Genomic DNA, 120,151 nt, shown 5'->3' with positions numbered 1-120,151 from the left:
TTTGAGTTGTATATGTTCTTTAATATTTTGGATATTAACCCCCTATCAAAGGTGTCACTTGAAAATATTATTTTCCATTCGACTGGTTGTCTTTTACTTTGTTGATGATTCTTTTGCTGAGCAGAAGCTTTTTAGTTTGATATAGTCCCATTCATTTATTTTTGCTTTTACTTCTCTTGCCTTTGAGGTCAAATTCATAAAATCCATGAGTTTAGTACCTATGTTTTCTTCTACAGCAATTATTGTTTCAGCTCTTACATATCCATCAAGACAAAAAGAGAATCCAAATAAATAAAATCAGAAGCGAAAAATAGATAACTGACAACTGACTCCACAGAAATACAAAGGATTATAAGAAAATACCATAAGCAATGTACGCCAACAAATTGGACAATCTAGAAAAAAGGGATAAATTTCTAGAAACATAAAATCTTGCAAGACTGAGTTAAGTAGAAACTGAAAATCTGAACCAACTGATTACTACTAACAAATCAAATCAGTAATCAAAAACTCCCAAGAAAGGAAAGTCCTGGACCAGATGCCTTCACAGGTGAACTTTACCAACATTCAGAGAGCAATTAACATCTATTCGCTCAAACTATTTTAAAAAAATTAAAGAAAATGGAAGGCTCCCACACCCATGTTATGAGATCGTTACCCAGATTCCAAAACCAGACAAAGACATTGCAAAAAAAAGAGAAAATTACAGGCCAATAGTCCGTGATGAACATAGATGCAAAAATCGTCAACAAAATATTAGCAAACTGAATGAGCAATACATTAAAACTATCACACATCATGATCAAACTGTAATTATTCCTGAATGTAAGATAAAATCCATTTGATATCAATAGATGCAGAAAAAGCATTTGACAAATCCAGCATCTTTTTATGATAAAAAAATTCACAAATAGAAAAAAAGAAAACATATCTCAACAAAATAAAGATCGTATATGACAACACACAGCTAACATCATACTTAATGGGGAAAAACTAAAATTGTTTTCCTTAGGATGAGGAAAAGAAAAGGATGCCCACGTTTACTACTTTTATTTAACATAGTATTTTAATGTGGTACATATAGACAATGAAATATTACTCAGCCATAAGAAAAGATGTAATACTGTAATTTTGCATCACCTTGGATGGATCTTGAGAGTATCATACTAATTGAACTACGTTAGGAAAGATGTTGAGACTATACGATTTCACTTATATGTGAGATATAAAACTGAACGCAAAAAAAGAAAAAAAACGAACATGACAAACAGATAGAGACTCATGGACATGGACAACAGGTAATGATTTCTAGAGGGAAGGGGAGAGAGGGAAGTAGCTAAAGGTAGAAGTGGTTACCCCAATACATTTAATTTAAAACAGTTCTAGCCACAGCAATCAGAAAATAGAAGGAAACAAAAAGACATCTATATTGAAAAGGAAGAGGTAAAAACCATCATTATTTGCAGATGATATAATACTATGTATATATAACCTAAAGGTTCCACAAAGACTGTTAGAAATGATAAATGCCTTTAGTAAAGTAACAGGAAACAAAATCAATATTCAGAATTCAATTGCATTTTTACATACCAATAATGAGCTATCAGAAAGAAAAGTTAAAAAAATAATCCCATGTAAATTTGTACCAAAAATTAGTTTTAATTTAATTTAGGAGGTAAAAGAAGTGTATATATAAATATTAAGCCATTTAAAAATTAAGTTAAAAAGACACAAATTAATAGAAGCTCTATACTATGATCACGGAGAGGAAGAATTAACATCATTAAAATGTCCATACTACCCAAAGCAACCCATACATTCGATGAAATTCTTATTAATATAACAACGGCATTTTTTCAGAATCATATGACAAATAATTTTAAAATTTATGTGAAACCATAAATGACCTTGAGTAGCCATGTCAATCTTGAGAAAGTACAATGTTGGAGGTATCATGCTATCTGGTATCAAACCATACTACAAGGCTATATTAACCTAAACAGGATGGTACTGCCATAAAAACAGATATATTGATCAATGGAACAGAATAGGAAGCCCAGAAATAAACCTACTCTTATATGGTCATGTTATCTATTACAAAGGTGTCAAGGAGAATCAAGGGGGTAAAGACAGTCTATTCGATAAATGGTGTTGAGAAAACAGGACAAATATCTGCAAATAACGAAACTAAATCACCTTCTTACACTATATATGGAAATAACTCAAAATGGATAAAGAACTAAAAGCAAGACCTCAATCCATAAAATTCCTAGAAGAAAACATAGGCAGCATTGCTGACATTGCTGTTGCTAATAATTTTTCTGTTACATCTCCTCAGGCAAGGGAAACAAAGGGGAAAATTAAAAAATGAGACTATATGAACTAAAAAGTTTTTATCAAAGAAAGTGAAAAGACAATATACTGAATGGGAAAAGATACTAGCCAGTGATCCATCTGATAAGGTGTGAATATCCAAAATTTATAAAGAACCCATACCACTCAATACCAAAACAAACAGACAAAACAAAAAACAAAAACAAAAAACCCTACAAACAATGCAATAAAAAAATGGGCAGAGAACCTAAATAGGCATTTCTCCAATGAGGATATATGGATGGTCAATAGATATATTAAAAGATGCCCAACATCACTAATCAAGAGAGAAATGCAAATTAAAACCACAACGAGATATCACCTCACACCTATCATCAATAAACAAGTGTTGGTGAAAATGTGGAGAAAAAGGAACCATTGTGCATGTTGGTGGGATTGAAAATTGGTGCAGCCAATGTAAAAAAGTTTGGAGGTTCCTCAAAAAATTAAAAATAGGACTACCTGTGACCCAAAAATTCCACTTCTGGATTTTACTTAATGAAAATGAGAATAAACCAAAAAGATATACACACCCTATGTTTACTAAAGTGGTATTTAAAATAGATAAGATACATAAAAAACTTAAGTGTCTATCAATAGACAATGGGATAAAGAATATGTGGTACATAGATTCAATAGAATATTTTAAGAAATGAAATCTCACCATTTATGACAACATGAATGAATCTGGAATGTATTATGCTAAATGAAATAAGTTAGAAAAAGACAAATATCATTATTTCAGTAGTATGTTAAATTTAAAGAACAAAATAAACTAACAAACAAAATGGAAACAGACTCAGATATAGTGATGGAAGTGATAATTGCCAGATGGAGAGGGGATGGGTAGAAAAAGTGAAGGGCTGAAGAAGTACAAATTGGTAGCTATCAAATAGTCACATGGATGTGAAGTACAGCATAAGGAATATAGTTGATAGTATTCTAACAACTAAGTATAGTGGCAGGTGGGTCTACACCAATCAGAGAACTTACTTCATAAATTATATAAATTACATAAATGTCTAATTACTGTGCTGTATATCTGAAATTAACATGAAATAATATCATATATTAACACTAATTTTAAAATAAAAAATTTAAAAACTGCTCCTGCCTTACCCAAACATTCTGGCTCTGGGAATCATAATTTAAGGAGAAATTATCATTAGGAATATGCTTTGTGTTATGCACATTAATGATTATTTAAGCTTTTCTTGAAATTGGCCCTATTCTGCCCAGGGGGAAAACTCATTGTATTTACATGGTCTATAGTAATTTTTTTTATTCTACATGGCGTCGTAGGTTCCTGCTCCTGCAAAATGTATACTGTCTTTAACTACTAGCTACAGTAGTTGTGTGCATGAGGGGCACAAAGAAAACGTTAGACTTTTTCCCCTCAGGCTTACCAATTTTTTCCTTCTTAGGCTTTTCTTGCTGTATACCACCCTCCTCCCTAATATTTGTACAACCGTGTAAACATCTACACAAACTCTTGCTGACTTTACAACCCATCTGATCCTATAGGACTTATATGGCCTTGTTACAAAAACCTGACTTTAAAAAAAAGTATGTATAGGGCAAACGTAAGCAAATTTTACTCATAAAAATAGTTCCAAAAATTATTTTAAAAAAAGAGTATACTGATTCCAACGGTATTTTAAAAAATCCATAAATATTTGTATTTAAGGTAAAATTAACATTAGAATATTCTTAAAGTTAGAGATGTTTATAAACATTACAATAGATTATAGAAAAAAAGTATACCCTTTGTATTAGTTACAAAACCTTGACATAATTTTAACTCTAAATCCTGATTTAAAAAACATCCTAACAAACTAGTACTAGAATAAAACACTCTAATATCCTATTCCTCTACCTTATTGTTGCCCCTCCACCCAGTATCCCATCCTTAAAAAGAGTTGGCTCTAATATTAGGTTATTGACTACTATTCTAATTGCTACGCATATTGACTTCAACTCACTGCTGCCATCTAGACACTGGACTTAGATTTGTTCACCAAAAATAGTGATGTTTGGAATGCAGACATTGTGATAACAACAAAAACTCTAAGTCTGTTCTCCCTTTGCTCATCCACTAGGAGCCTTAAACTTCCTGCAAAGAACCAGCAGAACTCTGTGGGTTGGCACAGTCAATAGTAGGCACCTATCTACATAACCAGCTTTTATCTGAGCAGGCTGTGTTGATCACTTTCAAACCAAAAGATCACAGTCTCATCAGTTCTGCCTCATATCACTGGCTGTTTGACTAACTTGATGAGTTAGCCTGATTTTGAGGTGGAGATATTTTAAGATAAGAAAAAAAGTCCATACCTTACTGTCTGCCACGTTAAAGTGAGTCTCAGAGCAGTCAGTGGGTGTCTATAACTGACCTAGTGTCATTAGATGGTGAGAAACCAAGATTCCAAAATGACCAGACATTGAAAATTCTCTAACTTTGCACAGAAGGAAATTGGGGCTCTGTGATTTGAGTGCTATGTCACACAGCCCCCAACTTCTAGCTCAAGTGCTGATTCTGAAGCTTTGGAGCATCCCCAGATTTGGTGAGCTTCTGTTCTTATAAACTCTAATTCCAAATCTATTCATCACAACCCAAATCAAAACCTAAATTTCATCAATGTTAGTGTTTACGTGTTAGCATCTGTTTTACCCGTTACACCATGAGTTTTACAATGGAAAGAACTGCTTTTGCTCAGTTTCACCTTTTCTCTCTCCATCTAGCAGCATGTTGCTTCTGGTCAAAATGAGTTACACGCACAATAAGCTGAGGGCTAGAACCCAACTCTTGGACTCTGAATTTCGTGCCTGGACCATACATGATGCTTTAAGCGCACACGCGCGCATGCGCGCGTGCACACGCGCACACACACACAATCATTTCCCTCCATAAAGGCATTACTTTACTTTGCCCACTGGCTCCTTACTAGCTTCAAAGCACTTTCCAGCATCTTACATCATTGGGATTTATAGGAGAAGGCTGGACATGGTGATATCCACTTGAGCAACAATGTCTGGAAAAGTGTACATAACCCACCAGGTCACACAGATAAATAATGCTTTCTGACTGCTGAGTAAAGTCCCTGTTTACCAAGACTGAGCCTCACAAACACTACTGATGGACAACCTATAGAGTTGACATTGAGTGGATTTCCGCAATCTGGAAAAGTTGGATGACTTCCCTGTCCATATGCTTACCTTATAATTTGTGTTCAGTCACTATAATTTCTTAGAAAGTGTAAAATATTTAAAATTCCTTCTGACCATTGGTACTGGAGGGTGCTGTTAAGGAAGTAAGAATAGATTATGTGAGTACAAAGGGCATAACTGAGTGGGTCTCGCTAACTTGTCCTGCCTCAGCCTGCCGGATTGTGAGCAAGGCTGAGATCACCCTAATCCCAAGTGCTGTGGGTCCAGGTGAGTGGCTGGTCAGCCTGAGTGATGCTACAATACGACTCAGCCCCACCAGCTTCCCATTAAGGTCTAAGGCACCCAGGTGAGGAATCTTCTCCCCAGGATATAATTAGAGGTTTTCAAAACAAGCTCTGATTTTTCTTTTGGTTGTTTTGGTCAGCACCATCGTAATTTCCCCAGAGGGCAAACTTGGAATTGTGACTTTTAATCATTAATCTCATATAACGATTAGGCAAGTTATTGATTGTTATCTCATTTTCTCCTTCCTCCCTGTCCCCAGGACCCACTCTCTAGACCTATTTTCTCAGTCTAGAATTACCTTCTTTATTTCAGATTCTTAGCTAAATTATCCTTCTTCAGGGTCAGATTTAAGTCATGCCTCCACAGTGAAATTTTCTTTATTTCCTCAGCGAATATCAACATATTTATTTAGTTAACTGTGACATTTATTTCCCTTTTGGCTTATCATACCTACATTATCCTTTTATTCATCTTTACCACTCTCACAGTTAATGATGAGATTTTAAACTATGGAAGCACAAGGTTTTGCTCCTTATTCTCCCTTTGTTCCTTAGCCTGGGAGACTATCTTATTCTTGGCGCACACTGATTTACACTATTAATTAAATCGAATTTCATTAAAATCAACAAATGCCATAGTATGTGCTGGGAATTCACAATGATAAAAAAGTAAAGGCACTAAAGTCTGGTAAAATAAGAAAAACTGGTTAATTAAAAACAGATTATGATCTGTGAGATAGCACAGCAAGAAAAGTATGTAGACATTGCTGCAACCACACATAAAAGTGTTAATTTGTCTAGATGCAAAATTGGTGGATGCTCAAAGAATGAATTTATGGAACTAACATCCAGTGGGTTTGGTTTTAAATGAACCAGCACTGGTTTTTAGTACAATGAAAGAATCCATCGTTGTTCAATAATATTAACTAAATCCTGTGCTTTATTCAGATTCCACTCATTTTCCCCTAATGTCCTTTATCTCTTCGGGATCCCTTTCAGGAGACCACATCCTATTCATCGATATGTCTTCTTAGGCTCCTCTAGCCTCTGAGAGTTTCTCAGACTGTTTTCATCAGCCCTGGCAGAGTAGCACTAATCAGTATTTGGTAGACTATCCCTAGATTTGTGCTGGTCTGATGTTTTTGCTCAGAGTTAGACTAACGTTACAGGTTTGAGGAAGGAAGATTGCAGACGTAAAGTGCCCTTATCATCATGTCACGTGAGCAGTACAGGATTTCTATATGACTTGTTGCTGATGATGTTAGTGTTGGTGACTTGGCTGAGATGGTGTCATGTTTCTCTGTTGTAAACTTATCCCTCCTGCCCCATTTCCATACCCTGCTTTTCAAGGGCAAGTCACTTAGTGCAGCTCACACTCAAGGCAGGAGGGAATTCCAGCTCCACCTTCCTGAGGGGCAGGGTATCTACATAAAGTATTTAGAATACTCCCACACAGGCGCTTGTCTACCCCTGCCTCCCTCTCACTATTCACTCTTTCTCCTTTCTTCTTTCCTTCTCCCTCCATCCCTTTCTTTTTTCTTCATTTTTTCCTTCCTTTCTTTCTCCTTTTTTTTTTCCTTCTTTCTCTTTCATTTATATCAGAATAGACTCATGGATTTTCTACACTTCCTTCTAGTGTCTAACTTGTCTTGTCACCCTCTTGAAAGGGTCTTTTTTTAGATTAAATATATTGGGGCGACATAGGTTAATAAAATTGTTTCCAGTGTACAATATTAAATATATCATCTGCATAGTGCATTGTGCATTCACCACCCAAAGTTTAGTTTCCTTCTGTCACCATATACTTGACCCCCTTTACCCTCTTCAGCCTCCCCAACACACTTCCCCTTGTTAATCACCATACTGTTGTCTGTGTCTGTAAGTTTTTATTTGTGTGTTTGTCTTGTTTGTTTGCTGCTTTCAGTTTTATATCCCACATGAGTTAAGTCGAACAGTTCTGAACCTTTTTTGTCGACTTATTTAGCTTACCATGATAATCTCAAGATACAACCATGTTGTTGCAAGTGGCAGTATTTCATCTTTTATGGCTGAATAATATTCTATTGTGTATATGTACATCTTCTTTATCCAATCATTTATTACGGGACACTTCAGTTGTTTCCAATCTTGTCCACTTTGAAAAATGCTCCAATAAACATCAGGGTGCATATATTTTTGTAGATAAATGTTTTCAAGTTTTTTGGGTAGATACACAGAAATGGGATTACTAGGTCAAAGGCAGCTCTATTCTTTTTTTCTTTATTAAATTTATTGGAGGTGACATTAATAAAATTACATATGTTTGAAATGTGCAATTTTAGAATACATCATAAGCATATTGCACTGTGTGTTCACTGACCAAAGTCAAATCTCCTTCCATCATTGTATATTTGACACCTTTCCCTCTATCTCCCTACCCCCTTCTCCCTCCCTTCTCTCTGGTAACCACTAAACTGTTGTCTGTGTCTATGAGTCTGTGTTTGTCTTCTTCATCTGTTGCTTTCAGTTTTATATCCCACATGAGTGAAATCATGGTTCTCAACTATTCTGACTTATTTTGCTTAGCATGATAATCTCAAGGTAGCTCTATTCTTAAATTTTCAAGGAACCTCCACACTGTTTTCCATAGTACCAACTTACATTCCCACCAGCGGTGTATGAGGGTTCCTTTTTCTTCACAACCTCTTCAACACATTATTTCTTGTCTTGTTGATGATTGCCATTTCAACATGTATGAGGTAGTATTCACTGTGGTTTTCGTTTGTATGTCCTTTGTAACTAGTGAAGTTGAGCATCTTTTCACATACATGGTGGCTATTTGCATGTCCTCTTGGGAGAAATATTTTCTCAGGTCCTCTGCCCAATTTAATTGGATTGTTTTTTGTTGTTCAGTTGTGTAAGTTCTTTATGTATTTTGAATATTAGCCCCTTATCAAAGGTATCACTTGCAAATAGTTTTTCCCATTTGTTTGGTTGCCTTTTTAGTTTGTTGGTGATTACTTTTGCTGTGAAGAAGCTTCTTAAATTGATATAGCTCCACTTATTTATTTTTGCTTTTACGTCTCTTGCCTTTAAGGTCAAATTAATAAAATCCCCCCTGTGACCAAAGTCCATGAGTTTAGTACCTATGTTTTCTTCAGTGTATTTGTTTAAGGTCTTATATTTTGGTCTTTGATCAATTTTGAGTTAATTTTGGTGTATGGTGACAAATAGCAGTTTCATTCTTTTGCATGTGACTTTTCAACTTTCCTAGCACCATTTATTAAAGAGGTTTTCTTTTCTTCATTGCATGTTATTAGCTCCTTTTATGAAAATTACTTGCCCACATAGATGTGGGTTTATTTCTGGGCTCTCAATTCTGGTCCATTGGTCTGTGTGTCTGTTTTTTTCTGCCAATAACATGCTGTTTTGATTACTGACAATTTGTAATAAAATCTGAAATCAGACAGAGTGACACCTCCAGCCTTATCTTTTTTCCTCAAGATCACTTTGGTTATTCGGGGTCTTTTGTGGTTCCATACAAATTTTATTAAGTTTTGTTTATTTCTTTGAGAAATGCCATTGAGGTTTTGATGGAGATTGCATTTAACCTGTATATGAATTTGGGTAATATGGCCATTTCAACTGTTAATTCTTCCAATCGTGAATACAGAATATCTTTTCATTTAGTGTCCTCTTTAATTTTTTCAAAAAATACACTAGTTTTTAGCGTGTAGCTTCCTCACATCCTTTGTTAAGTTTATTCCTTGCTAATTTATTCTATTTTTTGTAACTGCAAATAGAATTATTTATTTCTTTTTCTGACCTTTAATTATTAGTATATAGGAATGCAAGGAATGTTTATACATTGATTTGTACAAATTCCGCAACTTTATTTTTTTGCTTCTGTTAGCTTTTGGCGGAGTCTTTTGAGTTTTCTACATAAAGAATTATGTCACCAGGAAATAAATTAATTTTTAAAAAAAGAATTATGTCATTTGCAAAAAATAACAATTTTAATTTTTCATTCCCAATTTGGATGCCTTTTCTTCCAGGTAATTACATTTGGTGGCATATAGCCTTTTGTAGTATTCTTGTATAGTCTTTTTCATTTCTGAGGTGGCCCTTGTAATTTCTTTCATTGCTGATTTTGTAATTGTGTTTTCTCTTTTTTTTTCTTAGTGAGCCTAGCCAGAGGCTTTCTAATTTTCTTTTTAAAGAAGCTCTTTACTGTATTTTTTTGTTGTTTTTGGTTCTCGATACCGCATAACTCTCTTAATTTTGTTATTTCCATTTCTCTACTAACTTTTGGTTTCATTTGTTTTTCTTCTATTCTTTAAAGTGAAATGTAAAACTGTTTGAGATTTTTTCTGGTTTCTTAAGTTAGACCTGTAATGCTACAAACTTCTCTCTTATTACTGCTTGCTGTATCCCAAAAGTTTTGATATGTCGTTTTATCATTCTCATTTGTCTTCAAAATCTTTTGATCATTTCTTCTATTTCTTTTTTGACCAGTTGTTAGTTTCATGTTGTTTAATCTCTGCATACTTGTGGTTTCTCTTGCTTTCTTTCTGCAGCTAATTTCCAGTTTCAAACATTATGATTGGAGAATATGCTTAGTATGAATTCAGTCTTTTTAAAATTGCTGAAGCTAGTTTTGTGTCCCAACACATGGTCTATCCTTTAGAATGTTCCATGTGCACTAAAGAATGTGTAACATGGTGTTTTGGGATAAAGGGCTCTGTAAATGTTGATTATATTCGACTGGTCTAGTGTGTTATTTAAGGTTGATATTTCCTTGTTAATTTTCTGTCTGGATGATCTATCCATAATTGTCAATGAGGTATTTAGTCTCCTAGTATAATTGTTTTTGTCAGTTCTTTTTTTCTATTGGTAGTGCTTTACATATTTTGCTGCTCCCAGGTTGAGTGCATGTATATTGATAAGCATTCTGTCTTCTTATTGTCTTATCATTATAAAATGCCCATATTTTTCTTCTGTTATTTTTTATCTTGAAATTTGTTTTGTCAGGTATAAATACAACTACACTTACTTTCCTCAGAATTTCAGTATGCTTGGAGTATCATTTTCGGTCCCTAAAAGGTTTTTTGTTGTTGTTGTTTGTTGTTGTAGTAAGAATACAGATTTACCCTGTCTCACTTATTTCAGTTATCATAATACACTCTAGTTCCTTTATGTTGTTGCAAATATAAGACTGAACTTTTGTAATGGCTGAGTAATATTCCATTGTACATATATACCACAACTTTATCTAATTATCTATTGATGGGCATTTAGGAGTGCACATACCTTTTCAGATTCGTTTAGGTTTTCTTAAAATAAATACCCAGAAGAGCAATTTCTGGGTCAACAGTAGGTCTTTTTTTTTTCCAGGAACCTCTATATCGTTTCCACAGTGGCTGTACCAATTTGCAATCCCACGAACAGTGCACAAAAGTTCTCTCTTTTTCACATCCTTACAAACAGTTGCTGTTTTTCTATTTATTGATAGCCATTCTGAAAAGGTGTAAGGTGATAACTCATTGTGGGTTTAATTTACATTTCTCTGATTAGTAATGTTGAGCATCGTTTTATGTCTCTTGGCCATCTGTATGCCCTCATTGGAAAACTGCCTATTTATGTCCTCTGCCCATCTTTAATTGAATTTAGTGAGATTTTTTTGGTGATTACTCGTATGAGTTATTTATAAATTTTAAATATTAACCCCTTATCAGATTTATCATTGACAAATATATTCACCCATTCAGTAGACTGCCTTTTCATTTTATTGGTTTCCTTCACTGTGCAAGAACTTTTCAGTTTCGTGTGATCCCATTTGTTCTATTTTTTTTTCTTTTGCCTGAGGTGACATATCAGAAAAAATATTAGTTAGGAGCAATGTCAGAGAGTTTACTATGTTTTCTTCTAGAAATTTTATGGGTTTTGGTCTTACATTTAAGTATTTAATCCATTTTTGAGCTTATTTATATATATGGTATAAGAAGGTGATCTAGTTTTATTTCTCTATATCTGTTCAGTTTTCTCAACACCATTTATTGAAGAGACTGTTTTTACCTTATTGTATATTTCATCTCCTTTGTCATAGATTAAGTGACAATTTAGGCATGAGTTTACTACTGGACTCTCTATTCTGTTCTATCGATCCATTTGTTTTTATGTAGTACCATGTTGTTTTGATTATTATAGCCTTGTAGTATAATTTGATACCACATATTTGTTACCTCCAACTTTGCACTTCTTTCTTAAGAAGCTGTGGCTATTTGGGGTCTCTTGTGGCTCCATATAAATTTTAGGATTATTTCTTTGAGTTCTTTGAAAAATGCCATTGCTATTTTAATAGGAATTACACTGAATGTATAGATTGCTTTGATAGTATAGACATTTTAACAATGTTAATTTTTTCTTTCCGTGAGCTTGGTATGTGTTTTCATTTTTTGTATCTTCTTCAGTTTCTTTCCTCAGTGGCTTATAATTTTCTGAGTTCGGGTTAAATTTATTCCAAAGTATTTAATTTTTTGATAAAATGTAAATGGAATTGTTTAATTTTTCTTAATGATAGTTTGCTATTGGTGTATAACAATGCAACCAATTTCTGAATACTAATTTCATATCCTACTACTTTACTGAATACATTTATCAGTTCTTATAGTTTTTTCATGAAATCTTTAAGGTTCTTTATATAATCATGTCAATTGCAAATAATGACAGATTTACTTCTTCCTTTCCTATCCGAATGCCTTTTATTTCTTTTTCTCTTGCGATTGCTGTGGCTAGGACTTCTATTACTTTGTTCAATAAAAATAATGAAAGTAGAATTGCCTTCTTCCTGGTATTAAAGTTTTAGATATTCACTATGAATATAGTGTTAGCTGTGGGTTTGTCATATATGGCCTTTATTACATTGAGGTGTTTCCCCTACCCCCGCATTGCTGAGAGGTTTTATTATAAATGAATGCTATTTTGTTGAACACTTTTCTGAATCTATTCATATGATCATTTGCTGTTTTATCTTTCATTTTCTTCATGCGGTGTATCATGTTATTTGATTTGGAAATACTGAAACAATCTTGCATCCAAGAAATCAACCTCACTCGATCATGGTGTAACTGATCTTTTAATGTATTGCTGAATTCAGTTTACTAACATTGTGTTGAGGATTTTGCATCTATTCATCATGGTTGTCGGTATGTAACTTTTTTTTTTTTTACACAGTCTTTGGTTTTTGTCAGGGTAATTGTGGCCTCATAAAATAATATTGGGAAATTCCTCCTTTCCAGGACCACTTCTGCTGTGTCCCATAGATCCTGAGTCAATGTGTTTTCATTTGTCTCATTCTTCTTTGAACTCTTTGCTAACCCATTCATTGTTCAGTTGCATGTTATTTATCCTCCATGTGTTTGAGCTTGATTGCCAATTCAATACCACTGTGGTCAGAGAAAAAGCTTGATGTGACTTCAAACCTCTTAAATTTATTGAGATTTGTTTTGTGGTCTAATATGTGATCTTGGGAAATGTTTCATGCGCACTTGAAAAGAATGTACATTCTGCTGCTTTTGTGTGAAGGGCTTTAAAAATGTCAATTAAATCAATCTGATCTAGTGTGTCACTTAAGGTAGCTTTTTCCTTGCTAATTTTCTATCTGGAAGATCTGCGTATTGGTGTCAATGAGATGTTTAAGCCCCCTACTGTGACTCTACTACTTTTGATCTCTTTTATGTCAGTTCATATTTGCTATGTATATTTAGGTGCTCCAAGCTGGGTCCACAAGTGTTTAGAATTTATTATCTTCTTGTTGTATTGATCCATTTCTGATTATGTAATATCCTTTTTCTGTTATTATAGCTTTTGCTTTAAAATCTACTTTGTCTAAGTATTGACACCCCAGACATTTTTTGTTTTGCTTTGTCGCTTGAAATACCTTTTCTCATCCCTTTCAGTCTGTTACGTCTTTTGATTTGAAGTGGGTGTCTTGTAGACAGTCTATGTAAGGATCTTGTTTCCTTATCCATTCAGACACCCTATGTCTTTTGATTGGAGCATTTAATTCATTGACATTTAAAGCGACTATTGATAATGTTTTTGCCATGTTGTTATTCATATTTATAAGCTCCTCCCCCTCCACCTTCTTCTTCTTAAAGAAGTCCCTCTAACATTTCCTATAAAACAAGTTTGGTGGTGTTGAACTCCTTTAGCTTTTTGTTGTCTGGAAAGCTCTCTGTCCTTTGATTTTAAATGATAGCCTTGCTGAGTAGATTGTCTGGCTGTCAGTCCTTGCTTTTCATCACTTTGAATATTTTGTCGTTCCCTCTGGCCTGTGAAGTTTCTGTTGAGAAATCAACTGACAGTATTATAGTAGTTTCTTTGTAGTTAACTGCTTTTCTGTTGCTTTTAGGTTCTTTCATTGTCTTTAATATTTGGCATCATAATTATGAAGTGTCTTGTTGTGGGCCTCTTAGGGTTCAACTTGTTTGGGGACTCTAGTGCTCCCTGTGATTGTACGTCTACTTCCTTCACCAGATTAGGGACATTTTCTGCCACTTTTAAATATAGGTTTTCAATCTTTTGCTTCTCTCTTCTTTTTCTAGCACTCTTCTTTTTCTAGAACTTTTTGAAGTACACTTGATGTTGTCCCAGAAGTCCCTTAAACTATCCTTACTTTATTTTCTTTTTGCTATTCTGATTGTTTTTTGCTACCTTATCTTCTAAATTGATGCAAATAGTGAAGGGATTAAGAAGTACAAACGGACGCTTAGAAAGTAGTCATTAAAGTACAACAGAGGGACTACAGACAATAATATTGTAATGGCTTAGTATTGTGCCAGGTGGGTACTAGACTTATCAGTGGGATCATTTCATAAGTTATATGTCTCACCACGATGCTGTACACCCAAAATTAGCATAAAATATTAAATGTCAAATCTACTTGAAAAATATTTTAAAACAAAAAACACTATCGTAATTGTTGACTGTGTACCCAGAAACCACACAACCACCCCACACCGGCTCAGATCTGCTGCAGTCCAGGGGCAGTCCTACCCCTCCCTCTGCCCTCCCCAGGGATCTGATGGGAGACATGCTTATCCATGCCTCCGGTGGCAGGCCTGTTGACCTTAGTCCCAAAGACGACAGAGTGTCAGTCATATACTGGCTCCAGCCCTGCTGACTGCAATCTCACCAACAGTCCCATCAGTCTGTGGTCCTGGCAAAAGACCAAAGCCACTCCATAGACTTTATATCCAAGAGAATGGAAAGCAGGATTCGGAAGAGATAATTGCACACTTGTGTTCACTGCAGCATTATTCACAATAGACAAGAGACAAAAGCAATCCAAGCGCCCATTAACGGAGATAAAGAATATGTTATATAATGATATATTATTCAGCCTTAAAACAGAAAATCCCATCACATGCTATAATAGATGGAACTTGAGAACACTATTCCAAGTGAAAAAAGCTAGTCACAAAGAGACAATTCCACTCGTACCAGGTACCTCAAGAGATTGAACTCATAGAAACAGAAAGTACAATAGTGCGTGCCAGGGGTGGGAGAGGGATAGATATATGGGCAGTTGTTCACTTGGTGTATATTTTGTTTTGCAAGATGAGAAATTGCTAACATCTTTTGCACAAGGATGTGGCTATTTAACACTAATGAACTATTCGTTTAAAATGATAAATTTTGTTTTGCCACATTTTTAAAAGACATAATTACCTACCCAGCAATCAGTGAAGTCTTATAGACAACGTCATTTTCATGGCTTGAAGAGCTTCGGAGTTCTCCAAGCCTGCCTGTCTGGTGTACTAAATATTTTATTGTGTTCAGTTCCCTAGCAACTAGAAAGGTATTTGAAATGGTACCCAGAATACCAGGACAACTTTCATATCCTTTTCACTTACAAGATGCACATGGTTCTGTCATACTAGAGGAGACAAGGTAGCCAATCTATTCAAGTGTTTCCCCACTTGTAGGGGTGGTGACCACCCATAGTTTCATTTTGTACCTTAAAGTCTTCCTTTCAGAATATGCCAACAAGAAATGTCATCTAACCTGGAAGCCAGATGTGATGTTTGATGCAGTCCATGCAGGCTTCTACTGAATTTGAGTTTTGGCTTCAGGTAGTCACCTGGGAAACATTGCACATTCTCCTGATACTATTATGACCTGAGACCACTCGTCTGTCCCAGGAGTAATATTTCTTTTAGCTGTTAAGGAAGGAGTTGCCATTGCCCATTCTGTAGCTTCTGGAAGCTTTACAACCTAATTTCACAATCATTTCAATTAATTTATTTGGACAATCAGTAGTAAGGCAAAAAAAATATTTGGCAAGTATCTGCTAATATTTCTGGATCATGATGCAGGAGGCAAAAACTGAAAAATTATAATTTGCTCAACAAACTTTAGGACAAACATCTTAGAGTTCCCAGGCTTGATTTCTAAAGATAGAAATAGTGAACCAAAGGTATGAATATTTTAATGTTCATTTTGAAAGCATTTCAAACATACAAAAATTCCCCAGTAATAGAATTCCTTTTACCCACCCTCCCCAGATGCTGACACCTTTGCATAACCATAGCACAGTTATCAAACCCGGGGAATTAATGTCTATAAAATAGTATACACTAATCCACAGACTATTCGTTTCATCAATTCTCCCTCTCATGTCCCTTTCGTAAACCATTTCTGTGGCACCCAGGCCATGATTGCACACCGCCCTTTGTCATACCTCCTGTTCTTGTCCAATCATCTACAGGTCCTTATTCTCATTGTTTTATATAGCCTTGAAACCACCAGTGTTAGTCAACCATTTCGTGGAAAGCCCCTCAATTGGGGCCTGCCCTAAGTCTTCTCATAACTTGGAATTTAGTCTGTACATTCTGGCAGGAATACCAGAGTGCACCATACCTAGCGGGTAGAGGAGACACACAGCATGCTTCTGTCTTGTTACGGGAGGTTTTACCTTGGATTGCTTGGTTGAAGTGGTGTCTGCCTCATTTCTTCACCAAGGAGTTACTGTTTATTCCCTTTGTAAGTGTTGGGTATCCAGTGAGATGCTTTGTCCTACGAACTTTAGCATCCACTAATAGTTCTTCCTGCAAAATTGTTACAATCACGCACCACATAATGTCATTTTAGTCAACAGATTGTATATATGATGGTTCCATGATTATGATGAAGCTGAAAAATTCCTATTGCCTACTGATATCGTAGCTATCCTGATGTTGTAGCACAATGCATTCCTTATGTTTGTGGTGATGCTGGTGTAAACACACACCTACTGCGTTGCCTGTCATACTATCGAAACAGCATGTACAATTATGTACGGTACATAATACACAATGATGAGAATGACTATGTTACTGGTTTATGTATTTACTATACTATACTTTTTATCAGTATTTTAGAGCATACTCCTATAAAGCGCTGTAAAACAGTAGCTGTGCACACTGCCGGCACCCTCATCTCATACTTACTATGCCTCTTCATCGCATCGTTGTCTCTTGTGTGATTAAATCTCATGTTGTACAGTAACATGCTGTACAGGCTGGCAGCATACAGACTAGGTGCAATAGGCTGCACTATCCAGGTCTGCGTCAGTGCACTTTATGATGTTTGCACAACAAAATCACCTAGTGGTGTATTTCTCAGAATGTACCCGTATAATGTGTGGTGTTCACCAGAGAGTATTTTATTTCCACCCTACATTTATTAATCGATACTTTACTGAAGAAAAGCTATGTTCTTTCTCCCCTTTTTATTTATTTATATCGCTATGAACTAAACATGTGCTTTATTCTATGGGTATAAACATTTTTTAGGATTTTGGATGGACTTTAAATTGCCTTTAGAATGGTTACACTCTTTGAGGTACTGCATTGTTCTGTCATCTTTCTATACCCCACCAACACTATTATGTATAACTAAATGCATCTGATGAGAAAACGATGTATAGTAATTGTTTTCCTTTGCATTTTATTGCCACTAGAGTGGAATCTCTATTTATCTTTACTACTCATTTGTTTTTCACCTTGGAATATGTTTTCTCAATTTCTTTGCATTTTAATTCTGATAATGTCAATTTAACTGTTTTATACAATCAAATATACTGATGTTTTTAAATTTGCATTTATATAAAGTTCTTTTCCATATAAAGAGAAGATATTCAACATGTTTCTTTGATTTTTGATAGGTCCAAACTTTTACATGTGTTTCTTTTATTCTTCTGGAATGTATTCCACTATGTTTTCCAATCTAAATTATTTCCTCTATTTCAATACTTTCCCCAAACTTCAGGAATTTATAAAGATAGAATTTAAATCAGCGGGGAAATATATATAACTTTTAATAAGTAATGCAAACCATCCACTTTGGGTAAAAGGATTCCTACTTCACACTATAAAAATTGATTCCACATGAGAATATGTATTGTGAAAATATTTTTATCAAGAAAATACAAACTACAAATCTAGCCTTCTGGATATATTCGAGGCAGATTATGCCTGGAATGTCTGACAGCACGGATTAAAGTGTAATAAATGTGATTAAGATATCCATCATATTGACATAATTTTTATATACTACTGCCTTTATCTTAGATTATAATCGACAGAACACAATGGTAGAACCTTTTTACTGTTCATGTAAAGTTTCTCTAAAGGATTTGATTACATTTGATTGTCCTCACTAGGACTCAGCTATAATCCGAAGCAAGATTTTTATTTGAAAAGGGGCTCATAAGGTGAAATAAATAACAGTACAAAATACAGTTTTACAAACATTGGTGGTTACTAATATAAATACCCGTCTGTATTTCATGTAGGTATAATAGAGGATAATAAACAGGTAACTGATATGGAGGTGGAGAGAAAATACACCACTCTTGTCATGGGTTCGGGTCTCTTTTTCCCAACAAAAATGAGACATAAGTCCTCCAATGGCTAAACATCTCATTCTCCGCCAGACACCAGGCTCCCGCTGCTCCCGCATCACCGGATGTGGTACTCTCGGAAGCACTTGGCATGCACGCCCTTCTGACACTTCTCGCAGTGGGTGTTGGTCTGGGAGTGGCAGAGGGCACAGCGGGTCCTCTTGTCCTGGTGCACAATCCAGTGCCCGATCATGTCGAAGCGGCTCTCGGTTTCCAGCCACCGGCCACGCCTTCCCTGAGACGACGTGTCGGCGTTGCTCTCCAGGTACACGCAGGCCACGTACCTGCGGAAGGCCAAGAGGTCCACCTGCGCGTCGCCGCAGCAGATCCGGTGCAGCTGCCACGCATTGTTGAGGGCAGCGTCCAGGACATAACCCATGAAGCTGGAGTACCACTTGGTGCCCCGGACCCGCACCCTGTACCTGGCCATGTTCTGATCCATGCGGCCCATGCCCCCCGCCTTCTCCTGGTACAGCTGCAAGAGGCACCGCAGGCGGACCTGGCCCCGCGCCCCAGCCGCACCTGCAGGACGACTGCTCAACCTCACCGGCTCTATGCCTGCGGCATTGGAGCAGATGGTGACCACATTGCTGTCACGCCAGCGGCACACAATTACCTCCTCGCACTCATCCACTTTGTAATCGAACGAACCCCTCCTCATTTTCTTCAGTTCTTTGGGATCTTTAAGGGGGCAGCGCTCTGTCCTATAGTCGCGCACAGTTCCTGTGGCCTTAACCCCCTTTCTCCTCAAAATGGACATCAGTTGGACACTTGTGAACACCTCGTCGATAAAGATGTGGTAGGGAAGCCGGCCGCGCTCCTGCAGCACATCTGTGAACCTCAACACCATGCTGGTGCCCAGGTCCAGGCCGCCACCCAGCCTGGTGAACAGCGTGCCCTGAGAGGGCTCGAACCACACCAGGTAGCCGCTGCTGGTCGTGCCACACCAGACCTGGCAGCCCAGCTGCCCTGACCGCCCCGAGGCCCGCCGAGACCTGCTCTGCCCGAAGTACTCACACGACGACTCACCAAAACTGTAGAACTCATCCAAGGGTGCATGCTGCTGGAAACTGCGGTTCATCCGCACGAGGGGAGGCCTTACCTTGGTGAACCTATCGCTGTGGTCCAGCTCGCTATTATCCACAAAATGCAGGTACGAGAAGATCAGTTCAAACCTGTCCCTCCTGATGGCATCTGCCACAAGATGGTGATGCGAATCGGGAGAAGTTTCCCAAAACATCCTTCTCCTGGGATAGGAAATGTACCCGCTCAGAATCAGAATGCCCAAAACACACTTCAGTTCCTGGGCCGTGAGACCCAGATGGACATTTTTCTGCCAAGCATAACGATTGGTTTCATTAACAATAAAATTAATCGTTCCTTCATCAAAAAACAACTCGAAGAGGCCTACAGGACTCAGCTCCTGGCTCCTGAGATGCTCCATATGCGGGTCTGATGCTGGCCAACTGCTGAAGTCCGGCCGGATGTCCCTCTTGGTCCAGACCCGCTTGGGCGTGGCTGCCTTTCACCTCTTCAAGGGCACCAGCAGCTGCGGGTCCTCCTCGTCCCAGCTGCCATCATCCTCGGGCAAAACAGAGGCATGTAGCACATGGCTGGGCAGTTGGGCACCTGGCTGGCCATCCTCATCCCCTGAGTCTTCATCAGTGAAGTCCCCCACGGCACTGTCGGGTGGGGCAATGCAGGAAGGAGAGCAGAGCTGAGGTGGCAGCAGGCCCCACGGGCTGCAGAGGCCCTTGGCGGCACTGAGTGTGTGTGACTGTCACAGGAAACCCGTAGGGGGGTGAGGGGACACAGGATGTTGGGGGTCAGACACGGCTCTCTGGCCGCGAAAATGGGCTGCATGGGGGCAGCGGGCTCACTGCTGTTTGAGCCCCTCTCCACGTGGAGAGCCCAGAAGGAGGCACGGGCTTCAGCACAGAGCCTGTTCGTAGACCTGCCCTCCATGTCTGGAGTGAGGTGCATTATACACTTATTGCAAGCTCATGTCTGTGCTGAGGCCAAGTCCCCATTCTGAGCACTCCAAGCTCTACGCAGGCCAGGAAGGGAGCTCCGCCTTCCAGGGGGAGGAAGGCTGAAGCCCTTACCACAGAGTGCACACTGAGATGGAGGTCAGGGCAGCAGCTGCCTTCCCTCGTCCTCCGGCTTAACCCAGCCAGGGCCCCTATGAGCCTCACCTTACCACCTGCTGCTTGCCCCCAGGCCCCAAACACCCTTGGCACATAACTGTTCTGCCCCATGGGTGGGAGAGCTTGTGGGGAGATGTGCCTTCTGTCTTCAACATAAACCATGTTTTTTCCATCAAGGGCAGACACAGCAGCTTCACAGCCACACCAGTGCCACATACTCCCTTGTCTACCTGTCTTTCCTCTAACCTTCTCCAACCCCTCCTCTTTCTTCCTCCTTTTCGCTTCCTAGACACCAAGGACTTAGTGAGACCAGCAGGATGAAGGGCTAAAATCATCATGGGCTTGGCCTTTCAAAAACAAAGGAGTGAAGCCTCCCATCAAACAGCACTCCTACCCTGAGGCTGAAGCCATGATGAACTACAAACACGTTTGTCTTGACGTGCATAATCGAAGAATCTGTAAGACAACAGAAGTCGATTTTTTAGAAATTGTACCTTAACTAGCAAGGCAATTAGACCTTCTCTACCACTTAAGGAAAAACATCTCGAGCTTAATGTTCACCACCAACCAGTGGAAATGGACCGAGTATATACAGGAAATGGTGTCTAGCCAATTCTCTAGTCAGAGGGAAACAGAATGAGCTCTGTTGCCTCACAACAGGATACACCTAGGGCAGGGTTTTCTACATTGGCATTGCTGGCATTTGGGGCCGGATGAGTCCTATTGTGGGAGGCATCCCATGTATTATGGGATGTTTAATAGTAGAAGCATCCCAGGGCTCTACCCACCAAATACCAGGAGAACATGCATCCCTCTAGTTGTGAAAACAAAAAATCCTCCAGGCTTCGCCAAGTGTCCCCGGGGGACAAACTGTGCCCTGGCTGACAACTGCTCCAGTCGGCACCACTACTGGAACCTACTTGAGGAGGAAAACATTGTCACCAATGCTGCCTGACATGGCAGCCATCAGCCACACATGGTTATTAAGCATGTGACAGACATGTGGCTAACGTGACTGAGAAACTGGATTTTTAACTTTATGTAATCTTAAGTTTAATTTAAATAGTCACACTTGGCTGCCTGGTGGCTACTATATTAGACAGTGAAGCCCTAGACGTATTAAGAACTAATTGTGAAAAGGCAAAACTGTTAAATGTTTAAAGTATACTAATGACCACAGAACAAGGAAGTCTTTCTTGTAGAAAACATAAAAACTTGAAGTTGGGTAAAATGCACTACATGGAACTTCCAGCAAATCCGTGGTAGGTGGTCTCTAAGATGCCCCCAAAGCCCCTCACCCCTGGTGTTCACACCTTGTGTGATCTTCTCCCCTGAGGAGGCTGGGCCTTGTGACTTCTCATAAACTCAATGTGGTAAAGGTGGTGAGCTGTTTCTTCTGGGGTCAGGCCACAAACAGATGGGCCCCACCTTGTGCTCACTCACTCTCCCATGCCCTGATTGACTGACTCCATGGGCACCCAGCTACAATTTTCTGAGCTTCCCATGGGAGTGGCCCTTGAGGCCAGGAACCAATGGAAGTCCATGGCCAGGTACCAGAGGGCACTGGGCCCTCAGTCCAACAACCACAATGACCGAACCCTGAGGGACACCCCCTCCCAATCACACCTTCAGAGGAGACCACAGCCCTTGCTGACAATTTGCAATCTCAAGAGATGATGAGCCACTGGAACTCAGCTAAGTCACGCCGGGATTACTAACTGGCAGAAACAAAGAGATAATGTTGTTTAAAGGTTCTAAATTGTGGGGTAATTTGTGATATAGCAAAAGGTAACTAATATTAACGTTTATACAACAAAGCACTGAAAACAACGAAGTTATAGCTGTCATGAGATATTCAAAATACTTATAACCAGGAAAAAGCTAGTGTTCAGAATTCCTACAAAGAATTCCTACAAAACAATGAGAAAAAGATAAACAACTCAAAAGGAACGTTAGTTCATCAGCAAGCATTTTCCCTCAGGAGCTCTCATCCTCCTGGTGCTGCTGAGCTTCCATTCTGAGGACAACATAAAATGTAGAGACTAGAGAAGACTGAAGCAGACCTACACAACGGGATAATAGGACAGGACTGCGTGAAGACCCTGCACAGAGCTGCACCAGGAAACAAGGACAAACGATAAATAGTCCCACTGTACAGAAGTGGCCAGCAAGCAAACACCACTGCATAAGAGTGGGGAGGGCAGGGATCGCCTAAGAGTTTTTAACCACGAATGTTTATGAGGCCGATTCACATTTCTTAGTGGTCCCAATAACCTCAAGTGAAAATTTAAATGGAAAGTGACCTTCACTGGTAGTGCCTCCCAGGGAATAGTGGAGACAAACAAAAATCTCTTGGGAGTAATATATCCCAAATAAGACTTTAAAAGACCTCCACTGAGAACAATTCCAAAGAGCATAAACTGACAATCAGAGAAAAAGGAAGGTTGCAAAATAAACAAGGGAACAAAAGCACCATGAATGAAGCCGGCAGAAACAACACACAGCAGAATCAGACCCACAGAAACTAGATACTATACATATCAGAAAAATATGAAATAAGTATGTTTAATAAGTTCCGAGAAACAGCATTAACAAGAAATTTAAAAAGAAATAAAAAGGTCAACAAGAGTTAAAAAAGAACCACACAAAATTTTGAAAAACAAAAAGTCCAGCAGCAAATTAAAAAAATAAAAATAAAAAAAACCCACAAAGGAAAGTAAACCTAAAGGACACCAGAAAGAAAGAAAAAAAAAAAAACCTAAAAAAATCAACGACAAAAAAAAAAACACTACCACAATACCAAATAAACAATACCAAACAAATAAGAAAGGAACCAAATAAAATTTAAAAGAATATATAGAAACAAAACTATGTAATAAAAAATCAAAAATTCAAAGAAACAAGAGGGACATCAGCAAAACAGGGAACTGGGAAACTCCATGCTTTCACCCATGCAGAAGTGTTGATGAAAACCACGAGAGGCTGTCTAAAACAACTCTGTAGGACCTCTGAAAGCAGATGAACATTTACAGCAACCAAACAAACCTTCAACTGATAAAAAAACCATCTTGGTCCTGTCTGGGCAGCGAAACTAATTCATAGCCCCTTCGGCTGTGGAAAACAGCCTTTAGGAAACCTACCCAATGCGTACAGTAAACCCCACAGCCCACCCTACCGCTGCACTTCCAGCGGCATTCAGCACAGAGCACAACTGTCTGCAGAGCAAAATCAGTGGCCCCATCTGGCCAAGTAATTCAGCGCACAGTCCTACCTGACTTGGGTCCCCAAACGACAAGCCAAGCTAGCCGTGGGGCCCATTCTGGTGCCTCACTCAAGCAGGAAAGCTAATTCACAGCCCTGCTTACTGCTGAGTACAGTACCCAGTGCCAAGCATCTAAGAAGCTGGACAGGAAAAACCAGGCAACCACGAAGCCCACCCTTCGGCCTCGCTTGAACAAGGAACCAAGCCAGCTGTCCTATCCAGCTATTCTCGGCCAGCACGACTGCTTATCACCTGACTTCAGAGTTCAGGCAGTGCACTCACCCAAAATCATACCCTGAGAGCAAGCCTCACCTGCCCAAGCACACTATCAACGAGCATATCTGAGACTCCAAGATGACCCAAACAAAAAGAACTGTCCCTGCCAAAGCAAACCAGTGAAGTCTGGAAGAAAAGACGGCTTATACAAATGCACAAATACCAATCTAAGAAAGTGAGTACTGTAAAGGATCAGGTAAACATGATGAAAGAAATTGAATTAAGCTACAATAACTGACCAGAAAGAAATAAAGATCTATGAAATGCCAATGAATTCAAAATAATCCTCTTTAAAAAGTTTAACAAACTACAAAAATACACAAATGGAAAAGAAAATTTTTTTTAAATGTGTAAACAAAACAAGACATTCAACACAGAAATACAAACCATCAAAAGAAAATTCCTAGAGCTGAAGAATATAACTGCACTGAAGAATTCAACAGGGACCTTCAACATCAGACTATCATGCAGAAGTCAATAAGCTTGAAGACAGGTAATCTGAAATTAGCCAGTTAGAAGAGAAACAGAGAAACAAAGAATGAAAAAGAGTAAGAAAGCCCACAAGATTTATAAGACACCATTAAGCATATATGTGTATGTATGCCTGTATGTATGTATGTAGGTATACACAAACATACATACACACACACACACACACACACACACACACATTATGGAAGTCACAGAAGAGGAGATAGCAAGGCTGAAAAGTTTATTTAAACTTAAAGAAATAATGGAAGTGACATCAGAAACATGGCAGAGTGAGAAATATCTCCAGATCTCTTCTCTTGAAACAACAACAAGCTGAAAATCTAAAACTCAACAAAAAACACCCAACCTGCACACCAGCACATCTGAGCATGGGATCTGCGCATAAGAGCTACCACAGGTCAGTACACCAGGAGTCTGGTGGTAGGCTGGGAGAAACAAAGAAGCTACCTCTCCCAGCTGGAGCTCCCAGCAGAAAGAAGGGGAGTGGAGAAGGTGTGGAGGGTTCCCTGAACGGCCCTGTCTGAGAAAGTTGTAAGCTCCACAGAGCAGCAGTACCCAGGGACCAGGGTAGAAGGCAGAGAAGTGGAGATGGCAGAGGAGTAACAATTGATTCTTACCAGCCGCAGCTGCAAAATGAGAGGCTGAGCCACAGCACCCACTCCCTCAACCCCATATACTCCAAGACTGAACATGGCGGAGTCCCAAAGGAATCTGAACAAATGATACCGAAACTCTTGCTGATACTGACAGAGACTGAGAATGAAGTGATTATGACTGAATATTTGTAAGAAGAAAAAAAAAAGGCGTTATTAGGACTTTACATAAAGCAGCGATCCAAGAGGCTTAGACGCCACCTACTGGAAACCAAAAGACAAAAGCCTTCTTAGCAACAGGCTAAAGAGAGACCTTTATATAAAAAATATTCTTTCTGGGGCGGGGGGGGGGACAAAAAAAGCAGAATACACTTCCATTAATCCCCACACAGAGAAATACTCCATTAAATACAATGAACGCCTAAGGTAACAAGGCGGCTCAGAAAGAAAGAGAAAAATCCCCAGAAAATAAGCTGAAAGACATAGAAATACGCAATTTAAATGACAGAGAATTCAGGATGGTACTTCTGAAAAAACTCAATGAGTTGAAAAGACAACTAGATCAGCAGAATCAGTTGTTTTTTAGCAAGAATACTGAAATCCTTAAAAAGAATAAAACATAACTTCTGGAGATGAAGAACACACTGAAAGAGACGAGGAATGAAATAACAAGCTTGGGAAACAGAGTCGACCAAATGGAGGAAAGGATCAGTGATACTGAAGAAGAAATCTAGAAGCAAATCAGAAGGAAGAGAGAAACCGAAGAATGAAAAGTAATGAAAGAGAAATACAAGAACTAGCTGATCATCAGGAAAGGAAACATAAGAATAATGGGCATTCTCGAAGGAGAGGAAAAGGAGCAGGGATTAGAAAGCATTTCAGACAAATAAGTTGACAAGAACTTATCAAACCTAAGGAATGAACTGGAGCTTGGAATTCAAGAAGTCAACAGAACACTCAATTATCTCATCCCAAAAAGGTCTTTTCCAAGACAGCTGTATTAAAATTATCAAAATAAATGACAAAGAAAGAATTCTCATGGCAGCCAGGGAAAAGGAGGCAGTAATCTATAAAGGAAAAACCATCAGATTATCTTTGGACTTCTCAATACAAACCTTATAAGCCAGAAAGGAGTGGAATCAAATATTCAAACTATTAAGTGAAAGAAACTACCAACCAAGAATAATGTATCCCGCTAAGCTTCTTTAGATATGAAGGAGAAATAAAGACCTGTCCAGACATACAAAAAATGAGGGAATTCTCCACTGAGAGGCCCACATTACAGGAAGTAGTGAAAGGGGTCAACTCACCTAAAACAAAATGACAGAAAAATACATAACTAGGAATAAGGCGACTGGCAGACAGATAGAAGTAGAGGAGTGCAACCCTTACTAAGAACAGGGCATTATAAATTTAAACAATAAAAAGAGATTTGCTATAGCAAGATAGTAATGAACATTCAGCATACATAGGGACAAACTGAGACAACAATGACAGAAAAGGGGAGGATTCAAAGATCTACATTCGGAAAGGGGGATGGAGATAAAGCATGCACAGGAAAAAAATGGATGACTGTATGTATGTATGTATGTGTGTGCGTATATATATGTTTGTGTACATACATACATATATATATAAAACACTATCCTTTACACATTTGTAAAGTTAACCACACGCCAAAGATTCAGAACTGAAGTATATAACATAGAACGAGAAGGACCAGAGGGAAAATCCACAAAACTCAACCAAAAACAAAGAAAACAAAATCACAAAAAATGAAAAACAAAAACGAAAACACAAGGACAAGGAAGCAATGGAAACACTGAGCTACCAGAAAGCAAAACATAAAATGGCTACAGGAAAACCTCATATTTCAATAATCACCCTAAATGAAAATGGAATGAACTCACCAATGAAAAGGTGCAGAGCTGCAGATAGAATCGAAAACAAAACCCAACCATATGCTGCCTCCAGGAGACACACTTCATTTCCAAAGACAAATATAGACTCAAAGTGAAAGGGTGGTAAATGATATTTCAAGCAAATGGCATTCAGAGAAAAATGGGAGCAGCAGTACTAATATCGAACGAAACAGACTTCAAAATAAAAAGGTAAAGAAAGAGACTGAGGGACACTTCATAATAATAAAAGGAGTCATACACCATGAAGACATAACACTTATTAATATCTATGCTCCCAATCAGGGAGCCCCAAAATACATAAAGCAATTTCTAACAATTAAAGGAATAAAACACCCAAGCACCATCATAGTAGGGGACCTAAATACCCCACTGTCAGATATGGACAGATCATCCAAACAGATCATCAATAAGGAAATAATATCTTTAAATGGCGCGTTAAGATAAACTGGATATAAATGACCAATACAGAGCCTTCCATCCCAAACAGCTGCTTCTATATTCTTCTCTAGTGCACATGCATCATTCTCAAGGACTGACCACATACTGGGACAACAAATATAAGACTCAACAAATGTAAGAGGGTTGAAATCATACCAACTATATTCTCAGATCATAATGCTTTGAAGCTAGATATCAACTGTAAAAAGAAAGCGGAAAGAATCACAAATACATGAAAATTAAACAACATGCTACTGAAGAATAACTGGGTCAGAGAAGAAATAAAAAGAGATCAAGAGATACATAGAAACAAATGATAATGATAGGATAATATATCAAAACTTTTGGGACACGGCAAAAGCAGTCATAAGAGGAAAGTTCATATCATTACAGGCCTAACTCAAAAAACAAGATAGATCTCAAATAAACAACCTAACTCTTCATCTTAAAAACTAGGAAAGGAAGAAAAGTGAAACCTAAAGTCAGCAGATGGAAAGAAACAATCATAATTAGAGCAGAATTAAATGAAATTGAAAACAAAATTTAAAGAAAAAAGAAATGCAACAAAGAGCTGGTTATTTGAGAAGGTTAATAAAATTGAAAACCTATGGCTAGACTCACGAAAGAAAAAAGAGAAAGGATACAAAGAAACAAAATGAAAGAGGGGGAATTACAATTGACACTCCATAAATACAAAGGATCATACAAGAAACTATGAAAAAGTATATAACACCAAATTTAACCATCTGGAAGAAAAGGTCGACCAGGACTTAGAAAAATATAACCTTCCTAGACTCCATCAAGAACTGAATCAGCAGTATGGAAACTGAAACAATCACCAAAAAGTAGAAGTCCAGGACCAGATGGCTTTACCAGGAAATTCTACAAAACAGTCAAAGAAGATTCAATACCCTTTATCCTCAAACTCTTCCCAAAAGTCAAAGAGTACGCAAAACTTCCTAACTCGTTTTATGAGGCCAATACAACCCGAGTACCAAAACCTGGTAAAAATAACACAAAAAATAAAATTACAGACTAGTATCTCTCGTGAACACAGATGCAAAAATCCTAAATAAGATACTAGCAAACTGAATACAACAACATATTAAAAAGATTATACACCAAGACCAAGCGGGCTTCATCCCAGGGGCACAGGGACGGTCCAACCTATGCAAATAATAATTGTAATACATCACATAAACAAGTTAAAAATAAAAATCATATGATCATATCAATAGATGCGGACAAAGCCTTCAAAAGGATATAGCATCCATTTATGATCAAAACGCTTAACAAATCAGTATAGAAAGAAAGTATCTTAACATAATAAAGGCCATATATGACAAACCCTCAGCCAACATTGTACTTAAAGGTGAAAAACTAAAAACCTTCCCTCTAAGATCAATAACAAGGCAAGGCTGTCCACTATCGCCACTGTTATTCAATATAACGTTGGAGGTCCTAGTGAGTGCAATCAGGCAAGAGAAAGATATAAAAGACATCTAAATAGAAAATGAAGAAGTCAAACTGTCACTATTTGAGGATGACATGATCTTCTATACAGAAAACCCTAAAGAGTCCACAAGAAAACTACTAGAATCAATAAGCAAATACAGCAAAGTTTCTTGATACAAAATCAATGTTCAAAAATCCATAGCATTCCTATACTCTTAACAATGAAGTGTCAGAAAAAGTGGGAAAAATAATTCCTTTCGCAATTGCAACAAAAAGAATAAAATACCTAGGAATAAATTTAACGAAACATGTGAAAGACTTATATAATGAAAACTACAAGACCCTGTTAAAAGAAATGGAAGAAGATACAAAGAAATGGAAAGATATTCCATGTTCTTGGATTGGAATAATCAATATACTTATATGACCATTTTACTTAAAACATTATACAGATTTAATGCAATCCCCATCAAAATCCCATCAGCATTTTTTAAAGAAACAGAACAAAAAATCATCAGATCTATATGGAAGCACAAAAAGACCCCAAATTACCAAAGCCATCCTGAGAAAAAAAGAATGAGGCTGGAGGTATCACTCTGTCCGACTTCAAATTACACTACAAAGTGATGATAATCAAAATGGCATGGTATTGGCAGAAAAACAGACACAAGGACCAGTGGAACAGATTTGAGAGTCTAGAAGTAAACCCATGTTTACATAGAGAAATAATTTTCGACAAAAAGCCAAAAACATACAGTGGAGAAAGCAAAGCCTCTTCAACAAATGGTGCTGGGAAAACTGGAAAGCCACCTGCAAGAGAATGAAACTAGACTGTTGTCCTTCACCGCACACTAAAATTAACTCAAAATGGATTAAGGACCTGAGTATAAGACCTGAAACAATAAAATGCATAGAAGAAAACATAGGAACTAAACTCAAGTATCTTGGTCTTAAAGAGGATTTTATGAATTTGCCCTCAAAAGCAAGAGGAGTAAAAGCAAAAATAAATGAATGGGACTATATCAAACTAAAAAGCTTCTGCACAGCAAAAGAAATCATCGATAAGGTAACGAGACAATCATTCGAATGGGAAAATATATGTACAAGCAACGCCTCCAATAAGGGCCTAATATCCAAAATATACGAAGAACTCATACAACTCAATAACAACAACAAAAAAAACAACAAACAATCCAATCAAAAAATGGGCAGAGGACCTGACCAGACACTTCTCCCAGGAACACATACAAATGGCCAACAAACATATGAAAAGATGCTCAACATCACTAGCTATTAGGGAAATGCAAATCAAAACCACAATGAGATACCACTTCACACCTGTTAGAATGGCTATCATCAACAAGACAAGTAGTAACAAGTACTGGAGAGGATATGGAGAAAAAGGAACCCTTATAACACTGCTGGTGGGAATGTAAACTGGTGCAGCCGCTATGGAAAACAGTATGGAAATTTCCTCAAAAAACTAAGAATAGAATTATTACATGACCCAGTATTCTCTCTTCTGGGTATTTACCCCAAAACTTTGAAAACACTTATCCATTAAGATATATGCACCCCAATGTTCTCAGCAGCATTACTCAGGGTGTCCAAGAAACAACTGAAGTGTCCTTCAATAGATGACTGGATAAAAAAGATGTGATACATACGATGGAATATTACTCAGCCATAAGAACAGATGAAATACTGTCATTTGTGACAACATGGATGGGTCTTGAGATTTTCATGCTAAGCGAAATAAGTCAGACAGAAAAAGTTGAAAACCATGTGCTATCATTCATGTGGGATATAAAACTGAAAGCCAACAAACAAACATGACAAACAAACAGAGACTCATGGACACACAACAGCTTAGTGGTTATCAGAGGGGAGGGGTCAGGGAGATAAGGGTGAAAGGGGTCAAATATTTGGTGGCAGAAGGAAATCTAACTCTGGTGGTAAACACGCAATGCACTATATATATATGACTTACTGTTGAATGATACACTTGAAACTCATTTGACTTTGTTAATCAGTGTCACCCCAATGATTTTTAATTTAAAAAAAAAAAACCTAAGCAAAATACTAACAAATTGAATAAAACAATGAACATTCAAGAGATTATACATTATGATCACGAGGGGTTCATTCCAGGGGCACAAGGTTGGTTTAACATTCACAGATAGATTGTGATATACCACACAAGCAAAATAAAGGATACAAATCACATTAATAGATGCAGAAAAAGTATTTCACCAGATACAGCATCCATTTATGATTAAAACACGTAATAAAATAGTATGAAAGTAAAGTATCTCAATATAATAAAGGCCATGTATGACAAACCCACCCACAGCTAACATCTTGATGAAAACCTGAAAGCCTTCCCTCCAAGATCAGGAACAAGTTAAGGATGACTGCTCTCACCACTCTTATTCAATATAGTGCTGGAAGTCCTAGCTAGAGCAATCAAGCAAGAGAAAGAAATAAAAGGCATCCAAATTGAAAAGGAGGAAGTAAAACTGTCACTGTTTGTGGATGATGTGATTTCATATATAAAAACCCTAAAGACTCCACAAAAAAATATATATTAGAAATAATGAGTAAAGTTTCAGGATACAAATCACTATGCAAAAATCTGGTGCATTTCTATACACTAACAACAAACCTTCAGGGGAAAATGAAAAAATACTTATGATTGCAACAAAAGGAATAAAATACCTAGGAATAAACTTAACAAAGGAGATGAAAGACCTGTACACTGAACCTACTGGACACTGTTGAAAGAAACTGAAGACACAAAGAAATGGAAAGATATTCCATGTTCATTGAAGTAGTAGATGAAATGAAGACTGTTAAAATGTTCATATTACCTAAAGAAATTGACAGATGCAATGCAATCCCTATCAAAATGCCAATGGCATTTTTCACAAAAAGAACAAAAAAACCTAAAATTTCTGTAGATCCATAAAAGAACCCAGTCATAGCATTCCTGCGTAAAAAAGCACGAGGCCAGAGGTATCACCCTCCTCAACTCCAAACTATACTACAAGGCTACAGTAATCTAAACGGTATGCTATTGACAGAAACTAACAGACACAGAAACCAATAGAACAGAATTGGGAGCTCAGAAATAAACATATATATATATATATATATATATATATATATATATATATATATATATGAATAACACTAATTTAAAACAAAGGAGGCAAGAACATAGAATAGAGAAAGGAAACTCTCGATAAATGGATTTGGGGAAACTAGACAGCCATATACAAAAGAATGAAACTAGACTACTATCTTACACCATACATAAAAATTAAGTCAAAGTGCATTAAAGACTTGAATGTAAGACCTGAAACCACAAAATGCAAAGAAGAAAACACAGGAGCATGGACATCAGTCTTAGTGAAGTTTTTGTACACTTGATTCCACCAGCAAAACAATCAAAAACAAAAATATATGGGAGTACATTAAACAAAAAAGCTTCTGCAAAGGATACCATCAATAAACAAAAAGCAACCAATCAAATGGGAGAAGATATTTATAAACAGTATTTCTAACCAAGGATTAATATCCAAAATAAAGAACTCATGCAACTCAACAATAGAAAAAAAAATCCAATTAAAAAATGGGCAGAGGATAGGAACAGAGACTTTTCCAAGACACACAGATGGCCAAAAGGCACATGAAAAGATGTTCAACATCACTAATTATTAGGGAAATGCACATTAAAACCACAATGAGATCACCTCACACCTGTAAGATCATCATCATCAATAAATCAACAAACAGCAAGTGGGCAAGGATGTGGAGAAAAGGGAAACTTCTTGCCCTGCTGGTGGGATTGCGAATTAGTGCAGCCACTATGGAAACAGTCTGGAGGGTCCTCAAAAAATTAAAAATAGAACTACTTTATGATCCAGCAATTCCACTTCTGAGTATTTATCTAAAGAAATTCAAAACACTAATTCAAAAAGATCTACAAACCCCTATGTTCTCTGCAATAGCCAAGATATGGAGGCAACTACCATCCATAGGCAACTGGATAAAGAACATGTGGTACATATATACAACAAGAATGTTATTCAGCCATCAAAAAAAAGAAATAAAATCTTACCATCTGCAACAACATAGATAGACCTAGAAGGTACTGTGCTGAATGAAGTCAGTCAAGCGAAAAAGGAAAAAAACTTTATGATTTAACTCGAGGGTGGAATTTTTTTTTAAAGTAACGAATGAACAAACAAAACAGAAATTCATATAATACAGACAACAGACTGGTGATTTCCAGAGAGGAAGGGAGTGGGGGGAGGGCAAAATGGGTCAATTCTGTTATGGTAATGAGGTTATGCTGAGGAGTACTTAGGCATAAAATTGAGTGCAGCTTTTCTTAAAATATAGAGGGGCATAGATATTCCACGTGTTATTAAAAGATTATGTTGCAGGAAGCGACACCTAATGGAGGAATTTGGATGCTCAGACAACTTTGTTAGAGGAAGGAGAATTTATTGGCCAGCGGAGTCCATGGGGTTAACAACTCTATGCACAAACTTGCTTTGGTTAGATTTATTAGTTTATATACCTCTGCACTGTCCATGTAAGGGATGCGTAATTCCCTTGTCTGAGGTTTCCCGTCTGCCTTATGACTCAGGATGGGGAGGAGGACCTTCGGGTGGAGGGCTACAAGGGGGGAGGAATTTTCAGACCACTGGTCTTACAAGTCTTTTGTCTTATGACCTTGGCGTTATCAGCACTGTTATAGGATTCTTGAACAGAGAGACGGGACATTGAGGTTATAAGTAGGAAGTAACACTTATTAATGCCAGCACCTGCTCAGCAGATTCCCATCCAAAGGCTGAGCCCCAATTGTAACATAAGAAGCAGTTTTATACAATCTTGTTATTTCTACGCAGCTACAGAGATAAGGAAGGACATTAGTTGGTTAGCAAGCCATGAATCAACAGATGCGAGCTGGACAGTCCTTGAGATGGGGGAGATAGCTATGGAGGAAAACACGTTAGCTGGAGACTCCTGGAGTGGGGAGAGGGCAGTTAGGAATGAACTTTAACTAGTTGAGTTGATCATTTCTGTAACCTCTTCCCTTTGCATTTTTTAAGATGCCTACTTTCCTCTATTAGACATGTTCTTGTTTTAGACAAGTGTACGGTGATGGATGTAAACTAGACTTCTGGTGGTGAGCACCCTATGGTATATATAGATAAGAAATTATAATGTGGTACACATGAAACTTAAGTAATGTTATCAACCAATGTTACTTAAATTAAAAAAACAAGCAAACAAACAAACAAAAAACAAACAAACAAAAAAACAACTCCATTTAGCACAGCATTGAAACGAATACAATATTTAGGAATAATCCCGATGAAGAAAATGAAGGAGCAGTACACTGAAAACTACAAAACATTAATGAAAACAATTTTATAAAAACAAAAATTAGAAACACATGTTGTGTTCATGGACTGTAAAACGTAATATTCCTAATATGTTCATATGACCTGAAGTGATCTACAGATTCAATGCAGTGTCTGTCAAAAGCCAATGGCATTTTTCAGAGAAATGGAAAAATCCATCCTAAAATTCACATGGAATATCAAGGGACTCCGAATAGCCAAAACAATTTTCTAAAAGAACAAAGTTGGAGGACTCACACTACCTCATTTCAACACATATTACAAAGCTACAGAAACCAAAACAGTGTAGTGCTAGTGTAAGGATGCACACACAGACCAGCGCGTCAGAACAGCCAGGAATAAACATTCATGCACACAACCAGGTCATCCTCAAAGGCATGCTGAGACTGCCAATACAGCAAGGACAGTCTCTTCAACAAATGGTGTTGGAAAAATTTGATATCCATATGCAGAAGAATAAAGTTGGGCCCTTACTCCTTAGTTTACACCATATACAAAAGTTCATTTAAAATATATCAAAGACCTACATGCAAGCATTAAAATTATAAAACTCTTCAAAGAAAACACAGGGCAAAAGACTCATAACATTGGATGTGACAATGATTTCTTGACTACGATACCAAAAGCAAAGAAAACAAAAGCAAATATAGACAAACGGGACTACAACAAACTTAAAAGTGCATCAAGGACACATTCAACAGAAGAAGAGACAATTCACAGAATGGGAGAAAATATGTGCAATTCACACATCTGATAAAGAGTTAATACCTAGAAAATGAAGAACTCCTACAACTGAACTGCAAAAAAGAAAAAAGTAACCCAATTAAAAAATGGACAAATAATCTGAATAGACATTTCTCCAAAGAAGACATACAGATGACCGATAAGCATATGTAATGATGCCGAACATTGTTAGAGAGATGCAAATCCCTACCACAATGAGACAGTGCCTCACACCCATTACAGTGATCACCATGAAAAACACAGAAGATAAGAAACAGACAGCATGTGGAGGAACTAGGACGCTTTGCACTGTTTATGGGAATGTAAAATGGTGCAACTACTATGTACAACGGTATTTGATGGTTTCTCAAAAAATTAAAAACAGAAGTACCATATGTTCAGCAATCCCACCCTGGTCATATAACCACAAGAGAAAAAAAAAAGCAGCAACATCCACAATGGCCGAGCAGCAGGGAGCAACTCAAGTGTCCACCGCAGGTGAGTGGGTGAAGAGAACACAGTGCATAGCTACAATGGACTAGTATGCTGCCTCGAAAGGGAAGGAAATCTTTTCATGTGCCACAACACAGGTGACCTTGAGGACATCATGCTAAATGAAACAAAACAACCACAAAAAGACAAATACCGTATGATTCCACTTCTATGAAACATGTATGGTACTTAAATTCACAGAAACGGAAAGCAAAATGGTGGTCACCAGGGTTGGGTCGAGGGGGAGACAGGGAGTCGCTGTTTAACAGGTGTAGAGGTTCAGTTTTCCAAGATGGAAAATTTCTGGAGACTGGTTGTATGACAACGTGAGTATACCTAACACTCCTTACAAGTGGTTAAAGATGGTAAATTGTGCTGCGGTTTTCTTTCCCATTAATGATAACGTAAAATAAAAAACAGAAGCATTATCAGAGAACAAGAAAGTCACTTCAAGAGAAAAAGAGTTTTGACTTACCAGAAATACGTAAAAAGTTTAAACTTTATGCATCTAACTTCAAAATAGAGTTTAAAAAAAATAGCAGAATTACAGAAATTGACAAATCTCTCATCATAGTAAGAAATTCCAACACATGAGTTTCAGTGATTAATGTTCGGCTGAAAAAGTTACAAAACATGCTTGCTCTACCCTGAACAGAGTGGGGGTCCATTAGCAAGATGGTGGATAGGAGGGCACCAACCTGCAAATCTCCACACAGTGACCTGGCAGCCAGCCATGGGCAAAAGCACCTTTGTGGGAGCTTTGGGAGGGAGCTTTGGGATCCGGGGTGGGGGTGGGGGGCGTTGGGGAGGGTCCTGTATATTGTAGGCTCTACCCGCCAGAGATAGTAGCACCCCACCTCCCAGTATGACAACCAAGCATCTGCCTCCCTTCCCACCACACCCTGCTCAAGGACCAGCAGCCCCAGAGGCATCGGCATACCTGTGCACCAGGACACTCGGAGCAGGACGCTCAACAGCACTACCTCTTCAGTGGCAAAAACTGGACAGCCCAAGTGGCCACCAGCAAAAGGGACACGGGGAACACAACAGAAAAGGTGGAGAACATCAGCTGCACACACCACTGAAGGGTCCTCAACAGAACACGGAGCAATGCACCAGGAAACCTGCCACATAAGTACACTTTACAGGGACCAAGAGGTAAACAAAACTAAAGGGAAACTATACAGAATCTGGAGACGCACACTTACACATGGTGAAACTGTAAAGAAACACAAGGACGAGGAGGAACTTCAGGACAGTGGTTACCTCTGAAGAGAAACGGTGCAATCAGGGTAGACACAAAGGGGAACTCCAAGGTTTTGATAAGGATTTATTCCTTAAACTGAGTGTGATATTCAAAATTGTTTCATTATTCTTTAAACTGTTCCTGTGCATTTTATATATACTGAATGTGTCGCACACTCACAGATACACATATACATGCAAAGGCACAGGAGACAGCTGAGTCCCTCAATGCCTCTGGTGTAGACCACTGTCTGCGGTGATGGGCGAGTAGGAGGCAGAAGGCACTCATCTGAGATGTCCAGAACACAGCTATCCTGCCCAGCTACCACAAGAAAATTAAAACACCGTCATCTCCCCAGTGTCCTGAAGACTCTGTTATGAAATCCCGATGAAATTCTTCACCAGAATTTCCTAACGCCCAGCCAGCATGCGTCCCAGCTGGTCTGCATGGTGTCCTGACCACCAACCTCTTCCTCTGGCTCCATGATACTGTGTGTCACTCCAACTACAGCTTGTGATAAGAGCTCATCACCCGGCCAGACCACAGGCTCCAGCATCTGGAAAATGGAAGTCAGGTGTGTGAGCACAGTCTCTGAGGGGTGCCCCCCGTCTTCTGACCCTGCTGGCGCTTGGGCTGACTGTGCAGGTGCCAGGGGTCTGAACAGGAGAAACACCTTGCCCCTTCAGCTCTACAGAGCTCAGTGACAAGCTGGGTGACCATAGGTGGTCACCTGCTTTTCCCCTAGAATGGGATTTTTGCCATGTCCCACAGAGTGGTTGTGATGAGTCACCGGATGTGAAACACACACAACAGGCCTGCTCTACACATGTCACTTATCATTTCAGATCCACAACCCCCCACCCACCCACCCACAATTCTCAGAATTAAAAATTGCCGTGAAAACTGAACATTTTTTCAAAACTTGACAACAAACTCTTTGGCAGAAAAATCTGACATGGTGTGAGGTTTTTTATAATCTTTATTTCCTTTACTTATTATAAATACTGCATTTTGCTGCAGAAATACCTTTGATTAAGGGATGCTTCATACGACTTTGACGAAATTCAAACATCCTGACTTTTTCCCTGTGTCTGGACAGGTTTGGGTCAGGAAATGTGACCTGTGTGACCATTTCACAGTCACTCTGACCCTCGGCAGCTCATCAGATGCATCATCGTTCCCTCTGTTGTGCTCTAGTCTACCCTTCGTCCACTCGCCAACATTCAATGACGGCTTGCAGCCAGCCATGCTGACACCAGCCCACTCTCACGGCCTGCAGAGAGCCACCCCTGGTCACAATCCACAGGCCCCGAATAAGGTTGACACCACTCACAGCCTAGTCCCGACCCTTCCCCTCAACCAGCACCTGTCTCAGTTCAGACCACCCCTTGACCTGCACTGTCCTTCTCCAGCTCAAGGCTTCCCCATCACAGCATTCACCTGGATCACTGCTCCTGGCCCCACCACATGTCCTGATGGTGGGACGGGTGCAGAATGGGTGCACTTCATACCTTCAGAAGCCAGCAGGACTCCTGGCGTGCACCAGGCACTCAACAGTACTCACTGACCTGAATAACTCATGCTGCTGAGCAAAAGTGCCACCTCAGGGCACCTTCCCCATCATCCTGCAGCAAGCCCTGCATGTCCACCCTCCCTGTGTGGCTTTCAGTCAGCTGCTTAGAATGGAACTAGAAACATATGATGTATGCTGGCTCTAACCAACACCTTCCTAAAGATTCTCTTAAACCTTGGTATAAGATGTGTCAAGGAAGAGTCACTCAAGACAGTGGACTCAGCCAGGACAGAGGGGGTAGCTAGGCAGGAAGGTGACAGAAGCCACTTTTCCCTTTCAGAGGTCCCCAGGCTTTGCCCCTGAGGCCCTCCATTCCTTTGTGTGTGGCTACTCCATCCTTCTTGTCCTGCCTGATGGAACCAACAGAGGAACGGGACAAGAATAAGCAGTGCTTTAACGGGCCATGCCAGCTCCCAATGGCAATGATGTCCAGCGAGAGGCTACGAGGCAGCCACAGTAAGTACCCCATCACTTCTTAATTCACTTGGCCAACATTGGAAGTGTCTACTAGGTACCAAGGATGTTTGTATAAAATTGCCGCTATACCAGGGCTACCAAGGAGGGCAGTGGAGCTGAACCCAGTAAGGGAGGTCACAGAGCACATCCCTAAGTAAAGGATGACCAGACAGAGAACTACAAGAAGAGCAGGAACTCTGAGTAGGCAGAGGAGAGTTCCCTGCAGAGGGAACAACAAAGGGGGAAAGCAAAGCCAGTCGGGCTGGAGCAGGTCACCTGGGAAACAGTGGACACAGGAGAAGACTGCACCTGCTGCACACGGCCTTGCCTTTATCATAGAGTAAAGGTAAATCAAAAAAGATGGCAGGCAGAGCACCACAATCAGGTTTGCATTTCAAAAGCTTATTCTGACTGTGATGTCAACAGCTGAGTGAAGACCTCAACCAAGGGAGGTACAGGGAGACAGACAGGAAGGCAAGGTGATGGGAGAGATGAAGAAAAGCAGGGGAAGGGCTGATGGGGAGCCCACTTGAGGTCCTGGCTGCATGACTGGGTCTGGGTGCCACTCAGAGAGGCTGAGAGACCAAAAGGGGACCAGGTGTGGGTGAGCTCCATTTGAGTTTTACCCAAATTGAGAGGGAAATGCTTCTGAGATGACCTGGAAAGTCAGCAGGTAGGCCACAGGCTCCATAGGTCTGGGATAGAGAAATGGCCTGGGCTAGAGTCATATGAGTGTGTTTTCTGAGAATCTGTGGAATGCCCAAAGCCACGGGATCCTTGAGGCCACAAGAGATTACCCAGGGAGGAGGCCCACAAGGAAAGAGATGGCCCAGACGGGCGTTCAGAAAGATGAGGGCCAAAGGTGGGCCTACGCAAGCACACCTGGAGAGGCTGGGCAGCATGGTGGGTCACCACACAAAGGGAGGGGCAACCACCTATACAACACTGCCAGAGGCCCAGCTGCATGTTCTTCACTGGCCCTGGCACCCAGGAAAAAAAGGCTCTTTCTTAGAGGCCTGGTGCCCAGTGACTCTGAAAAATCTTGGGGAATGGGGCCGCCACTGTTTAAAATGTAAACTGATCCAATGAGATACGACAACTAAATACTGATTTGGATCCTATACCACAAAAAGGGTGGAGGGAAGAAGAGCAGACGACTCTGAGACTTGACGTGACTGTCCTAGCTGTGCCGACTCTCCTGTTAAATAAGGTGGAACCTACGTGAACGGAATGTGGGAATTCTTTGTACTGGTTTTGTAACTTTCATAAAATTATTTCGAAATGAATTTTCTTAACACAGCTTATAAATGTAAATGACCCCTGGGCCAGGTGCAAAATGGTCTGAAATGGCCTTTGTGAGACATGGGCCCCTCTCTTATCCTCCCCATCTCACAGCCAACAAAGAGACCAAAAACACCCCCCGCAAACCCGGGGACCTCGGACGCAGGCAAAACCGGCACAAACGCAGAAACATCCGGCGCGCAGCGCGCCCGGGCCAGAGACGCCCGTTCCCTGAGGAGGCGCCCGGCCCCGCCCGGCCCCGCCCGGCCCCGCCCGGCCCCGCCTCCTCACCCACAGCCGGAGCGCCCCCGTGCTGACCCTCGGAGCTCGGCGCCGGGAGACCCATTGTTCCTGTCCGAGTCCTATCCGCCCGCCGCTTGCACGTGGCAATGAGGGCCAACGCCGGGGCCTGCCGCCCCCTCACCCAAGCCGGGGCCCAGTCGGCAGCGCGAGCACGGCTACGCCTACCTGCGCTGGCCCGACGCGAGCCTCTGCGGCTGAGCCGCACACCACCGCCAGCATTGAGGCTGGCACACCACGTCTGCAGCAGCGTGGGGCGTCGCGGCCGCGCAACGTCTGGCACGTGAGCGTTAGCTGCGCCTGTGCCGCGCCCCCGACTCGAGCGATCATCGAGAGGCCCAGGCCTCCGCGACGCCTAGAGGGACCCCAAAAGTGCCGCCGATGCCTGGCCTGGACCACGAATCTAACCCCTTCGCTACAGTTGCCTCCGCCACCCTGCTCCCTTGTTTGCTAGTTACACACCGTCCTCGCTCCTGCTCTTGAGGGCACGAAGGCTTATTTCTTTCCAGGATGGTGGTTCTCCCACGTGGTCCCAGGCCCATGGTAGCTTCATGTTGGGACCCTGATAGAAGAGCAGATGCGGGAGCCTGCGCAGATCTACCAATTCACTTGCTGAGGGTGGGCAGTGATGCAAACCCTGGTCCCAGAACCACTGCCCTGTGACAGGTTTTTCAGCCTCCTCACACTGGATGTGTGGCCTGCATAAATCTTTTTGTGGGCGCCTGTCCTGTGCTTTGTAAGGAAAGTCACCAGATTGGACACAGGGCGCCCAATTGAATTTGCATTTCATATGAATAACTCTGTTAATCTGATTCAAATTTAACTGGGAGTCCTGTACTTCATTTGGCCACCGTTCTTACTCCGTGTATTTTATTTGTCAAAGCTGGCACCCCTGATTGTGTTGCAGAAAAGTTGCAAAAATCAGACCAGCGAGAAACCAAGCAGCACTCAGAGTTGGAGAACTCAGGTTTATTAGGCCAGCAGTCCCAGAAGAGCTAGCCCTCTTAAGATCTGAGCTGGGAGCTCAATTGCAACATCGCTTATGTAGAATTATTTGGCATGAGCTGATTGGTTAATTTGTCCTCAGATGGTTATAAAGCACTGGAGTTGCTATGGGTGGCAGGCAGTTACAAAGAGCTACAAAGTGTGGGAGTTGCTAGGGGGTACAGGCAGTTACATTTGTTGCTTAGAACAAGCAAAATGGAAGATGAGTCTTTAGTTAATTTTGAATAAGGCCTATGCAGCAAGCATATCTGCAGAAGCAGAACAAAGAACTATGATTAGCCTTTTGAGTGAAAATTCCTCTTCAATTGTAGGGTATTGTGCATCTCTGTCCTCTACCACTAGGTGCCAGTAGCTCACCACAGCCCTGCCCCTCCAGTTACAACTGAAAATGTCTCCAATGTCCCCTCCTTTACTCTAGTCTACCCCCATCCTCTCCAAACATGTGTGTGTCTATAAACACACACACACACACGCACACGGAGTCTTTATGGTACTTACATTCCAGTGATAAAAACGGACGACAAACAAACTAGTAAAATACATAGTTTGTCCAAATGGGCAGTGCTATGGAGAAAAATGAAGCAGGGAAGGAGGATAGTGAATCCAGGTTTAAACAGTGTGGTAAGGGAGATCCTCACTGAGAAGACTATATTTTAGGAAAAGCCAAAAGATCTCAAGAGCAAACCATGCAGAATCCAAGGAGAAGATACTTGAGTCAGGGAGAAAGCCATGTTTAAAGGCTCTGAGGTAAGAGCAAGCTTAGCAGGTTTGAGGAGCAACATGGCTGGAGCTGAGTGGACAAGGACAGTCAAGGAGGTGATGTCACAGAAGTTCACTCGCGGCTCTAGCAGAGGGGGAATGCAGTTGATGTGATCTTGACAAGTACCTCTGTGGCGAAGCAGAAACAAGGAGCTGGGCAGGAGGTACAATCCTAGTTCAGACCAGACATGAGGAACACGCCCTCGGACCAGGTTTCTCATGGTAGAGGGAGAGAGGCAGGAGGGTTCTGACTATAATTTGAAGGTAGAGATGACAGAATTTGCTCATAAGTTGGATGGAGGACATGGGAGAAAGAAGTCTGGAAAGACTCGAGGGTTTGGCTTCATGAGTAGAAGAACGGCACTTCCACCAGCTGTGAAAGGAGAGGTAGTTTGGTGAGAGGGCAGGATTTTGGGGTTGCATGTGTTAGCTATGTCCTGGAATCTTCATTCTTTTGGGACCTTTCTTAGCAAGTTAGTGAAGGCAGCTGACTGACTTGTCTTATCTAGGTAGAGACATACAGATATGGCACATACCCAGCCTTAGTCCTAATTAATAAGTGGATTCTAACCTAAGCCATTTTCTCCCACATAAGTGCTCAGTAGGAAACCTGTAATCTTGCTTGGATGAAAGCATTGTTCCCCTCAGGAATTAAGGTTCCTTGCTCCCATGTGGGTGATGGGAATGTTCACAACCTCTAGCTAATACGTTATGCGTAACCTGGGGAGGGGTTACACTGAACCCTCCCCCCATCTCCGCACTTCTGTCCTCAGATAGTAGAAAGGGCGTGTGGAGGGACTGCATCTGGGTGGATGATGCCCACACGTATAATGCTGGTCCTATAAGAGTATAGTGGAGCTGAAAAGTGCCGATCACCTAGTGACATCAGAGCTATCATGACATCACAACTCACTACTCCCATGTGTTGTGGTGATGCTGGTGTAAGCATACCTACTGTGCTGCCAGTCATATGAAAGTATAGCACGTACAATTATGTACAGCATGTACTACGTGAAAATTATAATAAACAGCTGTTAATGGTTTATGTGTTCACTATACTTTTTATCATTAAGTGTATTCTTATAAAAAAACAAGTTTGTTCTAGAACATTATGTCATGTACAGCCTCATTTTCTCCTGCATTTCATTTAATCTTGTGTTGTTTTGTACAGTAACATGCTGTCCAAGGTTGTATCCCGGGAGCAGTAGGCTGTACCATAAAGCCTCAGTGTGTAGTAGTGGGCCAGGTCTGTGTCCGTGCACCCTGTAATGCTTGTGCAATGACAAAACCACCCAATGACACATTTCTCTGAACATACCCTGTCGTTAAGCAGCACATCACTATTTATGTGCAGGAGACTGTGGCTCTTCATTTGGAAATGCGCTCAGGTGGTGGATGGAAGAATCTGAGAAAAAATCAGCATACCAACCAGGTGCCCACTGTAGGCTATTAAGGACTATAGATATATGGGGAAGTGGGGTCGAGGTTAAAGGGAGAAATGAGTACAGACCAAAAATAGAGGGAAAATAAGATAGTCATGGAAAGATGGATGGAAGTTAGAGAAGAGAAAGAAGAGAAGGATGATGGAGAGGTGGGTATCGGGGTCTTTCAGGTGAGCCTATCTGATTTCTCCTCTACTGGCTTATCTCCTTAGAGTATATTGAAGGATGTATATAAAGAAACAGTTGCTTTGCTGATGGTATTTGAGGTCTTAACTATCCTCAAATGGTGAAGACCCTCAGAAGATATATCCACCCAGAACCTCAGAATATGTCCTTACTTGGAATAAGATTCTTTTGCAGATGTAATAAAAGTAAGGGAGTTGAGACGAGACCATCCTGACTGCAGCTGTGGATGAAAGACCAATCCCAATCTCACACGAATGTGAGGCTGGCCCGGAATCCAAGAGCAGATGTCCATAACACTCCTAGGCTTCTGGTTCATCATGCCCATCTCTGCCTCTGCCTACATAGCTTTTCCCTAAGTCTTCTTTATCTTCTCCTTTTCTGTCTCTTATAGAAACATCCTTTACCCTGCCTTTGAGTTTTAAGCTGTTGCTCCTTAGATTCTGGCCAAAAAAAAAGGCTAATTTATTTGTTCTTAAGTTGAGGCCTTAGCATATTGGAGTCTTAGTTGTCATGTATTCAGAAATATTAAAGTCACCTTTTGTAGCTTATTTTTATTTCAGCTAAAGCTTTTTACAGCTTTGCTTAAATTTTTTACTTTATTTCTTGTTTCTCTTAAGCATACTTTATGCCAAATTGTATTGAGTTAATCATGTGACACAGTGACTGACAAGAAACTCACCACCCCTCACATGTCCTGCTTTGTATAGGACAAACCTTCATTTATTGCTTAATTTGTATGACTGCTGTGTCCTATGGAGACAGATTGAGCCAGGAGTAATGAGCCACCTGAATAATGAGCCCCCTAAATAGTGAGCTTGTTGCCTGTCCCCTCAGATATTTAATATCCAGAAAGCATACTCACTGTAATGTGGATACCGGCATATGTAATTTTATCAAAAATTAATAAAAAGATCAGCATAGGACATGGTTCCATAGTGTAATGGTTAGCAAGTCTGCTTTACATGCTGAAGGTCTTTGGTTCACACCCCAGTGGAGCCATGGTCCATGGTCTATAGCCATGTCACCCTGAATAAGCCTGATGTTCAATCTCAGGAGCTAAGCAGGATTGGGCCTAGTTAGTACTTGGATGGGAGACCACTTAGGAAGACCAGGTGCTGTAGTAAAAATAATTTTAAAAAAAAAAAAAAAAGATCAGCACCAAGGCTACACCTTTATAAGGTTTTTAAGAACCTGTCTAGACATTTTCAGTGTCTTGCTTTGAATTAAGTAAATTAATAATAAAAAAAGTCAAAACTTTAGAAAAAAATTTAAATTTTAGGTGAAAAGGAGGGGGAAAATCCAGCTGATCAAACCAGAATCATTTCTAAAAATGCAAATTTTGAAATTCTCTTTAATTGAGAAATAGGCTAAATAAGTTTTTTTTTTAATTTTTGAGAAAAAAACTATTAAAATTAAGTTTATTATCTTGTGAGTAAATGTCATGTATGTCTTATGATAACTTGTTTATAAATACTATCTTGCTTTAGGGAGCTGATAAATTGTTTTAAAAGATGTAGTTATAGGTACTTGAGTGGGGAAAGTGACTTTGGGAATTAAATTTATAGCTTTATTTATTTATGTCATTATTTAGTTTATTTCGTGTGTATATGTAAGGTGAAATTTTACAAATAAAAATTCTCTTGTCCATCAAGCATTGACTAAATAGCACTTTATGTTTGACAATGTTGGTAAATAATATTCAATTAAGTTTCAGCTGCCACAGCTGTGAGCAGAACTACAGCCCCCACCCAGCAATGGAGCCGGCCACAGGCATGACACAATAATACGTGGGAACAAGGGCTTATGAGTCAGCTACTCATCAAAGTGTCTTATTTAGGGGAATGTGTGGAGATTTTAGGCAAAATGGCTCTGAAGAAAGACTTAGATGCTAAGTATAGTGTCAGGCTAGCACCTCCCACTGGGGATGGGCCCCAGGCCAGAGGAGGAGCATTAACCAAGAGGTTGCTGGCTTCTTGAAACTTGCTTGTTAAGCAATGCTACTGGAGATGACACACATGCTGATGAGAGTTGAATCAATTGGATGCACTGCATACGATTAAGGATTTAATGTCCTGTATAAAGTCAAGAACTGCTATAGGTAAAGAATATCCATGGGGACAATAAATATATGCACAGTTACATATAATATGGATGATGTAATATCAAGAACGCAATGTTTACATGCTTATCAAGAATACATGCTACATTAATGTAGCCCATGACATTCATGTATGACGACATATGGCATATACTATGCAAAATTAAACATACAGAGTATTGGTATGGATATAAAGGGGGAAAGTCACTGCAACGCGGCACACAAAAGAATAATTCTTTTTCATGTCTTTGGTATGGACAGAACACATGAGAAGAGTTGCAATAGAAGAGTTTCTTTGATGTTTTTTGTACATATCCTTATATTTAAAAGGTATTAATTATCTAAAATTCAAATTTAATTGGGAGCCTTACAACCCACAGTACATCAAGCCATTACCTCTAGGTAAAGACATGAAGGAGATGAGGTCCCAGCTACTGTGCCAACTGTAGACGAGGAGGGGCACAGCAGCTGCAGGGAGACCACACAAGCTGCAAGGTTAGTTATCATGGAGATATCCAGAGAGGAGATGAGGGTGGGTAAGACGGGGCTGGGAGCAGCGGAGGTGCTACAAGTGGTTGGTTGTATTTTGAAGGTAGAGCTGATGGACTTTGCTGAGGTGAATGCAAGAGTGGAGTCCAGGATGATGCCTCAGGTTTGTCATGAACCACTGGAAGTATGGAGGTGCCATTAGTCAAGACCAGGAGGACAGCTGTGGAAGAACAGGTTCGAGCTGGGGTGGGCAGAGACTACGAGTTCAGTTTGAATGCTTCTGTGTGAGGTGCTTACTGGATACGCCAGTAGACCCAGTTTGAGGTCCGCGCAGAGGTCCTAGCTAGAGAAATGAATTGGCCGGAGAATATAAATGGTACTTAAAGCTGTGAACCTGGGTGAGAGCTTTAGCTGTGAGGGAGAGTGAATGGGCTACAGGGCAGGAACTGAGCTCCTTCCAGGCCCACCATTCCACCAGGGAGGCAGAGCTAGGCAAGCTTAGGTACTTAAATGGCCTTGATGCGCACCATGCAGGCCAGGTCTCCTCTGCCAAGCTGAGGAGGACTTGGCCTGGGAGCCCAGGCTGTTCGGACAAATTCCAGGGAAGATGTAGAGTTATCACTCAACCCAAGTACAGTGACATAATAACTAAGTCATTCAAATCACCTATCCTTCATAGAACAGGGGTCCTGAGCTTGGGCCTCCCAATGTGAGCCAGGGTGCCTCAGCTCCCGAATCCCTGAGGTGGACCATTTCCCTGCAATTTAACTCCCTCTCCCCTGACAAATATCAGAACAGCACTTTTCCAATTACATGAGGATTCTGATGAATGAGGTTCTGAAAAAGCAAGGCTTGACTTTGCCTCTTCCAGCCCACCAGGGCTGGCCGGCCTTTCCCACCCTCATTCCTGCACTCTTGCCTCTCCATCTGCCGCTTCCTCAGGTCAGGTCCTCAATCACAACTTCCTCAAAGGCAGTCTTGCCTAACTTCACTCACCTAAGCTGCAGAGCCCTCACTGTTCACATCTGCCCCATCACCCCAATGTGTCCAGCAGGGCTAGCAGTGGTCCTCCACATGTGCATGAACCATTCCCCAGCCAAGAGTAGGCCTAGCACCAAGTGGGCAGGGCCAGTCCCCACGAAGTCAGAGCAGAGCCAGAAGGCCACAGTCACACTCCTCTGGCTTCTCTCTGTCTGTCATGTTTTCAAACATCAGCCTGCTGCTGGACATCCCCAAGACCCCCCTCAGTTTCCATAGATGGACTCACAGAACTGAGAAAAGTCATTATACTCACAGTTATAGTTTGTACAGTGAAAGGATGCAGATTAAAATCAGCAAGGGTGAAGCATGTAAAGTCCAGGAAAGGCTATGGGCAGGCTTCCCTTGTTCTTCCCCAGTGGGTTGTTTGGACAGGAAGTACTTATTTTCCCCAGCAATGAAGTCTGACAATATATACAGAGCACTGTCCACCACGGAAGCTCACCAGAGCTTTGGTCAAGGTTTTCACTGGGAGTCAGTCACTTAGATATGATTGACTACCTGGCCTCCAGCCCTTCCAAAGGTCAAGCTGATAAAAGCTGATAAGGCCTGAGGTCCCCACCATAAGTCCCATTTTTGTCATAGATTATTTGAGGTGGCCAATGTCCCAGGTAAACAAAGACAAACATCAGGCAGCATATTCCAGGGGCTTATAAATTGCCACCAGGAGCCAGGCAAGGCTTTCTGGGTATTCCACATGGCTGAGTTAACTCTTCACTGAAAAGACCTCATGAAGGGCTTAGGAGCTCTCGTGTTGTTGCTCATTGCCCAGAAAAGTGCAAATTAGCTATAAAGATTTGGGTTATAGAGGTTGGACTTTTCTCCAAATCACTTTTCAAAATCTTAGACCATTCTCTTGTGATTCTCCGTCAAAGTACATATTTCTTACTAAGCAAAAGAGATGACAAAATGAATCGAGAATCTTCAAATTTTACATGTGGAAACTCAAAAAGTGTAAGCCATATTCCACACTCATAATTACAGATTTTCTCAGAAATGGCTGCAGCACAGCCTGTCCACAGTGTCCTCACCCTTGGGTCCCATGCTATCTGATCCCAGGGTTGACACATAAAGAAGAGGATAGTGCGGCATCTCTCAGGCTAGTGGGTTGGAGGCAAACTTTTCCTACCCTTTAGAGAATGATTAATGTAGTTAGCAAAGTCCAGCATTTATAAAAATGAAACTTCAGAGCACCACAACTGTTAGAGATAGTTTCTATACAATTTTTTTTTCAGTTATATGACTATGGAAGTATGTGTATAACTATGTGTGACTGTGTGTGGGCATGAGTGTATATGGGTTGTGTGTGTGTGAGTGTGGGGTGTGTTTGTGGTGTCTGGTCTATATATGTGAATGTGTTTGTGGTATATGTGGTGTGTGGTATGCAGCATACATATGTGGTGCATGTGTATGGTGTGAAGTGAAAGGTCAAACTCAAGGACCAGGAGGCTTGGAGTTAAAAGCTGGCCCTGTCCCTTATTGCTTTGTGACCTTGGGCAAATATCTTGATCTCATTGGATCTCAATTTCTTTATTTAAGAATTAGGAATATAATAATAGTGCTTACTTCTTAAGACTGGTGTAAGCACTGGATGCAAAAATATTAAATGTAAAATATTTAGTACCATGCATGACTAAGTAAGTAACATTAATTTTGTTACTTTCATCCTTGTTTTTGTTGTTGTTATTATAGATCATGGTCTAACAACACTTAGGACAGATTGAGAAAGCCCAGCCAGCACTACCCATCAAGCCAGCCATGTTCTTTAGCCCCTGAAGAAGGGCTGGGTCTTTCCTGAAGCCTATTCCAACAGAGGGAAGACCCCTGAGGGTACAAGTCTCCCTGCTGACAGTGGGTGGATAGACTTACTTCCCAAAGCAATGGCTGGCCACTGGCCCAGGCTCAAACATTCTGCTTGTTATGGTATGTTTTTTCCCCATTGTCTTCAAAACCTGCCTTTTTCTAATCAAGGTTAACATTATCACTAACAGGACAGATTGACACTGCATCACCAGTTCAACAGATGTGGTCCCTGACACCTCTCTTTTCATCGGACTCAAGTGTGGAAAGGTCGGGACGGGGAGAGTAGCCAACCAGTAAGCTTGTCTTCGTCGAGCCCCCACTCCCTGGGAGCCCCATACATCACCACCCAGGACGGCGAGGTTGCCTTCTCTAGCCCAGGCCTGATGCTCTGAAGGGGTGTCTCAGCACCGAAACTGGGTTTGGAGACACAAATGGCGCAGGTCTGATAAGGCTACATTCCTATTCTATCACTGCTGCAGCAAACTGGACCCAGTTAAGGAAAAAAAAAAAAAAACACTTTTGTCTTACTGCTCTGCATGCCAGCAGCCTGACACGGGTCTTACCCACCTAAAGTCAAGGTGTTGGCAGATCCGTGTTCCTTGGGGGGCCATGGCAGGCGATGTGTCCCTGCTTTTTCCAGCCTCTGTCTGAAGGCTTCTTCCCTGGCTAGTGGCCCCTCCTCCATTTCTAAAGACCGACGTTGAGCTGAGCGCCTTCCTGTCACATCACTTAAGCGGCTCTCTGCCTCTGTATCCCATGTGAGCACCCTGTGGCTACATTTGGTCCACCCAGATGTCCCAGGATCATCACCGTCCTGCAAGGGCTGAGTAGCTACCTTATTCCACACGCAGACCCAGGTCTCGCTCACTGTGTTACCTGACGTGGTCACCGATCTAGACATGAGGATGTGCACAACTTCTGGGCCACTATATGCCCATCACAGATACCTGAGAGTAAGCACAGGTGGCCTGGGCCCCTCTGAATTTCCACCCATGGATAGGAGCTGACTATCCCACTGAACACATTTTCAACAGGCTGTAGGAAACATATAAAGTCGTGTTGAACTTTTTCAGAAATGATGATTATTATACTACTTCCAAAAGCAAAAAAAGGAAAAAGATAATCTCCAGTTTGGGGGAGTTTGCATCGACTGCGGGCAAAGCTTCAGTAAATTCAATGAGTCATCAGTAAATAATGCATGACTGAGGCACATGATTAAATGTTAAATTGTGAGGTAGAGGCTGTAGCCTACAAATATGAATTCAGGAGAGAGGGTAGATAAGTCAGCCCATGACATTGGAGAAGATGGCTTAATAAATTTTAATAGAGTAATTTTTCCAATTATAAATATACCTGTTCATTATAATATATAAATATATATAAACGTATGTATATATTATGTGTACAAAAAGCTGTGAAGGGTACGGTGCGCGTCATCCACCCCCCAGCAGGTGGCGCCCCCGCCAGGACTCCCGGGAAACCCCGCCAACATCTGATAGAACCAGTTTTCCTGTATGTTAACACACACCACATGCTTATTTTAAACAAAAAATGTATTCGTATTACCACATTCTAATGGCTGTTTTAAAATTTTTGTTTTTTCACTTTCTATATATCATTGACTTATCTCCATGTCAATAAATCAAGTTCTGTCGTTATTAGTGACGATTGAGAAGTGTCCCATTATTTTAATTTACAATGATTTATCTAACAGATCTAAATGGATAAATCACATTTAGATTTTTTGCCATGCTTCTCTTATAAATATGATGCTTTCGTGAATCACCTTTACACATCTTTGCAAAACTCGAATTATTAATTCCCCAAGATAAATTCCTAGAAGCGTTATTGTTGGATTTTACACAGATGTTACACATATATCGCTATATTGCCCTCTGGAAAAGTTATGTCAATTTTTTTAAATCTTTGCAAATCCCATACTTTAAAAATGGTTGTCATTTTAATTTGTATTTTTTGTGTTTCTTGCCTATCTTATTTATTTTATAAATTTGAAGTTCATTTTTTAAATTAATTTGTAAGCACACGTATGGTAAGAAAGTTATTCCTTTGTTGTGAATTGCACATTTCTTCCTGTTTCCATTTTTGTCTTTTATTTTGTTTGTGCTGGGTTTTGTACACAGATTTTCTATTTTTATGTAGTCAAATATATATAGAGAGAGAGAAGGAGAGGGAGAGGGTGGTTTCTTTAATATGTGCATGTGTATATATATATATATTTCTTTAATGAATGGTTAATATTATGTTTGGAAAAACCTTCTCCCTTTCAGGATTAAAAAACAATTTACCTATATATGTATTTAGCACTTTTACAGGTTCCTTCTTTTTTCTCTTTTTTTGCATTTAAAATCACAGTCTAGAGGATTTGGGAAATTTGGTTTTTACTCTACTCAAGTCTTCTCATAGAAAGAGCTGGAGTGACAAGATAGTAAAATCTTATCAACGATATTTATAACAAAATTAATTGACAAAAAATACCAGTGGGTCAGGAGAAATTACCAAGTTACATCACAGGTGTGGCCCTGGGGGTCTGTGCAGAGGAAGCGAAGGGCTATCTGACAATGTGAAAACAGAAGAACCACGTAGTTGCCAATAGTCACAGGAATTTTCGTGGGCCGATCTGAGAATAGCAGACAAAACTGGAAGGGGTTTTGCCCAACCCAATGGCAACTGTGCTCTGGAAGAGCAGCACAGAGCAGAAAATGTCAGAGAGCTACCACCTTCTGGAAAGCTTCACAGAAACAGCAGGAGAGGGAGCAGAAGTTAGAACAGCTATCCTGAACCATGTCTCCTTCTAACCCACGGGAAAACACAGCGTTATAAGAGAAAAGAGAATAGGGGTGAAAAAAAATCCCTGCAAACAATGGACATGTGTCAGAAAGGTGTACCATAAGGCCAATCACTGTGATTTTGAAAAGACCTAAAATACATTAAGAAAATAACATAAAAACAAAAATAAACAGAAATCAAAAATAGAAAAAGACAGAAGCAAGCCTTCTATTCAGGAAAGAATTAGAATAACAGAAAAATTTACACACAATTGAAGACTAAATGAGAAAAAAATACAAGAATAAATAACTACACTTTAACATACCTTAATAGAAAGAAGAGATAAAAAGAAAGACAATTTTTTTAATCAAAAAATGAAGAAAAAGATGAAAAGTATTCAAAAGAAAGTAAAAAACATTTAACACATATAAGGAAAATCCACAATGTGGATAACAGGAGCACATGATGAAGAAAAATAAAGCAAAGTAAGATAAATTCTAAAAACTTTAATTTTAAAAATTTTCAAAAAAGAAAACAAAAAGATTTGAACCTGCATTTGAAAGAGTATGTTATATACTGAAGTACGGATTCAGCCTAGAAAAAGTAACACCAAGGCACACACTAAATTGTTGTACTTGAAAGAAAAAGGAAGAAAGCATTTGGGCAAGTAGGAAAAAAAGCAAGAGGCTTGTAGGGAAAGACATTAGATTGCCAAGACTTTGCACAGCAACACTTCTACCAAAAGACGCTGAGTAACAACATTAAGATACCAGAGGAAAAATAGTGTGGGTCAATGATTTAATGACCAGCAAAACAGACATGTTGTGACAAAGGGAATAGACAAATTGATATCATGCAAGAGCTGAAGATGGACAGTACAGAACAAGCCCAGGCAGAGCCAGGCTCAGAGCCAAGAAGGACAAGGGACAGTGCCCCAGCCACCTCTACCAGCACCACATCACCATGTGGGGAACTACCCTGGCCCTAGACATGCAGGTGGGGTGACAGGGCGGCAGGGACAGACCTCTAAGAGGAGGAGAGCAGCCCGGAGATATGCAGGGTAAAGTAGAATCTGGATCTGAGCCACAAGTGTCCCCATTCCTGGACCCTCCGCGGTGCCCCCACTCCCTTGGAGGCTCCGAAAGGCTGTGGTCATGCTTGAATTTCCCTCCACATGCAGCTCTTGGGAGCAGAAAGACCAGGTGAAGAGGTGGAGAGCCATGCCTGGGGCCACCTAGGGTCACCCAGCAACCCTGGCAGGATTGCACAGGAGGCGGGGAGAGGGAGGCCGTGAAAGGCAGAAACCTGGGAATGTGCCCCACTTCCCAACCCCAGGACACCGATCCTATGGGCATTGATCAGCATGCTCTCGCGCATGCACCCGCACATCCAGAGAGGTACCTCTCCAGAACCTGGTGAGGGGAGGACCAGCCTGTATGGCTCACTTGGGTTACAGCCCTGACTGATGTCCACCTCCTTGCCCACACACCGCAGGGCCCGTCAGTGGAGACCTGGAAAGCAGGGGCAGCAAGGCCGGGAAGTCCAAGGATATGTGGGCAGGAGGAGCACAGCAGGCACAACCCGTCCAGGACTCTCCCAGGTGCTCAGACCGGGCTCAAGGCTGGTCTGTGGACGGGCTGCGCCCCCAGGCAGGCTCTTAGTCATACAGTCTCTTATCTTCTAACATAGTACAGCCTTTTAGCATGAACCTGGCAGATTCTGTAAGTGACCTGTCTGTCCCCTAACCAGTCTGCCACTCTGAAGGACATGTGTTTGCTTCCCCCTGGCCCAAAACCAGGTCCTCTTCCACCCTAACAGGACCATTCTGGTATTCTTCCCTGGGGCTGCCTTCTTGGTGAGCAACGAGCCAGGGTGCCAGTGAGAGGGGATGGTCCGGTGCGGGGGGTGGGAGCATGTCCCCCACCTGTGTGACCAAAGGAGGGAATTCCCTCCTTGCCTCTTGTTTTCTCATCTTCTTATAAGGGTTAGATGGTCCTGCGGTGGCGCAAGGATAGCCTGTCTCCCTTTTTCCAGGAGCTGATGCAAACAGGAGGGCATGGGGGAGGGGGAGCAGGTAGCACTGTGTGACCCATGGGCCAGTTAGCCCCATGGGGGTCTGGAATTGTACAAAGTCAGAGTATGAACTGTGTTCCACCCCTCCTCCTGGGTGCCTGTTCTCACTCTCTTCCCTCTGTCCCGCAATCCCTACCTCCTCACGGGCCCTCATGCAGTTTTGAGGTTCTGCACTATGCTTACTGGGCAGAGACAGAGGCAGGCCTGGTGTAGCTAGTGCCCCTGTCCAGTCCCCAACCCAGTGAGGGCTGGGAGGGGCAGCAAGACCCACATAGCCCACCTCCCATGGCCATTTGACTCTGACACCTGTGCCAAGAGGAGGGCACCCCTCCGTGGCTCTGGGCTTCAAGAAGCAGATAGTGAGGTGCTGTGCCAAGAGCAGCTGACATAGCAATATATTTACTCCCTCTCCCCAAGCTCCACTTTCCACCCATTGAACCCTGCCCTACTCACTAGCCCAAACTGCATTCAGCTCCATGCTTCCCAAGCACATACCCCACGAAAACCAAAACTTTGCCACCAGCAAAGCATGAGACAAAGGAGGGTAACGGTCCCTAGAATGAGAGAGCTGCAAGGGAGTACAGCAGCCTGAGCCCCAGAAGGGAGCTGTGCATGAGAACGAAAGTGTCCTGGGAAGCCAGAAGGGCAGGAATCATGGGACTCACGCCTGAGTCAAACTCTAAGTGGGGAAATCTACCCGAAATTCCTGTACTGCAGGAGCAGCTAAGAAGGGGCTCTGTGGGAGGAGCCAAGTCTAAGACGACAGAAGGGGGCAGTAGGAATAGAGAAGCAAGTGTCATCCTGCCCCGGGCATTCGTGGGTGCAGCACTGTTTGGTACTGGGGCACTATAAGCGCTCCACTAGGCATCCCAGTGGAGGAAGCAAATGCCCAATGTGATGCAGTTCACAGTTTGCAGAGCAGATGGAGGCAGAACCATGTGAAAATAGAGCTTTAGCAGAGATAAGGACAAAATATGTGGGGTGAAATCACGAGTGCCACAACCTGACTTACCTTGGCAGAAGTCAAGGGAAGAAAGAGGGTATGATTAGGCCGGGGACCACGGTGGGGAGGTGGAGATGGCACCTGGGCCAGGTGAGTGAGGGAGCCTCCAGGCAAAAGGAGTGGGGCTGGTGTGAGAGTCCCTGGTGAGGAAGAACTAAAAGGGCTGGAAACCTTGGATGTGGACACTCAAGGGAAGGAGGACTGGCCAAGAAAACTGGCGAGGCCCAGGTAGGGCAACAAGAAGGAGCAAGTGTGGCAGCAGGTGGAGCAGAAGGCGGCACTGCATCTGCCTGCTCACCCCCCTAGATCAGGGTGCAAGCTAGGAGGCTTAGTGGCAGGAGAGAATACATGTCCTGACTCTGCTCACATCTCAGACAGACCTCAAGGCTCAGTGGGACTAGCCTGTTGGGGCGAGCTCTCCTCTGGGTTCCCAAGAACCATGTCTGTGAGGACCCACAAGGTGCCTGCCAGACCAGAGCTCTGGGCCGGGCCTCCCCAACTAGGCCCACAATGACCCTGCTTTCCAGTAAATAATGGAGACATATCATCTGATACGTGTATTTTGGAGGGGACAAAGGGACAAAATGTTTTGAACTTGAAGATTTAGAATGTGTGGTTCTCATCTCTACTCCTCACTCAATTATGCATCCATCTATTACATAATCACTGAGTGTCCATGGTGGAGCCGCACCTGTGCCAGGCATGAGCCAAACCAAGGTGCACAGGTACACCCCAGTCCCAATGGCAGGCAGGCACCCCACCCTACAGACAGGATATAGGGGCTCTTCAAGGCAGTGGCTCGGGAGGGTAATGGGTGGATGGGTGGCACAAGGCTGGGGGTGGGTGTCACTTTGCTTTGCAAATAGTGAGTTCCTGTGTGACACTAGGGCCGCCTCGGGTTCCCAAATTCTGCTTTCTCCTGTGTGTCTCAAAGTGCTGCACTGGTTGTTGTGAAGGCTCTTGCAGCTCAGAGGCACTTTGTTGTACCCTCATCTCCAGCTGGGGCACCCTCTGCCCCAAGAGTGGACTCTCTAGGGCTGGGCAGCAGATGTCCTTCACTCCATGCACTTGTATTTCCTGGAAGGCCCAGCTCTGCATTTTCTGGTTTTCTTAAAGGCTGAGGAAGGGGCTAGAATGCTCACAATTTCAAATAGTTTTCCAGCAATACAGCTCTGAGGTTAAATTCGAACATCACAAGGGGTTTATGACTTGTGACGTCAGGATGCGGCAGGTCGCACTTTCATGCTTTACAGAAAGGGAGAGAGAATAAGCCCCATTCCCATCAGAAAGAAGAGGTGGGTGAATTCAGAGGGTAGAGGAAGGCTGACTTTGAAGTGTGTGTGCCTGCTGTAAAGGGCTTAGAGAGCCAGACAAACAGATTTCACAGGGAGGCAGGAGAAGCATGGGAGGCTCTCGGGAGAGTAGCCAAAGACAGGGCAAAGGAGGATTCAAGAACCAGGAGAAACTGTCTAGGCTGGGCACTGCCCCCAAACCTGAAACGTGCATGACATGCAGAGGCTTCGAGAGGCTCCCACAGAAGGCCCTGCACCTATTCCTGCATCCTTTCTTACCTCTGCCCACCCATGCATTTTTTTGTCCACCTATCTTTCCATCCCTCCACTAATGTACCTGCTATGAGCCAGGCTCTGTGCAGAGAGATTGACTTCTGGTCCAAAATAGAGAAGATGGGAGATTGAGCAACTGTCTCATGTCTTCCTCTGTAAGAACAGAAGGGGCCATGGCAAACCATTCCTGGTGCTGAGTGGGCCAGAGGGCAGGCGAGACTGGAGACATAAAGTGATTCCTCCCTCTGTTTTCTTTTTCTGAATGCCACAATACCACCTCAGTCATAAACTAAGGGTGGCTCAAATTAAACATAAATCTTGAGATTGGAATAACGAGTATATTCATGTATTGCCTGTATGGATGTATATAAAAAGTAAGTGCACCATTTTTAAACATGTGGGGGAGGGGGGGTACTGACCCAAGAGCATGGGGCCACAGGCAGTCCTCTCTCTCATCTGCTGGGAAAATGCAAAAGAAAATGCAGTGACAGACTCCACACTACCCAAGCAATCCATAGATTTAATGTAATTCCTATCAAAATACCAAGCATTTGTCACAAAACCAGAATAAATAATCCTAAAATTTATATAGAACTGTAAAAGACCCCAAATAGCCACGGCAATCGCAAGAAAGGAGAACAAAGTTGGAGGCATCACACTACCTGATATCGAACTATACTATAAGGCTATAATAAGCAAAACAGCATGGTACTGCCATAAAAACAGGAACATAGATCAAGGGAATAGAAATAAATCCATGCCTATATGGCCGTTTAATCTACGACAAAGGAGACAAGAAGATACAATGGGGTGAAGACAGTCTCTTCAAGTCTCTTCAATAAATGGTATTGGGAAAACTGGACAGATATATGCAAAAAAAAGAAAAAGAAAAAGAAAAGAAAAGAAACTGGAATACCTTCTTGCACCATATACAAAAATAAACCCCAAATGGATCAAAGACTTAAATGTAAGTCTCAAACCATAAAACTCCTAGAAGAGGGTTGGCTCCATAGTATAGTGGTTAGCATGTCTGCTTTGCATGCAGAAGGGTTTGCGCCCCAGGTGGCGCCATGGACCAGGCCCCGGGTGTGCCCAGCCCCGGGTGTGCCAGGCCCCAGGTGCATGCAGTGAGCATGTGGGAGGGGACACCCTGTCTTCAGAGATCCAGTTCTTAAGGGGAAACCACAACATCCATGCATCAGGGGTGGACTTGGGGTTGGCGGCAAAAGGAATGAAAGAGGGAAGGGGAGGAACTCCTAGAAGAAAACATAGGCAGTAAACTCTCTGACATTGCTCTTAGTAATATTTTTTTCTGATAGATCTCCTTGGGCAAGGAAAACAAACAAACACAAAATAAACAAATAGGACTACATCAAAATGAAAAGGTTCTGCTTAGCAAAGGAAACCATCAACAAAATGAAAAGACAGCCAACTGAATGGGAGATAATATTTACCAATGATACATCTTATAAGGGGTTAATATCCAAAATTTATAAAGAACTCATACAACTCAACACCGAGAAAATAATCAAATTTAAATGAGCAGAGGACTTGAATAGGCATTTCTCCAAAGAGTACATATAGATGGCCAATAAATATATGAAAAGATGCTCGAGGTCACTAATCATCAGGGAAATACAAATTAAAACCACAACAAGATATCACCTCACACCTGTCAGAATGGCTATCATCAATAAATCAACAAACAACAACTATTGGTGAGGATGTGGAGAAAAGGGAACCCTCATGCACTGTTGGTGGGATTACAAATTGATACAGCCACTATGGAAAACAGTTGGGAGGTGCTTCCAAAAATTAAAAATAGACCTATCTTATGACCTAGCAATTCTATTTCTGGGTATTTATCCAAAGCAATTCAAAACACAGTTCAAAAAGATATATGTACCCTATGTTCATTGTGGCACTATTCACAATAGCCAAGATAGGGAAGCAACCAAAGTGCCCTAAGAAAAGTTAGGTCTTCTCACTGCAACACACATTCCTTCAAGCCTAAGGGGCAAATGGGACACTCGTGTGGTGGGCAGGCCACCCACTCGTCCCCTTTGGGAGAAAGAAGTCCGGTGGGTCCACAGGCATCTTGCTTCCTGGCTGGGATCAGGGTCCCTCACAGGGAGCAAGTGCAGGAGAGCGGGAGGTCTTATCGCAGGTTTAGTGGAGCAACCGCTCCGCCAAGCAAGCTGGGGGACCAGCTAGCCCGCTTGGTCCCCAGTCATTTGCCTTACTGTGGTCCCCAAAGCCATGTGTCCGGGCTGGCCGGCCTAACCCTCCACCGCGCTGAGCCCACACATCCAAACCTTTAACACCCGCTGGCCTGCGCTCTGAGGACCCAAACAGAGGACAGGGTGCAGCTGGCCCAGGACAGGCTGGGGGGATGGGCTAGAGGAACAGGTGCTGGTGACTGGGGCGGGCATGACAGGCTCACCATGTAAAATGTGAGCACTTTTTCAAATAAAGTGTATTATTCTTCTACTAATAGAATTTATATACATGGTAGAAAAATCAGCATGTATATGAAATCACGACAAAGAAAAAATTTTAATTTCATAATCCTATCACTTACAAAAAGTCACAGGTACATTTGTGTGTTTGTCCTTCCAGTTTTTTCCCCTTTTGTTCATATATATATATATATATATATATATATATATATATTTAGATCCCTTCCAATTCCTTTTGAAGATGAGGAAGGATTTCAAAGTAAGACCTAAGGGTTAGATACAATTTCATTTTCTTTCTTCTTCATCCTTTGATTGACAGGTTTTACAGATGAGAAAAGGAAGGCTTAAGGAGGATAAACGACTTGCCTCTAGCTAGAAATGCATAGCCAGCTCTTGAACTCAGCTCCATCTGACCACCACCCTAGCCATCACTCCCTGCACCGTGCTGCACCCCAGGTTGGGTTACAGCAAAGCCCACTGCTAGGGCACAGTAAAACAACATCCAATTCTTTGTCAAAGGCCTGGGTACCCTGGGAAGTCAGGTTATAACCAATAGGGAAGCAGAATGTATCCTAACGCAGGCCTGTCCTGAAGGTCTGGAGAAGGTGCCCAGGGAGAAATGAATACATTGAAAAATAACAAATTAGTCACATATTTCTCCCCCTACTGAAAAACACCAGTAGGATCACACATTGAAATAATTCTTTTAGTCGAATAAATACCTGTTGAGCAACCACTGTGTGCAGGCCTTGCTAGGTGCTGAGGACCCAACAGTGAATTAGAGACCCAAGTCCCAAGTTCAAGGAGCAGCGGGGTGATGGACAAAATAAAATTGATGTCTTTCAAAAAGTAAACAAATAAAAATAAGTAACTTTTTAAAAGCAGCTATAAAAGATATTTGGGGAACAACTGGGGCAAATGTGAATGTGGACTGGCTATTAACATGATGACATGTTAATGCTGATTTTCTTAGTTGTGACGTGGAGTAGGGTAATGATGTCGGCAGCTTTCAAATGGGTGGGAGGCTGGGGAGGCTCTGTCTGCGTGTGTGTCTGTCTCTGTCAGTATATCACCTATCTATCAATCATCTGCCTATCTATCTGCCTGTCTGTCTATCTATCTATCTATCTATCTATCTATCTATCTATCTATCTATCTATCTATCTATCTTTCATCTGTCTACCTCCCAATTGAGAAAGAGAGAGAGAAAACGTGGCAAATATTAACGGTGTTGCACATCCCTGGGCGGTCGCTGCGCTTTTGTCCTACCTTTCCGGTCCATCTCAAAGCGAAGAGATAGAAGTGGAAGAATTAATTTCCTGTCGTCTCTCCAGCGACCGTGGCTTGAGCCATCGTCAGGAACCGACGCGGGTGACGTGTGCTGTTCTAACTGCCTTTTAGACACGGAGGCTACTAGACCCGGAACAGCAGGGTTCCAGACCCTCGCTCCTCATCCCCGGGGTAGTCCTTCTGGACCGTTTAGTGCTGCCCTATCATTCCTTCCTTCCTAACTGAGACGCTGGCACACAGCTGGCACTTATTAACAGCAATAACGCTCACCTCTGACGATTACTTTCGGCCAAAAAGGGCTGTTAACACGTATATTTTTAACTGTAGGGGTAGAAAGAAAAAAGCATTTCCCTGACCGGGAATCGAACCCGGGCCGCGGCGGTGAGAGCGCCGAATCCTAACCACTAGACCACCAGGGAAACAACAAACGAACGGTTACCAAAGAGCTAGACTAAATTTCCGGCGTCTGACGTAAATTGGACAGGTCTGTGATTGGACAAACTTCTTGGTGCTGCTTTCCTGTCCTATTCGGCCAAATCAGAAACCACAAACCGGGACAGACGGGCCGCGAACAGTCGCAGCAGCAGGCGCGTCTGAGAACGTCTACCTTCGGGGAAAGGATAGCAAGGCAGCCGCAGGGAAGGGCATGGGTAGGGGGTCCTTCACCGGCAGGAACAAAAAAACAGTTGTGTCAGAAGTGGGATTCGAACCCACGCCTCCATTCGGAGACCAGAAAGCCCGTAGGCAAGGGAAACCTTGAGTCTGGCGCCTTAGACCACTCGGCCATCCTGACACTACACGTCTTGTTGTTGCATGCGGAACCTGATGTCTGTGACACTTGCCAAAGACCAATGAGCGTGGTGATCCAAGCCTACTCTCCCTGTCCACAGCCGCCCGACCCAGCTAACTAGCTTTAGGACACATGCAATCCGACTGGAAAATCCGACAGCCAGCGGCCGCCCCGGCGCCCGCCCCTGCGAAAGCAGGAATCTGCTAAGCTGCAGTGGCCGAGAGGGAGCCAGGCCTGGCGCACTGCTAATTTCTGTCCTCACGTTGGACCCTGACCGCGGCGAGGTCGTGAACACTGAGACAGCGGAGGAACACAGCTCCTCTGGCGGCTCAGGAGAAGCTCGCCCGCGGTGCCCGTGTGCCCAGCGCGCCCGCTGACGCTTCTCAGCCCGCCCCGCCCGGGTCCCTGCGGCTTGTTTTGCCTGCGCCGAGCAGAAAGCCGAGTCCTTGAAGAAGCTCAGTCGGGCAGAACCACTAGGATGCTGAGTTACGAGCTGGCGGCGACAAGTATTGCGAAGAGAAAAGCACAGAAGGCATGGAGAGGGTGAGGGCGACTCACAGCCTACGGGACTTGTGGCCCCCGACCAGGAGGTGACCTACAGTTCAGTCCTGGGTGGATCGCGAAGGTGGAGCCAACGGGATTGTTGATGTGCAGGGACAGCACGAACTCGAGTTTTGGCCCTGAGCTGCGGCGGAGGGCAATCTCCATCTGTAAGTCAGCGCAGTCTGCGAAGAGGCCATTTTCCACCGGGATTTTAAGACGCTATTGGGGAATCATGTAAGCCGTGGACGCGAGCGTCTGCGGGGCCGGGAGCCCCCGGTAGGAGACGCGAATCGGAAGTTAACCGTCAATAGCCGGTCCACACAGCCGTGAAGCGCGCTGTAGTTGGCGGGGACACGCCGAAAAGCAGAGAAAAGAGAGCGAGCGCTGCCGGAGGCTGGGCGAGTGGCCGGTGCGGAAACTCAAAGGGAGATTAGGGGTTCAACGTGTACATTTCCAGGCATGATTAAACCTATAGCACTCCCCATTCCTCCCTTTCCTTGGCCCCTGGCAATCACAAATTTGCTTTATATATCTACAAGTTAACCTATTCTGGATATTTCATATAAATGGATTCATACAGTATCTGACCTTTTGTGCGTGGCTTCTTTCACCGAGCACAAATTCTAAACCTAAGCGTGCACCCATACTGTAACATCTATCATAACTCCGTTTTTTTTTTATGGTCAAATAATATTCCATTATATGAACACACCACAATTTGTTTATTGATAGGCATTTGGTCCACTAAGTTGTTGTGAATAGAGCTCCTATGAACACACGTGTGCATGTGCTAAAGTAACTGCCTTTAATTCTTTCAGACACACCTAGGAATAGAACTACTGTGTCATTAGTGAATTCTGTGATTAACTTTTTGAGGAACTGGCAGTCTACAGTAATCCTCAAACTAACTAACGTAGTGTAGTTTCGTGTTGATTCTCTGTAATATTGATGACGTGCCATAGGAACTTAACCCTTATTTATACTGATTAGCCTGTGGCAAAATTATTATCATTATATGTCCTTTTGCTTAAAGTCACGGAACCTATTGCTGACATTAAGTGAGGACTCTATTTTTCAGTGCCTGCACCATTTTACATCCCACCAATATATGAGGGTTCCATTTTCTCCTTTTTTTTTTTTTTTAAATTATAGCCACCCTGGTGGGTGTAACGTGCTGCCTCATTGTGGTTTTGATTTGCATTTCCCTGAAAACTAATATATTAAAGGATAAAAGATGAGAATGTGTTAACTGAACCATGAGAATCTTGAGATAGACCAACTAAACCGTTATTCTGCAATTGTTTAGAACTTAGGCAACTTTACGTGAGAAAAGTGTTCTATCACTGACATTGTTTACAATGGACAGGATATGGTGGTGACAAACAACATACTGACTTACTTGGTTTCATTTTTGTATTTGAATCCTCCACAGACTCTGCCCCAGCTGTTTCTAGCTCTGCTGGGCTGCCCTTCTGCTGTTTCACCTCCTGGAAGTAGTTGCACAGGTACAAGATGAAAATACCCTTGGAATTGTGTTCTTGGGTCTTTTTACCTTTAGGGAGTTGGGTTGAGGGGAGAGGATGGGTAGGGCAAAAAGTGGAAGTGGGCTGAATAGGTGGTGATGGGGAGGGCAGGGTAGGAGTTGTGGGGTGGAAGATGGGATAATAATGAAGAATTGGATAGTGGAGTCTTCCTTGGCTGTAGAGGGGTTGGTCCTTTGTGCTTTTAGACCTTTTGCCTCATGTCTCCTTAGTACCCCAAGGGTCCTTCCCTCAGGCTTCCCAGTTGTTTTCTGCTCTCTTTTCACCTTCCTTCTTCATACTCCTGCCTTCCCCCAAGACAAAAGTCTCCCAAGATAATCTGAGCTTTGATAAGTCAGCAAGGCCCCGACCCTAAGCTAGTGCCAGCCCTGAGGATACTCACACAGTACCACATCTACCATCTCCTGAGCCCCAGTATATGCTGTTGGCAGGGAAGTGGGGGACTCAGGATGCTCAGGCTACAAGATGAGGCTCTTATAGTACCCCTCAAAAAGCCTCCCACAGTACTCTGCCACTCTTTCTTCCATGCTAGACTGTTGTGGTACGCATAGCAGAGAAGAGGGTTCCTTCAAGCCAGTCCCTGTGACCACTATGCCATTGTTCATTCTGTTGTCCTCACTGTAAAGACCTCAAAGAAATACTTATTTTTAAGTCTCAGTGGCAACATGAACCTCCTCACTCTTCTCCAACAATTTTCTGTGTGCCTCTGGAGTACCATCTGCTTCTTGCTACAGAGCAGCTTTCATATCCCACCTCCTCCCAGTGCGCATTCAGATCTCAATTCTGCTCTAGTCTAAAATTATTGCCTTCAGAGTATCAAGACTTCAGTTAATAAACTGGAAACACTGGGTGTTGTAGTTATCTTAATAGATGTGGTAGCCAGACTTAGATTTCCCTGGTGGAGAGGGTGGAGGGGCAGGCATTTGTCTTGGACTTCATATTGGGTGTCTCCACAGCACAGGGAGAGGGTTGGCATAGCCAGTTTCTTCCCAACTACATGTCCTCACCAAACGCTTTTCTCACCTTATTTTAATTCTGGGCTGTTAGCATGCTACCTCCTTTTCTCCTTTTCAAGCCCTCTAAATAGACCAATGGGAGGGACACTGATGGGGACTATTTTTACACACAGCTATAGCAAGCTTCCTGGATTATTAGAGATACTTTTGTGACAGAGTCCTGTCACTTGGCCCTTAAGGTAAAGCATCCTTCATTAGAGGTGTGCTCTAGGAGAAAACTGACAGTGTGGTTAGCCTCTGCCTGAATTTGGGAGAAAGCCTGAAGGGTGTCAAGGCTGATGAAGCAGGAGCCCCAGCACTCTGACCCAGCTGACTGCAGTCTCCACTTAGGGTTCAGGAAGTTTAGCCATGAGCTGTTGTAGGTGCTCCTGGAGACTGTAAACTGAAGACTCACAAGGAGGGGATTCCAACCATGTTCCCAGGAACTCCCTGGTGGAAGGGGCTTCAGTTCTCACCAGCTGAATAGCAGTCTCAGAAGGCCAAGATTCACTAGGTCCTTGGAGGCACAAGTAAGGAGAGATGGTTATTTGGAGAACCACCCAAATATGGTCTGCAGAGTGAACTGAACAGACCAGGAAGCGAATGCAAAGGAACAGAATTAGGAGAAAGAACTTAGAATGCAGGTGGCTCACAAATTCTGTAGTAGCAGCCTGATGCTGGAAGGTGGCAGCAGAAGATATGTTGGATGCATTTTTTGGCCAAAATGTAAAACATTCTAGGTACAGACGAAAAGAGATGAAAGAGTGAGGCAAGGAAAAAAAAGACACAGGGAAGTGAAAAAGAAAAAACGAGCAAAAATATGCAAGGTGGGCCAGAAAGGAGGGAGAAGAGTAGTTAGAAGTAAGATGGAAGACATGACAGTAAATGGAGAACAGAAACGAAAGAACAGAGCTGAAAGGAAAAGAATAAACACAGGAAGTGCAGTGGAGTGAGAGGGAAGCCGTGGGGAATCTGGATGAAGTCCTATCAAATTTCCCTTCACGTCTACCTTCGCCAGGAGGTGAGGCAGCAGGGGTGGACCGGCGCTGGGATCCCAGGCTCCCACGTCAGTTGGACCTTGTCCTGCGCCCCTGACTTTCCTGCCTGAGTTCTGATGCTTTTCTCCTTCCCAGAGCATATATTCTGGAAAGGCCTTCACTTCTGCTACACATCCAGGGCCCAGGCGCGCAGATCTCCACTGCGGCCTGCGTGAGATCCGAGGTACCTCTGGAAGTCCGCGACCTTCGCAGTCCACCGCGCAGCCAGTGGAGGTAGGACTAGCAGGGGACACGCGCCGAGTAGGCGGGTGCGGTACGGGTCTCCGCAGGACCCACGGCCCAGTGCCGGCCACGCTCGTCCGCTTCCCCCGCCTGAGCCAGTCACCTTGTGCGCGGTTTGGTCCAAGGGGTCCAGTTCCACCTAAGGCAGCACGACCACGTGTCTGCTGCGGCATTTCTGACGACGGTGCATCTCTGAGCTGCTCGCGCCCTGATTCTTCACGCCCCATCCTGCTTACTGCAGCGAAGGGTTCGGGCTCAGCGTGTCTCAGTCTCTTATATACTGTCCCGTATGCCTATCACAGTGGTCGCGGAGGGCCCTGGGCGGGAGGCTCCCGACGATGCCGAATGGCTGGAGGAAACAGACTCCGGACTCTAATTTTAGAAAAAGGAGGAAACAAAGGGGAGAAAGATAAGTGCAGGTATTACTTGGGGCCGGAGGGTGTCCACTGGTCTGGTGAAAGTCTGGAAATGAACTGCTCCCGAGCGCCCCTTCTCCACTGCAAGCTAGTCTCTTCGGGGTGTCTGAGCAGCTGTCTGATTATGACACTGTGGCATTGTGGCTCTTCCTTTCTTGGGCCACGGAGCTGAAGGTGGCGTTTCTATTTGGAGGGAAAACATTGAGAACTAAAGAATACAGCGCTATTAGTAGATTTATTTGGCTTTTCCCAAGAAAGGAGTTAAGGGGGCTAAGGTGCCACTAGAGTACAGGAAAAATAAATGTCATAAGGATAAATATCATATCCCCCACATTGATCCCCCTACACCTAGTTAGTGCTCGTTTACCATGAGGAAACTTAGCAACTTCATATGTAAAAAAATTGGCATTTTCAACAGACCGTAAAGTCTGTAACTCAAAAGTTAAAGCTGCAAAAGCTCCAATTTAATCTTAGCCTTTGTAACAGGGATGACAAAATGGAACTCTCAGTCTCAGATTGGTCCGGGGTAGTGCTAAAAGCAGGAAAAAAAAATAGTCTTTCCCCCTCTCCACACTAAAGAAGTCAGCTCACCTCTTTGGAACTCACAAAAGAGGGGTTGATGCCTATTTTAAGAGGCTTAGATCATCCCTTTCTTCAATGACACTTGGAATTGATGAGGCTATGAGGGAAGAAGAGGGATTTTTAGAGAGGGGTTTTGGAGGTTAAGACAGGTAATTTTATTATTGTGACCTATATCAAACTGAGAGGACCAACAGTGTTCAATGAGTAAAGGACTTTTTATTATCTAAGAGTAACCAAGATTCTGGAACCTGCTCATGACTTCATCCACAGGACAGAGGGCTAGGATTTTGCTGATGTCTATTAAGAGAACATGAGGGTTGCACCTTCATTAATGAATAATGTATCTGGAACAAGGTGAGTGACCTTTCTTCCTACCTTATATTAGGCAATGTTGAGTCATTAGTAAATGGCGGCATGAGCAGGGTCTATTAGGCTTAGCCTATAGAGGCTCCTGATTGGACACCATGGCATTTTGGCTGTTTAGGCCACCAGGAGAAGCTTGAGATAGCTAGTAATCATAGACCAACGGCAAACATACGAGTGGGTCCCTAAAATTATTTCAGAGAATGACCAGTGCTATGGGGAGATGGAACAGTGCACACTGGGGTGGAACATGACAAAAAAGATCTTTCTCCCTGTGTGATCTTGGAGCTGAGATTTACATATGGGGGAAACAGCCACAAGAACTGGGGTGTGAGCACTCCTGTTGGATGAGGGAACTAATAAACAAAATGGATGCAGTCAGGCTCCCTCTCAGCAAGCCACGTGGTTTCCAGATAGCTTTAGCTACAGCGTCCCAGGTGACCTTAGATACAGTGTCCTATGTAACCTTAGATACAGCCTCCTATACAACCTGTAGATTGTGATTGATTATAGTACCTGGCCTTAAGCCCCTATTATGCACCTTGGTATAAGAGCAGTCCCACCTGTGCAGGTGTGTGTGTTGGGGGGGGGGGCGGTGCTGTAGCTGTGCCTGTGCCTTGCTGTGTCCTGCTATGCCTGAATAAAACTATGTCACATCTACCCATGACTCCTTGCATATTCTTTCAGCTGCCAGAACCACACACCCTAAGCTTCAGTACCCTGAACCTGCAGAACAACTCCACAGAGAAGGAATTTCCTCCAGCATACCTGGCATACTTGGAAAATAACAAGAAGGTAGCTAGGACGGAGTGGACAGAGTGAGGAAAGGCAGGGGAGGAGGCCAGAGAATCAGCCAAGGGCCAGATCACACAGGGCCTCAAGGCTGTTGTAAGGGCTTCGGATTACAAATGAAACCATTGAAAGGTTTAAGCAGGAAGCTTGCTCTTTAAGGACACTCTCCCTGTTTTGTTAGGGTAAGAGTGGAAGTAGTGGGCAGATCAATTAGGGGGAGCTGGGATTAGACTAGAAGAGAGATGATAGTGCTGGTAGGCTAAAACAGTGGTACCCAAAAAGATAACCGTGTCATAATTCATAGAGCCTGTGAATATGACTTTATCTGGCAAATACTTTGCTGATGTAATGGTTTTTGTACATTGAGATAAGAGATTACCCAAGTGGGCCCTGGATGCCATCACAAGTGTCCTCATAAGAGAGGAGGGAGATGTGAATCAGAAAGAGGGAATATGCAATGTGACCAAGGGGACAATGTCACTGGGGGATGGGGGTGATGTGACGCAGATAAGAAGAGGCAACATGACTAGGAGGACAATGATGAGTGATGTGATGCAGACAAGACGAGGAGGCCATGTGACCAGGGGGACAATGATGGGGTAATGTGGCTACAAGTCCTGAAGTGCCAGCCACCACTGGAAGGTACAAAAATGGGAGGGTTCCCTCCTAGATCCCTTGTAGGGAGCACAGCCCTGCCAACATCTTGATACTAAGACTTCTAGCCAGCCATTGGAACTGAAAAAGAATAAGTTTCCGTTTTCAGCCACCACGTTTGTGATAATTTGTTACAGCAGCCACAGAAATTACATATAATTGGCTTGGATCAGGGTTTTAGTGGTAGAGAGAGCCAAAAGTGTTTGGATTCAAGATCCATTTTTGCCAATAGTATCAGTAAGACTAGCTGATGTATATGGTGTTGGTTTCACAGGAGTCCAGGATGCTTCCCAGGTTTTTGTGTAGACAAGTGGGTGGCTGATGGTAACATTTAGTAAGATAGGAGAGCGGGGCAAGGATTAGTGTTGTGTTGGCCATAGTAATGTTTGAGAAATTATCAAGTAGGATGTATCATTGTTCACTAAAGTGCCAGGCGGTGTTCTAAGTTATGGACTTAGTTATGAACTCAGTTATCCATGGACAGTCAAGTGACAGTTAGAGATGAGTGTGGAAATATAGATAGGAAATATAGATCTAGGAGTCATTAGTTATACTTAAAGCCATAGGGACAATTCAGTCACCCAGGAAGAGGGGACTTGGTTAGGGCACCAAGGGGGCACTTAGTGTATGTTTGGGTGGGATAGCAGAAGACAGTCCAATAAAGGAAAGGAGGAGACAGTGTAATGTAGGGAGGAGGCAAGAGAATTAAAATGTTAATCAAACCACAAACAGAAACTGCAATATGCTGATCAGCCCCGCAGCCAGGCCAGGAGGACATCTGCAGAACAAAGGAAGATCTCTGCTGGATCACTAACAACCCAATCCCCACACCTGTGTGGAGGGAACAGGAACCAAGAATCATTCCCTATGGCTAAAACCATGGGGAACCTAAGGATTAAAGGCTCAGAATGCCAGCAGGCCTTTCACTCTACATATTCTTAACCTTTTGGGCTGCATACCCCTCCCCTTTCCCACTGTATATCCATATCAAAGGAAATGGGAACTACAGAATGACATATAAACTGAATTCCCTGAACATTCAGGGTCTCTCTCAGTGCCTTTACTCTGTCTCTTGCACTGTCTCTTACTCTCTGCCTCTGAGAGGAGACCACACTCTGTCTATGGAGTATTACTCTTTTTCTAATAAACGTTCCTTTTGACTCAAACTTTGGAGTGTGTGTTGGGTTGAATTCTTTCTCCACTTTCCGCCAAAGGACCCTCTTCTTCTCTCAGTGCAGGGCTTGGTCTTCCCACTAACTTGGGGAAATTTGCCCTGTCCTGCATCAAGTGGGGAGGAAGTAACCCAAGAAAGTGAAGTCACAGTGTAGGGCTGGTGTTGTGGAGATCGGCTGTTGCTCTAAGGGTGGAAAGGCAGAGAGCTGATCACATCTAGAAACCACTATTGACTTTGAGAAGCATCATTGGTGGCGAGGAAAAGCTGCATCAGTCCATTACCGAGAGAATGGAACGTGAAGAAGGGTCCATAGCAAATATAGGCAACTTTTCTGAGGCTCCTTGACACGAACAGCTATAGCCTCAGGGGCCTTGGAGTGCAGAGAGGGATCTAGTTCGCTTTTCCGGCAGCTGATTCTGCAGCATGTGTTTGCTTGTTGGTGGCCATTGGGGAGGAGGTGTTGAAGGTGAAGAACGAAGTAGGAAGAGCTACAAAGGTGACGTCCCTAGGCTGGCTGTAGGAGTGGGCAGACGCACAGGAGGGGCTCCCGGCCCCATTCTCCAGGCGTTTGGGCACCAAGCGCAGGCTGAGCCACAGAAACGACCAGCCCCTAAACCCTACCATCTCCTAACTCATCCTGCCCTAGAGGCGACAGTCGCCCACTTGGGCTGGACCACGGCTCCCGGTAGGCGCTGCGCGGGGCAGCAGTGCGCAGGCGCAGACCTCGGGCTTCGCCTGTCCTTGCCCCGGTCCCGGCCCAGTTCCGGGCTGGAGCCACCTACGCTACGGGGACGGGTTGCGCTTAAAAGAGAAACGGCGGCGGCGCGCGCGAGGTGGGCCCCGGGAGTCCTGTCGCTGTCCTGGCCCGCGCCAGGCGGCGGCGCAGGCGCAGTGCGGTGAGGGCGGTGGGGCGCAGGTAAGGCCGGGCGGGGCGGGCGCTCGGGAGCCTGGGGGCGCCCTTACAGCCGGAGGGTCCGCGCTCTGAGCGCGTCCCGGGGCGGGGGTAGGGGGGCGGTGGGAGGCCTCAGGTGGGCGGGGCGCCCTGAAGACCCCCGCTCGGCCCTGCCCACGGTGACCTGGCGGTTCAGAGCGTCCGCGGCGCGCACAACGCGTCCTTAGCTGGAGCTGTTCCGTTCCTGCTGTCGACCCCCGGCAAGTTCCCCTGGAAGTCTCACGCTCTGACCCGCCGCTCCTACTTCTATTTGGTGGGCCGGTCTGGCTGCCGCTCTGACTGTGGCCCTGTGCCCAACCTCCCTCCCACAGCGCTGGTTCACGCGGCCTGTATCAGCGGCAGGGGTAGCCTGGGCACGGTGGCAGCGAATGCTATGGCAACGGTTTGGTGCTGCCCCCATTCCACCGTGAGACGGCAGAGGCCGGCGGACAGGTGGCGGGCTAGGTTGGCCCACGCGCGTCTTCCATCCTGCAGGCCCCGGGCCATGGCTGCCTCTCTGGCTGACGCGTCCCGCAGGAGGCGGGAGAACCGGCGGCAGCTGGACGCGCGCCGCAGCAAGTGTCGCATCCGCCTGGGCGGTCACATGGAGCAGTGGTGCCTCCTCAAGGAACGGCTGGGCTTCTCCCTGCACTCGCAGCTGGCGAAGTTCCTGTTGGACCGGTTAGGGCCGGGCAGGGATCTGGTAGAGGGCACCCAGCGCAGCACCTAGGACCTCCCCCCCCGCCCCCCCCCCCCCCCCCGCCCCCCCGCCAAGTGCTGGCCCAGTGCTCCTTCCTGTTGGCCCATTTCTCACTTCGGCAGTTCGACCTGTGCCCCTCTCCTCGGGGTCTCCAACGATAAGAGACACTTAGAGCTCACCCCTTGTGTGAGTGCCCAGAACTGAGGGCTGTTGTCTGACTGACTGGGGCCCGGCCTGACCTGCCTTTTGTTCCCTGGTAGGTACACATCTTCAGGCTGTGTGCTGTGTGCAGGTAGGTAAGGAATAGCTGGGGATAGGTAGGGGCTGAGGAGCTAGAGAGGGAAGAGGAGCAACAGGGAGTGGTGTGCTAGGATTGGATCTGAGAGAACCCTTAGCGATTGGGAAGAGATGGGGAGCCCAAGGCAGTTTGGTGGGGCAGGGAGGTAAAGGGAGCCTTGTCTGGCGGCCAGGGCAGCGCTGTCTGGGAGAGGCTCTCCAGGGTGAGGGTCAGAGGCATCCTAGCTGCCCTGACTGTCACCTTCACCCTTCCAGGTCCCATGCCTTTGCCTTCCAAGGGTCTGCAGCATCTTGTTGTCCTGTCTCATGCCCACAGCCGAGAGTGCAGTCTGGTACCTGGGCTGCGTGGGCCTGGGGGCCGAGATGGGGGGCTTGTGTGGGAGTGCTCAGCAGGCCACACATTCTCCTGGGGCCCTTCTTCAGGACCTACACCTCCCGAGGAGGCCAAGTTAGCCCCTCTTCCAAGTACCTCTGAGAAAAGCTGGTGCCAGCAAGCCAGGGGTGAGCAGGAGCCTGCAGGTAGGTAGGGAAAGGGGGGCTATGGGAAAGAGGGTTCCAGCTCAGAACCCCCATCTCTAAAAGTGTTCCTTTCTCAGTGAGAAAACTATGCTGGCAAAGAAAAAAATCCTCCAGTATATTTTTAGGTATAAAAAACAAACTCCGTAATAGGATTATGGTATGTTACCATTGATGGGAAAAAGTAAGTATGAATGAATGAAATATCTCTGGGAGGGCAACTAGGAACCCAGGTGCCTGTGGGGCAGACTGAGCTAGGCAGCTGGAGATAGTATTGAAAAGGGGACTTCACAGTGTACCTTCTTGTACTGGTATTTTTTTGAACCATGTGAATCTCTAAAATAAAATACCTCTCCCATGGCAGTAGCCTCTGCCCCTTTCTGCTCCTTCCTGAGAGGCCTCCCAGAATTCATACCACAGACTCCACCTGTCCTCATCCCTCCAGCCCAGAGTTTCTGCCCCTTTGACCCCACCTGTGCTAATAGGTTTGGAATGTGAGCATGAGGAGAAGACTCAGGAGGCCAGGTCGCCCAGGTGAGGTTGGGTTTGGGAGGGAGGGACAGGACATATGGGATGGACAGTGAGGTCAAGGGAGCAGGACCTCAGGCTTGCCTCCCTTGGACCTGCAGGGGAGTGGGACCCTCACCGGAGTCCTTCCTGCCCCCAAGAAAAGAGGAAGGAGAGGAAGAAGATGGGAATGAAGAGGAGGTGCTCAGCGATGTCAGCCCGTGGACCTACAGCTCTTCCCCAGATGGGCAAGTTGGGGGTGAGGGAGGACAAGGAGGGCACTGGACAGAGCAGCTGAAAGGGTATCTGTCTGCAAAGGGTTGGTGGTGGGGAGGGCAGAAAGGCCCTGGGTGGAGAAATGAAGGTAGACTCTAGGGCAGAGTAAGGCTGAACATAGGTGTGAATGGGCCCTGGGCAGGGTTCTGAAGTTGGGATCTGCTATTAGGGATAGGGTGGGGTGGGGCTGGGTGACAATGCCCTCTTTATTCTGCTTTCAGGAGTGAGCCAGATGTCCCCAGACCACCCCCTTCCCCTGTCACCCACACACTTGAGAGGGAGACACCCACAGCCTCTGCAGCTGTCCCCACATCTCTGCCTGTGGAAGGTGGGGTACAGCTGGTGATCAATGGGACCCCTCAAGCATCCCAGCAAACCGAAGCCTTGGCCAGGTAACCTGATGGCCTAGACGGAGGGCAGGGGTGTTGTGGGACATGGCCCTCTGTTGAGGCCCTCTACTCCTTCTCTGCTACCCACAGCCCTGGGAGTCAGGCCCTGTCTGCTGTATCTTTGGCCCTGGAGGAGGACAGTGAGCACATTGGCCCCAAGAGAATTAGGTAGGCCTTAGGGAGGGGCTGAGGGTAGGGCTGAGAGGAGGGAGGCCGGTTTGGCAAAGGAGAGCCAGGGGGTCCTCCTCCATCTGCCTGTTCTGCCCCACAGGAGAGCTGCCAGACGGGAGCTGCTGCCCTGTGACTTCCCTGGCTGTGGCAGGATCTTCTCCAACCGCCAGTACCTGAATGTGAGGGCGCTCATGGCCTGGACTCTGGGCCCCTGGCGGCGGAGAGGCTGCGGCTAAGGGACAGGAGCCAGGAAGAGGAGGGCAAGAGGGGGCATAGAACTTACCTGCGATTATAATAATCACTAAGCAGGTGACATAGATGCCCCGCCCCACCTGTGGTCCACGGGGACCTGACCGGAGTCCTTGGGCTCTCTGGGTAATAGTGATAGCTCTCAGCACTTTACTGGGGCGGGGGGAGGGAGGGCGGTAATGTGCTGATCCTGTCCTGCTTTGCAGTTGGGGAAGCTGAGGTACGTGAGGTTGCCACTGCCCAGGGCTCCTGGGCTCCAGCCTCACTGCAGGATGGGTTGGAGGCACAGAGTGGGCAAGGCCCAGCCCCACACTCAGCCAGGGCCCTCATAGGGCAGGTCTGGAGGCCGGGGAGGGCTTGCACTGGGCTGGTGAGGCAGATGGGGTTGGGGGGAAGTAGAGGAGCCATAGGTGTCAGGAAGCTCTAAGCTTGGGAGGATCATCCTCTGCAGGCCAGTCCCAAGTACCTGAGCCTATTCAAGAGGAGGTGAAGCAGCCCACAGTGGTTTATGCAGGGGAATCTTGTATGATTCAATGAGGCAGAATAAGAAAAACAGAGGTCCCAGTAGTGCCTGGGGACTTGAGGCTCTGGCCTGAGTACCCGTATTCCCCATGCAGATGTAGTAGAAAGACACATGACACAGCCCTTGAGCTGGTGCTAGAACACAGCCCTCAGGTGATGCTGTGCTTGGACAGTCATGCCGACTACATGTTCCTGTCCCTGTCACTCAGCACACCCATGCTTAGGGAGCTGCAAGTGTCACCAGAACTGCACTTTGTTCAAGGGATTGGACGTTGCAAGGGGAGGTTGTGGCAAGGAGGTGAGATCATGGAAGTTGAGGGCAGAGTTTGGGGTCAGGATGGAATGGGATCGGGATGCTTGTATGTAGGTGATGTGAGTTGGTGGTGACAGGGAGAACTGATGAGGTTGGGATGGGGCAGAGGAGCCTACTGGCCATGTTGCTCCAGCAGTCTCCCTGACACCACCCACTTTCCCTAGCACCATAAAAAGTACCAGCACATCCACCAAAAGTCCTTCTCCTGCCCAGAGCCAGCCTGTGGAAAGTCCTTCAACTTTAAGAAACACCTGAAGGAACATGTGAAGCTGCACAGTGGTCAGTGGGAGGAAGTGCCTCCTCACCTACCCCCGTGGATCCCTTGACCTACCCTGTGGGTCCCTTCACCTCCCCCCATGGTCTCTTCACCTGTGGGTCCTGTCACCTCCTCCCATGGGTCCTTTCACCTCTCTCTATGGGGCTCTTCACCCATCTGCAGGTCCCCTCACATCCTCTGTGGTGACTATCATGCATACACTCATCCTGTGTCCCGTGTTGAGCACCTACCTGCTTAAGACTTGTAGGTGTTGGGACGCCGCAGTGAACAAAGCAGGCAGGCCTCAACTCGTAAGCTGTCCAATCTAGGGATATGATATAGAGTTCCAAAGATGTGACAGCAGGGCAGGGAGGAGGTGCTCGGTGGGAAGGGGAGGTGCTCTGAGCAGAGACCACAGTGAAAGGGATGGAGACTTGTCCACTTCTCCAGGCAGTTTGTGGGAGGGAAGACTGGACAGGCACTTGCCCTATGAGAATGCTTCGCTCTGGCTGTCTGAGATGGGCCCCATCTCAGGGCCTTGAGCAGTGGAAGGACACAGCTTTTAGCAGGAGTGCTGTGGTTGTCCTGGGGAGAGCAGGGTGCTGCAGGAATATGTACTGCGTAGTAATGGAGGCTTGGCACTCTGGTGTGAAGTTGCTAGAGGCTGACTTGAGTGTGACAGTGGAGCCAGTGGGAAGGACAGATTGGCCACAGGTGGGATGGGCAGGGAGTACTTGGTGACCTGGAGGAGTCTGGCCTGAGCACCTGGGCAGAAGGTGATGTGACTTCCAGAAATGAGGGAGAAGCAGGCTTCAGGAAATGGACCTTTTTTTTTTGGGGGGGGGGGCATGCTAATTAGGCATCCCAGAAAATGTGGACCTGGAGATGCTAGGCAAAAAGATAATGTGTTTTTCACAAGCACATGGCTGATATTTGAGCTGAGTGGCATGTCTGCATGTGGAGGGTGTAAGCCCAGGTGGAGAAGTGTGAGCGGTAGGTCGGGAGGTCAGCTGCCAGGATAGCGGGGCAGGTGAAGAGACTGGTGTTTGAGGGGCCAGGTGGGCAGAGTGCTGGGGGTGGGAGTTGGTGGTGCTGTGTCTGTGATGCAGGGCTGAGCAAGAGAATGAGGACAGGCCACCAGATGTGGTGGGAGACCATCCTTGACCAGGCAGTGTGACATAGGGTATGACAGCCAGGATGCAGTGGGCCCAAGGAAGAAGGAGCTAAGGAAGTGGAGACTATGAGTATGGACAACACTTTGGAATTTGGCTGTGAAAACAAGGAGAGAACTGGGGTCCTAGCTGAAGAGAGCTGTGAGCCTGGGGCACAGAGATAGGACTCATCCCCCAGAGAGAAAGGGCCTGCTGACACCTGGGTGAGGAGGAGCGCCAAGGGCACAGTTGGAGGGTGGCCCAGGGGACAGGGAGTAGTGACAGGCATGTTTTGGTTGGTGCACTGGGTAGGGGAGGGTATGGGTGCTCACTGCTGGTTGGAGCTCGTGGAGAGGACGTGGAGTGGACATGGCCTGGACTCTAGAGTGCAAGAGTGAGCTGACTGGGGAAGTGCAGGGGCCTGGGGGGCCCTTGAGACCTGTGATGGGGATTCAAGGGGAAGCTGGGGAGGAGTCGTCTCTTGGCCAGTGTACAGAGCGGCAGTGGCACAGGTCTGAAGGACACTGAGAAGCTTGGAGATGGGCAGGGAGGGTAGGTTCAGGGAAGAGGGGAGGGCTTGCTGCTGACAGCCACAGGGTAATGTTGGGGGTGGGGAGGGTAGAGTAGTCAAGCTGTGGAGATAGTACTCCCCTGGGTAGCTGGTGGTGTGTGGGCCCAGAACGAGAACCGGGGTGTTCTCTGCGCCTTGCAGACACCCGGGACTACATCTGTGAGTTCTGCGCAAGGTCCTTCCGCACCAGCAGCAATCTGGTCATCCACCGTCGCATCCACACTGGAGAGAAGCCCCTGCAGTGAGTGTGGGAGGCTGTTGGGGGAAGGGGCTGGCAGGATACCTGGGCGGCTGACCAAAGCTCCTTCCCTCCCTCCACCATCCCTGGTTCAGGTGCGAAATCTGCGGGTTCACCTGTCGTCAGAAGGCCTCCCTGAATTGGCACCGGCGAAAGCACGCAGAGACAGTGGCCACCCTGCGCTTCCCCTGTGAGGTCTGTGGCAAGCGCTTTGAGAAGCCGGACAGCGTCACGGCTCACTGCAGCAAAAGCCACCCAGCCCTGCTCCTGGCCCCAGCAGGGTCCCCTGGCCCACTGGAGCCCCATCATAGCACATCTGCCCCCACACCCCTGGGGCATGGCGATGGGTGCAGGGCCTCTATGGTCCTCAGAAATGACCCCAGGGACTGAGAAGGAGCAAGGCCAGAGCCTGGTCCCTGGAAACTTGGGTGACAGACTACAGAGTGGGGACCGGACTGGACTCCTTGGGGCTGAAGGACAAAATAAACCCAGAATTTTACATGGACATGTGGGCACAGTGTTTCTGCATCTGAGGTGCAGGACCCGATTCCTCTGCTAGGTATGCAATATAGCTTTGGGTCCCAACCCCCATACCTCAAGGACCCAGCTTGCTTTCCCAGTTGGGCACCTACAGCCCTCTCCTGTGGAGTGTCACATCCACTCTTGCACTGTGACAGTAGGGAGAGTGCTGAGTCATTCTGGAGGGATGAACTGGAGCAGGACTACAGGTATGTGACTCTGGGCCATGTTTGCTCTCTCCAGTAATCAAGAGAAGCAAACAAACTGTACAGGCTTCAAGGAGTCTTGCCTCCAGTGCAAAATGAAGGGAGGCTGTCCTGCAGCATTACCAAGCTGCCTCAGGAAGGGTGAAACCTTGGGGCTTCCAGGGGCCAGGCTCCCGGATCATTCTTGAAGTCTACAAACAGCAGCCTCAGGTTGTACAGAAGAGGCTCTTGGCACCTGGAGCCCAAACACACTTTTATTTCACTGGCTGTAAGAAAAAATCTGTCAATTTCAGGGAATTTTCCACCCTATCCTGTTACTCCAATCTGGACTTGGAGGTAACATTCTAATGCTCCATTTGGCAGTGCTCAGTATTGTAGACCCAGGTGGTCTTGGCCCAGGTCCTAGGACTAATGTACCCCAACAGGCCAAGAACACTGTCCTGAGAGTCACCTTGACCAGACACCATCAGGTCTGGCCCCTGTTGGGTGGCCATGCTGAGGGCTCCTAGCCACATTCACGTGGGTGGGCCATCTGTTGGAGGCAGCAGGCTAGGTGTTTCATACAGATGTCCTTCAGTGAAGCAAGCCCCCCACCAAGTCTACCTGCGAATTTCCCATCTCAGAAGCCAAGGGAGCAGAGACTAATAACCACGCGGAACCAAGAGGCAGGAAAGGCAGGTAGGATGTGTTGGCAGCCATGTCCTATGATTATTACCTGAAGAGGCAGGACATCAAAGTATCAGGAAGGAGAGAGGTAGAGGGGACTCAGGATGAAAAAGGGGAGGGACAGAAGAGACAACCCACATGGGAAGATAGGAAGGAAGCACCTGAGAGCACCCCAAACCCAGGCGCTCTCACAGGGTCTGGGGCTTGTCCTGACTCTGAAACCTACCCCCTCAGGGACAGGGCTGACAAGGGAAGCTGATGTAGGAACAGGAGGCCAGGTGAAAGCCTACCACCTGAGGTAGGAAAAGGTGACAGCTACTTCTTTCCAGATACCCATGTGCGCGTTGGCCAGCTGTCCCAGGCTTGCCTAGCACACTCCAGTGAAGCCTCTCAGCAAGACTCCCTCAACTGGGACACAAGAAGTCCCCGATTGTCCTGTCCTGCTTGCCCAACAAGGATGAGGGCAGCGGCTGTGGTGGCCTGGGTGGCAGCAGCGGCCGCGCGAGCACGCGTGTGGGCTCGCTGGTGCTGGGACAGCGAGCGGCTATGGCTGAAGCACTTGCCACACTCAGCACATTGTGCCGGCCGCTCACCCTGATGTGTTTTGCGGTGCAGTGCCAGCTTGGAGCCCACGCTGAAGGCCTTGCCACACTCGGGGCACTTGTGGGGCTTGTGGCCGGCGTGGTTGCGCCGGTGCACGTTGAGGTTGGACACGCATGTGAAGCACTTTCCGCACAACTCGCAACGGTAGGGCTTCTCACCTGTGTGCGTGCGCCGGTGTTTGGTGAGGTCCGAGCGGTCACTGAAGCGGCGGCCACACTCGGGACACGGGAAGGGCCTCTCGCCCGTGTGGATGCGCTCGTGCACCACCAGGTCCGAGCGCTGCCCGAAGCCCTTGCCACAGGTGGCGCAGGTGTGAGGCCGCGCCCCCTGGTGGCTGCGCCGATGGCGCAGCAGTGTAGAACTCTCGCTGAAGCAGCGCCCGCAGTCACCGCACACGTAGGGCCTCTCGCCCGTGTGCGTACGCTGGTGGCGCACCAGCGTGGCACTCTCCAAGAAGCCTTTGCCACACTCGGGGCACTTGAAGGGCTTCTCGCCCGAGTGCGTCTGCAGGTGTCGTGTTAGCGTGGAGCTCTTGCTGAAACTCTTGCCGCACACACAGCAAGGGTGCCCGTCTGGAGCCCGTGCCTTCCAGGGACTGGACTGGCCGGGACTTTGCCCTGCGTGCATGCGCCCATGGCTCCGCAGCTCTGCGCTGCTGCGGAAGGCCTGTGGGCACTGTGCGCAGCGGTGCAGCAGGACAGCTGGTGTGGCCGGGGTGCCCCTCTGGTGAGCCCGTGCTAGGTGGAAGCGCAGCGCGCTCTGGCGGAAGATACGAGCGCACAGTGGGCAGCGGCAGGGCCGCTCCGGCGGGTGCGAGTGGCGCCTGTGCAGCAGCAGAGCTGGGTAGTGTGGGAAGCGGCGGCCGCAGACGCGGCAAGGGCAGGAGCGGCGGCGCCGTCGGTGTGTCCCTTGGTGCAGGTCAAGGCGGCCGCTATGGTGGAAACTCTGGCCACACTCGCTGCAGATATAGAGCGTCTGGCCCGCATGAACACGTCGGTGTGCGCTCAGCTCGACGGTTCCGGTGCAGTGCTCTCCGCAGTCCAGGCAGCAGAAGCGGCCATCGCCGCCATGAGTGTGCTCGTGTCGCAGCAGCACCGAACTGTAGCGGAAGCTCTTGCCGCATTCGCTGCACGCATAAGGCCTTTCCGCCGCCACTTCTGACACAGCGTGCATGCTGAAGGGTGGCCGGTGGGCCGGAAGCTTAGCACTCACGCTTCAGTGTGCACCTCCTGGAGCTGCGGGTTATTTTCAGTTTTTTAGGGCCTGGAAAGGCGGTCGGCCGATTTCAGGGTTCTTTCTCTCCTGGGTAGGTGCTGTGGCTGGTAAGCCTTGCACCATGAGCCCTGCAGAGACAAGGTCACCGTGAACCCCACCAAGTGAAATGGCTACAGCTTAGTCAACCCAGGGGTGAATGCTGAATCCTGATCCCATTCTCCAAGAGGAGGCAAAGCCACAGGAGTCCTTGTGCCATCAAGAAGGGCAGTACCGACTCAGAGGAGAACTTTCCTCCAGCACATTGTTGTTTTTGAGTGTGCCTTGCTTGTTCTCTGGCCTTAGATCAGGAGTCTTGGCCTGGAGATGCACTTAAAAACAACTAAGGCAATGAGAAGGCTCCTGGGCCTGGACCACACCAGCGCCTGCCTCTGAAGCCCAGGTTTCCTGAGGCCTGGACTGGAAGCATAAACACATTGAGCAGTGGCAGCCAAGCTAAGGCTTAGGAGGGGCTGTGGCCTTGGGCAAAGGAATACTTTCCCTTCTAAGAGACCCCAAAGCACTGCTCCTTGGCTGTGAAAATGCCTGTTAAATTATCACTGCATACCAGTGTGCAGCCTCCATGTTCCCCTGGCCTAGCCCAGGAAAAGCAACTGATGACCCAGGAAAGGGGTGGAAAGGGAGCATGGAAAATTCACAAACAGTATTATCAAAAATTGATGGCATTATCCAAGAAGTGCTTTTCACATTTTCAGAGAAGGCCAGGGAGAAGGAAGGGACATCCTTTCTAATTCTCAGGGGTTCCAAGTTGCTTGTAGGCATTTTGCAGCCTTTCTTCACTGCCTCAGCTCCAGGGATCTGAGAACCTAGAGTAGCAGAGAAGTCCCTTTATAGGGACAGAATCTGTTCTGCTGTCCTTTATCTCCAGTGGTGTCCCTGAATACTTCTGACAAGTTGGTCCAGGCAGCTGCCTGGGAGCAGGGTTGGCCTTTGTGCGCAGAGCCTCTTGTGCCTGTGAACCAGAGCACAAATAGGCTGCCCTCAGCACTGACTGCTTCCCTCAAGGCCCATGGATCTGTCCCCAGCTCATTTCAGTGGGACACTGGAGGTTAAGTAAAGTCACTATCAGTTATAGGCTGTGTCAACCAACATGTCAGGGAGAGGAAGCAGACAAAATGGTCAGCAGTCATTTTCTTATTAGCAGATGGAAACATAAATACCCAGAGCTCTGGTTAAAACATCACAGACAGGGTCCTCATCTTTTGGACACAAATGGGGTCAACTGACAAAAGCTTAGGAAGCCACAAACCTGCAGGGTGGGCTCTGGTGCTTCTGCTCCCCTGTGCCCTGGGCAGGAGTGGCCGATGCTGGAAGTTTCCTTGCTGCCTCTGGAGCAGGACGTGCTATGCCCTGTAGGAGTGAAGTAAGAAAGACAGGTGGACTGAAACTAAGGAGAGAGGAGAGAAGCAGGGAGAGAAAAAAGTGGGAAGTGTTTCTTGGAGGAGGGTAATTTTTTTAATGGACATTTTCAAATATAAAAAACTAACAAAAACAGTGTCACCAATTATTCACTTGCTATTCTGCTTCATCTACGACATTCCTACTCCATAGGGCTTTTTCTGGGGTCTGGAGTACTTTAAATCCCAGACATCTTATTCAAAGAGGATGGGCGGACTTTATGGGGAGTCCCTCACTTCTTCCAGAGGGAAACTTCAGCCCAGACATTGAGATGCTAGTTCTAGCTGGTCATCAATTCAAAGAAATCTACAATCATGTAAATAAAGCCTTCCATGAAGACTCTGGCTTGATCCCAAACGCCAAAGAGAGCAAAGCTCATGTCCTAGTGACTGTTCCGCCTCAGCCGGGGGTCTCCACGGACCATGGCACCTCCCAGGCCAAGTTTCTGGGAACCTACCCAGGGCACATGCCCAAGGTAGGTAAGACAGCCATGTAAACACAAATGGCATATATGTAAAGCTACCACTTCCCCCCATTACCAGTATGAGTAAGACACCCTGGTCTTGGGACAGGTCTGGTGCTTGAGTGCAGGCTGTGCCTTCAGGTGTGTCCCTTCTATCCCTCACCCCATGCTGGAGCTTGTCCCAGAAGCAAAGGGTCTATGCCTGGAAGGAAATCTGAAAGAAAAAGTAAAATATTACTGTGCCAAGAAAAAAAAAAAAAGATTTCTTGAGGATCTGACCACCACTTTCCTGACAGAGTTTTGAAATTGTTATACCACCAAACTTCTTTAACTTTAGAAAAAAATAAGGACAAGGTGAGCTTGGAAAGAGGGAATAGGATAATTATGTATGAATTGGTGACAAGTCTTAATTATTCAATAAAGTATTTTAATATTTTTCAAGCATTTAATACTTACAAATATTTATAAACACTATATATATAACTAGTAAAAAACATTACTAAGGAGTAGGATAAACTATTGGAGAAAGGTGATATTCACAGTAGGTTAAAGATAAACTCTGAGTTTCATATATCACTTCGTTTTTATTTCTTAATAGATATGCAGGTATCTCATACCATATCTAACTGATGTAGGAAATAGTCAGGATTCAGCACCTTTACCAACAATCTCCCCTGAAGCAGTTCAGTCTTTCTGAGTCAGTATGAGGCTTTTTTCCTGGCTATCTGTTTTGCCAGGGACCAGCCTTTCTGGGATGGGATGGAAAGTGATCACCCTGTAGTTTCTCCATCCTGAAGCAAGACTTGGGGAAAATGGGTCTGGGCTGCAGGAGTGGGGTTGAGGGCTGTCTAAGCTGTATAGCCCATAACAGCAGCCATTAGCTAAATGTAACTACTGAGCACTGGAAAGGTCCAAAATGAGATATGCTGCAAGGGTAAAATACACTACTGATTTTGAGGACTTAATATGGGGAAAAAATGCAAAATACCTCCTCAATGTTTAATATTGATTAAATGATGAAATATTTGGGATATATTGGGTTTAATGAAATATTGCAATTCATTTCACCTGTTTTTTAGGAAAAGTGAAGATTACAAATGTGGCTCACATTTTATTTCTATTGGATGGTGCTTACCCACATGGCCTTTCCAAGTCCTGGGACAATGTACAAAGGGAAGATAGCCCAATCCATAGCCCCCAAGGCTTGGCCTGGGAATGGCTCACTGGCCACACTGACCCTCAGGGCCTCAGAAGCCAGAGCAGAGGCCACTGTCCCACCTCCCAGTACTCAGGGCCCTGGTGCCCTTCCAAAGGGTTCCCCTACTCTTCTGGAAAGTAGGCGTGTGCACTGCCAACCAAGAGACCAGCTGTGACCCACACAGTACCTCTCACTGTTGCTCTCTCAGCTGTTACCAGCATCAACATATAATGACTCTGACAAGGAGAAAATTCTGACAGGTTCTAAATTACAGAGGCTGGGGAATGAGAGAACAACAGAACTGCAAGTCTGTTAACACCTGCTGACCAGCTAACCAAAATGGATCACATTCCTGTTTGCCTGCTGGAACTTTGGATTAATTCCAGGGGGCTATTTCCACAGATTTTCTTAGCCAGACCCCGTCTAACCCCAGGAGTCCCCCTTGTTTACACGAGGGCTTCCAGACTGCTGCCCTAGCTTGCCCACAGCAGTGGTCACTTCTTTATGTGGACTCTGCTAGCCCAGAGCTGGTCCTGCTTCACCTTTCCTCATCCTCTGCCCATGGCTCATGAAAATTCTTTGAGAATGTCTCCTTCTTCTCACTACTTGATGCATAAAAACGCTTGCAAAACTCTGGGACGTTGGAAAAGCTGTCTTTTCTACCTAGCCATGCTGCTGGGGGGATAGATTCCAGGCTCCAAATTGGTCTTTTATCTGGCATTTTTGGCTCAATAAAACCTTGACTGACAAAAAGACTTCAGTTGTGGAAGTTAAAGATTTTTGAGCCAACTCTAATGTGTTTGTGTATATGTCCCCATTTTACCCTTCCAGCAGTCCTTTGAGATGGGTACTACTGGTTACCCCCTTGTGACCCCAGCTTGCCCAGAGTCACTCAGCATGAACATGGCAGGTGGGTGACTCTGCCTGGGAAAGGAAGGGGACAGCAAGCCTGGTGGCCTATCTCTAGCTCTCCCAACAGCTGCAACCATTCTGGGCCTCAGCCAGCAGGCAGCAGCTTGGCAGAGAGCCCCAGGCGGCCCCAGGGACCACCACATGTGGACTGGGCTGGGCATTGATTCCTTGTGGCCCTGGGGAAAAGGATACTGAGGGTGTGAGCAGAAGTGGGTCGGGGTGCTGTACCTGCAATGGGAGAGATGATTCCTCTGCTAGTCTCTCTCTGTATCCTTAATCCCCACTGTTGTGTCCAGGACTGAGACACACCTGGAGGATGATGAAATCTATATGCATATAGAAGTAAATTATCCCTTTCTCACTCTCAGGTAGGGAAGAAATCTAGAGAGTAGAAAAGTCTACCTGGCCCTCTGAAACTTGCTTTGGGGCCCTTTCTCTTGCAGTTCCTTCCACCTTGAAAGGCCACACACCACCCCCATTCAGGGTTCTGGTCCAATAACTCCTCCTTAGAGAAACCCCACTGAGCATCTTCACACCACCATCCCTGTACTTGGCTTTAGTCTGAATAATTAGTGACAACAACAGGAAACAGTGATTCTTATCCACTCTGCAAAGGTGTCAGCACCTTTTCTAGGTGAGGGTGTGCAGTGTGAAGTCCAGAGCTGGCTTCCTTCTTCCGCTAACAGAATCAAGGTCCAGGGCTTCACGAGAAGGTTCCCTTCCACCTTCAAATAAGGTCTGACGTTTTAAGGAGCTGGTGGAAATAAGAATGACAGCTCCCTCCCACCCATGTGTCCAAGCCTGATTCTGATCTAAACACATTCTTTGGGAAGTTTTGCCTTCACCAAGATTCTCCTGTGAAATCTGGCAAGTGTGGAGGAAGTATGCATGCTGGCTTGGAGAGAACATTCAAAGTAGGACAGCTTATTTTCTGTGTTCCTTTGACACTTGGGCTAAACTGCCCCCAGAGGGGCCAGAGCACCCAGCACACCGTCCCTGGGCCTGGCAAGATGCTAGGCGCGCCTAAGGAAGGCACTCAGTGCCTTTTAAAACCGTGGCATTAACCTGCAATACGGTCTCAAACGTTGTTCCTGCAGTTGCCCTCTCCTCAACAGCCTCATCCCCTGAACACACTGCAAATACCCTCCTTAAGCTTACTGGGTCGCAACTGGAGCCTATGTAGGGGAACCAGAAAGGCCAGCGTCACAATTATGATTCTTTTATGACCAGCTGTGCGGCCTTGGACATCCTGCCAGGTAAAATTAGGTAAAGGAAGCTACCATGTTTCATATGAAAATAGGGAGGTCAAAATTTGTGCAAGTCTGAGAATATGGTTGCCGAGGTTTTAGGATTTACTCTCTTCAAGAAACTGTGCAGAGAAGGGACCCGAACTTCCACTCCTACCTCCTCAGCATCCTGAACATTCTGTTGCAAGATCTTTGAAGTCCTTCCCCCGACCAGGCTCCACTCTGGGAACTTCAAGAGTAGGTGACTCATTTTCAGACTTGGCGCCTGATACTCAACGGGAGCCCAACACAACTATTCGCGGAATGAGGAAGGTTGCACCTGAGCAGGTAGCCTTCCCTGGCCCTCCCGCAGAGCAGCCAATTCCAGGCGACGTAGCTAAGTTAAGTCACAAGTTGCTAGGCAGATTTTCCTTTGGTGGCACTGTTCCTACCCACCCCCGCTCCACCCCCCCCACCCCCCCACCCCCCCATTCCCCGGCTCCCCAGCCTGCTCTCCGTCCTCGGCGCCAGCCCACAGGGAGGGCAAGACGCGGCATCAAAAACTTTGTGGGCAGTAGGGGCGTTTAACGTCGCGGAGCCCAGGGGCTGCTGCCGCCCTTTTAATGCGGCTCGGCTTAGTGATGCCTGCGTCGAGGGGCTCTCAGCCTTGAAGGTCACAGGAGAAGGACCCGCGAGAACGTGAGGAGGGTCAGGCCTGGGAGGAGCCCGCCGCGCGGCGCCGGCGTGCGTGCGCCATCCAATGGCTGATCCCGTCACCCCTCCGCGTCACTCGTTGCCAGGGCGGAGCTCAAGATGGTGGTAGAAGATAGACACCCGGAGTGGACAAGACGGGCGACAGTTGCGGATCCCTGCCCTGCGCCAACCCTTCCCTACCGGCCCCTCGGTCCCCTCACCAGTTGCCAACTGGCTCTTCAGACACCGTGTGACTCCCACTCAGTGGGCTCGCCGACCTCCGCCTCCCGGACTGCGGGACTAGGGCAGGGAAGGGAAGGAAGGGGCTAGCCAAGCGCGCGGCCGCCGAGTCGGGGGAGCAGGGAGGTGCCTGCGGGTTGGGGGTCACGCCTCAGCCTCGCTGTCCGGGGTTGGCCAGTGGTAGGCCTCTGAAAGGTAGCGTCACTGGTTACTGGGAGGACTAGGAGGCGTGAACGCCTCACAGACTGTGCAGCACCACAGACCCCGCCGAAATCATAACGAGGGGCGGGCTCACAGCGCGTAGGGAGGCTCCGGCCCCATTTCCCTTTCGTACCAAGGCCCCACCTTCCTCCCCGGCTTAACCAACTCCTGCTTGTCCTCTGTCCTCCTCTGCACCCACGCGCACTGCTGCAGCGCCACTAGCTAAGTCTGGTATGCACGACCTGGTGTCCCGTGACGCGTGCTCCCACGAGACTACCGAAGGGTGGCCCTGCGGGTGCTTCCACCCACCCGAAGCATCCTGATAGTGACTTTTTTCAGTGAGACCAGACTGGATACTTGTTATCTCGCTACAGCCCTGCCAAGGTGGGTTCTACAAGTTAATGACTAAATTCCATGTTTTCATTCTTAAAGCATTCGTTTCAGTCCCACATACAATGAAAACGGTAGCTTCTGGTGCTTCCCCAATGATTCCACAGATGTCAACTGACACTTTGCCAACAGGGAAAGAAACCAGTACAGAAAAGTGAAATCTTAACAATCTGGAGTCATGTGAACAGGAAAGAATGCATAAAGTTAGTGAAATCCTGAAGTGTAGATTTTACTTTTTTTAAGCAATGAAGATTTTTAATTTCAAGTTGAAAATATTGTAAAACCAGATCAAAATGGACTCTAGGAAATGAAAGGAAAAAACTTACAAATTGCATCTATAACAGTATTAATTTTAACATGACACAGGGATTAAGGGTCTTTTGAATTAATTTAAACAGAAAATAGAAAATGATTGGAGGTTGTGCTTTGTGCTTTTTTGGGGGAGTGAGGTGCTTCTTACAATGTACTGCCAACTTCAAGGTCACAGACGCTGATTCCATCAGAGACTGCTACTTATTTTTAGACTTATACAGATAAATGAATTGTGAAGAGCTGTAGTAAACTAGATATAGGTAAACTAGATACACTTGGTATAGTGCAAAAATAGAGTATCGGTTGAGAGGATATTTAAAGACAGCTTTCTTTAAAATACAAGTTTTTTCCTAGTCTTTAATAATGTCCTAGTCCGTAATAAAATTTCTTAGTCCTTAGTGATAACTTGAAATTGTTAGATAAAAATTATGTTCAAAATCCAAATCTAGGAATCACAGGTTCACAAGACATAGAAAATGAGGTTAAAATTATGAAGCAGAACCTTCAGGGAAAATCAGTTTCACCAGAAAATACAAGGTAAGTATAAAATCAGTTTTTATGATTCAAACACCTTAAAGGCTAAGCACAGTAGTATAAATAATACTAGCATCACATGCAAACTCGTAGCATCCTTAGCAAGTATTTTGATTTAGGTTATATTCACAGATTGGGGCATTTAAAATCTAAGTAGATACATTTAAACTTAACATAATGCATTAAACGATTTTAAATAATCTTACTTTTCCTTAGAAAGCTTAATTGAAACAGTATATTATTGTGCCTTAGGGCCTGGATTGAGTCTGAAAACTGGTGCCACTACTTAGCAGTATGACCTTGGGCCAATTATTAACCTCTAGTCCTCTATTAGAAGTGGAGGTATAATATACCTTGGTTGTGCTGAGAATCAAATGAATAGACATAAACCACTCAGAACAGTGCTTGGCATAGGTAAACACTGAATTGTGTTGGCTATTTTTATTATTAAGTGAGATAAGCAATTTGGAAAAATAATTTACTTCTGAAAAACCTGGATTTAACAAGGGTAGAAGTAATTCAGGGGCTTTAATAGTGGAGGTGATACAAATGACAGTGGAGATCAAAAAACATCTGTTTTGTATTGAAGACAAGGAAGTTCAAAATTTGCTGGGAAGAGATTACAGGAAAGGCATACTCTAGAACTGTGCTGTCTCATAATGGAATCACCAGCCACATGTGACTATTTAAATTAGAATTAATGAAATTAAAATGCAGTTCCTTAATAACAGTAGCTCCATTTCACTCAGTGGCTTATGAGGCCAGTGGTGACCATTTGCAGAACTAATGTAGAACATCTCTATCATGGCAGAATGGTCCACTGCAGAGTGCTGATCTAGAAAATTGTTAATCTGTCACCTCCACATTGGCCTCAATAAAAGGAGCCAGTGCACAACCCCCAACCTCCTCCTACCTGCTGAACCTTGCGTTACAATCTATACAGGAGGCTGCACTCGATGTAGTTGGGTGAGGGCCAATCCTAGGAGAGGCCAGTGGACACATCAGGCATGACTGTGGCAGGCTGGACATTACATTAGCGCAGGACATTTCCCAATAAATGCAGCAAAGCTCTGTGACAACTAAACGCTCTTGATGTGAGACACTGGATGAACAAGGAAAGGAGATGTGGGACCAGGTCCAAGGGTGACAACACTGGCATGGTGCTGAATAAGGACAGCGGGGAGGATTCAGGCCAGGGTGGACAGAAGGCGGGTAAAATGGTCATTACAGTGAAACTCTCGTTTCACAAAATTAAAGTGACTGCTGCAGACTAAACGAATAGTTTCATTTCTATATGTAACTAAAGTAGGGAGGAGGCAAGATAATTAAAATGTTAATGAAGCCATATTCGGAGACTGCAGTATGTGGATCAGCTCTGCAGCCAGGCCAGGACACCTGCAGAACAAAGGAAGATTTCTGATGGATTACTAACAACCTATTCTCCACACCTGTGAAGGGGAAACAGGACCAAGAATCATTTCCTATGGTTAAAACCTTGGGGAACCTAAGGATTAAAGGCTGGGAACTGCCAGCAGGCCCTTTAAATATTTTTACCTTTTTAAGGCTACATACTCTTACCCTTCCTACGGGTTATGTCCATGTCAGGAACTGGGTTAACAGTCTTTTAAACAGTAACTCATAATAACTAAAGAATTATATATAAACTGAATTCCCTGCACTCAGGGTCCCTCTCTCACTCTCTGCCTCTGAGAGGAGACCACACTCTGTGGAGTATTACCTTTTTTCTAATAAACTTTCCTTTTGACTAACTTTGGCACGTGTGTTGAATTCTTTCTTCACTCTCCGCCAAAAGACCCTCTTCTTCTCTCCTACAGGGCTTGGTCACCCTGTCACTTGGGGAAATTTGCCCTGTCCTGCATCATAACTTTTACTGTTTCTGCATGGCAACTTGACAATAAGGCCCGTGCCAGAGGCTGAGGCGTTACTGTCCACCAGACTGGTCCACTTAGGACACTCAGTGTCCTGCCCACTTGCTGCAGTGTGATAAATGTCACTGCTGGCATTTTCAACAAAACTCCTAATTTTGTGGGAAAAAACCTCTGGAATCACTCTTACAGGAGTGTTCAGCTCTATTTCTTACACCTTTTTTGCTATGGTGAGTCGGTGGGAGCGAAGGAGAGAAGCGGCCCAAAGGGAAGACAGTTCGGCTCATTTGGGCTACACAAGTCAGGGCAAACCCTGAGCCCGCTCGGAGGTCAGGCCTTTTGCAGAAACATAGCGCCCACCCTGGTGACGCAGGCAGCTGCTCCCACGTCACTCCGTTCACGTCCTCACACTGGTGAGTACCAAACTCTGCCTCCCCGCAGGGTTCTGACCGCTGAGGCGCCGAGTTCATGTTGACAAAATTCCTGGTGAGACGTTCCAAGCGACAGGGCCGGACTCTGGGAGCGGCCATGTGCTGACCAGAGGCCCGGAAGACAGATTTACCGTCAGATTTACTGTCAGTTACACGCCGTCACTAAAGGGCACCACTGAGTTCACTGCAGTGAGGTCGGTCACATCTGGAAACCACCGTCGTCCCAACGGCTGCGTCCCTTGGTACCCGGACTCAAATTGCCCCACATCCCACCAACGCGCCGTCGCCGCGGCGGATATCCTAGGCGAGGCCAGAAGTGGGTGTCGTGAAGCAGGAGCCGCAAAGCCGTGAAGTAAGATGGCAGCGCTCTCTCTAGAGGCGGTGTCCAGTCTTCATTCTATTTCTAGCATTTTACTCACCAGGGACTCTTGACTTCCATATCCCGCCCTAGTTTTTCTCGCTCATGTTTCCGTCTCATCCAGCTGTGGCGGGGGAAGGATTGGAGGCGACGCCAGACGCACCCCAGCGCGTGGGCATCATTTTGTACGGAAACAGGGCGAGCAGGACGTGACCGGCAGGCAAGAGGGCGTGGTGCCGGGTGACGTATTTCCGCTTCCTTTCGGCCGCTTCGTATTTGGTTGGACTGGCTCATCGCGGGGAGGGAGGGAGAGGTTGTTTTCAGTGGCGGAGCTTCGCGCACGGGAGGGTAAGCACACGTGAGGCTGATGGGGGGGACCTTTGCTCCCGCCTGTGTCGGGGTCCTGGGGGTTGAAGAAGCGTGTGGTTGGAGACGCGGGTCAGACAGTTCGCAGGCTGGAGAGAGACGCAGAGGTGGGGCGGGGCTGGCGGTAACGCGGCAAATCTCAGGGGCGACGGGCGTCAGCAGAACCGGATGAGCCCGGGGGCAGCCGGAGGCGCTGTCGGGGGCAAGGAGCAGGACCTCAAGCCCTCGAGGGATGAGAAGTGGAGGTGGAGCGGGTCGTAGTGAGGGGCACGGGAGACCGAGAGTGGGGTGCCTGATTGGCCGAGGGCCTGGAGGCGCCGGTGGCCGACGTTCTGATGCTGAGCGTGCCCTTGGCCTTTGTTTCCTTTGCAGCTCCCTGGAAACTGTCGTCCGCAGCCTGCTCGGACCCAGCCTGGAGGCACCTGCCTCCGTCCTCCCGAATGGTGCGCTTCTTCTCAGGCCTTGGCCCAGGATCCAGGCCCCCTTTGCTCCCTGCTTCAGAACTGCCCCGGGTCCCTCCTGGTGGGCTCCCCGCGGCTGGAAGGGAAAAACTTTGGCACAGACAAGGTTGTAGCTGTGGGACCCCCACTGAGGACTTGAATCGCGGCCTTTAACCGAGTGTGAGTTTCTCCCTGCGCCTCCTTACAAGTCTTTGGGAAGAGAAACCCAGAGCCTAGGAAGCCCCAAGCTGGGGCCCTGGTCCCAGCATGTCAGTCCTCTCCTGTGCATAGGGCTTTGCCCTCTTGGGGTGGGCATGGCTGAGTTCAGGCAAGTTCCTGGGGGGCGGGAGACTCCCCAGGGGGAGCTGCGGCCAGATGTTGTAGAGGATGAAGTCCCTCGGAGCCCAGTCGCAGAGGAGCCTGGAGGAGATGGAAGCAACAACAGTGAGGCCAAATTGTCTCCAAGAGAGGAGGAAGAACTGGATCCCAGAATACAGGTAAGGAGACTGATGGGGGAGAGACAGAGGTACCAGCTTTGCTGGAGACCTGGCACATGAGTGCACTGGGGCAGGAGAAGAAAACAGGTTTGTCAACAAATCACTGGAGCACTGTGTGACAAGATGAACAGATTTGTCTAGGATGGTTGTCCCAAGTGCCTGGAGTGTGTGGCTTAAGCCTAAGTGAAGGAAAGGGACAAATGGCAGACCCTGGAGGCACACTTTAGGTGGGGAGTAAAACTGTTTTTTCCAAATAAGCAGAGGAGCTGTCAGCCCAGAGATGGCACAAGTGGGGCCTGAGTGGGACATGAGAGAAGGTGACACTGACTTTCACTCAGTGCCTCTCAGGAGTGTTCACAATTGTAAAGGGTGAGACTTTCATGTCTTATAATGGTGGCGTCAGCTTTAGGCCTGTAAGGAACTCCGATGCATTCAGGTCCTGTATCAATGTGGTCAGGCCTCAACAGTGCAGATGCTCAGCACTGAGGATGCTAGGTGTGGCAGATGGACGGATACTGGGTTAATGGCCTTTGAGCATTTATAGGTCTGTTGGTCAGCTGGGTGTGATTTGAGGAAGGAGACCTGGAGGAGCAGTGGGTGAGGAGGGGCGGGTAGACGTCACGTGCAGGAGGTATTTGGCCAGACCAGGCTGGATCACAGTGTTTCCAGGAAGGGGCTGTGAAGGGCTCCCCAGGGAAGCCGCTTGGGCAGGTGAAGGCCAGGATGTTTCTGTGTGTTTTGGGTTGAGTCTGTTCTGTGGGCTGTGGCGTCTCCAAAATTCTGATGTGCAGGTGACTCACCTATTGGTGAGCAGCAGCATCCCAGGGTTTGCATTCTGGAATTTCTCTGTCAGTAGACCTTTAGGTGACTTCTGTGCATGCAGAGAAGTTAAAGCTGGTCCCAGCATTCTTCCTGCCCCCTCAGGGGGGCTCCCAGGATGTGTGTGGGAACCATCTGTGCTCACAGTGGAGCAGCGGTGAGCCCTTCGTTTACCAGCATGACTCAGTGACATTCCTGCTGTGTCTCACAGGCGTGGCGTTGAAATCAGCTCAGTTTCTCCTGCTCATTCTACAGATTTGTCGTCACTGAGGAAACAAGTGGTAGCAAAAGCCTTGGGCTGAGACTCAGCAGCCTCTAGCCCGAAGATTGTGGGTTCCGTGCAGGTCAGGTGACTACTGTGAGTCTCGGCTCTTTACCTGTGAAGTGAGGGGTTGGTCTTGCAGCTTCACACGGCTCCTTCCCTCCCTGCTCTTACATGATCCGACAGTTCTTTTCTTTATCAAACTCTTCAGTTTACCTCTTGGTGAAAGTTTTTAGGTGGCACTTTGGGAAAGACTCATGTGTTCATTGGGGAGCAGCCACGTAACATGAGGAGATGCCTTGGTTTCTTCACACTTATGCTTTCCCGGTGCCCACACAGACGTCACTCCTGTGTCACACTGTCCAGTCCTGTGGGCACCAGCCTCAGCTGGCTGCTTAAGAAAATCGATTAAAATTGAATAAAATCAAAAAGGCAGTTCTCCCAGTGCCATTGGCGGTGCAGAAGTAGGATACTTTGTCATCATGGAGAGTTCCATTGGATGGGCTGTGTGAGGGGTGGAGGGAGAGCCCTGGCCTCCAGCACGCCTGCCATGTTCCTTGTCCCTGCACTGAGGGCAGGTAGGCCTTCATCTGTCTTGCCAACCTGGGGCACATGCTGTGGGTCATTTAGGGAAAAGAGACCCCCTCATCACGGACATGCTCTGTGGGCCATGCTCCAGCCTCAGCAGGCACTCAGCCTTTCTGGGTGAGGAAGAGAGTGGACGTGTGTCTTTGGAGGTCCCTTTTAGTTAACAGTGCACAAAAGTCTTCTGGTGGTGTGTTCTAGTGCTTAATGTGGATTCTGGGTGCATTCAGTGGGTCCACTCCCGCAGACCAATCAGAACCCACCAAGTAGCATCAGTCAGAACACTGGTGCCTGAGCTGTGCCCAGATAATGGGGTTTTGGTCTGGGTGGGTGGGAAGTGGCCCTAGTGTGTGGCCTGGTGAGTTACAACCAGGGATGCCCCGGAGGCAGGGACCTTGTTCAGGTGTTTTTGGAACCTCAAGCAAGGCTCTTTGTAATTTGTGTATTGGGTTCCTCAGCAGGCAGACAGCCCATGACCTCGGAAGTCCCACAGGGAACCCAGCTGAAGGCCAGCTCCAGACCTATAGGGAGTGTCCTGTCCCCCAGGGAAGGCCACCGTATGTGCCCGTGTGTTGACCTCAGCATAGTTCTCTAAGGCGTCCAAGTTGGTCCTCTGCTCTGGGAGACAGTGTGTCCCAGGAGGGGAGCTGGGAAGGTGGGTGGTGCTGCAGAGTGGGGGATGCTGCGCCACTACTTTCCCCCACACCTCCAGCCGTGACCTTCTCAACCCCTTTGTGGCAGGCACATTCTTTGCTGAGGCGAACAGACTCACTCACATACTCCTCCTTAGACTCTTCAGGGCGACCCTGCAGCTTCTGCGTCCCCATCTGAAGTGAAGTGTCAGGTTGGCTGCCATGGGCAGCCAGCTTCCTCTGCTTCCTGGCCTGGACCCGCTCAGGCCTCCTGCTCCTGCACTCCAATGGCCTGCACAGGTGGGCAGCCACCTGAACAGGTCGGCAGAGGCCTCAGTAGCCTGGTGTTTGGGGATGCGCTGTTTGCCTGGGAAGGTTGTCTCCCTGCTGGCAGCGGACTCAATAATGGCTGGAGTCTCTGGTGGGGCAGGCCACATGGGACATGTCGCCAGCTGCACAGACGGCCCCATGCTAATAAGATCCACTAAGGCTCGCCCTGGGTCTACCCCAGCCTGTCTGCCCCCACTCCCTTGCCCACTCTGCTGTCCAGCCTGGTAGGAGCTTTGTGACTTGGAGGGAGAGACCTCACCAGAAGATAAAATGGTGGCAGGCGTTGTGCTGGTGTGAACCTTCACCCTTGGCCTACAGCCAGGACCCTGTGAGTCCTTTTTCCAGTGGAGGTCACACCATATAGAGCTGCTTACTCTTCCGATGACCTTGTCAGGTGCTGAGAGCATTTTGGGCATGGATTCAAGCAGAAGCCCACAGGGACATTGCAGGGTGGCCTATACCCACTGTTTCCCCTTCTCCCCTGAGGCCCATCCTCTTTTTATGAGGGCTGTGGTTTTCTCAGGGGATGGTACGCCTCTCTCCCCTGAGGCGTCCATCCAGGGATGATGTCCTTAGTCCTAGGAGGGGGGTCACAGTAGCAGGAGTGCCAGATGAAAGGGCAGGTCCTGAAACAGCCCTAGCTTCATCCCCAATGTCCTGTCTCACCGTCTCGTCTGTGGAAGCAACTGAACTGAGTGTACAGATGGGGCTGGCAGAGCCACCGCCTGTGCCACAGAGTCTGAAACTGCTGTGGGCCAAGCTAGCCACAGAAGCCCACGACAGGTGGCTTCTTACCCTGAGGAATTGCCTCTTCTGAAGGCCCTGGATGATCCCATCTGCTGCAAGTGACAGTGTCCTTGTTAGGAAGGCACCGTGAAACTTAGAGCTGCTTTTGGCCTCCCCTGGGGTCCCTAGGCCCTGTTGGGCTGTGGTTCCAGACTGTCTTGTCTAATGGACACTGGGTTGCATGACTAACCAGGTGGTCATGAGCACCAGCTTCTACCTACAGTGTCCAGTACGAGAAGTACTCACTGCTTGGTCAGGTTGAGATATGCCCTGAGGGTCAAATGCACGTAGATTTTAAAGGCAGTGAGAAAGACAGTGTAAATTATTTCAAAAAAGAATGTGAAAGCATTAACAATTTATATTGGTAAACTGTTGAAATTATAATCTTTTAGGCGTATGGGTTAAACGAAATGCTTTGTTACAGCATGACCTATTTGGCTTTGCTTTTCAATGTGGCTGCTAGAAACTGAAGTGTGTGCAGGAGGCTGCATGTCTGTTGGACAGCTCAGCTCTGCCACACTCAAGGGGCAAGTGTGAGACCATCTTGGAGCGGGGTCTGCATTGGGTGGGTATGCATGCTTTTACTCCTTGTTTTGGGCCTGGTGTATTCCCTTTTCCTGTGATCAGGGTGTGTACCCTTGTTTCCTGGACTGCACTTGCCGAGTCAAGTCTCCCCAGGCTTGAGGAGGATATAGAAATAAAAAGACTGAAAGGTGACCATGCGCTGGGTGGTTGGAGGGCCAGTGTCTGGTCCATGGGTAGCAGACAGACGCAGGCGGGGTCTTTCAGTGAGCACTAGGCCTTTCCTGGGCGCTGCTTTGCTTTGGGAGTATCCTTGGCCTGTTGGGCTTCAGGAACTCCACCAAGAAAGAGCAGGGGCAGACAGTTGAGGCCACCACTCCTTCCTGTTCTATCCCAGAGGGTCCTGGGGCCTGTGTATCAGGTGACTGCTCCCTGAGGCCCTCCCTGGTACAGGATCTGCTATGTGCAGACCTGGGGTTGCTATCACCCCATGGCCCCAGCAGGCCTCATGCCTCTTGAACCACCCACTCTTCCCTGATCTGGCCTCAGTTGTCCACCAGGCCCTCATGACTCTGCATTTCCTTGGGGTACTGCAGATGGCCTCCACTATTATCTCCCTGCCCTCCCCACATGTCCCACTCCCTGTGCTGGGGACAGTGCCAGTACCCATTTCCTGTGTTGCAGGCTTGCTGGCTTCTCATCTGAGCACCTGCTCTATTGGGTCCCCATTCCTCCACGACAATGATGCCTTCGTGCATGCACCAAGGCACAGCTTGGGAGCGAATATGCTGGGCATCCTGCCCCTCCCTGGCGTTTCCTGGGTAGGTGACCCTACCACCTCACCACCCAGCAGGCCCACACCTCCAGTGGCTCCCCTCACGTACTGGGCCACGAGCTGCCACCTCTCAGGGCTGTTGGGTTGCAGGTGCTGAGCTATGATGGTATGCCATAAATGTGTCCCAGAAGCCCAAGGCAGAGACTATGGGCTCTGGCTGCAGTATGGGGAAGAGGTGCTGCAGTGTGGGGGCACAGACTGCAGTGTGGGTGGGGGCAGGCACTTCGTGGTTCTGTTCTACAACCTGATGAATGGGCACCCTTGGAGCCTGCCCTCCCACTCTCACCACCCTATCTGTGGCAGGAGGAGCTAGAACACCTGAACCAGGCCAGTGAGGAGATCAACCAGGTGGAGCTGCAGCTGGACGTGAGTGTCTGCGTTCCTTCACTCCCTTGGGCTGGTCCTGGGCCATTGCCACCTGTCTCCTTCCCTCTTGGGCATAGTGGAGGGAAAAGGCATTGTGGGAAGCTAAGGGCAGTGGGACCCGCCTATGTGCTTCCACCCTCCCCCACCCACTTCTCTGTTCCTTTCCAGGAGGCCAGGACCACCTACCGGAGGATCCTGCAGGAGTCTGCCAGGAAGCTTAACATGCAGGGCTCCCACTTGGGGAGCTGTATCGAGAAGGCACGGCCCTACTATGAGGCTCGTCGGCTGGCAAAAGAGGTATGACCCACCGTCTGCTATCCCGTGTCCTGGGAGCTGGTGCCAGGCTCCCTGGTCTCTGTGTACAGGAGGTGCTCAGGCTTTCTTGTCACCTGTCTGTACACTTCTCTTTCCTCTACTCCTGTCTCTTTTCTTTGCCTACCCTCCACTCCTTTACCTTCTTTCCTTTTCTTTTCTGTACACAAATAAGGTGGGTTCACTGGTACAAAACTAACTAAATATTTGGAATAAGATAAAGAAGAAAACCAGAGTCACCCCAAATCCTACTGCACATGTGGATCATGGTTCTTGTGCCTGGGATTTGTTTCGGTTGACAATGGTAAGGCGACAGACACAGAAAAAACGGCCTTCAAAGAAGAGATTGTTACTTGCAGTTCCCAAGAGTGGGGCATGCTGCGCCATGCAGCGGCACATGGGGAAGCACCTGGGTCCCCAGGAGGAAGAAGGTGCCAGGGCAGGGAGGTCTTGGCCCACAGCCTTTTCACGGTTTCCATGGAAGGGAGTGGATAGGACAGAGTAGGCACTTGGAGCAGTCTTAGGACAGGACAGTTTGAGTAATTGAGGTAGGCTCTGGGCTGTAGGGTGGGCCCTAGTTTTCTGGTTCCTGCCCTAAGTGATTTAGGGTAGGGGCAGCATTGGCCTGGTGTGTGATGGTCAGATTAAGGAGGTGGTAGGCCTCAGTTTGGTTGATTTACATGTGAAAGGTATGCTAGGGGGTGGCGGGGATTTACTATCTCTAGGAATTAACTGGTCCTGGTAGGGCCAGCAAGGTCCCCAAGGTGTCAACACGTCATAAAATGTAGAAAATAAAAAACATGATTAATATAGTACAGATAACCCCTTAAAACTTTTTTTGTATGTTATGTGTATGTGTATAGATATACATCTCTGGCAAGATGGGATTACACGATATATGCTGTTTTTATACCTTTATTTTACTTGTGTTATGACATAATTCCATGCCAATAAATATGCATCTGTGCCATCATTTTTAAGGGTTATTTAATAATTTATTATATTAGATGTACTATATTTAACCAGTCTCAAAGAATTGGAAACTTAGGTTTGTCCCAGTGTTTGTTTGGGAAGCAGGTCAAAGAATCACTGTGAGTACTTGTCCTTCAGCTTCCCTGCTACACTGGTCGTGGTCTTCAGCATACTGTCTTTCTGAAATAGGCCACGTTACTGGCTGCCTTCCAACTTAAACGGTGTAGGCCTTTCTTTGTCCTCCCTTGAGCAGAAGGCCAGTGGCCTTTGAGATTGCTGGGTCCACATAGTCACTTTTCACTGGCAGCAGGATCCTTTCCATCTCTATTTCTGCCTTTATTTCTTCTCTTAGGCCATGTCCCTACAAAATATCTTAGTAGAATGTTGCTTCTTTGGCATCCATCTTTAGCACAGTTTCAGAGATGATGGCTAACGTTGCAGTAGGCCTTCCTCTTGTCCTCACCTGGGTAGGTGTCCGTGCTCAGCTGGGGTCCCTTGAGGCTCCCCATTCTGATGGCCCTCTCCCCCCAGGCCCAGCAAGAGACACAGAAGGCAGCTCTGCGGTATGAGCGGGCCGTGAGCATGCACAACGCTGCCCGGGAGATGGTGTTTGTGGCCGAGCAGGGCGTCATGGCCGACAAGAACCGGCTGGACCCTACGTGGCAGGAGATGCTCAACCACGCCACCTGCAAGGTGGGCTGGCTGTGCCTGCTGGTCCCCCGGGGTCCCCTGCTTCCTCGCTGCCCCTGTACCTGTCCCCTCCTCTCTTATCTCCTGCTCTCCAGCCTTCCCTCAGTTGCAGCTGTTTCAGCACAGCCTGTCCCTTCTCTGCCCCGTTTGGCCCCCTGAGCCTTTGCCTCCAGATAGGGGAGCAGCCCAAGCACTTCATCTGTATTGGGCTCTCTGGTTCAACCGCTAACTTCTGTTTTCAGAACATTCTCCCTTTTGTGCTTTTGAGCTCTGCCACTGTACCTTGACTTTGGAAGTATCATTTGTGTATCATTTCCAAGCTACCTGAAGAAGACCAGGGACAGGGCATCACTGGCATCAGCAACCATCTGCCGCTTTCACCTGGGGAAGGGCAGGTGTTTCAGTCCATTCAGGCTGTTATTACAAAACAACACAGACTGGGGCTTGAAAAACAAATGTTTACTTCTCACAGTTCTGGAGGTTGGAAGTCCAAGATTCAGGCCCAGGCAAATCTGGGGTTTGGTGTGGGTCCCCTCCTGGTTCCTGGCTGGCAGCCATCTTGTCGCTGTGTCCTCATGGGGTGGAGGGACAGGCAGCTCTTCAGGGCCTTTTTATGAGGGTGACGATCCCATTTGCTAGGGTTCCACTCATGACCTGACCCCCTCAGAGGGCTGCCTCCAGCTCCATCAGCCTGGGGGTCAGGTTTGAGCATATGGATGTTGGGGGCACCAGCATTTAGTCTAGAGCAGCACATATCAGCTCCAGAGGCCTGCACAACACTGGGGGAGGGTCCTGGAAGCTACATATGGCAGGGTAGTACCATGGCTGGAGCCCTTGCCTGCTTCCTGTTGGTACATAGACACTCTGAGAGCCTCGGCTGGAGCTGCTGGTCCCCACACTGGGGCTCTGAAGGTGATGGCTGTGGCAGATGTGCCCAGACACTTCCAGCTTCTCACGTGCTGTCCGGAGGGCCCTAATGCCCTCTTCTGGAAGCAGCAAAGCGGAGGCCAGTGGTGCAGGTAACACCAGGCAGGTGCAGGGATGCACTGCTGTCCTTTCTGTCTCAGAGATATGTCCTCTCTAGACTTTGCAGAGAGTGGGAGGTCCCCCAGAGTGACATCTGGAGTGTGGCCCAACTCTGATGTATGTTGTCTGCCCTACCTGGGCCAGGTGAACGAGGCGGAGGAGGAGCGGCTACGTGGTGAGCGGGAGCACCAGCGGGTGACGCGGCTGTGCCAGCAGGCAGAGGCCCGGGTCCAAGCCCTGCAGAAGACACTTCGGCGGGCCATCGGCAAGAGCCGGCCCTACTTTGAGCTCAAGGCCCAGTTCAGCCAGATCCTAGAGGTAGCCACATGGAGAGGAGGAGGTGGGGTGCTGGGGGAAGGTGATGTTGGGACAGGTTGGGGGAGGCATGGAAAGGGCAGGAACAGGGGTGCTGGCCTGCTGCTGGTCTTCCAGGATTAGTGTGGTGGGCCAGAGACCAAGGACATGTGCGAGGTGGGATGGAGATGTGGGTGCTGGTGGAGAATGGAGTTGACAGATAAAGAAGAGAACAAGTGAGATTTGAGGGAGACCAGGAGGAATGAGGAGGAGGAACTGGCCAGGCAGGGAAAGTGGACCAAGGAGAGAGAGGAGGTAGGGGCAGGGAGGGAGAGGAAGGTAGGAAGACTGGGGTTGGGCTCAGGTCTGGGTGGAGTTGTGGTGGTAGGGAAGTAGCAGGTATGTTTGTGTGTGGTAGTGGGGGGTGGGGGGCGTCCCGGCACGGGTGCTCATGTTGGGTGGTGAGCAGGGCCAGTGCCGTCGAGAGTCACGTAGTGGGTCGCCTCATTCCATCCCTTCCTTCCTCCACAGGAACACAAGGCCAAGGTGACAGAGCTGGAGCAGCAGGTGGCCCAGGCCAAGACCCGCTACTCGGTGGCCCTACGCAACCTGGAGCAGATCAGCGAGCAGATTCACGCGCGGCGCCGGGGCATGCCCCCCCGTCCCCCGGGCCCGCGGCGCTCGTCCCCTGTGGGTGCTGAGGCCTGGCCAGACGGTGGCGAGGATGGTGACAGCGGGATCATGGAAGGGGCTGAGGGAGGTGCGCGGGAGGAAGGTGGAGGCTTGGGGCCGGCTCCCGCCCCCGACGCGGACACGCTGAGCCTGCTGAGCCTGCGCACTGTGGCCTCGGACTTGCAGAAGTGCGATTCGGTGGAGCACCTGCGCGGTCTCTCGGACCATACCAGCCTGGACGGCCAGGAGCTGGGGCCCCGGAGTGGGGGCCGCGGGGGCCGCCACCAGCGTAGCATCAGCCTGTAGCCTTGTGCTCAGGGTGGCCAGTGAGTCTCACTGCTGATGGCCCATGTGGGCCGGGTAGGCTGCAGCTCCTCTGCTCGGGTCCCTGCTTCCCCTGCAGAGGTTGGGTGGGCTCTGTCGGCCCTCCTGTCAGTTCTGCACCCACCTGCCCAGGTGTTGCAGGTGAAAGCTCTCTGCCTTACCTTTTAGGAGGCTGCAGTAGCCCTCCCACAATCTCTCCCCTGCTGGCTGCTCAGCCTGTTGGTCCCTTGCTGCCTTTTTCAGAGTCCCTTCTTTTTGCTCACCTTTAGCCACAGGGAACTTGGTCTAGAAGGTGTAGGGAGCCCATCCCAGAAGGGGGTGCTGGACCTGAGTGAGCAGACAGGTGTTCCACCCATCTCCTGAAGGCCTAAGGGTGGCAGCCCTGGACCCTATCTCATCCTGTCCTTATGTCACTTAGAAGCTGCCTCTGGAAGACACTACCCCAGTCCCCTCAGCTCGCTCCTCATGACCTAAGCCACTTTGTGTCCCCCAGAGTAGGACTTGAAAGGTGCCAGTGTCAGGGAAGGTGAAGCCCAGCCTACTGTAGGGGACATCACCAAATCCACTCAGGCTCTCACATGCATGGTATCTCCCCAGATGGGCAGGCCCTCAAGTTGCCCAGGTGCTAGTGGCTCTCCCAGTGTCCTTGTGGGGTGCAGGTACAGGTAGGTCCTGGGGACCGAGGCCGTTGCCATCCTGCTGCCGAAACACTCATTTTTTCTGGGTAGAGGATGCTGAGCAGACTCAGTGCCCTCCTCAGAGTGCCTCTGGGAACTTGGTGCTCCGTCCCAGCCCAGCAACACCCACTCTGGGGTCCCTTGGGGGCATTCCTCTGGCTGCTGAGCCTCCCCCATGAGGGGAGGGGACCTGCCCTCCACAGGGAGCAGCTCTAGGTGTCTGGTGGTACTGCCGGGCTGTGGGTGGGTAGAGGTGGGGGAGCCACACTGGGTCTGGGTACCTTGGGGAACCTATCCTGTCCCACCCTAGGAGGACTTGTGCCTAGACCTGTGTACCAGCCCATCAACAGGGAGCAGTGGGCCTTCACATGGAAGGTGTACCCTGTTCTGGGGTTGAGGCAGGATGGTCACAATGAGAACCACTGGTTTGAGGTGGCCATGGGTGGTGGGGAATAAGAGGGCGGATGTGTGTCAGAAATGGTCTGCTCCTGATTTTATTTAAATAAAAGTTTATGTAACAGTAATGTTTATTACCCCTACCCCTATCAGGACAAGGCAGGAGGGAGAGCGGGGCGATGGGGCTCTTTTGGTGGAGTGGTCAGGCAAGGCCCCCGGAGATGATGAAGTGGACCTGAAATCTACCTGGGCCACGGGGAGGACAAGGTTCACGGTAACAGGGCTGCAGTGTAGTACACACAGGGGAGGCCCCCACCCCTCCTGCTGGGGAAGTAGGGGTCTGTAGGGTATGTGCTAGAGTAGACACATCAGCCACTGTGGTGGCCCAAATGAGAGTGCCAGCACTGGATGTGAGCATGAGGAAGGAGAGGGACACAGGTTGAGGGATTTAGCAAATAAATACACAGGACACCCGCTTAAATTTGAATTTCAGACAGAGTGGCCTTTGTCGTTGCAATGTTTAGGCCATACTTAAACTAAGTTGTCTGAAATTAAAACAACACATAAGAGGTGACTTGCAGGTCAGGCCTGACCTGCTGAGGGGCAGGAGGAGCTCGAGGGCCCTTGGACCCCAGCCTGTGAGGCATCTGGTGGAATCAGGTGTGGGGGACCAGGACTTGGAGTACAGAGATAATGGGCGCTTTGGGCCGGTCCCCACCAGGTGTACCTGTGTCTACAGCCAGGTGAGGAGGGGTTAGCTAAGGGAGGGCTGGAGACCTGCTGGAAACCTGTGGGAAATGGGTCTCCCAAAGATTCTGAGGGGACAGAGTGAGGGCCAGGAGTTGGAGGGATGGGGGGGCCTTAGCAGTGACTGGTGACCTCAGATGGCAGGCAGAACCCGAGCCACTATAGAACATGCAGTGTGTGCCCCATGACAGATACTGTCCTGCTGTGGGACTGTAGTTTCCTGACCTGGCTTATCTTAACTGAGAACTAAGGAAAGTGTGAGAAGGCATTTGGGTGCCAGAGTACTTCTGTATGATTGGAAAAACTGATGAGAGAGTATGGCATCTGTTCTTGGCAGGTGAGCTTCCTGAGGTGACACCAGGGTCATCCTCTTCCCATGCTCTGGCAGCGAAGGGCTGGTTGAGGCCACCGAGTTTCTTGTGGAATCCCCTGCCGGATAAGGAAGGAGTGAGGAGAACAGGAGAGGCTGACGTGCTTCCTCTATGTGCAGGGAGACAGCCACAGCCCATCCTGATGGCCACGAGTGCCCACCCAACCTGCATCCTGTGCCAGGCATGTGCCCTGACCCATCTCACTCCCCCAACAAAATTATGGGGTAGGTAGCAGCAGGGTCACCTATTCCCAATAAGAGACAAGTGTAGTGGGGTGCAGTCCACCCCAGCCTTGATGAAGGTAATGGAGGCAGTTGGACTCCTGGAGACCTCACTCAAACCCCTGAGTAAGGAGTTATTCAGGAATCAGATGAGGCTGCAGAGGCAGTGGGTGTAGGCGCCTCTTAGGAACTTTTACAGGAAAGGAGCTGAGAAAAATCAGAAAAGTCAAGGAATTTTGTTGTTTTGAAGTAAGCAAGAGATGGTCACGTCCTGGGGGATGTGGGGTGCGGTCCCCCTTTCCTGTGCCATATGTCACATGTCACTGAGTGGAAATGAGTGCTTCTGAGCCATGCCCTCTTCAAGTGAGCAGTTAGGCCTGGCACCTAAGGGATGCTCAGTGACCACTTCTCACTTCTCCCAATGCGTTCGTGCAGTTTGGGATTCAGGATCTGCATCTATGTCTGGTGGGGTTTTCTGGAATGTCCATGCTTTACCATATTGTGAAATGAGAAGGCCCAAAGTGTGCCTAGCACAATGTCAGCAACTCTCTGCAGCTGCAGGATGCACTGAACCCCACATGGAGCCTTCTCTAGTCAGGTGCTGGACAAGGGGGCTGAGTCCCTGTCTCTCTGTAGGTGTGGCCTCAGGGGGCTGGGCCCCTGGGCTGTCATACCCCACCCTGTCGGCACAGGGCAGTAGCCCTGTTTGTCAGCTTGGTCCCACTAGGCCCCTTCCTGTTGGGCGCCTATCCCTATCTGTCTCTGGACATCCCGTCTTCCCGCCTGTCTTTGGGGTTGCCTGCTACCTGAGAGCTAAGCCAGGTGTGTGTTGCAGCCTGTCGGTTGGGGCCAGATGTTCTGTGTCTGTTGTACCTTATCTTCTTTTGCCCACCTTACTTATCCTTCCTGGGGTCCTGTCCCTGTCCTTTCCTCTGCCTCCCTCCACATCCCCCTCCTGGGCAATCCCTCTTGGGCTCTTCGCACCATTTCTGAGTCCCAGGCCTCCACACTGTCCTTCTCAGGACCCAGGGGACCAGAGGGCCATTTCATTGGCTGGCAAACAGATGTGTGCAATTTATTAAGAAATATTTACCAGATCTCTCTGAGCACAAAACACTGGAGCACCATAAAGCATGATGCTGTGGGTGGGGCATCCAGGTGAGGAACAGATGCATGCTGGTAACAGGTTGCACGGGGCAGTAAACAAAGGACTTGAGAGAGGCCCCTCACCCCTGGTCTTCCTGCCCCTAGGCCCTACTCTTCTGAAGTCTGTCCTGAGCCCCTCTAGCAAGGGCCCAGGTCTCACCCATCTTGGCCTTCTCAAGGCCATCAAATATCTGCCTGCCAATTTGCCGACACCTATGGCACTCTTGGCACGTTTACCCCAGCTCAGCTTAGACTTTTGCCTGTGGTTTGAGGCCTGACTCATGTGGGCTTTTGACTAAAGGCCTTTCTGGGTCCTCAGTTCCCCAGCCAAGTCTGAGTTAACCTTCCCACCCCCAAGTTCCCCAGAGAGCTTCTGACTTACCATAGGACTGGCCAATGTCACCCATGGTGTCCTCCTTGATCCCATCTTGCTCAACTCTAACACAGTAAAACAGGCATTATAATAGAGTGACCATATGTCATATGCAGTCTAAAACTGAGACTCTCAAATGTGGAAGGGGGCAGATGTGCCCCAGAACTGGAAAGCACTGACCACACTGTCTAGAAAGGCTGTCCTCAGCCTGCCTCTGCGAGGGGCTGTGTCTGTATGGATGAGCCAGTCAGCTCCCCTGGGCCTTGGTGTACGAGTCCACAAGAAGGGTGCTGCACTGGGTAAATGACCTCTCAGTTCTCTAAAGCCTTCAGGAGATATGGTCGTGGAGGAGGTGGAGTCCACTGAGGCATTTCAGTGGATGCTGTGGCTGATGGATGTGTGTGCAGAGGTCTGGGATCAGAGCAAGACGACTCCAAGTTCAGGGTTGGTTGGGACCTGGCGGAGGCAATAGATGGCGCTCTGGGTATGAGATGATGACCATTCACTGCAATCCTGCCAAGTGGTGGCCTCTCCTTCCCCCCATGTGGGCAGGTGGCACCCACCACCCCTCGGATAAACCAGCTGACTTGTTCGGCAGTGTAATTGGGGTGGCATCAGAGTGTCTTTCCATCCAGGACAGAGGGACATTTGGATCTAGGATGGGATGGAGGTCAAGGTGGTGGGCACCTGTCCCCAGTCCTCTCACTGTATCGTTTCTATGGTAACACGCAGAAGTGTAGTGTCCTTTCCGGGCCACACCCAGCAGGAGGGACTGTCAGCTGTGCTAGGGTTTGCTCTCCTCCCAGATGAAGCAACCCTTCTTCCAGGGCTGTAGAGCTGGGGCTGAGGGGCTATGGGGCTTCCCTGTGGGCTCCTGGAGCTGTGTGGGCACTTAGGGGCTGTGCTGCTCAGGGGGCACAAGAGGTTCTCACTCCAGGCCACCTCCTGTCCCTTGACCCAGTGTCCTGCTGTGCTTCAGTAACCCCCCCCCCCACTTTCTATGGAGGGAGGGGCAGGAGCCCAGCTGCTCTCCCACTTGGCCTACTGTCAGCTGCTCTTTTCCGAAACCCTGCTTCCACTTTGGACAGGATTTCTGAAACTTCTGATCAGGAAACCTTTTCTCCTAAGACAGTTGTATTTGGCAGAAGGGCTTGTAGTGGTGTAGCTTTCAGGGTCCTGTCAATGGCAATACAGGACGGAAGACCTTAGGATGGTTTCCCTTGGAAGGAAGCTATGTCTTCATGGCACCGACAGAAACAAACTCAAGGTTTTGACAAATGTGACAAGATATTTAGCTCACTGCCACCTTGGATAGGCTTTGTATTTTTTTCTGAATTGAATTAAAAAGGGAAAAAATACATATATTAAAGACACATCCAGAGACAACGTGATAGATAAAAGGCAGACTCTGAAAGTCAGTGAAAATGGCAGGGATGAGACAGCGCAGTGTGCCTACAGAAGCCCAGGACTAGAGAAAGTGAAAGGTGTGGGGAAGCGAGGAATGGAGATGTGTCCTCATCTGAAGGGATGGGCCCCAAAGTTACCCTCAGAAACACGTCCAGGTGACTAAGCCAGTAGCAGAAGGGTGCCCTGAGGTGCCTGGTCAGATTTATGACCCTGCCTTATCTTTGCCTATCTTAAGGTTCCTAGGTGTGGGACCTTCCTGGACCTGTCTCATTCTGCAGCCACCTCCCAGCCATGGGTTTATGGCTCTGGTGCCAGGAAAATCACTGATACGCCTGTTTTAGACATGCCTCACCTGCCACTGGCTCTACAGGGTTATTATTTTATTATCTTATAACTGGAAAACAATCCTGTGAGTAAACTCAGGGCATAGACAGGACTCATGGAAGGCAGCCTTCCTAGGGCCGGGCCATAGGACCAGACCCTGGGGTGGGCCACAGGATGAGCACAAGGCCATATTGGCACCTCTGCACCATCAAGTCCATGAGGGTTTGTGTGCCTGGAACCTATCCTGCAAGAAATGTTTAAGTGTTTTTTTGAGATAGAAGAAAAATGATAAAAAATCATGAAGGATAATTAAACTTACACCCATATGAAGAAAGGAAAAACACTGTGGAGAAATATATTACAACAAAATCTTTTATTTTTTATAATTGATCTAAAAGATAAACATTTGCCAGGGTAATAATGGTAACAATGTATTGAATGGGTTAAGCATATGGATGACCCTGGTATCTATGTCTCTACACTATGTGTAAAGTGGGTATGTGTTGTCCTTTGCAGGTGGACTTAGTTAAAAATTTATATTATAACAAGGCTAAAGAGAGATCAAATTTTAAATAAATATAATTTATCAAAATTTGTGGGATGCAGTGAAAGCAGTGTTTAGGGGGATTTAGTATTAAATGCATATGTTAGAAAATGAAAGGATCTAAAATCAATAACAAGGTTTTTTTTTTATTAAGGAAACTAAAGGAAGGCAATTTAAACCTAACACGAGTAGAAGAAAATGAATAATAAAAACCAGAGCAGAAATCCATAAATTAAAAATGGAAAACAATAAAGAAAAATCAATAAAACTGAAAGCTATTTTTTGAAGGGGGGTGGGGATCAGTAAAATCAATAAACCAGGCTAACCAAGAAAAAAATAACAGCAAATTACCAACATCAAGTGTGAAAGATGTTCATTACTAATAATCTAGTGGACAATGAAATGATAATAAATACTATGAATAACCCCATGCTCTTAAATTAGACGATTTTATGAAAAGCACTTAATTTCTTGAAAGATAAAAATTGCTGAAACTTACAAAGGAGAAATAGATAAGCTAAATAGTTCTATATATACTAAAGAAAAGCACTTAGACTTAATAAAAATAAATATTTAATTAAAAAAAAAAGCACCAGGACTTTTGGTGAAGATGGTAAACTCTAAACTCACTTCCTCCCATGACCACACCAAAATTACAACTATTTATAGAGCGATTGACTTGAAGAACCACCTGAATGCTAGCTAAACAGAAGTTCTATAACAGGATACAAAGAAGAAGCCATGTCAAGTTGCAGGACGGGTAGAGACATAACCCAGTGGGTCCCCACCCCACATGTGGCAATTAAGAACTAGGACGGATATCTTGGCTATGGAGGTTTCCACTGAGGAGCGAGGGGTCCCAGCCCCACAGCACGCTCCCCAGGGTTCCAGTACCAGGAATAGATGTTTCTATAATATCTGGCTATGAAAATAAGCAGGGACTCTAGGTGAGAAAGAAGGCTTCTGGAAACCCAGGGATCGTCTTCGGGGGCCTGCACACAGACTTACTTGCTCACAAACTCATTCACTCTGAGCTCTAGCATAGGGGCAGCAGCTCAAAAGTGCCAGAGACATATGGGGAGGAACTCAATTGACTAACTTCATGAATAAGGGTTGGAGGGGCAGGTAGCTTTCTTTGGGAACAGAAGTGCTGGGAGTCACCATTGTTTCTTTTTGGAGCTCTCACACCGAGGTGGCTCAGCGCAGGCCAGCATCAAATCTCTGCTCTCCATTAACCTGACTAACACCATTCACTGTACCCTGGTAGTTCCCTGGGACCCTGCCGCACCCAACTTGTTGTCTGGACAGAACCTCTTCCAGTGGCTCCTCCACACAAACAGCCTGTCTCAGCTCATGCTGCTGACTTTCGCCAAATCTCTCCAAGGCCCACAAACCAAAATGCAGCAGTCACCCTCAGTGTGCTTTGTAGTGCTTGGTAAGTGGCCCATCGTTCAGCACCAGAAGCAAATTGTCTCGACTTGCAATGTAATTCTCATCAGGTGACTCCAAGCCTGGCATAAGTGGTGGCAGTTTGGCCTGGAACGAAGCTCTAACTAAGTGGCCACGTGCTAGAAACAAGTGGCAGTCAGCCTCGGTTTGCAGTGTAGCTTCTCCTTAGCAACTCCCAAACCCAGCGCTAGTGTCACTTGACCTTGGCCTGCACCAGAGGCCCTCCCAAAAGGCCTCAGACCCAACACATCTTGTGGTGTGTGTCAAACCACACCAGAGTCCCACCCAATCAGCTCCACAATTGACATATCCAAAGGGCAGTCTTGGCTGACACCAGACCCCTGCTAAATTGACTCCCACCTCATGGGGTCAGTCTTCATACAATAGCTAGTCTGCTATAATCATAGCCAGCACTCAGAGCAGGTTAGCCTGAGGGTCAAACCCACCCACTGATGTGCCAACAGCAATTGAGGCCCATTTACAATAGGAGGAAACACACAACACACACACAGGAGACACTCCTGGAAAATCCAGTGCAGATGACCAAGGAGAATGTACCTACGGGACACTTTTTATATAAGGCTACCTTCAAAACCAGGAGACATAGCAGCTCTACCTAATACATAAAAACAAACACAGGGAGTCAACCAAAATATGGAGACAAAGAAACATGTCCCAAATGAAAGAAAAGAACAAAACTCTAGGAAAATGAACTGAATGAAATGGGGACAAGTAATCTATGAGATACAGAGTTCAAAACACTGGTTATAAGGATACTCAGTGAACTTAGGGAAAGATGAAATCCCTGAGAACTTTAACAAAGAGATAGAAAACAGAAAAAAGTCAGAAATTAAGAATACAGTAACTGAAATGAAGAATATGTTAGGGGGAATTAACAGTAGATTAGATGAAACAGAAGATTGAACTAGCAATTTGAAAGACAAGGTAGCAGAAAACAATCGGAACAGCAAAAAGAAATAAAATAAGAATAATTAGTTTTAGGGACCTCTGGGACAACATCAACTGTACCAATATTTGCCTCTTAGGGGTACCAGGAAAAGAGAAAAAGGGATTGAAGTAATGACTAAACACTTCCCTAACCCGGTGAAGGAGATAGAAATATAAGCCCAGGAAGCACAGAGTGTCCCAAACAAGGTGAACCCAAAGAGGCCCATACCAAGATACATCATTATTAAAATACCAAACGTTAAAGACAAAGAGAAAAAATTTAAAAGCAGCAAGAAAAAAGCAGTTAGTAACATACAAGGGAGCTCCCATCAGACTTTCAGTTTATTTCTCAACAGAAACTTTGCAGCCAGAAGGGACTGGCACAAAATATTCAAAGTGATGGAAAGTAAAGACCTACAAACAAGATTACTTTACACAGCAAAGCTCTTATTTAGAATCAAAGGTCAGAGAGAGAGATTCCCAGACAAGAAAAAGCTAAAGGAGTTAATCAACATTAAACCAGTGTTATAAGAAATGTTAAAGGGTATTCATAAGTAAAAAAGAAAAGGTCAAAAATTTAAATAAGAAAATATAGGATAAAAAAAATTCCCACCAACAAAGACAAATACTTAGTAAAAGCAGTGGATCAACCAACTATAACTTTAGTACAAAGGTTGAAAGACAAAAGTAGGAAGATCATGTGCAATTACAATAAATTAAGAGATACACGCAAACACATGCATGTAAAAGAAGTAAAAAATCATGACAGAAACAAACGTGGAGGGGGTGAATAAAATTGTAGCGATTTTAGAATGTGTTCAAACTTAAGTAACCATCAACTTAGACTGCTATAAACATAGTCTATATATGAAGCACAGGGTTACCACAAACCAAAAATTTACAAGAGATAAAGAAAAAGGAATCCAAATACAACACCACAAAAAGTCATTAACATACAAAAAAGGGAGCAAGAGAATAAGAGAGGAACAGGGGATAACTACAAAAACAATCAGAAAATAGTTAATAAAATGGCAATAACTACACACTTATCAATAATTACTTTAAACATAAATGGATTAAATGCTTGAAACAGAAGACATACAATGGGTGAATGGATTAAAAAAACAAGAGACTCACTTCAGATCCAAAGACACATGGATAAAAGTAAAGGGATGGGGAAAGATATTCCATGCAAAAAGAAACAACAACAACAACAACAATAAATCTGGAGTAGCAGTACTTATACCAGACAAAATGGACCTTAAAACAAAGGCTATAACAAGAAACAAAGAAGGGCATCTCATAATGATAAAGGGATCAAACCAACGAAAGGATATAATCCTTATAAAACATCTATGCACCAACATGTATAAAGCAAATATTGACCAACATAAAAGGAGAGATCCACAGTGATACAGCCATAGTAGGGGACTTTAACACCACAACTACATCAATGAATCGATTAGACAGAAAATTAACAAGGAAACAGCGACTTTAATTAATTAATTAATTATTTTTTTATGGTGACATTGATTAACGAATTCCACTATGTTTCTGTGGCATACATTTACATATATATATATATACACACACACACACATACACATACACAGACACACACACACACACACAACTTTACTGTTATATATACTGTTATATATATACCTTACTGTTATATATACATATTTACATTGTGTATTCACTTTCCATAGTTAGATTTCTTTCTATTACCTCATATTTGACCCTATTTACCCTATCTACCTCCCCCCTCATCCCTACTATCTGGTAACCACTAGTCTATCGTCCATGTCCATGAGTCTGGCTTATTTTGCTTAGCATGATTATCTTGAGGTCCATTTATGTTGTTGCAAATGGCAGTATTTCATCTCTGCTTATGGCTGAATAATATTCTATTGTATATATGTACCACAGCTTCTTTAGCCAATCATCTATCATGGGACACTTCAGTTGCTTCCATATCCTGACCACTGTGAATGATGTTGTTATGAATATCGGTGTGCAAATATCTTTTTCGATATGAGTTTTCAAGTCTTTGGGGTAAATACCCAGTAGAGGGATTGCTGGATGAAATGGTAGATCAATTCTTAGCTTTTTGAGGAAACTCCATACTGTTTTCCATAGTGGTTTTACCAATTTGCAGTCCCACCAGGAGTGTATAAGTGTTCCTATCCCTCCCCCTTCTCTCCAGCATTTGTTATTACTTGTCCTGTTGATAACAGTTATTCTAACAAGTATGAGGTGATATCTCATTGTGGTTTTGATTTCCATTTCCCTGATAGCTGGCCATGTTGAGTATATTTTCATATGTTTGTTGGCCATATGTATGTATGTCTTTTGGGGAGAAGTGTCTGTTTAGGTCCTCGGCCCATTTTTTGATTGGATTGTTTGTTTTTTTTTTTGTTGTTATTGAGTTGCATGAGTTTTTTTTTTTTTTTTTGATGTATATTTTGGCTATTAGGCTCTTATCAAAGGCGTTGCTTGCATATATGTTTTCCCATTTGATGGCTGCCTCTTTACCTTGTTGAGGGTTTCTTTTGTTCTGCAGTAGTTTTTTAGTTTGATGTGTCCCATTCATTTATTTATGCTTTTACTCCCCTTGCCTTTGAGGTCAAATATATAAAATCCTCTTTAAGTCCAAGATCCTTGAGTTTAGTTCCTATGTTTTCTTTTATGCGTTTTATTGTTTCAGGTCTTATACTCAGATCCTTAATTCAGTTTGAGTTAATTTTGGTGTGTGGTGATAGACAACAGTCTAGTTTCATTCTTTTGCAGGTGGCTTTTCAGTTTTCCCAGCACCATTTATTGAAGAGGCTTTGCTTTCTCCACTGTATGTTTTTGTTGAAAATTATTTGCCCATGTAAATACGTGTCTACTTCTGGACTCTCAATTCTGTTCCACTGGTCTGTGTGTGTTTTTCTGCCAGTATCATGCTGTTTTGATTATTGTTGCTTTGTAGTATAATCTGAAATCGGGCAGAGTGATGCCTCCATCTTCATTCTTTTTCCTCAGGATGGCTTTGGCAATTTGGGGCCTTTTGTCCTTCCATACAGATCTGATGATTTTTTGTTCCATTTCTTTAAAAAAGGCCAATGGGATTTTGACAGAGATTGCATTAAATCTGTATAATACTTTAGATAATGTGGTCATTTTAACTATGTTGATTCTTCCAATCCAAGAACACAGACTATCTTTCCATTTCTTTGTATCTTCTTCAATTTCTTTTAATAGGGTCTTGTAGTTTTCATTATATAAGTCTTCACATGTTTCATTAACTTTATTCCTAGGTATTTTATTCTTTTTACTGCAATTGCAAAAGGAATTATTTTTTCTACTTATATTTCTGACACTTCATTATTAGAGTATAGGAAAGCTATGGACTTTTAAACATTGATTTTGTATCCAGAAACTTTACTGTATTTGCTTATTGTTTCGAGTAGTGTTCTTGTGGAGTCTTTAGGGTTTTCTGTATAAAGAACCACACAGACTTTTTTTTTTTTCTTCTTTGTTTCCTCTTTGGATGCCTTTCATATCTTTCTCTTGCCTGATTGCACTCACTAGGATCTCCAATATTATACTGAATAACAGTGGCGATAGTGGACAGCCTTGCCTTGTTCCTGATCTTAGAGGGAAGGTTTTTAGTTTTTTACCATTCAGTATAATGTTGGCTGAGGGTTTGTCATAGATGGACTTTATTATGGTAAAGTACTTTCCTTGTATACTGATTTTGTGAGGTGTTTTGATCACAAATAGATGCTGTATTACGTCTAAATTTTTCTGCGTCTATTGATATGATCATATGATTCTTATTTTTTTAATTCATTTATGTGGTGTATCACATTAATCAATTGGTGAACCATCCCTGTGTCTCCGGGATGAAGTTCACTTGATCGTGATGTATAATCTTTTTAATATGTTACTGTATTTGGTTCACTAGTATCTTATTTAGGATTTTTCCATCTGTGTTCATGAGAGATACCGGTCTGTATTTTTCCTTTTTTGTGTTATCTTTACCAGGTTTTGGTATCAGAGTAATATTGGCCTCATAAAATAGTTGGGAAATATTGCCTCCTCTTTGATTTTTTGGAAGTGTTTGAGAAGAATAGGTATTAAATCTTCTTTGAATGTTTGGTAGAATTCACTGGTGAAGCTACCTGGTCCTGGACTTTTACTTTTTGGTAGGGTTCTGATGAATGTTTCAATGTCCATACTGCTGATTGATCTATTTAGATTTTCCAGTTCTTGACTCAGTCTGGGAAGGTTGTGTTTTTTTAAGTGCTGGTCCATTTCTCCTAGTTTATTAAATTTGGTGTTCTATTCTTTTTCATAGTATTCTTGTATGATCCTTTGTATTTCTGTGATGTCAGTCATAATTTCCCCTCTTTCATCCCTGATTTTGTTTTTGTGTCCTTTCTCTTTTTTCTTTAGTGAATCTAGCCAAGGGTTTGTCAATTTTATTAACCTCCACAAAAAACCAGCTCTTTCTTGTATTTATTTTTTCTATCGTTTTTTGTTTGTTTGTTTTTAATTTCATTTGTTTTTGCTCTAATTTGATTATTTTTTTTCCTTCTGCTGAGTTTAGGCCTTTTTTGTTCTTCCTTTTCTAGTTTTTTAGGATGAAATGTTAGGTTGTTTTTTTGGGCTCATTCTTGTTTTTGGAGATAGACCTGTAATGATATGAACTTTCCTCTTATGACTACTTTTGCCATGTCCCAAAGTTTTGATATGTCGTACTATTATTATCATTTGTTTCTATGTATCTCTTGATCTCTCTTTTTATTTCTTCCCTGACCCAGTTATTCTTTAGCAGCATGTTGTTTAATCTCCATGTATTTATGGTTCTTCCTGATTTCCTTCTGCAGTTGATCTCTGGCTTCAAAGCATTATGATCAGAGAATATGGTTGGTATGATTTCAACCCTCTTATATTTGTTGAGGCTATCTCTGTGTCCCAGTATGTGGTCGATTCTTGAGAATGTTCCATGTGCACTAGAGAAGAATATATAAGCAGCTGTTTTGGGATGGAATGCTCTGTATATGTCAGTTATGTCCAGTTGGTCTAATGTGTCATTTAAGGATGTTATTTTCTTATTTATTTTCTATTAAGATGATCTGTCCATATTCGACAGTGGGGTATTTAGGTTCCCTACTACAATAGTGTTTTGGTCTGTTTTTCCCTTTAGTTCTGTTAGTAATTGCTTTATATATCTCTGGACTTTCTGATTGGGAGCATAGACATTAATAAGTATTATGTCTTCTTGGTGCATGATTCCCTTTATCATTATGAAGTGTCCTTCGGTATCTTTACCTTACTTATTTTGAAGTCTATTTCATCCGATATTAGTACGGCACTCTCACTTTTCTCTGAATGCCATTTGCTTGAAATATCAGTTTCCACCCTTTCATTTTGAGTCTATATCTGTCTCTGGAGCTGAGATGTGTCTCCTGGAGACAGCATATGGTTGGGTTTTGTTTTTTGATCCATTCTGCAACTCTGTGCCTTTTTATTGGCGAGTTCAGTCCACTTACATTTAGGGTGATTATTGAAATATGAGGTCTTCTTATAGCCGTTTTATCTTTTGTTTTCGGGTAGTTTGGGGTTTCCATTGCTTCCTCATCTTTGTGTTTCTGTTTTCTTTGTTTTGGTTGACTTTTGTAGGTTTTGCCTCTGGTTCTTCTTGTTTTATGTTATATACTTCAGTTCTGAATCTTTGGTGTGTGGTTACCGTTACAAATATGAACAGGATAGCTATATATATACAGTCATCCATTTTCTTCTGTGCGTGCCTCATCTCCATTTCCCTTGTGAGTTTGGATCTTTGCATCCTCCCCTTTTCAGTCATTGTTATCTCAATTTGTCCCTATGTATACTGAATGTTCATTACTGTCTTGCTATAGTAATTCTCTTATTATTTTAAGCTTATGATGCCCTATTCTTAGTGAGAACTGCACTCCTCTGCTTCTATTTGCCTAACAGTTACTTTATTCCTAATTATGGTTTTTTTTTTTTCTTTTTTTTTTTGGTGAACTGACCCCTTTCAGTTTTCCCTGTAGTGTAGGCCTTGTAGTGGAGAATTTCCTCAAGTTTTGTATGTCTGGGAAGGTCTTAATTTCTCCTTCAAATCTAAAGGAGAGCTTAGCTGGATACATTATTCTAGGCTGGTAGTTTCTTTCACTTAATAGTTTAAATATTTGATTCCATTTTTTTTCTAGCTTGTAAGGTTTGTGCTGAAAAGTCTGATGATGATCTAATGGGTTTTCTTTAATAAGCTTCTGTTTTCTTCTCCCTGGCTGGCCTGAGAATTCTGTCTTTGTCATTGATTTTTGATAAGTTTAATACAATGTGTCTTGGTGAAAACCTTTTGGGTTGAGATAATTGGGTGTTCTATTGACTTCCTCAATTCCAAGCTCCAGGTAATTCTTTCGATTTGGGAAATTCTCATCAACTATTTGTTTGAAAATGCTTTATAGTCCCTGCTCCTTTTCCTCACCTTCAGTAATGCCTATTATTCTTATGTTTCCTCTCCTGATGTTATCAGCTAGTTCTTAAATTTCTTTCTTTATTTTTCATTCTTGATTTCTCTCTTCTTTCTTCTGATTTATTTCTAGATATCTGTCTTCGATATCACTGATCCTTTCCTCCATTAGGTCGACTCTATTTCCCAAGCTTTCTATTTCATTTTTCATCTCTTGCAGTGCGTTCTTCATCTCCAGAAGATCTATTCTGTTCTTTTTGAGGGTTTCAATCTCCTTGCTCTGCTCATCTAGTTTTTTCAATTTTGAAATTGCTGAAATGACTCATTTCAGATCTCACTGAGTTTTTTCAGAAGTAACATCCTGAATTCTTTGTCATTTAAGTCGCATATTTCTATATCTGTAAGCTTATTTTCTGGAAGTTTTTCTCTTTCTTCCTGAGATGCCTTGTCACCTTGGTTGTTCATGGTGTTTAATGGACTATTTCTCCATCTGAGCATTAATGGAAGTGTATTCTGCTGTTTCTCCAGAAAGATTTATTATATAAAGGTCTCTCTTGAGCCTGTTGCAAAGAAGGCACTTTTCTTTTGGTTTCCAGTAGGTGGCGTCTAACCCTCTTGGATCCCTGCTTAAAATAGAAGCCTAAATAATCCCTTTTGTGGTTTCTTGTAGATATGTAATCACACCCCTATCCTTAGTTTCAGTCCTTGTAAGTGTCAGTGACAGTCTCGGCAGCGCATTTGCTCAGATTCCCCTGGGGCTCTGTAGTGATCTGTCTTGGAGGGTGTGGAGGGAGAGGCTCTCTGGGTTGGGTGTTGGCGGCTGCGGGGCTCAGCCTTGGTTTTGCAACCATAAAAATCAACTGTTGTTTCTCTGCGGTCTCGCCCTCCTTCTCTGCTTTTTGGTCTCGCCCTCCTTCTCTGCTTTTTGCACTGACGACTGGGTCCTGCTGCTGGATGCATGGAACCCACAGCACTTCCAGACAGGGCTGTTCAGGAAAATTGCCGCACCCTCACCTCTCCCCCTCCTCCTGCAGGGAGCTCTGGAGGCTGCAAGAAGCTTCTTCATTTCTTCCAGTCCATCGCCAAACACCTGGGGTTCTGACCTGTGGTAGCTCTTGTGCTCAGATCCCGTGCTCAGTTGTGCTGGTGTGCAGTTTGCTTGTTTTTTGTTCAGTTTTATATGTCCAGCTTATTGTTGTTTCAAGGGGAGAGATCTGAAGATGTCTCTTACTCTGCCATGTTTCCCAGAATCACCACTTCTTTTTCTGATGCTTCGTATTAGAGTATAGAAATGCTTTGGATTTTTGAACATTGATTTTGTATCCAGAAACTTTTCTGTATTTGCTTATTATTTTGAGTTGTGTTCTTGTGGAGTCTTTAGGGTTTTCTATATAGAAAATCATGTCATTTGCAAATAGTGACAGTTTAACGTCTTCATTTCCTCTTTGGATGCCTTTCATATCTTTCTCTTGCCTGATCGCACTCACTAGGACCTCCAATGTTATATTGAATAACAGTGGTGATAATGGGCAGCCTTGCCTTGTTCCTGATCTTAGAGTGAAGGTTTTACATTTTTTACCATTCAGTATAATGTTGGCTGAGGGTTTGTCATAGATGGACTTTATTATGTTAAGGTACTTTTCTTCTATACCAATTTTTTTAAGTGAGGAAACTGACTTTAAAGGACATATTAGATCAGATGGACTTTATAGATGTGCTTAGAACATTTCACCCAAAGCAGTAGAATATACTTTTTTTTTATTTTTTCTAATACACCTGGAACATTTACCACCACATGTTAGGCCACAAAACAAATCTTAATACATTTAAGAAGATTGAAATCATATTAAGCTTCTTCCCTGGCAAAAGGCCATGTGAAAAACTCTCTTAGTGCACACAGTACCAACTTGGGGAGGAGTAGGGGACCACTCAATTGGGGTTTCTCCCTACATTTCAGCTGGATCATCTACACTATGCAGAGAACATTTCATAGCTTGTAAGTGGCATCTTCCATCTCATACTAAGGATAAAGACAATCTGAGGGTCAGGTCTCTGCAGAGCATGCTATCACGAATGTCCTGCAAGAGGCTCCACACTGCCAATTGTTTCATTGGTGTTATCTCCACCTTGGTGGGGCTCTAAGTGGTTAGAGAGAGATGTAATGACTTCAAGCAGTCCCTGTGGAAGTTAGAACTCATGGGGACCATCAGTTGCATTCACCTGAGTGACATCTTAGACGTTCCTTTTCATTCATCTCAGTCTTCTCTAACTTCTCTTTTGACTCTTCTTTGTCCCATTGCTTATTTAGGACTGCATTATTTAATTTCCATGTATTTGTGAATGTATTAAATTTCTTTCTGTTATTGATTTTTAATTTTATTGTGGTCAGACAACACACTTTGTATTGTTTCTAGCCTTTTACATTTTTTTGAGGTTTGTTTGTGGCCTTGTATATGGTTTATTTTGAAGAATGTTCCATGTGCACTTAAGCAGAATTATGTTCTGTTTTTGTTGAGCGGAGTGCTCTACAGACGTTTATTAGGTCAGAGTCATTTTTTTGGCTGACCTTCTGTCTAGTCTTTCTATCCATTATTGAAAATGGGATATTGAAGTTTTTAATTATTATTGTTGAATTGTCTATTTTTGCTTAATTTCTGACATGTTTTTCAGTGTTCTGTTGTTAGGTCCATATGTGTTAATAATTTTTATGTCTTTCTGAGGGATTGACCCTTTTATCATTATAAAAGATTCCTTTGTATCTTGAATAATATATTTTGTTTCAAAACCTATTTTGTCTATTAGTGTAGCCACTCCGGCTTTCTTTTGGTTTCTATTTCATCCTTTTGCTTTCAGTCTCTGTATTTTTTAATTTAAAGTATGTCTCCTCTAGATAGCCTATTATTGGATCTGCATTTTTTTTTTTTTTAGGCGAGTCAACCTTGGTTTATCTCACAGATTGCAAGGACCTTGTTAGTTTACAATCCCTTATTTTTTATTTTTTATGCCTACAGCACCTGGTTTTCCTAGGTAGTCTCTTATCCAAGTATTAACCAGGCTGGACCTTGCTTAGCTTCCAAGATCAGATGAGATCAGGTTTGTTGGATCTGTATTTTAATCCAGGCTAATGATCTCTGCCTTTTGATTGCATTTAATTCATTCACATTCAATGTTATTGTGGATATAGTTGAATTTATCTCTGCCATTTATATTTTTGTTCTCTATATGTCTCATATCTTTTTTTGTTCTATACCTCCTTTACTTCTTCCTTTTGCATTAATATCTTCTAATGCACAGTTTTATTTTTAATAAATTTTCCACTATATATTTTTCTGAATTATTTCCTCAGTGGTTGTTCTAAGGCATTCTGTGTGCATATTAATTTATCAACGTTAGATTTGTACTAAGTAGATTCCAATGACCATGATAACATTACTGCTCTGTAGGCTTATTCCCTTCCACCTCATTTTGTGGTATTATTGTTACATATTGTATCTATAAATGTTATAAAGCTAACAATACTTGATAAAATTTTTACTTTATGTAACTGCATGTCTTTTAAAAAAGCTAAAAAAATGAGAATAAGGACATATTTATATCTTATAATTTATGTTTCTCTTGATTTGTTCCTGTAGATTTAAATAACCATCTTAGCCAAGTACAGCTTTACTCTCATCCACCTCCTTTGTTCTATTTTTGGTAACTGTATTACATTTATATATGTTATAGACACAAAAGTAAATTACATACATATTGCTTTGTAAC

General features: G+C 45.2%; 4 protein-coding genes and 2 non-coding genes across 33 annotated transcripts; 2 read left to right on the top strand and 4 right to left on the bottom strand.

The window, feature by feature from the left end:
- Nucleotides 1-18,204: 18,204 nt before the first annotated feature.
- On the bottom strand, nt 18,205-61,469 carry PGBD2 (piggyBac transposable element derived 2). 3 transcript variants are annotated; one of them, XM_036224179.1, is made up of 4 exons: nt 60,818-61,469; nt 37,698-37,787; nt 21,289-21,350; nt 18,205-20,318 (listed from the first exon to the last, which is right to left on the bottom strand). In XM_036224179.1, the coding sequence occupies exon 4, from the start codon at nt 20,189-20,191 to the stop codon at nt 18,806-18,808; it is 1,386 nt and encodes a 461-aa protein (XP_036080072.1). In that variant the 5' UTR covers nt 20,192-20,318; nt 21,289-21,350; nt 37,698-37,787; nt 60,818-61,469; the 3' UTR covers nt 18,205-18,805. The 3 variants fall into 3 exon arrangements, with proteins under 3 accessions (XP_036080072.1, XP_036080071.1, XP_036080073.1); XM_036224178.1 differs by lacking the exon at nt 37,698-37,787; XM_036224180.1 differs by lacking the exons at nt 37,698-37,787; nt 60,818-61,469 and adding an exon at nt 41,010-41,099.
- Nucleotides 61,186-61,257, bottom strand: TRNAE-CUC. Its single transcript has one exon. It is a non-coding gene; the product is annotated as a tRNA-Glu (tRNA).
- Nucleotides 61,470-61,527: 58 nt separating the features above from the next.
- TRNAL-CAA lies at nt 61,528-61,631 on the bottom strand. The gene is made up of 2 exons: nt 61,594-61,631; nt 61,528-61,573 (listed from the first exon to the last, which is right to left on the bottom strand). It is a non-coding gene; the product is annotated as a tRNA-Leu (tRNA).
- A 9,046-nt stretch (nt 61,632-70,677) lies between these two features.
- Nucleotides 70,678-78,072, top strand: ZNF692 (zinc finger protein 692). Of its 6 annotated transcripts, XM_016124561.2 has the most exons (12): nt 70,678-70,884; nt 71,395-71,580; nt 71,860-71,891; nt 72,152-72,415; nt 72,898-72,946; nt 73,042-73,167; nt 73,417-73,587; nt 73,675-73,752; nt 73,856-73,934; nt 75,004-75,118; nt 76,959-77,058; nt 77,151-78,072. In XM_016124561.2, the coding sequence occupies exons 2-12, from the start codon at nt 71,405-71,407 to the stop codon at nt 77,443-77,445; spliced, it is 1,485 nt and encodes a 494-aa protein (XP_015980047.2). In that variant the 5' UTR covers nt 70,678-70,884; nt 71,395-71,404; the 3' UTR covers nt 77,446-78,072. The 6 variants fall into 6 exon arrangements, with proteins under 6 accessions (XP_015980047.2, XP_036080059.1, XP_036080061.1 ...); XM_016124562.2 differs by lacking the exon at nt 70,678-70,884 and having other exon boundaries at nt 70,972-71,580; XM_036224169.1 differs by lacking the exon at nt 70,678-70,884 and having other exon boundaries at nt 71,016-71,580; nt 72,808-72,946.
- On the bottom strand, nt 78,019-90,181 carry ZNF672 (zinc finger protein 672). Of its 17 annotated transcripts, none has more exons than XM_036224173.1 (5): nt 86,433-90,181; nt 85,697-85,768; nt 82,259-85,046; nt 81,571-81,671; nt 78,019-80,392 (listed from the first exon to the last, which is right to left on the bottom strand). In XM_036224173.1, exon 5 carries the CDS (start codon nt 80,220-80,222, stop codon nt 78,837-78,839), a length of 1,386 nt encoding a protein of 461 aa, XP_036080066.1. In that variant the 5' UTR covers nt 80,223-80,392; nt 81,571-81,671; nt 82,259-85,046; nt 85,697-85,768; nt 86,433-90,181; the 3' UTR covers nt 78,019-78,836. The 17 variants fall into 17 exon arrangements, with proteins under 17 accessions (XP_036080066.1, XP_036080067.1, XP_015980054.2 ...); XM_036224174.1 differs by having other exon boundaries at nt 82,259-85,017; XM_016124568.2 differs by lacking the exon at nt 85,697-85,768 and having other exon boundaries at nt 82,259-82,396; nt 84,521-84,601.
- A 62-nt stretch (nt 90,182-90,243) lies between these two features.
- Nucleotides 90,244-102,494, top strand: SH3BP5L (SH3 binding domain protein 5 like). Of its 5 annotated transcripts, XM_016124575.2 has the most exons (8): nt 90,244-90,557; nt 90,688-90,803; nt 91,302-91,866; nt 96,941-97,003; nt 97,172-97,300; nt 98,819-98,980; nt 100,148-100,321; nt 100,829-102,494. In XM_016124575.2, exons 3-8 carry the CDS (start codon nt 91,684-91,686, stop codon nt 101,273-101,275), a joined length of 1,158 nt encoding a protein of 385 aa, XP_015980061.1. In that variant the 5' UTR covers nt 90,244-90,557; nt 90,688-90,803; nt 91,302-91,683; the 3' UTR covers nt 101,276-102,494. The 5 variants fall into 5 exon arrangements, with proteins under 5 accessions (XP_015980061.1, XP_015980059.1, XP_015980063.1 ...); XM_016124573.2 differs by lacking the exons at nt 90,244-90,557; nt 90,688-90,803 and adding an exon at nt 90,812-90,911; XM_016124576.2 differs by lacking the exons at nt 90,244-90,557; nt 90,688-90,803 and adding an exon at nt 90,959-91,036.
- The last annotated feature ends 17,657 nt before the right edge of the window (nt 102,495-120,151 follow it).

Source organism: Rousettus aegyptiacus, unplaced genomic scaffold (genome assembly GCF_014176215.1).
Source record: "Rousettus aegyptiacus isolate mRouAeg1 unplaced genomic scaffold, mRouAeg1.p scaffold_m13_p_7, whole genome shotgun sequence".
Classification (NCBI taxonomy): Eukaryota; Metazoa; Chordata; class Mammalia; order Chiroptera; family Pteropodidae; genus Rousettus; species Rousettus aegyptiacus.
Note: the sequence above shows the minus strand (reverse complement) of the source record. Positions and strands in the feature narration are given on the sequence as shown.

Excerpts from the sequence above, each read along its gene's own strand:
- ZNF692 (XM_036224169.1), top strand. The coding sequence starts at position 71,294 with ATGGCAACGGTTTGGTGCTGCCCCCATTCCACCGTGAGACGGCAGAGG. Across the intron at positions 72,947-73,041 it reads CAGGAGGCCAGGTCGCCCAG|GGGAGTGGGACCCTCACCGG; the intron begins GTGAGGTTGGGT and ends TTGGACCTGCAG. Across the intron at positions 77,059-77,150 it reads ACTGGAGAGAAGCCCCTGCA|GTGCGAAATCTGCGGGTTCA; the intron begins GTGAGTGTGGGA and ends TCCCTGGTTCAG.
- PGBD2 (XM_036224179.1), bottom strand. The coding sequence starts at position 20,191 with ATGGAGCATCTCAGGAGCCAGGAGCTGAGTCCTGTAGGCCTCTTCGAG.
- ZNF672 (XM_036224173.1), bottom strand. The coding sequence starts at position 80,222 with ATGCACGCTGTGTCAGAAGTGGCGGCGGAAAGGCCTTATGCGTGCAGC.
- SH3BP5L (XM_016124575.2), top strand. The coding sequence starts at position 91,684 with ATGGCTGAGTTCAGGCAAGTTCCTGGGGGGCGGGAGACTCCCCAGGGG. Across the intron at positions 97,004-97,171 it reads AGGTGGAGCTGCAGCTGGAC|GAGGCCAGGACCACCTACCG; the intron begins GTGAGTGTCTGC and ends GTTCCTTTCCAG. Across the intron at positions 100,322-100,828 it reads AGTTCAGCCAGATCCTAGAG|GAACACAAGGCCAAGGTGAC; the intron begins GTAGCCACATGG and ends CTTCCTCCACAG.